The following is a 105476-nucleotide window of genomic DNA, read 5'->3' on the forward strand; positions in this document are numbered from 1 at the left end:
CAATGGTGGCAAGTGTTACTAGTACATTCCAGGCCATAACATTCTTTAAAGAGGCAGGCCTCAATCCTGGCACTGGTTGGTCCTCAATGGGACCATAACCCACCTTCTGCTGCTGTAAAAACTCTCAAAGGGTCAGACGATGCAAGACATGGATTCCTACGTACCAGGGAACTGGGCCAAGAAGATTCAACATGTGAGAATTTGAATACAGAAAAAGATCAACTTCTTGCCACCCAGTGCGCTACCTCAACTGTTCTTCAGACAAAAGCTTTCACTGAAAACAAACTCATACACACACACACACACACACACACACACACCTTTCGTTAGGAAATTAAGGAAACCATTCCTGTGAGTGTAAGACAGGTTTTTTATTAATTTTTCCTAAACTTGTCTGTTTATTTAATGTTTCTCTTAGTGTAAGAACGTGACCTGGAGCTTTAACAAACCAATGTGGATATTATAACCTGGATAAATGCTTGTCTGCAAACAAGTCATCAATTATCACACTCTCTGGCCTGACCTCCAAGTAAATCCAATTGGTCTTAAAGCCTGTCTAAACAGAGAGCAAGCAGACCACATCATCTTATTCTAATTTAAACTTTAAACTTCAATTTCACCCCCATCCCAACACCCATGCCCTCCCCCACACAAAAAATTTTCTTAGAAGAAACGGCCATCACGGACTGAATCAGTTGCATAAGAATTGGCTTAATCCTGCAGCCAGCACGCCAAGTAGCTACTGGCCTCATTGCAGGCCAGCTGGAACTCAAAGCATGACAGGTACAGAATGGACAGACACTCTTAAGAACAGGGCCAAGTCCTGGTGCCACAAGGCTTCCATGTGTGCTCAGACATCGACATAAATACGCTTCCACCTTCCTCCTCTAAGCAGTTTTCTCTATAGCACTTCAGAACTTGGTAACACTAAAATTGTTTAGTGCAGAGATGGACAGAAACTTATCCTAAATAGGCAAAGTATCATCTTATTTCTAACATAGGCCAAAATTAACAGAGAGGCACTCTGTTACATAGATAACAATTATTACAAAGATCCAAAAGGTAACCAACAAAGCTTATAACAGTTTCTAAGGCAGGTACCAGCTATGGCCCCTAATATAGGCTTCCCTTGGAGTTTCCAATATGCTTCCCTCCTAACAACACTGCCATAAAGGGCCGTCTCAGGGAATGCTTTGGTGCACCTGACATGGGCCACACAGTAAGAATGCAGTGTTACTCAAGTCAGACACCATGTTCTTTAACACTAATTTCAGACTCATCCAGTACAATCCAGTGTATCTTAGGCTTTTGTTTTTTTGTAGATTTTTTTTGTAAGATCTGTCAGCTGTTTGACACATAAATTGGCAGGTTCATGGCAGGTATTAACACTTAACACACAAGTGATTGTGAATGAGCTAAAAAACTTTTAACTCTTGTCCTAGGACTTAAAGCTATACCTCAAATTTACACAGAACATCTCTCACCTGAATAAGCAGGCCAGGATACAAATCTTTACATCATAATTAAAAATCAATTCCTCAGCTCAATTTATCATGCCTATATCCAACAATACATCTATCCAATTCTAACTCTCCAAAGAGAACATTATTTAGACTTGGTATTTGGGGTATTTGTGAATGTACTTTCCAGAACATACTTTCTCAGGAAGAGCCTCCAGGTCCAAAATCCTCAGTTATCAACTTGCTGCAGGTGAAGGGGTCTATTTTCCCAAGAGCAGCACATGGCATTTTTAAGAGGAGCTCCTTTATTGGGAGGCAGGGAGAAGCAGGGGTGGGAGTCTAAGTGGAGTGGAAGTGCAGCGTGAAGGAGCTCAAAGCACACCTCTCATGTTCTGCTGTTAATCCATGCCATGCCCTCAGAAAGAGGAGGACCCCAGCCCCATTCCCACACCAGGTGGGGAGCCTTCATCGCAATCTCCACAACTGATTTTTGCAGCACAATTTCAAGAGTTCCTGCCACATAGGTCACAATGAAAAGTCTGCTTAACAGCTAGTCAGAGCCTTTGCTATAGGCTCAGCTTTCCAAAACAAACTTATCCTTGTGTAAGCATGATTAAACATAAAAGGAGTGAAGCAGAAGCTCGGTAAGTAAGACTAACTGGGCTTCTAAATAGTACCATTATGAAAAAGATACAATGCACTTAATTTCTGTATCTAACTATTTAGAAGTCAAAATGCTCCATACATTACCTATATCCCCGCCCACGAAATCCCCTAAAAACTGACTAAGAAATCTCCAGTATTTGATTGCTCTAGTTGATATTTAGAACAAAGTTGACAACTTAAAGCTTTATAATAGTCTGTTTTAATATAAACAATTGTTGGAATCAATCAATGTCCATTTCAGGAAGCTTCTTGTCTGAATCCGAAGGCACAGCTGTATCTGTACCCTGCTCAGCAGCCTGAGGGCCTGGGCTGTCTCCTTGTCCGTCCACTGGTCCATTCTGCTCTGCGTTTTTTTGCTCCTCTTTTGGAGGTTCCACTTTGGGTTTGGGCTTTGAAATTATAGGGCCACAGACACTCATCAGCTCCTAGAATGGCAGAGGAGAGAAAATTGTGGGTTCTTAAAAATAACAATTTTACATGACATTTTCAACTAAACCCAAGTCCACCCACCTCCCAACTAGAAGCCAGAAACTAAGAGGCACTAATAAAGCTTCCTCCTAAGTGTCGCTTTAAGGACCATTAATAATAAATAACAAGGCTGACAAGAAAAGACTATTAAATATTCAAAGCCATAAATTACCTTAATTTTAGCTTCAATTTCTTTTGCCTTGACAACTGGATCCACAGTCAGACTCTGCTTATTCTGCAGATTCAGTTTGTTATTCATCCACTCCATGGCCTCATTCGTGCTTTTTTCTACCTTCAGCATGTCAGCAGCATCCAAATGGTCATACTGGTCCTCCTGCAACCAGGAAACAACCAGGCAAGTGTCAGAGGATGATAGTCTCCCCAACCCAAATATTACCTAGTTCTTTGCCGTCTTTCAAAAAGGTAGTCTTTCCAAAAATGAAGCTCATTCAGCCTCACCATCCAAATGGACATTCAATTCCTTAAAAAAATTCAATAAAGGGATCCCTGGGTGGCGCAGCGGTTTGGCGCCTGCCTTTGGCCCAGGGCGCGATCCTGGAGACCCGGGATCGAATCCCACATCAGGCTCCCGGCGCATGGAGCCTGCTTCTCCCTCTGCCTGTGTCTCTGCCTCTCTCTTTCTCTCTGTATGACTATCATAAATAAATAAAATTTAAAAAAATTTTTAAAAAAAAATTCAATAAAGAAAAAGTAACGACAATTTTTAAAACCCTCAGGAAATAGACTTAAGGGCCAAAAACTTACATAAGGGTAGCAATTAAAAGACTTCAATGGTATAAAAAGCACCAGACACACAATCTTATGTAGGTAATTTCACAAACACATTACAGGTCATGAGATGAGAGAGTAGAGGTTTAGGCATGCTACCTGGGAACCAAAACAATAATTAATACAATTTTTTAAAGATCTCTCAGAAGTAAATTTTTTTAAAGAATAAACAAGCCCAATTTTCTCACACTGACAAGCCATCAAGAACCTGGAGTCAAGTGGAGCAGTTAGGAACCCACAATTTGTGGAGTCAGACCTCAGGCCACACCTCACTTCCTCATAGTAACTCTAGGTGCTACTTAAAGACAATGAAGCTAAAAAGAGTTAGAAGTTACCTGTAACTACTGACAAGACTACCTACACTTCATTAAGTATTCTGGGGATTTAATTAAATAATACATTTATGCATTGTATATCATTGTATGCATGTATGCATTGTATATGCATTGTATATCACAATGCTCAAAAGTGTTCAGTAGTTTACTGTTCAGACAGTCTAAACAAACCAAACTATATGCCTAATGGTTCTCAGAAAGACCAAGATAGATGCGGTTAAGTCACTGATTAAGCACTTCACAGCAGGACAAGGAAACTGAACAATATAGCTCACTTCCTGATTCCACTTATTAAAAAGAGTAGCAAATCCCAGGGTTCTTAGTAAGATTCTATAAAATGATACACATTACACTAACATCCAAAACAAAACAGTATAATTTAAAAATGATTCTTAAAAAAGCAAAAATTGCTATGTAAATGCCTCAAAACTTAACTCTACCAAAATAACAGTAGGGAAAGAAAAAAAAATAGATACCTTGTTTTTGAAAGAGCTGATTACTTTCATATACTGTTGGATTTGTTTCCCTAGTTCTTCAAATAATTTTGGTCTTTCTTCAGATTCCTGGAATCGCATCTTAATAGGTTGACCTAGATTCTTAACAGAAGAAAGAATGCTTAAACTATCAGAGTAGTATCATTTCTACTATTACTGAGATATACCATGGATTAAAGTACATTTTGCCTCGATGTGCTAGATGTAAAAAGTTCATTATCACTCCCCATCCCACTGAAATATATTCTAAGGCTAGATATGAAAATATACCTCTATACTATTCCTTATGGAGCCACTTCAACTTGTCACTGGAGTCAAAACACAGTAGGGAGACAACCCAAAAGGAGGTGCCTCCTGATAGAGATACACAAACCTAAATACGAAGCATACTACAAAAAAAATTTTTTGAGAACTAATCTGATGAAGCCTCTCGTTCTAACCATCAATGTATCCGATGATAATAAACAGCATAGAAATGAGTTAGATAATAATAAATAGCTCAGAAATGAACATCAGCAAATCCAGACTGGGTGAAAATCTGACCGAAAACATCTGATCTAGTTTTTTAAATAAATCAATAAGGGAGCAGAAATGATAGAAGAACTTCACAGATTTAAGAGAGAAAGCAATAAAATGTACAGTCCTCATGAGGATTCTGAGTCAAATAAACTAAAAACTAATTTATAAAACAATTGGAACTTGAAAACTGAATACGTGGTGATATTAAACGTGATCTATTAAGGAGTTTTTTGAATGTGATAACAATACAGTTTAAGGTTACATTTTCTTTTAAACACATGGCTCATGGGTGGCTCATGGTTGAGCGTCTGCCTTTGGCTCAGGGTGTGATCCCTGGATCCTGGGAGCCTGCTTCTCCTTTGCCTATGTCTTTGCCTCTCTCTGTCTCTCATGAATAAATAAAATCTTTTTAAAAATACGTATTGAAAAAAAATAAAAAAAATAAAAAAAAATAAAAATAAAATAAAATAAAATAAAATACGTATTGAAGTATTTTCAGATTAAATATAACATAAAGGACTTTCTTCAAATAACTGGGAGTGAAAAGGAGCAGAAACGAAACAAAATTAGCCATTTGCTGACTGTTGTATTTTAATGTGTTTGACATCTCCCACAATTAAAAGTAAAGCAAGAGATTCCATGAAAGGAATCTCACTGGAAGCTCTTGTTATCTTTCCAGAATGACAGGAAAACCACATGCACTGTCCTTAAGCAATTCTATTCCAGAGTTTAATTTAAGCACAATGGCCCAATTTGACAGGAAAGTAAGTAATCTACAGAAATGTGAGTTCTTCTAGCACATTTGCATCCTTCGGCAAAGGCCTCAATCTTACACCATTTTTTTATATTTTTTTTAATAAAGTTTTATTCATATACCATTACTTCATTTAGTCCTTAACTTGGAGGAAAGGCAATGACCCTGGACGTGCACTTAAAAACTTACTGTACCAAGAAAGAACCAAGGATCTTTAGACCTTCAGCCTGACAATCTCCCAACTCAGCTACTGTGGCACACTCATTTTTTTGTACTTTCAACCCTAAGGTTTGATGATCAAGTTCTTTAAATACAAAACCAGATGCTTTCCTTTACTGAAAATCAAAGCTCTATGAACAACCCTTCCCCAGCTGTACTGCAGGTGCCTTTAGGGCAGGTTACATCTTTCTAGTCTTTCAATCTCCACACCAAGGATGCAGTCTCCTTCAGGGAAACATTTAAAAGTCTAAACTCAATTTTTTAGAAAAATAATTTTGTTAACTATAAGGTTCTAAAAATAAGAAAATGACCATAAGTGATAAAGGGTATAGTTCTTCAATCACTTTCAGCCTGTCTTCATTACTTGACATGAGACTTCCTCTCAATTTTAAGATAAATCCTTGGATATGGGGTGGGTTAGGGTTTCAGAACACCCCTGCTTTCAAGAACCATTTTTTTTATTATTATTTTTTTTATGGTGAAAAAATTTAGATTTAGATTTATAGCCGGCTAGACTCAGTTTAGATGATCCCAATTTTGTTGGCAACATCCAAAGCATCATAGTCAGGAGCCAGTCGAACATATGCTTTCTTCTCTCCATCAGGCCTGATCAAGGTGTTGACCTTGGCCACATCAATGTCACAGAGCTTCTTCACAGCCTGTTTGATCTGGTGCTTATTGGCCTTGACATCCACAATGAACTCAAGTGTGTTGTTGTCTTCTGTTTTCTTCATGGCTGACTCAGTAGTTAAAGGGAACTTGATGATGGCATAGTGATCAAGCTTGTTTCTCCTGGGGACGCTCTTTCAAGGATATTTGGGCTGCCTTCGGAGATGCAGGGTCTTGGGTCGTCGGAATGTAGGTGACGTGAGGATCTTCTTTTTTTTGTGACTGTGCACGCCTCTCAGCACTGCTTTCTTAGCTTTCAAAGCCTTTGCTTTGGCTTCGGCTCTGGGAGGGGCAGGGGCTTCCTTCTTCGCCTTCTGCACCATCTTCGTGAAAGGGATTCCCTTTTTTTTTTTTTTTTTTTGTTAAAGCACTCAGAAGAAGTGCTCTCCATCCTCCTGCTTTATTTAAGTAAGCTCTAGGCCCAACCTTGGGCTTCAATTCACTATCCCAACATCAAGAGTCCTATGCTCCACTGACTGAGCCAGCCAGGCACCCCCAAGAATCGCTTACTTTTAATTCCGCCAATTTATCGACATAAACTTGCTTTGGCTGGTCTTCTCCATCCTCATATAACCAATTTTCAGTATCTTCCAGTTTCAAGGTAAAACTGTTACGATCCTAAATATGAAGAAAATATTATGATTAAGTCAATCAAAAATCAACTGATTGACCAGTGAAGTCACAGGCAAAGACTGCAATATCTGAATTTGCTTTAAAGTACAGGGCAGGAGGCTGCAGGGGGTTGGGGGGCAAGGGTGGACGAGTGACACAGACAAAAATGGCAATGTTGTTTTGCTTGCTATCTACAGATGATTTTATCATGCTCTCTGCTGTAGGGGATAGGTTTAAAATTCTGGATACATCCAGATATTTGAAAATTTCAGAAATAAAAACTGCATTTAAAAATATGTAAGCTATTAAAAAAGTAAAATGTTAAAAAATGTAACCTATATAACTAAAATACTGTATTGTCTATTTGAAAGCTTATAATAGGGCAGCCTGGGTGGCTCAGCAGTTTAGCACCACCTTCAGCCCAGGACCTAATCCTGGAGACCCGGGGTAGAGTCCCATGTCGGGCTCCCTGCGTGGAGCCTGCTTCTCCCTCTGCCTGTGTCTCTACCTCTCTGTTTCTAATAAATAAATAAAATCTTAAAAAAAAAAATAAGAAAGAAAGCTTATAATAAGCAAGTAGCTCTTAAAAGTTCTCTTCACAAGAAAAAAGAACTTTTATAACTATGTATAGAGATAGATGTTTAACTAGACTTACATGATCATTTCATAACATATATAAATATCATTATGTTGTACTCCTGAAAATAATATGTCAATTATACCTCTATTTTTTTTAAAAAGTGAATTAAAATACAGTAAACAGGAGAGAAGAGTGATGGCTGACTTAAAGAAAAATCAGTAAATAAAAGCATGGGAATGTATCAAAAAGCGATGCATTTAAAAAAAAATTATGCATGAAGACAAGCCTTTGGGAAAGACTGGACTAACAGAAATATAAAAATTTTTCCCCAAAAAAGGACATCTTTAATACCTGTGTACCTACAACTGCCAGTAAATAAGCCTACCACATTTAAGGTTACTCCCAGAAGACACCTAGTAGGTAGGCACATACTTACATCTTCACTCACAAACTTCTCGTACTCCCCACTAAGCTTGTCTCTCATCTCGTACACATATTCTTCCACTGCATTCTTGGCATCATTCCTCTCCTTCTCCAGTTTATCCTGCATGATCATCTTACCCTGAGAACAGTACAAATTAGATATTCAGACAACTGACACAATGTCCTCTTAAATATTAAGTACTGTAATTATAAAAGTGAAGAATCCTTCTTCCCCAAGTCCTCTTAGTTCTGAGAATCATCCAAGAAAGGAGATGTGAAAGTATTAGTCTTCAGTAAATTATGAAGCTCAACTGTGAGTTCTGTGAATGTGCACAGAAAAAAAAAAAAAAAAAATAGTAATAGAAATATCAAGATTTAGACACTCAAAAGCAAAAATAAGGAAAAGAACTTAGGGGAACTTTAAGAAACAATTAGCTCAATGTCACAAAGTAGTATATTCTGCTGTAGGATTACTCTGCAATACCATGAAAAGAAAAATGATGCACACAGTATAAATGTTACAGTTCTATAAAATAAATCTAAGATCCAAGGGATACATGATAAAAAGAAAACCTCCAAGACAATAATTAATTCAGCAATTTGTGTACCAGGGGGCCAAGCCTTGCATCACTCACCATAACAAGAGCTCAATATTGACTAGCAATAGAAGGAATAAATAGAACAGCACTACCACTAATGCTTCCATTTCTCCTACTGATCAACGTCTATGACCCACCACTTCAAACATCCTGAGCTCCCAAGTGAACATACACACAAAACCCCAATATGAACAATACCACCCCTAAACCAAAGACATAATGTCAAAGATCTCTTCAAAGAGCTTCTAGCTATAGAGACATATTACCATTAAAGAATTCTGGCATCACACGGTATTTGCCCTTGCAGTACCCAAAAATCTAAAATTATTGCCTTCAACTCCAAACAACTGAAAATGCGTAGAAGCCTCTAGACCAAGAATTTCAATGCTAAGGCCACATTGATCAGTTAGCTTATTATCCTAAGAGACCTGAAATAACCACCTCATTTTCAATGTACAAGTTGAGCATCTCTCTGTCTATCTGCCACAACAGCTGATTCTCAATTGGCAGGTCCACAGTACTGGTCTTCACTTTTGCCTTCTTGGCTTGAGGTGGTTGGTCCATCTTTTTATCTTTTGATGCAGCTTGAGAGGTCTAAAATAACAAGAAATCATTATTAACACACACATATGCAGACGATCTTAAACTTCTAAATGGGTCAGGTTTCAAGAGCCCTTTTTGCTTTTTTTCATTTTTCTCTAATGATCTAAATAACCTGAAATGACTACTTATAATATCTAGAAAGCTAAAAAAACATAAATATTATATGAATAGTCAAATCCAGAGACTGTGAACTGGTGCAGCCACTCTGGAAAACTGTGTGGAGGTTCCTCAAAGAGTTAAAAATAGATCTGCCCTACAACCCAGCAATTGGCACTGCTGGGGATTTACCCCAAAGATACAGATGCAATGAAACGCCGGGACACCTGCACCCCCCATGTTTATAGCAACAATGTCTACAATAGCCAAACTGTGGAAGGAGCCTCGGTGTCCATCGAAAGATGAATGGATAAAAGAAGATGTAGTTTATGTATACAATGGAATATTACTCAGCCATTAGAAACAACAAATACCCACCATTTGCTTCGACGTGGATGGAACTGGAGGGTATTATGCTGAGTGAAATAAATCAATCAGAGAAGGACAAACATTATATGGTCTCATTCATTTGGGGAATATAAAAAATAGTGAAAGGGAATAAAGGGGAAAGGAGAAAAAATGAGTGGGAAATATCAGAAAGGGAGACAGAACATGAAAGACTCCTAACTCTGGGAAACAAACTAGGGGTGGTGGAAGGGGAGGTGGGTGGGGGGTGGGGGTGACTGGGTGACAAGCACTGACAGGGGCACTTGATGGGATGAGCACTGGGTGTAATTCTATATGTTGGCAAATTGAACACCAATAAAAAATAAATTTATAAAAAAAAAAAAAAACAAATCCAGATACAGAAAGAAATGTTGGGTGCCAGGGGTGGGGGAAAGGAAGATGCGGGAATGGGGAGTTGCTGTCTAATGGGTAGAGTATCCATTGGCAAGATAAAGTTCAGAAGACTGCCTATACCACAACGTGAATATACTTACTACTACTGCACTGTGTATACACACACATACACACACACACACACACACACACACACACAACCTCTCCTAATCCCACCATCTGCACATCACTATTAAATCTTTTCCAATTTTCATCCATTCATCTAAACATACATATGTGCATATGAAATTAGAAGGTCAAGGGTATGAAATTTTTATAGTTCAGAAACACATTACCATTATGATTTCCAGACTGTATCAACCTGCCATTGTCATGGAAGGTAAAGCAGACCATTCATTCACCATGCCCCGGCCACAGACCAGTATTTGTATACCATCATCTATTGTTTTCTCTGGGTCAATAACCTTTTCTTACACACTTATCAACAATACTTCTTCACATTATCTCATCATAATTAAACCAACATCTTAATATTTTAATTATTTTTTTCCCTCAACTAATGGGATTTCCTAGTTTCTTCCAATTTTATATTACTTATCTATCTGTACAAGTTGAATGTATCCGTCCTCCTTTGTGATTACTTTCATTGCTTTCATGCTTTCAAAGCCCTGCATGATCCCCAGACTGGAAAGATAATTCATTCCAGTTGTTTGTTTTCTACTTAACTTTCAAACTCATCTGGAACTCAATGTGCTGCTCTACGACATGAGGTACAATTTCAAAGTCATTTCTCCACCTCCTATCCAAGTTGTTAGCTTCTAAAATTTATTTAGCATTAAAAAAAAAAAATCAAGTAAGATTTATTTAGCATTTCTATTTCACTACATACTAGGAAAGGCACAGTTCTCAAGCCACCTCATTGAAGAAGCCTAAGTAAAAACCACCTCCCTAAAATCTCCCACAGCCCCACAACATATGGTAGGGGGAAGCAGCTCTCCTTCCTCCTCACCAGCTCTCCACATACACATCAAGTATGTTTTCTCTCACCCTGCTGCCCTCAACCACAACATGAAGGTTTTTACCCTGAAAAAGGCCTTTCCTTTTCCTCTCCCCATTATTTTTTTTATGATTATTTGCACAGCCAAAGCCAAGTAATTAAAATTTATTAACTGATATGAAAATGAGTTAACAGGGCAGCCCAGGTGGCTCAACGGCTTAGCACTGCCTTCGGCCCAGGGTGTGATCCTGGGGTCCCAGGATCAAGTCCGGCGTCAGACTCCCTACATGGAGTCTGCTTCTCCCTCTGTCTGTATCTCTGCCTCTGTGTGTGTGTGTGTGTCTCTCATGAATAAATAAATAAAATCTAAAAAAAAAAAAAAAAAAGGAAAATGAGTTAACAGACTAAAGCCACCTACAGGCTCTGCCAAACCTTTTTAAATGCCACAATCAGAAATACCTCACCAAGTGAGACTATATATTGCAATGTCATAATGTGAAAGAGAACAGGTTTTCAATACTGATGCCAAACTTAAACATGAAAACTTGGAAGTCAGAATTAAGAAACAGAATTGTTGGGGTGCCTGGTGGCTCAGCAGTTAAGTATCTGCCTTTGGCTCAGGTCATTATCCCAGAATCCCTGCTCAGTGGGGAGTCTACTTCTCCCTCTCCTTCTGCCCCTCCCCACTGCTCATGCGCTCCTCTCCCTCTTATAAATAAATAAAATCTTAAAAAAAAAAGAACAGGACTGTAAAGGATTCAAAAATGTTAGGTATTCATTTAAATAACTACTTGGGATAAACATACTATTTATACTATTTACAAAATACATTTAAATACTTTTATTTAAAACACTATCTTTAAACGAAAGTGTCAAAGAGGCAACAATATTTGAAAACATTTTGTCTCATTTATCAGTAAAGAATAAATTATGGATAGGATGACTATTAGTAACAGTCACTCAGAAACCAACATGAACCAATCAATAGCCTAGTAAAACTACAGTTTATGAGTGCATTCTTCCCACATACTAAAGGGACTAGAGTTCAAAGTTCTTGCCAAATATACTTTTCCAAACCCACTACAAAATCTTGCTGAAAAACTTCAGATATGGGAGCACCTGGGTGGCTCAGTCGGTTAAGCAGTTAGACATCTGCCTTCAGCTCAGATCATTATCCCAGGATCTTGGGACTGAGTCCTGCATCCGGCTCCTTGATCAATGGGGAGCCTGCTTCCCCCCTCCCTGTTTGTGCTCTGTTGCTCTCTCTCTCTCAAGTAAATAAATAAAATTTTTAAATAAAATGGAAAGTAAATTAAAAAAAAAAAAAAAACTTCAGATATATTAAGAATACCTAATACGGTTGACCCTTAAATAAAACAGGTTTGAACTGCACGGGACCATGTATATACAGAGTTTTGTTAAGTAACAGTACAATGCTGTAAATGTATTTTCTCTGCTTTATGATTTTATTAGTAACATTTTCTTTTCTCTAGCTTACCTTACAATAAGAACATAGCATTTAATACTGAAGAGGAGTTAATCAACTATCTTATTCTGATCAACAGAATAGGCCATAGTGAAGTTTTTAAGGAGTCAAAACTTATATATGCAGATTTCCTACTGCATAAGGGTCAGCACCCCTAACCTGCACATTATTCAAGGGTCAACAATATAACTACCCTCTAAGACACAGTATCTGTCTGTGAAGAGATTACAAATCCTACTCTAAAACACAACTTGTACCTCCATTTCTTCAGACTCTGCCTTATTTTCTGCTGGCGTCTGCTGTTGCTGCTCTTCAGCATGAGGTTCCTCCTGGTCCACTTGCATCTTCTGAAATACAGGTCACGTCAAATTTCGAAACCAGGTAATACTAACAAAAGACTAAGCAACCCCTCGTGGAACATTGGCAAAATTATATGGTATCAAACTCCTGATCAATTACCAGCCATTAGAATACCCAGACTTACATTCCAGCTATGACATATACGTTACCTACTAACAGGGAAGTTTTCCTCTCTGGATCTTAGTTAATAAATCTGTACAATGGAGTAAACACTTGCCCTACCCCACCTGTATGCAAACAAGAATGGCTGTAGATCTACTTTGTAAACCACAGGAATACTCATCTTATGGACTAAGACAATATTTAACACAATGTTTCTGAGAAGTGCAGGATTCCTTGTAGTAAACTTCTCTCAGAAGTCTCAGCATTTTCAAGCAGTTTTTAAAATTAGTCTTTTCATCCTCGTAAGTACAACCATTGTCCTTTAAGGGAGGTGAACACCTTGAGAATTCTGTTCAAAGAACAAAGATTGGGGATGCCTGTGTGCCTCAGTCATTTGACTTGGTTTCACCTTACATCGTGATCTCAGGGTCATGAGACTGAGCTCATGTCTGGCTCCCCGCTCAGTAGGGATTGTACGTGAAGATTCTCTCTTCTTCTGTGACTCCCTCTACTCACAAGCATAGGTGTGCGCTTTCTCTTAAATAAATCTTAAGACAAAAAAACGAAGCCTAACAATGACAAGGGAAAAAGTTTGTGGAGACCTGAATCATGGACTCTCAAAGTTTGCAGCACATTAGAATGACCTCAGAAGCTTCTAAAAGGGATACCTGGGCTGTAACCCAGACCAACTCAAGATCTCTGGAGACTGAAAACATTTATAGTTTCATAAAACTTGATTTTGATGCACCAAAAGGATGACACCCAGGGCTTGATTCCAATAAATAAATGAGTGTAAAATCAACTTATGAAAATTTAAAAAAATTTAAAAAAAAAAAGAAAATAATCAACCAAGACTCAAAGCATTCTTCAATAATGAGAATCAAAAACAACTCAACTTGAGAAGTACATGGGGTCTGAAAGTAGAAGCCAAACTACATTCCATCTCTATTAGAAAGACTGCATAAAGCCTCCTGCTATTTCACCAACATTGGGATAAAGGGACACAACGCAAACCCATTCTCATCAGCTCTGTCACAAGGTTCCTCCCTTGTCACCTAATCAAGTTGTTACAATTTGACAAGTCATCTCTACACCATCATAAATGGTTTAAAATGGTACAAAATATCCAGATTACCTCTTCCTCCTTTGCATTCTGATCTGTTTCCATCGGTTCCTCGTTTTCCTCAAACTTGAGCACTTCCACTAGAGACGCGCTGGACACACTGAAGATGCCATGGACATTTACTCGAACCTTGACTTTCACTTTTGAACTGGAGCCATCAGATTGAGGAGTAACTTTCTGAACTAAAAACTGAGCTAGGAACATATGAAGCAAAAGAGAACATATAACCTGAGAGGACTAATTTAAAAATGAATGTATGCCCACATTGCCAGGTTATGCCCATTTCTCAGTGACAGGTCAGTAACATGACACTTAAAGAGAAGTACTCTTACAATCCTAAGTCATCAGATTTCTCCTCCTTCTCTCATAAATACTCAAACTCTTAGTACCTTGTCCCAATTAAGGTCTCAAACATCTCCTAACTCTCCAAACATTTCCTTACCTCTGGTCCCTTATTCTAATTCATCTTTATATGCCACTGCCAGTTAAGTTCCTTTTTTTTTTTTTTGCCAGTTAAGTTCCTAAACCTAGGTCACTTCTCTACTGGAAAAAACAAAAAACAAAAAACCCAGTGATTCCACACTGCTTCTGTCATTTATCAAGAAATTGCCATACACTGAGTCAGTTACTGTATCAGAGTCTTACTTATGTTTTTTTTTTTTCTTACTTATGTTTTTAATTCACAAAACTGCAAAATTTGAATTATCATTCTTATTCCTGCTTTACAAATGAGGAAAACAAAGTGGGTTAACTTTCCCACAGTGTCCAAGTGCCATTCAAGATATTCCTAATACTTTACTCATGTATTCTAAATCCGTAATGATCATGCAATTCCAGTACCTCCCCTCATCTGGTAGAATTTCCAGATTTTAAGAGTTTCTGAGGGTCTATGAAGACTCTAGCCAACATGACATAACAACTGTCTAATGATTTTCTGTGTACATCTGATAAAACTCTGTGTTAGGGTCAAAATGGAGTTTAACTCCTTTGCAGTATCTGTGTACTATCACATTATGTACAAGGTATACCCACTATATGTATTAACCAAGAAATACTGCTCACACAACAGGAGATCCACTTAAATAATAAATACCCTACTAGTACTAAACTGGTCACAAGACTGAAAGAGACTTTTTGTGTGTGATTTAAAATGCCAAATTTCAGAATATTATACTTGCTCTGCTCTCCCAGTTCTCCCAAGTACATAATGTTTCTTTCTTTCTTTTTTTTTTTTTTTTTAAGTTCCCAACTCTACTTACCTATAGCAGGATCTGGATAAGGCAAGTCTTGTGGAGAGCTATAATAGGCCTCAAGAGTAAAAGGTTCCTTTCTATAAAATGTGAGTACTTTAGAGAAAGGAGCAGAATGATTTTTTGTAAAGACTTCACAGTCACTAGATGGAGGAAAAAGACAAAAATCACACAATTAATATATTCCTCAACACTTACCAATTGATTCTACATTTGTAATTATTGCATGGGTCTAGTTATTACTCTTCTCATGCTCTCTCATCTGGCATCATTTCCAGGATATAATAGGTTCCAAGGAAAAAAAACTTATATGTATCTCTAAAACTATATATGAAATCAGTTTTAAGAAAAGAAATATAAATATTCAGTGAGTACGTAAAAGGCACCAAATACTTCAGCAGGATCAATTATAGTAAACTAAGGACACAAATTTATTCAAGACTAAAGTAAGGCATCACTTTGCTTCATGCACTGTAATGAAATGTTACAAATCTGTAGAAGTTGAAATAAAAGACACTATTTTACTCAGACTTAACACTAAGTTAACTGTTAAGTATAAAAATAATAAATTTGGGACGCCTGAGTGGCTCAGCAGTTGAGCATCTGCCTTCAGCCCACGGTGTGATCCTGGAGACCCAGGATCGAGTCCCACGTCCGGCTCCCTGCAGGGAACCTGCTTCTCCCCTCTGCCTCTGTCTCTGTCTCTGCCTCTCTGTGTCTCTCTCATGAATAAATAAAACCTTTAAAATAATAATAATAATAATAATAATAATAATAATAATAAATGTTATTACCTTGACCCTTCTTCAGCAGGAGAATTCCATCTCAGAGATATTGAATACGGTACTACATCAGTTATAGAAAATTCTCTGACTTTGAAAGCAGGTGATAAGATTGCACACTACAATAATAATTTTTAAAAATTCCATTATGACAAGTACAGACATTATGAACTGTTACTATGAGACCTATAAATAATGACTTCAAAAAACCATCAATAGTTTTTAAGTATTTACATTAATAATTTAATGATGTATAAGTAAGCGGTTTTAAAAACTTCTATCATATGTCAAGTTAACTATTATCTAGCCATTACTTATCATTTTTCCATTAACCCGAAACCTTTATTTAACTGATGTACAATCCTACTTCATATATATATGATAATATGCCAAATTCTAATATTATTTCAGGCTTAACTATGTTTCTAGTAAATTAATTCAGCTCATCGCATGTTACAGAGTACAATTCCATTTATCAACACTACCTATAAATCCATTGTAAACTAAAATTTTAGAATCTTACACCTAGAGATCATCTTGAGCTAACCTCAGAGTATAAGCTAGTTACAGACAAAGCAATGCCTTCTTGGTAATGACCTATAAATGGATGGTTACCTGTGAAAGAAAGCTCACCTGCAATGCACAGCCTCTAGTGACAGCTTCATCAGCATTTAGTGTTGTACTAAGTTCTTTACCAAAAAATTTGCTGATCTTCTCTTTCACTGCAGGGATTCGTGTCGCGCCACCAACTATCTCCACTGCATAAATATCTTCTTTCCTTAACTCTATTTTAAAATGGTTAGAATAGACATTGAAATTAAAACAATCTCTAAATTAGTATTTTACAATAAAAGAACATAACATTAACACAACAAAATTAACCTAGATTTGTAACAAAACCCCCCACTCTCACCCCCTCACCACCACCACCCATACACACACATACACACACACAGGTGGCCTCAGAAAACAAGGAGGTATGTTTTGATGCACCAAGGAGCAGGGGCAGTTGTGGCACGATATTGGGACTTAGGAGGACAGTGCCATGAATACTAAATATCCTGCAGCATAAAAACCCTGTCATCTCTGAAACAGTCCCACACAAAAAATTGTTAAAACATCAATAGTTAAGCTAGCCACAAAGAAAATAAGAGGGCCTTGAAATACTGAGTTACCACTGACATGGCATGATTCAAATCCCAAGAAGCCACATCAGCACTCCATCCAGAGCATAGATATAGTACAGATTATGAACTAGGGTGCAGCCTCCTCCTAAGGTAAGTAAAGAAGGTGCACATCAAAGCTCTTCTCTCACTCATAAAATACTCTTAACACCACCTGGTTTCCGGGCGACATTTTATGCAACCAATACTGCTGATGTGTTGAGAAGGGCTATTTAAAGAAATGGGCCATACCAGTATGGAAGAACATGCCAGTTTGCCATAACCACTCTGATTTAAGAGCTGACCTTTGTCAAGATGACAGTACATCTTAACACTCTGAAATACTTAGCAACCAACATAACAGTGAACTCCCAAGTAAAAGTATGCTGATGGTTTTAGGAAAATTAGTGACACGTTCCTAAATCAAACTTCTACTTTTAGCTAGAAGGAAAATTAAAGCATCCTGTTAAAATAACTATGTGGTTATCACATCCTCCCTTGGCTGTATTTCTCAGTCAGCAAAATATTCACAGAAAAGCATGTACAACTACTACAGGCAGCAATGCAAAAGACAATTTTTACGACTATCAAATAAATGAGATATTTATATTCATCTTTGAATCCAAATTAGCTTTCTTGAGAAAAGTATTAGATTTCCCTGGACACCATTATCAAAAGGGGTGAGGCTGGGGGTGATCCAGAGGAAAGACAGACATAAAAAGAAACTTAATATAGCAATGATGTAGTAGTTTATACAAGGAAAATTTGTATACCTTAAAAAAAAAAAAAAAGCAATAAACAACGTGTTCCAAAGAGCCTTGATTATAACAAACAATTCAGTCACAGTAGTACTTACTGGCTTGTTCCAAAACACTACGAAGTGGTGGCTCCACTCTGGCTAAGAGATCATCGCACATCTCCAGAAATTTGCCCCTATGAAAAACACAGCAATAGATTTAAATCACATTCCACTTTTAAGTGGGGGAATAAATAGCTATTATCAAAAAGGCAGATAATAACAAGTACTGGCAAGGATGTAGAGAAACTGGATGCCTCGTACATTCCTGGTAAGAATATAAAATGGCGTGGCCACTTTGGAAAAGAACTTGGCAATTCCTCAAAATGTTAAACATAGTGTTACCATATGACCCAGTGACTGCACTCTAGGTATATAACCAAAAGTGAAAACGTATGTCTACACAAAAACTTCCACATAAATGTTCTTCATAGCAGCATTACTTACAACAGCCAAAAAAGTGGAAAAAAATCCTAACGTCCATCAAATAACATTCAGGAATAAAAAGGAATAAATACATTAAGAGAAACTGATACATGTTAAAACATGGATAAACTTTTTAAAAATTGTACAAGGTGAAAGCAGTCAACCAAAAAAAGAACATATATTATATGACTCCATTTATATGAAATATTCAGAAGTAAATCCCAAGAGACAAAAAGTAGATTAATGGCTACCTAGGGCTGGAGGAGGAACAACAGATGATGAAAAGATAGCTCATGACATAATTTCTTCTTTTCCTTTTTTTTTTCTTTAAATACATTCTATTTTTTGTATCAGTTTTAGGTTTATGGAAAAATAAACAGAAAGTACAGAGAATTCTCACAAACCCCTCACTTTCAGCCCTCCCCAGTTCCCCTACTAACATCTTACATTACTATAACATTTCTAACAATTGATGAGCCAATACGAGCATGTGACAGTATATATTAGAGTTCTATAGGTTTTGACAAATGTATGTTGATAAGTAACCAGCTTGATAGTTATCACATGGAAGAGTTTCAGTGCCCTAAAAATCCTGTGGTTTACCTATTCATCCCTCACTTCCCCTGAACCCCTGGCTAACCACTGATGTTTTCACGGTCTCCATAGATCTGTCTTTTCCAGAATCTTTTATCATTGAAATCAAACAGTATATCACCTTTCAAAGTGGCTTATTTTGCTTAGAAGTATGTATTTGGGGTTCCTCCAAGTCTTTTTATACCTTGATAACTCATTCAGGGTTTCTTTATGAGATGATGAAAATATGCTATAATTGGGTTGTGGTGATGGTTGCCCAATTTTGTGAATATACTAAAAACCACTGATGAGACACTTTAGAAATGTGATTTTTATGAATTATATCTCTGAGGTACAAAATGTACACACCAGAATGGTAAAAATTTAAGACCACTTATACCAATATTGGTGAGGATTCAACAACTGCAACTCCTACCTGTTGGTGAGAGTTTAAAATGAGTTTTCCCTACTAGCAAAAAAAAAAAAAAAAAAAAAAAAACTGGAAAAAGCCAGTGTCCATCAGGAGGGGAAAACATTAAATGTACAATGACACAACTACTCAGCAATACATAAGAAAGAATAAATAAAAGATTAAACTAAATGAATCAAATTTTATGCTGAGCAAAAGAAGCTTTACACAAGACTGACTACACACTGTATGGCTACTTTTCTAGATGTCCAGAACAGGCAATTTTCATCTCCGATCCCTTAAGATAAAAAGTTCCCATCAGCAGCTACCCCTGGGCATGAAGACCTGGGGAAACATTTCCGGACATGATGGTCTGTCTCCTGAGACAACTGGCCAGTTGTCAAAATTCAGCAAAGGACCACTTCAAGCTTCAGTATGTCATGATATAAAAATAAAACAAAAAAACATAAAACAGTGAGTTCTGATTAATATGCATGCTTTAGAATCTGGAGAGAAGTATACAGATGGATGTCTGCAATTTATTTTGAGGTGTATCAAAAAATAAAACTGGTGGGATGGATAAATAAACACAGGATGGAGAAATGAACAGGTATGTGATTAAACAGGTAGAATTAACGTTATAAATACAACCAATGGCATGATGAGGATGTTCACTATAAAATTATTTTGCTGCAGATTTGAAAATGTCCATCATATAAAAACAAATAGACTCCTGCAGAGAGGAGCCTAGAAACTGCCTATGGCAATAGCAGTCGTAAAGGCTTTTAAGTTGTTTAGAAAAATAATTCCCATAACTATAAAATTCACCTATCGTGTCTCTGCCTCTCTGTCTCCCATGAATAAATAAAATCTAAAAAATAATTTAAAAATAAAATTCACCTATTTAAAATATATAATTAAATGGCTTTTAATATATTCAGAGCTGTACAACCATCATCACAATTTTAAAACACTTCCATCACCATTAATCATTATTCCCTCACCTACCCCTCAGCCCTAGGCAACCACTCATGCTGGACATCCCATATAAATGGAATCATACAAAATGTATACTTTGTAACTGGTTTCTTTCATCTGGCATAAAATTTTCAAGGTTCATCCATGTTATAGCATGTATCTGTACAACATTGTTTTAACTTCCAAGTAATATTTCTTTGTATAAACATACCACATTTTGCTTATTCATTTTAGTAGTTAATGGACACTGGGGTTGTTTTCTTTCTTTCTTTTTTTTTTTTGCTATTATGAGTAGCACTGCTATGACCATTTGTTTAAGAATTTTTTGCATATACATGCTTTATTACTCTGGAGTGTATACCAAGGAAATGAATTGCTATATCATATGGTAAATCTAGGTTTAACAGATTTCAAGGGATTGCCACCTAGTTTTAAAAATGTGTGCACCATTTTAGACTGCCACCAGCAGTGTATGAGGATTTCTCCACATCCTCTTCAAGGCTATTGACAATAGGAATCCTGGTGGGTGTGAACTGTTGTCTCATTTTGGTTTTGATTTTGCATTTCCCCAAAGGCTAATGATGTTGAGCATCTTCTCCTGCCCTTTCTAGACTTTTCTTTTTTTTTTTTTTTAAGATCTTATTTATTTATTCATGAGAGACAGAAAGAGGCAGAGACACAGGCAGAGACAGAAGCAGGCTCCACACAGGGAGCCCGATGTGGGACTTGATCCCAGGACTCCAGGATAACGTCCTGGGCCCAAGGCAGATGCTCAACCACTGACCCACCCAGGCATCCCACTAGCCATTTCTTTATCTACTTTGGAGAAGTATCTATTGAGATCCTCTGCCCAATTTTTAATTAGGTTATAATTTTTTATCCAATTATAATAGTCTCTACATATTCTATATACAAATAGTATAGTTTTTTCATTTCTTCATATCCTGTCAGAAAAATACACAAAGCAACTAGGATAGCAAAACCAAAACCCCACTAACACCTACAACAAAAAGAAATAACAGTATCCCCCACAAATCCTAAAATACAAATGAGAAAAACTACCAACAATTATACAACTCCTCTACAAAGTATCAGTATCTGTGCAAAAGCCGAAGAAAACAGGATATATAATAGACCTAAAAAAATAATGGATCTGAAAAAATAAACCAAAACTCAACAGGCCAAAATGAAAACAGCAGATGAAATGAGGAGGCACTGGCACACTCCAAAACAAAGGAATATAAAAAAGGGTCCTCAATACGGTACAACATTAAGAACCAGGGTGAACAGGAACCAATAAATTTTACAGTAACCAAGTTAAAGTTTCCTTCAAGGAAAAAGAGCCACAATAAGGAAAAACTGCTGATAAAATCCAAACCAAAGGGCAGCCTAGGTGGCTCAGCGGTTTAGTGCCACCTTCAGCCCAGGGCCTGATCCTGGAGACCTGGGATCAAGTCCCATATCAGGCTCTCTGCATGGAGCCTGCTTCTCCCTCTGCCTGGGTCTCTGCCTCTCTCTGTGTCTCTCATGAATAAATAAATAAAATCTTAAAAAAAAAAAAAAAAAAAAAAGAACACATTGGACACAAAGAATAAAGAAAAAAAGATGGAAGCCACATCTTTGAAATATTTCATAAAAACAAAAGAGGGCACTGTGGAGCAATGAAATCAGAAAAACTCTAAAATGACACTGCCCTTCTGAAAGTTCACAGGAATACTTAGAGAGAGAGAGAGTGAGAGTGTGCCTGAGTGGTTCAGTCTACTGAACGTCTGGTTCTTGGTTTCAGCTCAGGTCACAATCTCAGGTTTGGTTGGCTGTTTGTTTGTTTTTTAACATTTTATTTATTTATTCACGGGGGTGGGGGGAAGAGACACAGGCAGAGGGAGAAGCGGGCTCCATATGGGGACCCCAACATGGGACTTGATCCCGAGTCTCCAGGATCATGCTGTGGGCTGAAAGTGGCACTAAACCGCTGAGCCACCCGGGCTGCCCACAATCTCAGGGGTTTTTTTTATTATTTTTTTTATTTATTTTTTATTTATTTATGATAGTCAGAGAGAGAGAGAGAGAGAGAGAGAGAGAGAGAGAGGCAGAGACACAGGCAGAGGGAGAAGCAGGCTCCATGCACCGGGAGCCCGATGTGGGATTCGATCCCGGGTCTCCAGGATCGCGCCCTGGGCCAAAGGCAGGCGCCAAACCGCTGCGCCACCCAGGGATCCCCAATCTCAGGGTTTTTAGACAGAGCAAGCCCCTTGTGTCTGCTCTGCTCAGCGGGGAGTCCGCTTGAAAATTCTTGCCCTGCCTCTGCCCCTCTCTGAACTGGAACTCTCATGCACGTACTCTCTTATAAATAAATCTTTAAAAAAAAAAAAAAAGTTCAGGGATCCCTGGGTGGCGCAGCGGTTTGGCGCCTGCCTTTGCCCAGGGCGCGACCCTGGAGACCCGTGATCGAATGCCACGTCGGGCTCCCGGTGCATGGAGCCTGCTTCTCCCTCTGCCTGTCTCTGCCTCTCTCTCTCTCTCTCTCTCTCTCTCTCTGTGACTATCATAAATAAATTTTTAAAAAGTTCAGGAACACTGACTTCACATAAAAATGAGACTAGGAAAAAAAAAAATGAGACTAGGCAGGGGCACCTAGCTGGCTCAGTCAGTAGACCATGTGACTCTTGATCTTGAGGTCATGAGTTCAAGCCCCACTTTGGGGGAAGAGTTTACTTTAAAAACAAACAAACAAACATCAGATTAAGTAAATCCACTGAGATAGACAGTAGACTGGTAATTGCTTAGGGTTAGTGTGGGAGGAACGGAGATGACTGCTAATGGATAAATATTTCTAAAACTAGCATGGTCCTTGTTGCACAACTTTGTGAATATACTGAAACCACTGAATTGTACACTTTAAAGTTTGATAAATATAATGGTATAAATATATGGTATATAATGGTACAACGAATAAATGATACAAAATGAAAGAGCAACAAACAGAATTAGAAAAACTAAGAATAAGAAATAAAAGAACAGAGGATCCTGCGCGGTTCAGTCCATTAAGCATCTGCATTCAGCTCAGGTCATGATCCCAGAGTCCTGGGATGGAGCCCAGTATCAGGCTCCCTGTATGCAGCACTTAGCCTACCTCTCCCCTCTGCCTCTGCCACATCCCCTGCTTGTGCTCCCTCGCTCTTTCTCTCAAATAAATAAAATCTCAAAAAAAAGAAAAAAGAAAAGAATGTCAAAAATGAAAAATAACATAGAAAGAACACAAAGACAAATACTCCAAATAGTGACATAACAGGATGAATGGAAAGAGAATGGCAAATATAGATTATAGGCAAGAAAGATCCAACATACTCATATAAGATTTCTCGAAGAATGAAATCAAAGCACAAGAAACGAAGAAGTACTGAACGATGTAATTCAAGAAAACTTCCTTGATATTTAAATAGCTGTGAAACTACATACCAAAACGCACACTGCATACCTAGGAAAAAATGATCAAAAACAACCTGCAACAAAGCCAAATTATCCTTGTAAATTAGACTTTCCAGAAAGAAAAACAAAAACTGGGGCATCTAGCAAAAAGAACAACAAATAACTGAAAAAATATATTGTCACAATTAGCAATGCTAAATGCTGAAAGAAGAGTATTACTCCATTTAAGATAATCCAGGAAAGGGTCACCTGGCTGACTCAGGGAAGTATGTGACTCTTGATCTCAGGGTTGTAATCCTGAGCCCCACGTTTTAAGTGTAGAGATTACTTAAAAAATAAAATCTTTAAAAAGAATAAAACAATCAAGGAAGGATATGAGGTAAGGTTATGTTCTAACTGGGTATAAATGTGGAAAACATCATCAACATGCAAGAACTTCACACAGTTCACATGTGCCATTTTTTAAAAACCTATTAGGAGATTATCCTTCCAACAACCAAAATGATGGAGAGACATTAACATAAATAAAGCAGTAGTAAATAACAAGCCTGAGCGAAGATGTGGTGAAACTGAAACCCTTATACATTGCTGGTGAGAATGTAAAATGGTCCAAATGCTAGGAAAATAGATTGGCTATTCCTCAAAAAGCTAAACATAGAATTAGCATATGACTCAGCAATTCCACTCCTACACTTACTCCAAAAAGAACCAAAAACAAAGTTGTCAAATACTTATTCATGAATTGTCATAGAAGCACTATTCAAGATATCTAAAAGGTAGAAACAAACCAGGAAAGGATTAAAAAAAATACGTGATCTGATCCATACAAATGGAATATTATTTCCCATAAAAAGCAAAAAAGTACTAATACACGTTACAATGTGAATGAACCTAGAAAACATTATGGTAAAAGTGAAAGAAGTCAGATACAAAAGAAGCAAACCCCATAGTTACAATTCCATTTATACACAACATTCAGAATACATAAATCCATAAAGAAAAAAGTAGTAGTTGCCAGGTATGATAGGCAAGGGAAGATGGAAAGTAACTGCTTAATAGTTATGAGGTTTTATTTTAGAGTGTTGAAAACATTTTGTCACTAGATAGAGGTGGTCACTGCACAACAATGTGAATGTATGAAAAACGCCAGAGTTGTCCACTTTAAAATGGTATGTGAGGGGATCCCTGGGTGGCTCAGCGGTTGAGCACCTGCCTTTGGCCCAGGGCACGATCCTGGAGACCCGGGATCGAGTCCCACGTCGGGCTCCCTGCATGGGGCCTGCTTCTCCCTCTGCCTGTGTCTTTGCCCCCCCCTCTCTGTCTATTATGAATAAATAAATAAATCTTTAAAAAAATGGTGTGTGAAATTTACCTCAAAAAAAGTTAATCAGAAGAAAGTCTACTATGTCAGAAATAAATAAATAATAAATAGTTTTGTTAAAGAAAAAAAAGACTGCTGGTGAGCATTACAGACTACAAACTAGAGGCGAGAATATGACAGCTTTGCACTCAATGTACAAAAAGTCCAAACGTTTAAAAAAGAACGGCACAAAGGCTAACTGGTTTCAGTTTTTAAAAGGTACAAACTACTTACAAGTGTCTACCTGGCTCTGATTATCACAAAACATTCCACTAACAATTTCTGAGAGAGACACCGGTATTCTCTTGGCCTCTAGTCCCCCTAACACAAAATGAAAACCCTCACTTTCAAGTGTGGAGAGGAAAAGGGACTACAAATATAGCTACCAGGCACAGTAATGTAATTCCAATTCCATCTCAATTTTTTGAGGGTCACTGAGGCCACACTTCCCCCAAGCAAGTCACCAATCGTACCTAAATTTCTACCAGTAAAGTTCACATCCTAAAGAACTTATCACTCCCATCATCCAAGCAACTCAAGAGACAACAGTAACATTCTGAGTGTTTCTAAGGATAGCCATGAAATGTCAATTACCCAGAATTCTTGCAGCAGTGTACAAAAAGAGCTGTTGCTCACACGTGACCCTGAACTATGCAAGAACACCAATTTCTCAATGACTAAAATCAAATTCAGTATTATTCAGCATTAAAGCAACTTGCCCTGATTTTTTGAAAACCAGTAACTCACATATAATGCACACACCTGTCAACTTAGTGGAATAATCAGAACAAAAAATTAGTCTACATTATTAGGATAATCAAACCCAAACTTTACGTAAAAAGCCAAATCCTGAATGGTCTCTAATTTTTACCTACAGAACAGAAATTATCTTATAGCAAGCATGGTAATTTCAACATTTAACTAAATAAATGCTAATAGAAGTAAACAAAAATCACAGTTCAGTTTAACATCAAAATATTGATCTGGTTACCTATTCATAGTCCCAGATACATCAACATCATTCATAAAACATTCGATGCTCAAAGGGAGGTCTGAAGCATTTGCACTCATCAATTTCTTGAGTTTCTCACACTCCTGAGACAGTCGTAATAATGCACGGATTTTGGACTTTATGTCTAGCTTGTATTTCTTCCCAAATTCTTCACAGAAGTGATTTACTAAAACCTCATCAAATTTTCTGCCTCCCAGTGTCGTGTCAAATGCAGTGGCCAGAACCTTAGGAAAAAAGATAATTCAAAAATAAACCAATTTAAAATTTTATCATGATATATATTTAACTGGTAAATTACAAGAGGGCACATTAAGGCTGAGACAAAGCAATGTGCAACCCGTCATTTAATCACTGTAAAATGAGACACTGTAATCCTCAATTTACAGATGATGTTACAAGCCCAGACAGATCAGAGATAATCTGCAGGTCACAAAGCTAATAAATGGCAGAACTTCAATTCAAAACCTAATCCTCTCAATTCCAAAATCCAAGCCCTTTCTACTACACCCATCTGACTGCAAACTAAAATTACATATCCAAAGACAAATGCATGAACAGGTCATTACACAATTCTGGTCTTATTACTGTCACAAAACTATGAATAATACCAAAGACCTACCTCAGTGCAGTTTACTAGCACCAAAGATGCTAAAGGATTAATTCACAACAACTTGTAGAAGTCTCATTAGCTTTGATTATCCATTACCCAAATCTTTTACAGATTAGGAGCAAACCAGATCTAATCCAATTCAATAATAGAAAGTAGGCTAAATAAACGATTACATCCTTATGAAAAAATAAAATCAATAAAAAACAATCTCTTCAAAGATGTTAAATGTCGTGGGGAAATCTTCTTAATATGTTCAGTGAAGAAAACGGACACAGAACTAATTTTGTTTTCTTCAAAAGACTAAAATGAAATACAGCATATCCTGTTCATGGTGACTGATTTTTCTACCCCAGCTTGGGGGTTGGGGAGGGGGGTTTCCATAATGAATATTTTTAGAATTAAATTTTAATTATAATCGCAAAACTGACAGGACATAATAAAGGACAATTTTGGTGAGGAAATAAAAGGCAACTAATCACTAACACATACCACTTTGACCCAAAACCAAAGCTAAATTATGGCCAATAGCTTCTGTTTAAAAAGGTCAAAGTATACAATGGACTTTAGAAATAAAGCGATTAGTGATTATAAAGTTCAAGTACTAAGAATTACACTTGGTCCACATTTACAACTATAAAAACCATGTAACTGTTATTTCCCAACCATCCCAAAGATTTTTTTTATTAAAAAAGAAACCCTAGAAACAATATAAATCAGAACATAAAATGAAACCAAGTCTAGTTTTCAAAATAATAGGACTGTAACAAATAGGGTCTCAAAATGCCCTCTGAACCTAATGAATACTTACTGTGAGACAGATCCTCCCCACCAATCCACAAATTTCAAGGAGAAAGGGAACTGAGGCCTTTGCCACAAAGAAGTCTGATATTCAACCCTAATAACTAAAGCAAACAACTCAAAAACACATTGATTCTTAAGCAAATTCTAGATTACATCAGCTAGAGAACTGATTTTATATCCCATTGTGGAACTAGTATATGCCAGCAAATTCAAATGCAACCATGTTCATTCTCTGGCCTTCCTTGCCTTTTGCACTCCTAAGACTTCTCTTTATAGAAAGCTCCATTCTTCAGAGCTCTGCGATTTCCAAGAATATAGAAAGAATATCACTCCCAGTCTGGTTTATTTCTGGCCGTCCAAGTTTTAGTCCGCACACTCTTTTCCCATAACACTCAAAACCTTAAGATTAAGCACAGAATACCTTTGTCATCCCTTCAATCCTCAGTGTAAAAAAATACACAAAGGGACTTACAAGTTAAAGCATCCTCATAAACCTACAGAGTAAGCATTATTTTCTACACATTACAGATTAGAAAAATAAGGATCAGAAATCTTTAGAGCTTTCTCAAGGTCTATACTTTTTGCTTCATGTCAACTCTTAATGAACTACAACTTCTCCTCTACCTCTACATAGTTTAGTTTACCAAGCTTCCATTAATGCAACAAAATTCTCTATTATTTCAACTGTCTCCATAAATTCCTAATTACCATACAGTTGCAATATAGTTCTCCAGAAATAATATACTTACTTTAAGTTTTCCTCTATTAAACGCACATACAGAAACTTGATAAGAAGAATGCCCCATGTCTACAAAAACTACATTTCTTGGTTTCTCTTCTAGGGCAGGAAGATCTTGCTTATAGATTCCATATGCAAGAGCAACTACATAAGAAAAAAATTAAATTCAATGTAACATTATCATTTAAATAGTACATTTAAAAGTCACTTTAAGTAAAAAAAATATAGTGAATAGGACTACATCATATGCTGTTTTGGAAAAATCAAATTCTCCATATGCTTTACATAATTTATTCATGAGGAACATTAACTACAAAGAATCAAAGGCTCACATTCGCTTAGACCTCCTTAACATTTCCAATTTTCAATTCCAATGACCTGGGCTATTTTCCCCCACCACTTCCCCCACTTTTCCAAAAATATTTTCCAGGATTTCTTCTAATTTATGCCATCTTCACATTCCCACCTATCTCTCCCTGAGATGTTTCTTTACACCCCATTACAGTGGTGGAAAAAAAGGCCAATCTTTAAAACAACACACTGCTCTCGACACACAGTAACTGTGTTACTTTCCAAACAAGCATGTGATTACATACCAAAGTAAGTGCTATGTGGATAAAGAAAAAGCACTGGTCAGATGAATTCTTTATGAGTGACACAATATCCAAAAGTACTATGGCACATATGTGTAAGTGCTGCAAGCAAAATAAAGAACAAGAAACCCCATAGTTTTAAGACTGCAAAACCTTCAAGATTTAGCAAGTCACAGATGCTAACAACCCGTTACCTGCAGTTGTTTCATTCATTAATCGCAGGCAATTAAGACCAGCAATTTGTGTCGCATCCATCACTGATCGTCTTTCTGCATCAGTATAGAAACAAGGAACCTACAAAAAAATTTGAAAGTTTACTATATTAGGGAGTCCTCATTTAAAACATACCTGCCAAAAAACAGCAAAATCCAGAAATGTCTTCAAATACCTACAGCAATTTATTCCGTATACAATCAAGGAAGTATTTCAAATAAATAAAGAAATGTTAGAATATTCAGTAAAGAGCATTGGAATGGATGAAAGAGAAAAATTATGAGGTTGCATCCCTACTGCACACCTCATACCAAAACAGATTTCAAATCAAAGGTTTAACAGTTTAAAAAAAAAAAAAATGAGCACCAGAAGGAAAGGCGGTCTTTACCATCAGAGTAGGAAAAAATTCTCTAAATGTAACACAAAATAGAGAAGAGGAAAAAAAGGGGAGAAAAGATTAATATATTTGAATAGCAACATTAACAGGACAGATGGCAGCTACACTTGTGTTAAACAAGCATAAAGTACAAACTTGTCAAATCACTAAGATGTACACCTGAAACTAATGTAACATTGTATGTCAACTATGAACAAAACAATTTTTAATCGATTAATATATTTGACTCGGACACCTGGGTGGCTCAGAGGTTGGGCGTCTGCCTTCAGCTCAGGTCGTGATCCTGAGGTCCCAGGATCGAGTCCCACATCAGACTCCCCACACAGGGAGCCTGCTTCTCCCTCTGCCTATGTCTCTGCCTCTCTCTCTCTCTCTGTCTCTCATGAATAAATAAATAAAATATAAAAATAATACTAATAATAAATTTCACTCATAAAAATTCTAATGACTAAATGGGGAAAAATATTTGCAACTCATATCATAAAACGATAGAGCTTCTCTCTTTTATATGAAGAACTACAGATCAAAATGTACACCATAAACTCAAAATGAGCAAAGAATAGGAATGTCTTCTGTAGAAAAGGAAATAAAGAAACCTTAAATTTAAAAATGTTCTTCAAAAAAAATAAAAAATTAAAAAATAAAAATGTTCAACTTCACCTAAAGAGTAAACATTAAAATCGCATACACTTTGATTCAACTATTACAGAACTAGCTAACACCTCAGTAAGTTGTGATGAGGCTGTTGTCCAACAAGTCCTCTTATACTCTGCAGGGAGAAATGTGATTACAAACTCTTTAAAGGACAATTAAACAGCTGCTGTTATAATTACAAATACACATATTCTTTGTCCCAGCAGTTGTACATCTAGGAATTTAGCCTATAAATCCTACAAACTAACACATAAGGGCAAAATCTTATCATCAAGTTCATTGACTACAAATTTTTTAAATTTATTTATAATTTAAAAAAAAACCTGGAGGGGCGCCTGGGTGGCTCAGTCAGTTAAGCATTAGACTCTTGACTTCAGCTCAGGTCATGATCTCAAGAATCAGGGACCCCTGGATGGCTCAGCGGTTTAGGGCCTGCCTTTGGCCCAGGGCGTGGTCCTGAAGTCTTGGGGTCGAGTCCCACGTCGGGCTCCCTGCATGGAGCCTGCTTCTCTGTCTGCCTGTGTCTTTGCCCTTCTCTCTCTCTCTCTCTCTCTCTCTCTCTCTCTCTCTCTCTCTCTCGCCTGCTTCTCTGTCTGCCTGTGTCTTTGCCCCACCCCCCTTGTCTCTCATGAATAAACAAAATCTTTAAAACAAAAAAAAGAAAAAAGGAATCAAACTCACCGAAACAACACAGTCCACAACAGGCTTCTTGAGAACACTTTCTGCTGTCTCCTTCAGTTTGGACAAAAGCATGGCTGTCACTTGCTCCGTAGTAAAATTTCGCTCTTCCTCCATATATTTGACCTGCAATAAAACATAAGGATCTGGGATTATTCCAGCTTTTCATGACCTAAAAGCCTGAAATAAGCAATGTCTAACACATCATCAACGGAACATTATCTTAAGAAGGAACTGAAGAACACTAGTTTGAGAAGCAAAAACAACTTGAAGGTCACTTTTAGCTTTTTAACATGCTTAGCAAACATGAATACTCCAGATAAGGACCATTATGTAAACAGTATGTTGTGACCACCAACAAAACCTGAGACCATTACCGTGCAGAAGCAAACTGATGTAGCTCACCATGCATGGCCCACACTGCACCTCCATTAAGGGGTCTGGTGGTGGACATTCTACCATCTGGAATACTATGTGTTTTAGTTCGTTTACCGTGTTGACTTTAAGATCATTTCTGAAATTAGGATCCAATCTAACCTGAGGTCATAGTTTATTTCCTGTTATAGGCCAAGACAGGACAAACTTGACCCAATAAATACTTGAATTAAAGGATAAATGAGGGATCCCTGGGTGGCGCAGCGGTTTGGCGCCTGCCTTTGGCCCAGGGCGCAATCCTGGAGACCCGGGATCAAATCCCACATCGGGCTCCCGGTGCATGGAGCCTGCTTCTCCCTCTGCCTATGTCTCTGCCTCTCTCTCTCTCTCTCTGTGTGACTATCATAAATAAATAAAAATTAAAAATAAATAAATAAATGATAAATTAATAATGATTCAAGATAAACTACCCTGCATAAAAGTATGCAACTTCAATAAGGGCTACAAACTTTAAATGCCGAAAAACTGACTAGGACAAGCCCCAGCCCACATGCCCATAGTCCCCAAATACAACCCACCCCTGAAAACGTTTACTCTCTTCTTTCCGCTGCTGCTCCAGGTGACCTGAACACTATTTTCTCCTCCACTCTTAGCTCCCCAGCCCAAACCTAATTTACTCTGATTCAGAATCTAGCAGTCTCTTACTTTACTGCATGATAAAGATGGGAAAGCACCCCTCCCCAGGAGTCTCTTCTTCCCTGCTATCTGCTGGTCTATTCATCCACTCCTGTACTTGAATGCACTTGTTCCCGAGTCTTCTCCCTAGTCTCTTCCTCTTTTGGCTCTTGCAATGCTTATGACTAAATCTGACAATACCTAATCCTGTTTCTTTCCTATTAGTATTCTCCATTTACTCACCTCTTTTTTCTCCCTGCTTCCCTCCCCTGTACTCCAGATTTATCTATTACCAGCCATTCAAACTCTTCTGAGATGACTGCCACAAATAATCTAAGTAAACCCAGTGATCATTCTTCAGTTATCAAAATTCTTCACTTCTAAATTCAACTGTGTTCTCAGCTACAAAAGGACAACTCACTACCTTTTTCTCCCAAGTCTCATCATTTCTTGGATTCTGAGCCTATTTCCACGATCCTAACTTCTCCAACTGCAATGTCTCAAACACCAAATCTCCCCTTGCTAAACTCACTTGCCTCTTTTGCATTATCAGTTCACTGTATGCTTCACAAACTCTTCTAGATGTCCCAGAGATATCAAAGACTAAACTCCCTTTTCTCAAAAGAATACCTCTTTCCATCTAAGAAGTCCTATTGTCAAAAGTATTGTCAAGAGTATGACCATACACCTGGTTAGTGACTTTATTTTTCTTTAAGACTTACTTTCTTTTTAAGATTTTATTTATTTATTCATGATAGACATAGAGAGAAAGAGAGGCAGAGAAACAGGCAGAGGGAGAAGCAGAGGCTCCACTCCAGGAGCCTGACGTGGGACTCGATCCTGGGACTCCAGGATCGTACCCTGGGCCAAAGGCAGGCGCTAAACCGCTGAGCCACACAGGGATCCCTGGTTAGTGACTTTAAAGTGTTCAGTTCTTTGTTTGGTATTCCAGAAGTGTTCACTAAAGTCACACCAGAAAGACTGCTCCATCAGTAAACAATACAAGCAGCAATGGCAACGTTAACTTCAAATCACCACTACCCATCTGTCCAACTCATATTAAGAGGGCAACCTTTCATTTCCAATTAAAATTCAGATTATGCGGGATGCCTGGATGGCCAGTGGTGAAGCGTCTGCCTTTGGCCCAGGGCATGATCGAGTCCCGCATCAGGCTCCCTGCATGGAGCCTCTTCTCTCTCTAAGTCTGTGCGTCTCTTTCTCTCTGTGTCTCTAATGAATAAATAAGTAAACTCTTAAAAAAATAAAAATTCAGATTATTCAAAAACACCAAAGGGTCTTTCCTACCAAAACCTTCTCCTAAACATTTATAAAACATTTTCATTCCAACTTGAACTCAGAATGGTACAAACACGTATTGACCTGATATAATAAAACACTGTATTTCAATTACAAGGCATTACTTTGAGATCTTACCTTTATACCTGTTAATCCAGTGGGCAGTTGCACAATATCATACGCAAGGTTAGATTTTTCTGCTTCCACAAATGGATCAGAGAATGCTCGGCCATGGAATCTTTTAAATCCCTGGACTGTGTTCTTTGCATTGGAAATTACCTAAAAGAAAGAACATCAGAATCAAAGAGTAAAAAGACTAAGAGCAATTAGGGGGGGAAAAAAAATCAACAATGTCAGAATAAACTAGCATCATTTTAACTGTAACTCCAAGTTTCCTTCTGAGTTTCATTTTCTTCAGCAGTACACCTTTCTGTATAATGCCTGCTCACATGTGAAGTGAGGAATAATGGATTTGTACAGACCACAGTATAAAGGACCAGAGCCTAGCTTGTCCTACTTCTCCATGAAGACAGGTCATTGAACATGTACAAAGGTAGTCTTCTGTTCTTAAACTTCTAATCAACATTTACATAAAATGAGCTTTAATTTTTAAAAATTACCATAATTTATGATTCAAACTTTCAGAGTCAATTCAGGGCATATCAATTCAGATTCTAGTGAAAGAAACTAAACATATTGGGGAAAAAAAGGACAGTAAGTACACAAAGATAAATGTAAACAGACAGTAACCGAGTATTATTTACAACAGCAGAAAACTGGAAACAGCCTAGATGGTCAATTAACAGGAGAATGGATAAATAAATGATACACCCATACAGTGGTAACATTTTTTTAGAAAGTTGGAAGACAAGTATCTATATGGTATGATCTCACTTTTGCAGCAGGGGAAGCATTTAAATCTGCAGAAAAAGTACAAAAGGTTATACATTAAGATACCAATGGTGACTCTGGATAAAGGCAGCAAGTGTAACTTCCAAATTTCTACAGAGCTCCTCTGCATCAGCTATGTTAGAAAGCATTCAGAAGTCTTTTATAAAACAATGAGACCTCCAACATTGGGCCCTACTTTCAGTAGGCTGCCAAGCAGAAACTCAGTATCACAGTGACTAATCCTAGAACTAAATTGCCAGTTTAGTACAAGAACTATTCTCAATAATTAAAGCAAGTTTAAAAACAAAAAAAACTCACTGGTATTTTAGAAGAAAAGACATTTCAAACTAGCTCTGGACATGTTATCTACTGCTTCCTAACAAACCTTTGATTTTTTTGAAAATGAAATTATAAAACACCCAATGTAATTAAAAAATTGGCTAAGCACCATTTTCTTAGGCTTTTTAAAAATGTATTCTAGGGATCCCTGGGTGGCGCAGTGGTTTGGCGCTTGCCTTTGGCCCAGGGCGCGATCCTGGAGACCCGGGATCGAATCCCACATCAGGCTCCCGGTGCATGGAGCCTGCTTCTCCCTCTGCCTATGTCTCTGCCTCCCTTTCTCTCTCTCTGTGACTATCATAAATAAATAAAAATTAAAAAAAAAAATTATTCTAGTATTATTTTTTAATAATTTCTATACCCAATGTGGGGCTCAAAACTCACAACCCCAAGATCCAAGAGTCACATGTTCTCCCAACTAAACCAGCCAGGTGCCCCTGGACTTTTAAATCATCAGCCCTGCCCAACCCAGAAAAAAAGACCGTTAATTAATTCTTTATGGTGATCCATTAAAAGGTCAAATATGCAATTCCTTAATTTTACAAGCTCAGACAACCAAAGCAGCAGAACTCTTGGAGTTCTGCTGCTCTGGTTACTTAGAAACCAACAAATAATGTTAGGTTCCTATTTTATAAAGTAAAAACATTAATGTCAAGTGTGCTTCTACAAGTACAGCTTTATTTCCTTGAGCTCCTTGATTAACAAGATCAAATCTACAAACACTGACTCTAAGTATGACTAAGATGAAAACCCAAAGAGACAGACTTTAAGGAACATGTAAAATATACAGGAATAAGCAAGCCTTGCTTAAACAAGTCTGGGCAAAATACATCCCTATAGTCTTCATTAAAGAAATTATGCCGTTCAAGTTATTTTTTTTTAAAGTAGGGTCCATGCCCGGCGTGGAGCCCAATATCAAGCTTGAACTCACAACCCTGAGATCAAAACCTGAGCAGAAATCAAGAGTCAGAAGCCTACCCAACTTAGCCACCAAGGGACCCCGTTCATGCTATTTTAAAAAGCTATTTGCTTCTCACTCAAGCACAGGAGACTAAGGAACAGGCCTTTTTCAGCTGTTCACCTAGGAATGGTCATACTAGGCACATAATGGGCACTGAAATAGTTACTGAATGGAAAGATGGACAAAGCAGAGAAATAAGTCATTTAGGAAAAAAAGAAACAAAACAAAACTCTACCTGGCTTTTAGCTGCTGCTCCAATTGAACGATTCTTAGGACCAAAAGAAATGCAAGCCCTAGGGGAAAAAAACATTTAAGCATCAAACCTTACTGCATACAACATTACATCCAAGAGGATTACATCACCATAGCAGGCAACTTTTCTGAGTCTTAACTAAAAAGCCACACATTATAAAAGCACACTGTAAATATTTTATTTTGATCTCTCCATTGAGTAAAACTGTCTCTAAGAATGGCTGGCCTCTTAGAATAATGGGAGTCCTGTCATTTAGATGTTGAAGCACAAGTCTGATGTGTTAACCATTAGTCCTAATAGGTTTATCTAAGTGACTAGATAACAGATTATCTAATATCTATAATAGAATAGAATACTACCTAGCCAACCTCCACTATTCCTTACTCTTCAAGTCTGTTGCTCAAAATCCCAATATGAAATATTGTACCCTCTTACCAATACATCAATTAAATGTTCTTGCTTTCTCAAATAGCTTATAATTTCCCCTAGAGAACAGTCTATAAGCCATGAGAAGAACTCTTATCCTACTATGTATTAGTAAAAAATAATTTTCCTAGAACTAGCTTCCAAGGACTCACAAATTTTTTAAAGTTTACTTTTTTTTTTTTTTTTTTTTTTTTTTAAGTAATCTCTACACCCAGCCTGGGGGCTCAAATTCACAATCCCAAGGCCAAGAAATTGCATGCTCCTCCAACTGAGCCAGTCAGGCACCACAAGGACTCACCATTTCCGACAATAAACTTCATTGTCGCTTGTGAACACCACATTCTTCTGTGAACACGTTCTTCCAAATCACCAATTCATACACTACCTGCATGTATTTGCAGTTTCATGCATGTGCAGCTTATTTTAGAAACCTAAGGCTCACAAGTGTAACTACTTCAAAATACCATGTTTAAGCTTAGAAAGTCAGTTATATTGGAATTGATGGGTTTTGCTAGCATGCTCCTATACTTCTCCATAGGTTTTTCATTCTCTCTTTTTTAAAGATCTTTTTAAAATTTTATTTATTTCCTCATGAGAGACACAGAAGGAGAGAGAGGCAGAGACTCGATCCCGGGTCTCCAGGATCACGCCCCAGGCTGAAGAAGGTGCTAAACCACGAAGCCACCAGGGCGGGCTGCCCTCTGTCTTTTAAGATTTTATTTATTCATGAGAGACACAGAGAAAGAGAGAAGCAGAGACATAGGCAGAGGGAAAAGCAGGCTCCACGCAGGAAGCCTGACGTGGGACTCGATCCCAGGATCACTGACTGAGCCAACGGCAGACGCTCAACCACTGAGCCACCCAGGCGTCCCAGTTTTTTCATTCCTATTAATCCCTCTGGAACCCTGCCCCACCCTCTACTCCCATTTATTTGACACCTCTCTTTCCAGTGGCTGCTTTCTTTCAAGCTAAAGATCAAATTCACTCCAAAGCACCCAAAAAATCCTAAAAGACAAAACTAAATCCTAAACAGTCTATTTTCTCCTCAATCTAGTAAAACCTTGTCCTCTTCCTCTTTTAGTAACAAGGACTGCACAAATTGCTGTGTATTACCCTCATTAAATCTTCAAAAAAGCACTCCATCTCAGTTTACTGAGTCCAAAAAGATAAGTAAATTTATACAGGGTCACAATCTGAAAGCAATGGAGTCAAGACTCTAGGCCATTTCTCCATACTTACACTCTAGCTATGGCCCTATCTGTCCCAGATCCCAAGCTCTTCCAATTTAGAGTATATAAGCTCTGGAGCCATAATGCCTTGGTCCACATCTGACTACATTAGATGATCTACTGAGGATTATTTCACTTAGACAAACTTACTAGCAGCCCTGTGCAATCTGCCAGAATGCTGGGCCTCTCTGTGCCTCAGTGGCCTTTTCAACCCAATAGGATAAGAAGCCTTTAGTCGATCTCCCAGAGCAGGTGCAAGTAGCTATGCACTGTATAAATACAGCATAGCCTGGGATCTTATTAGATTTGCTCTGAACCCTAAACACTGCAGGCCCAGAAGGTACTGGAGATAGCCTCCAAGAAACACAGGTGGTCAAGCTTAGCCTTTCTGCATACATATACACCCAATCACTAATTTTTTAAATGTTCTCGGTACCATAGGAATCCCTCTCCTATCACAGCTCTTGCTGCCCTTTAGGAAACTACCAAAGACCATTTATCCACTCCATTCACTCTCCACCCCAAAAAGGCCTTCTAGCCTAACCCTAACGATTTGGTAAACTCACATCTTTTCTAAAAAAGCCACCAGATCCCACCAACAACTCAACACCAAAGTAAATTACAGGGCAGTGTTATCTATCTTCCATTCTTTACTGCAGTCCTTTAAAACTGAAACCTTCATCTCCTCAAAACAATTAATGAAAACATTAATGTTTTCAAGTTTATTACATATCCTGTTGGACAATTAATTTTCTATTCTACCTGTTTAACCCTGAAGCCACCTTGCTTGTAATTATCTTTCAAACAAAACCAGTAATTGACAAACAAAGCCCAGATGCCTTATGGTGGAACTTAAGGCTCAAACCACCTCAACCCCAACCCCACTTTCCACCTGCATATCAGGCATAGTGAACCAATGCCAAGTTAGTCTTTCCATCTTCCTTGCTAGTACCACTTTTGCCACCTGAAATGCTCTCGTCCTTCTTTACCTCACTCATTCTCCAGAAATATTACCTACTTTGTGAGGCCTTCCCAATGGCCCTCAAGTAAAATTCAAATCATTTTTATCTCTTAAAACTTGTTAGAATTGCATACAGAATGCTGATACAGAACATCTCCATCTCAACAAATGTTCTATTGTACAGAGTTGGTCTAGGTAATATTCTCCCTTAAAGTCTGGTAACATTTTTACTTTTTTTTTTTTTAAGATTTTATTTATTTATTCATGAGAGCCACAGAGAGAGAGGCAAAGACACAGGCAGAGGGGGAAGCAGGCTCCCCGTGGGGAGTCTGATATGGGATTCAGATAAAATAATCTTTTTTTTTTTTTTAAGATTTTATTTATTTATTCAAGAGAGACAGAGAGACAGACAGGGAGAGACAGAGACAGAGAGGAGCAGAGACACAAGCAGGGGAGAAGCAGACTCCATGCAGGGAGCCTGATGCAGGACTCAATCCCAGGACTCCAGGATCATGCCCTGGGCCAAAGGCAGGCACCAAACCATTGAGCCACCCAGGAATCCCCTTACTTTTAAAATCTCCATCTGCCTTAACAGTAATAAGAGTTGCTTTGTAATTCTTGAAAAGCTAAATAAAAGTTTGTCTCGGGTCAAATTACAGCTGACCCTTCAACAAAACTGGTTTGAACTGTGGGGATCCACTTGTAACATGGATATTCTGTGATACTCTACTGCAAATGTATTTTCCTTATTATTTGAATAACTTTTTCTCTAGCTTACTTTATTATAAGAATACATAGTAGATACAATATACAAAATGTGTTAAACTGTTTCTGTTATAAGGCTGCCAGTCAACAGCACACTATTAGTAGTTAAGTTTTTGGTTTCCCAAGTCACCCCAACCCCAAAATTGTTCAAGAGTCAATCGTATTCATTCTTTTTTGGCTCATACTCACGCTACAAACAATTAACTTCTTAGAAAACAATCAAGCGTCACTACTGGAATGGCAATCTTCACATGATATAGCAGGCAAACAAGACCGCAAACAAGGCATAACTCCTGCCAAATATGGGGAAAGTCCACACTCTTCTTATCCTAAGAAACCAATATCCTATCACTACAAAGCAATTCTTACATTCCTAAAAAGTTCTGTTAACAGTAAGCTTATCACACTAAAAAAAAAAGAAATGCTTAGCTTTTCCACTTTGCCATCAACTTTACTGATTTACATAGAGCTCAGACACCAGAATCAGTATGGGTCTATCCAAATCTCTTCTCCGCCTTTTCTAGCTGTGTGAATTCCGTTGCTTAATCTCTAAAATTCTAAAATGGGGAAAACTAGGGCCTCGGCCTTAGCAGTTGAGGAGAGAGGGAGTAGGTCACAAAGGCATGAAGATAGGATCCTCCTCCTACCAAACACAAAATCACTCTGATGAGAAGTCCAAGGATCATTCTAAATGTAAAGAGGCGGGAACCCTGGGTGGCGCAGCGGTTTAGTGCCTGCCTTTGGCCCAGGGCACAATCCTGGAGACCCGGGATCGAATCCCACATCGGGCTCCCGGTGCATGGAGCCTGATTCTCCCTCTGCCTATGTCTCTGCCTCTCTCTCTCTCTCTGTGTGTGACTATCATAAATAAATAAAAATTTAAAAAATAAATAAATAAATAAATAAATAAATAAATAAATAAATAAATAAATAAATGTAAAGAGGCCACCAATATATAAAGGGGCCACCAAGGAGTGGAGCGAGAAGGATCTTGACAAGGATAAAACTTGGAACAAGGGCAGCACTTCCAGTGGTGGCAGCAGCACCAGGTCCTGGTCCAGCTCTACCCCCAACACCAGGACAAGGTCCCCCCTTCAGTGTCAAGCTGTTAGGGAAATACAGCACAACCTACAGCTCCAATTCCAGCAGCTTCTCTAGCTCAACAAGTACTTCTGGGCATTTGCATGACAACAGGCTGCATTCCCACTTCAAATCCAAAACACCCAAAAGAGATGAAAAGAAAAGGAAAAAGCAGAGTCCTGCTAAACCAGCTCAAATGTCTATCAGGAGGCTCACTAGAAATGTGAGCAAGGACCACGTGATGATGATGGTCTCCACCTCTGGGAAAAGTACTATGACTCAAATGCCTGTAGAGAGGATGTAACCACATCTTTCTAAAGGCTATGCATCTGTGGAGTCTGAAAATCCAGATGAAGCCAAGAAGGTGCTAAAGGACATGGACGGAGAACAAATTGATGGCCAGATCACTACCCACCGCTACCATCACTAGGACACCCCCCCCCCCCAGGTAATTCAGCCCTCCCGGAAAATGCTGCCATCGCCCTCCACATGGCAGGTCTTCTTCTCCCCACCCCCTCCAGGCGATGTCGCTCCAATGGCTGCTGCTGCCACAGTAGCCACTCCAGCTCCAACTTCTGCCAATAAATAGCCACTAGGCCCTGTAACTTCTATCTCATCCACTCCAATTTTGTCACTTTCCTAGCCAATGGAGAATTGGTAAGAAAGAAATTACTTAGTCAGGGTAGGCTTTGAAGACAGCAACGGAGACATCTCCTCCGAAAGCAAAGTTTCAGCTGCAGGAGTGTTATTGTGGTTCAGGGCTGCGCCTATAAAGATGCCCTCCAGTTTTCTAGCCCCCATATTTTGAGTTCCCGAGAGAGTCAATTTAGTAGCAAAGCCAGCAGGGACAAGCAGGGTAGAAGTGTAGCCCCAACCTGCAGGAATGACTTTCATTTCCACAAATGACCAGGGGCTAGTCTGGTGGCCTGATCATGCCCTTGCTTGTTGGTCTGCAGAGCGTCTCAGGAAAAGGCGGACTTTCATGCAGCTGCTGTTCCTGCCAGCCTGGCCCTGCTCCCCTGGCCCTGTCCTTTCCCAGCCTCTAGGGTCAAACACCCCGTGTAAGTTACCGAAAATGGTTCTATTTTTACATGTACTCATGCACACACACCCACATCCCAGGTCTCCCTTTCTCTCTGAAATTGATGAGCAAGTTGAGAGCAAGCTCTGCAGGGTCATCACAGACCCCTCTATTGCAACTCTTGTTCATAAGGATCTTGCAGGCTACCTTGGCAAAACGTACACTGCTTTTTTGGCTTTTAACAGTCAGTATAAATTTTTTGTCTTGAGTCTTATAAACTTTTAGCATTTTAAGTGCTGTTGTGTTGCTGTTGTTTTTTTAAGATGTTACTTATTTACGTAAGAGAAAAAGAGAAAGCACAAGTAAAGTGAGGGGTGAGGGAGAAGCAGACTCCCCACTGAGCAGGGAGCCTGATGAGGGGCTTGAACCCAGGACTCCAGATCATGACCTGAGCAGAAGGAAGACCTTTAACTGACTGAGCCACCCAGGCGCTCCAGCACTGTTGTTTATACTTTGTCATGTAGGCTGAAAGGATTGTGCTGAATAAACCTGGGAATAGAATGCAGATTGCAAAAAATATATAAAAATAAAATGGGGAAAATTATAACCCTACCTCATATACCTACTATGAAAATTAAATGTTGTTGATACACCATTTTTTGGGGTGGGATAGGGGCAGAGAGAGGGAGAGAGAAAATCTTAAGCAGGCTCCACACCCAGCACAGAGTGAAGGGTTCCATCTCCCAGCCTTGAGATGACCTGAGCCAAAATAAGAGTCAGACACCTAACCAACTAAGCCACCCAGGTGCTCCATGTTGGTCCACGTTTGAAGGATTTATATCAGAGATTGGCACATCATAAATAATAAAGTACTAGCGATTTTACCATTGTTCCACTGAATTCCTGGTTTAAATTCCACACAAAAATATACTAACTAGTTTGCTATGAAAGTTCTGCTTCACCTTTCCAAACTATTCATTAAAATCCAGTCAGCTAGCTTCAAAATCAACCCATGAAGAATAAAAAGTCCTACTTTCATCCAAAAAGAACTGAATAAGGGTAAATAGTTAAATAGCACAAAACAAAGGGTTTTTAAAAATAAAAGCTTACACAAAGAAACCTAATATTTAAATGTGAAGAAATCCCAAAAGATTAAGTCAAATATTAGAGCCCATTCTAGAACCTAGTCCAGGGCTTTCTAGTTAGTTAAAGTTCATTGCAGAAAATCAGAAAACAAAAAGTATGACAAAGAAAAGAAACATCTGTAATTCTACAACCCACCCGCCCCCGCCCCCACCACCCCCACCACGCATGGCCACCATTAGCATTTAAGTAAATACTCCTATACAATGCTAACAGATATAGTTAAGTCGTGATCTAAAAAATCTTCAGTGGCTGATTTATTCCACTAGGATTTTTACAAGCAACAAGTACGGAACAAAATATTTAAAAATTTATCTACCACTCCCCACTCACCAGGAACTTCCAATATCTGCACACAGCCTGCATCCAATCTTTAGCTATGGCAGTGTCTCTTTCATCCAAGCAAGGTCAAGCTCCCACACCTGTTCTTTTGCCAGTTATAGTTTTGCCAATCTATACTTGATTTTCCCAAATGCTCAATACTATTATGGTCCAATTTTATAAATGAAGATCTGATTCGGGATCCCTGGGTGGCGCAGCGGTTTAGCGCCTGCCTTTGGCCCAGGGCACTATCCTGGAGACCTGGGATCGAGTCCCACGTCGGGCTCCCGGTGCATGAAGCCTGCTTCTCCCTCTGCCTGTGTCTCTGCCTCTCTCTCTCTGAGTGACTATCATAAATAAATAAAAATTTAAAAAAAAAAAAAGATCTGATTCAAGTCATACTAATGTATCCCGAAACATAACTGGTAAATATAAGCATCCAAGATTCAAAATCAGGACTACCAGACTCCAAACCCCTTATGTGCCTATTTTTGTACTGCCAAGCAAACCAATTAGATTTAGTACTATTTCTATACCTTCAATTAGACCATCCCAATCTTTCCATCCATGTGTTTTAACCCCATGTGCTCAAGTCCCACCCCTGCCTTTTCTATCACTCCATGCGCCCCCCACGTAACCTCTCCTCTGCACTGATACTTTAAGTCTGTACTTAATAACCCATCCATAACTGTACTTATTTTCTTATTTACCATTGCTTTACATCATATTTACACCTAGAATGGTTACGTCTCTAGATATCAAGAATCTTAATCTAGACTTCCTCTCTATGCCACACCATTCCAATTCAATGCTGCTAAAAAACAGACACTTGCTACCTGACATTACTTTTACTCCACTTCCAAGTACAGGTTGGTAGTTTAGTTCAAGACTCCTCTATTCCGGGACGCCTGCGTGGCTCGGTGGTTAAGCTCCTGCCTTCAGCCCGGGGTGTGATCCTGGAGACCTGGGGTCGAGTCCCACATCCGGCTCCCTGCATGGGGTCTGCTTCTCCCTCTACCAATGTCTCAGCTTCTGTGACTCTCGTGAATAAATACTAAATAAATAAAACCAAAAAAAGACTCCTCCTCTGTTCTAATCATCAGGTCCTAGAAATAATCACCTTTTTAGGCCAGAGAATAACACTGTTCTCCCTTTCCTGGGTAAGAGATACTAGTGACCAAATATTTATGCACATTCTAATGGGATGTTATGAACAGCTGCAATCAACACAGATCCTTAAAAGGCAGTTTCATGTTTGTAAGAATGTGTAGAACTGCTCTTGAGATATTTAGAACAGCTGTTGTTCTAATTCTTTCTTAACTGATATAAAAAAATGAGCTTATCAGAGAACCCACAATAACATTTAGATTATCAAATAACAGATTTAAGCAAAATTGTCATGGAAAAGATTACGTGAGTTAGAGTATTGCTTACGGCCTTAGCCCTGAACAAGAAAGTACCCCAAAAACCTGACATCAAACAGACCAAACTCACACTTAGGATACACAGTTCCCTAAAGCACAGCAAATTCTCCAGTCAGGAAGATTCACACATTAAAAGCTATAAACTATGAACCCTTCAGGCAAACTTCAATAGTTTTCATTTTATTATTCCAATATATATATATCATTAAATGAAGAGGATTAGTAAAAAAAAAAAAAAAAAGTACGAAAAGTAGTAACAATACTAGAAAACACCTGAGCGATATTTACTGTGAACAGCTTTACACTAAACACTTTAGTTTCAGCTCATTATAATCTTTACAATGCCCAGTGAATCACTTATCTTCCTGTTATAAATTAATCCTTTAAATTTGTGTGAAGTATCCTGGTGACAATACATTGCTGACTCTTGAATAGTATGGTCTGAAATGTGTGGCTCCATGTATGGATAGATTTTTCAATACAATACAGTAGTATAAATGGATTTCCTCTTATGATTCTACTAACATTTTCTTTTCCCTAGCTTACTTTGAGAATACAATATAGAATATATATACAGAATACATGTTAACTATTTACATTTTCAGTAAGGCTTTTGGTCAACAGCAGGCTACTAGCGATTCAGTTTTTGGGAAGTCAATAGTTTTTATACATAGATTTTTGACTGCACAAAAGTCAGCATCCCTAACCCCCACATTGATATACAGGTTCAAATGTGTATTCTTTGCACTAGCAAATTCACATCTGTAACTCTACCCAACAAAAATAAAAGCATTAACAAGTAAATCCAATTATAAAAGACTATTGTCCAATTAACTGTTTATTACAAAACTTAGAAATAACCTGTTTGAAAAAAAATGTTACAGCCACAATGAAGAACATTACACATTTAAGAAGGTAGAGATTGATATTTACTGGCTCTGAAAGATGTCTAAAATATATGTGAAAGAAAATTTACAAAATATAACATGATCCTATTTGTTTAAACATACCCACCCCCCATGTAAATTTGTAGAAGTATGGGGAAAAGGTACGCAAGGATATACAGCCAACAGCAAATAATGAGAAGGACAAGAACTTCAGCATTTTAGTCTTTTTATTGTTACAACAAACAAATATGTTAAAATGTTTTCATTTAGGAAACCCAACTGAGAGCCTAAGATATAAAGTTCCTGTCCATTAGTCTACCAATTTTGTATACAAGATTCTGTTATAGCTCCTTAATGATTCTAAGGAACTACTTTCACAACCGGCAATCAGACATATACAGGAGAATGGTGTAAGCAATGTGAACTTTAGTTAACAAATCAACTTTCCTTTTCTTTAAATCCAAAAGACTCAAGATCCTACTGCTATACTTAGTTCTACACAACACGTAAAAAAAACATTTACTTCATAGGAATACATTTCTTGCACCAGTCATATATATGTTAATATTCCAGTTAACCAGAAAGTACATACTTTCAGCTTCTGCTCTCTCAAGGGCAGCTAATAGACAATTTCATCTCTTTAAATTCCTAATATATCACTTTATTAGGAACTAAGTCCATGAAAATCATAATATAAACAATTCACATAGAGAAATTATTTTAAGTAATTCATTTCTACCCTATAAGTTGTTCTTTTTGGAAAGTATGGGCCAATTGTTCAGTAATGTCTGGCACTCCAGTAACATTTTTATTCCGAAGCTTTAAGGTTGTACCTTTCTAGTGTAATAATCCTACTAAATATATAAATAGGTTCCTCATCTTACTCCAAAGCCTATGATCAAAAAACACTTACATGGATGCTAATTTAAACCTCCAAAGTTTATCTCAAAGCCACCCACATCTCCCTCCCATGCTACACTAGTGGAGAACAGCTCCCACATGGACTAAATACTGCCATAACCTAAGTAGCACCCTACTTCTTCCTCTTCCCAGATAAAAACCATTCTCCATGAAAATAACAAACCATATTTTTAAAATTTAAACTGCACTGGGCAGCCCGGGTGGCTCAGCGGTTTAGCGCTGCCTTCAGCCCAGGCATGATCCTGGAGACCCGGGATCGAGTCCCACGTCGGGCTCCATGCATGGAGCCTGCTTCTCCCTCTGCCTGTGTCTCTGCCTCTCCCTCTCTGTTTCTCATGAATAAACAAAATCTTTAAAAAAAAAAAAATTTTTTTTAACTGCATCAACTCTCACTGCACCTAAATAAAAATCCTCAACATGATTTACAAAGTCCTGCCTAACTCCTCTCCGTCTCACACCATTCTCGCAAGTGGCTCAAGATTAGTTATGATCTTCTCAGTCTGCCAAGTGTGCCAGGCAGTCTGAATGCCTCCCGTCTCCCTCACTTGCTGTTCCTTCTGCCTTAATCAACTCTTCCTTAGACCCACCCACCAGGTCCATGTAAATTTCTACTCACTCTCCAGGTCTCAACTTAAATGGCACTTCTTTAAGGGCACCTTTCATTCATCCAATTTAAATAAGCTCCCCCCAATCCCATCATCCTATTCTGTACTTTCCCATCTGGATCTTCACCAGTTAGTAATTACATCTTTGTTTAGCATCTGGCTTTTTTTTTTTCCACTACTCCTGTCCATGATGGCAGGATCTTGTTTATTCGTTCAGAGTACTTCTAATGCTTAACACAATGGCTGACATATTGGAGGCACTCAGCAGTTGCTAAAATAAAGCAAGCCTGTACTTGGTGGAAAAGCAAGGGTCTCTTCTGGACAAGAGTCAACCAGATCCTCAAAAATTGAATCGAAAAACTATTACACCCACTATGTGAAATGAGGTACTTCCAACACAGCCAACCCTCCAGAATCTGCATCTCACTTCCACTAAAGCAAACCCACATCATAGTCTCTGTGTACCTAAGACAAAAATCCATTTTCCTTTACTACAAAAATTAACCTTTCCATTCTCGTTTTCTACTTAGGGACTCCAAGAAAGAAATTTAAGCTAATCAAAAGCATACTTCAAAAATTACTTTCCTAGAAGTTCCTGAAAAATATAAAATATAGGTTAAATCATATAAAGAAAACCATTTAAAGTATTTAAATAGTATTTTCTTATCACAATTACATGATGTATCTGGTCACACATAATCTAGTCACTAAGACAAACTTAATTTCAATTTGTAAAAACGAATCTTTTTGTATGTGAAACAATTCTTTCAGTCCCAAACAATGGAATTTTTGGTAACTGTTAAAGCTGTTGTTTGCCTTTAAAAAGGGGGGGAAGGGGGCATAACATAGTCTAAAAAAAAAAAAAAAAAGACAGGAACACTGTTAGTTCCAATATTGGGGAATTCTCCTCCCTCTAGATCAAAATTATGTTCAAATCTAGGCAGGAAAGGACCAAAAATGTTAAGCACCTGACTCAGTGCACCAACCTTTTTAATTTCTTAGGGAAGACTATCTTTATAAACTTGGATCTGTAGAGGAAGACAATATCAAATAAAAAGTTAATGCTTAAATACTCAAAAATAAACCCGTGCTTAAAAAAAAAAAAAAAAAAAAAACAATAAACAACACCTTCCCTGCAATTAGAATTAGAACATAAAACTCATTGTTAAAAACTATAAAAATAGAGGGCACTGGTGTGTGACAGCTAATGAGTACAGGACTTCTTTTGGAGTCATGAAAATGTTTTTAAATTGATTGTAGGGATAGCTGCAGTATTGTGACTTCACTAAAAACTGGAAGTGTATGCTTTAAACAGGTATAAACTCTATGTGAATACTCTGTAAGGCTCTGAAAAATTATAAATTAATTGACAAAGGGACATGAAATCACATTTTAGGATCTGGGATGGGTTTTCAAAGAAGCACCTGGTCTAGGTCTAAAACAAGAGGCAGAAATTTGACAAATGGAATGGAAATGTTGTGGGTCTCTGGGCAGCAAAAATCAGTGGAGGTAGCAATCTAGTTTGGCTACCAAACTCCTGAAGGGTGATGAACGTCAGGGGGGAAGATAGACCTTGGAACAGAAAACTTGAAAGGCCATCTGACAAATAGTAAGAGAACCTAGAAAATAATAAACTTCCTAAAAGATTTTGCCCCAGGGGCACCTGGGTGGCTCAATGGTTGAGCTTCTGTCTTTGGCTCAGGTCGTGCAGTGATCCCGGTGATCCTGGGATCAAGCTCCGCACTGGGCTCCCCGCAGGGAGCCTGCTTCTCCCTTTGCCTGTGTCTGTCAAAAATAAATAAAATGTTTTAAAAAAAGAAAAAAATGGGACGCCTGGGTGGCTCAGCGGTTGAGCGTCTGCCTTCGGCCAAGGGCGTGATCCCCAAGTCCTGGGATCGAGTCCCACATCAGGGAGCCCACTTCTCTCTGCCTAGGTCTCTGCCTCTCTCTCTCATGAATAAATTTTAAAAAAGGAAAGAGGGGATCCCTGGGTGGCTCAGCGGTTTCGCGCCTGCCTTTGGCCCAGGGAGCCCCGGGATCGAGTCCCGCGTCGGGCTCCTGGCATGGAGCCTGCTTCTCCCTCTGCCTCTCTCTCTCTATCATAAATAAAATAAAAATAAAAATAGGAAAGAAAGAAAGAAAGATTTTGCCCCCCAAACTGGTACCTCTACAGCCAAAAAGCAGACTTTTTTTTACCCAAGGAAAGACTTGAGTGAGTCACGACTTCTTAGAGCTGAGTCTATACTGGTCCCTTAACATACTATAGGCTCTAAAAGTCAAAGTGAGACCCTGAGTCATTCATTAACAATTGCGGCCAACACCCTGGTTGGAATGTATTAACTATGAAAGTGAAACGCTGTCAGGTGTGGACCCGCAAATGACCCGACAGAGTTCAACATACTGAAACAATGTGAAAAGCCGACGTGAACGGAAAGGTATCAAAAAAACACATTGACTTCACAAAGTAATTTTTTTTTTTTTTTTTTTTTTTTTGGTAGCTGTGCGTTCCACCGCGAGCCCGAGCCTCCGGTGCCCCGGCTCCCTCTCTTCCGGGTGCTGCCCCGCCCCCACTCACGTGGGATTCTGGCCGCTCCATCTTCACGCCGCCGGCAGACACTAGAACCCGTTCAATTCAACTAACTTTTATTAGGCGCCTGCTGTGTGCAAAGCCCTGAACTCTGTAGTAGGCTGAAGAAACGGCAGTGCGCCCTGGGCCTGGCCTCCGCCCTCTGAAAGAACTCGGTCCGCTAGACATCCGTGCCCTCCGCTGCCTTCCCTCCAGCTCCCACCCGTGCCCTCCGCTGGCAGGAGCACCGCGCAGAGCCCTCGCTCAACCGGCAGGCCACTAGGAAGAGGCATCGCCGCCGGCGCACACCCTCGAGGCGAGCCGTGGCCACCAGCGACCTGGCACCCAGCGGGGTGTCCTTACCCACCAGGACTCCCCGGCCCGCGCTCCCCAAGCCCGCGCGGGTCGCAGACCAGAGCAGGCGCTACCTCCCCACCCCGAGCGCACGCGGCCGGACCGCCCCACACTCACGGCGTGCAGCGGTCGCTGTACTCATTAGCGATCGTCTCGATGCCGCCGGCGCGGGCCACAGCGACGTAGCAGCTCTGGAAGCCCAGGTCTATCCCCACGACCGACATGGCGCCGGCTACAGTTCGGGCTCAAGCCCAGGTCCGGCCGGCGAAACGGGACACGGACCCAGGTGGGGCTGGCGCGCGGAGTGCGGGCCGCGTGGGCCGGGGGCCGGGGGCTGGCGGGGGACGTGAGGGAGCCCTCGCGGGCACGTAGGTCCCCGGGAAGGGAGCCGCCGCGGAGAGCGCTGCTCAGGCCGGCTCCGGCTCAGCGGCCGCAGAAGAGGCGCCGGTAGCGGGGGCGGAGAAGATCTCGAAAGATCTCGTCGCGACGAGAGTAAAGCCGTAGCGCGAGAACTGCGAAGGAGAAGAGTGATCTCGCGAGACCCCGGCTCAGACGCTTTTCCTTCTGAAGTTCCGCCCCCAGTTACGACGAGCCTACGTCATGTCCAGGCAAGAAAACCTCGGAAGGGATGGAGCGGGTGAAAGAGGGGTGGGAAGCCAATTGAGCCTGCGCGCAAAGCCCGCCGCAGCGACTCCCAATGGCGGCAGAAAGCAGTGGGGCGCCTTTGCCTTCTAGAAGAAAGTAGGAGAGCCAGCTTGAGGCAAAATACCGAAGAGGCCGTTGGCCTACTTCCGCCGTTTTTCTGTATCAAAGAAACTTCCGGTGATGGGACCTCCTGCGCCCCACTTTGTGTTGCGCCCCCAAAATGGAAGCGCAGACTAAACTTCAGAACCCAGAGAGTCTGCGCCCTCAGGGCGGGTCGGCCGGTTGAGGACCAGGCTGCCCTTGGAAAGAGGCCCTGAGACGGGCCTTAGGTAGGTCTCTGTCCAAGTCCAAGACAGCGCCCTCCCCGGCGGAGAACGGGAATCGTCTCGGTCGCACTGGCGTGGTTTTTCTCACTCAGTCTTGCCTCACCGTTCTCTAAGCTGCTGGCGCCCTTAGAGGCCGATAGGACTTAAAACTTGAAATCCCCAACACAATCCAAGCACCTGTCCTGAGCTGAATGCAAGAGTCACAGATGGATGATACGCTACCTAGGTCCGCTCAGACCAGCCAGTAAGTGACAGGATTACTTGAGGCTAATGAATCTTAAACTTTAGGGCCCCTCACTTCCGGAGTGTTCCAGGAGCTGGCGAACTCCATCCTGCCATCGGAAAGCAACTCTAGATAATAAGAATTTATTCTCTCAAGATTTTATTTATTCATGAGAGATAGAGAGGCAGAGACATAGGCAGAGGGAGAAGCAGGCTCCCTGCGTGGAATCCGGTGCAAGACTTGCTCCCAGGACCCTGGATCATGATCTGAGCCAAAGGCAGACGCTCAACCACTGAGCCACCCAGATGTCCTTATTTCTGATAAATTGATTGAAGAGATCTCAGTGGGGGAATCTGTATCTCCAAGTCTCCAGTAATTGTGATTCTTTTGTCCTAAATACTTTGTGACATTTTTTTAAAGGATTTAAATGTATAATATAAGCTTCAACCTCCCAAAACCCGAATCCCACCGGCCTTGAGGACAGCTAAAAAAGTAAAATGAATCCCAATACAAGGCGGCAAGGAGGACTTTACAGAAAGGCAAAAGCCTGCTTTCAAGTTGTGGAAAAAAAAAACACAGCATGGTTTGCTGAAAACTACAAAAACTGATGTATTGCTGGAACGGAGACTGAGTTGAAGATCTCAACCTTAAGGCTAGAACAATCGGATCTTTTAATGAATGAGCCAAGAAGAAAGTACATTTTCTCAAATCTTCATTTCTCACACACACACCCTCAGTCTCCTGGAGCAGTGCCCAAAGGCCAGATTGTTTGCCTGTACCCTTGCAAAGTACCACACAGTTCTTATATTTTGGCTAAACTGAACATGCTTTGTCTTCAACACCAAGTACTGAGTGCTACCTAAAGTGGGAGGGAGGTGGGTAATAGGAGTAGAGGCAGCAAGAAAAGGCCTTTGAGCAGAGAGAACAGGGATAAACAGATACTCTACACCCATGTTTATGGCATTATTCTCAATAGCCAAAAGGTGAAAACAACCCAAATAATCACTGATGCATGAATGGCTTTTTAACGATGTATACATGCAATGATATACTATTCAGCCTTAAAAAGGAATAAAACTCTTTAACACATGTTACAACATGGCAGAACTTTAAAAACGTTATGCCAAGTGAAAGAAGTCTGACAGGAAAGGATAAATTTTGTATGATTCAATCTATAGGAGGAAACTTTAGAGGATGCTTTGGGGCAATCAACTTGAACTATGTAAACCTGAGTAAGGAGGAGCGCCTCCTGGCTGATACAGTCCCATTAGGCAACCCACCTCAAAACAGCCATAAGCGCTAACTGACCAATGGGTTATTTACACCCATTTGTTGTAAATCAGGTACCAAAAAAGGAAAATGCTGTGAGTTCCCATACTCTCTCACCTTTCCTCTTGTACAGCAGCCCCCTAGCACTGCCTCGGGGCAATCTCTGTTTTGCTGTCCTGCCCACCACTTCATTGGGGTGTCTTCAGTAAATTTCTACCTCCTTTGTTCTGCCTTTGGTGAAAGAATTCACCCGATCTGGTTGCCCCACATTTGGTGGCCCCCATCCAATATCGACATGCCACAGAAATCAGTAGGCAAATTCATGGAGACAGAAAATAGAACAGTGGTTAGCAAGGTCTTACGAGTAGAGGGGAATGAAGAGCTACTGTTTAATGGGCATAAAGTTTTGGTTTGGGATAATGTAAAAGTTCTGGAGATGTATAGTACTGGTGGTCACACAATAGTACAAATGTATATGTAATGCCACTGATTTGTATACTTTTAGATGGTCAAAATGATAATTATGTGTAATTTACCACAGTAAAAAAAAAAAAAAAAAAAAGGCTGACCTTGACCTTCTGTCTTATATTTGTGTCCTACCTAGGAGGATATCAATGGCACTAAGAACAGTATTGGCCTTTGTAATGAGAGTCCTGTGTCTGCCCACTCTGGGTTATAAGCACTGGGCAGACAGAGACCAGGCTGCCATAGGCTGAAGTGACTTTTCTACTTAAAATACCAGTAAGTCTGGGGGAACCTGAATGGCTCAGTCAGTTAAGCATCTGACTTCGGCTCAGGTCATGATCTTGGGGTCATGGGACAAAGCCCCATGTCAGGCTACCACTCGGTGGGGAGTTTGGTTATCTCTCTCCCTCTCCTTATGCCCCCCTCCTCACTCGTGCTCTCTTTCTCTCTCTCAAATAGATAATCTCTAAAAAGAAAATATCACTAGGTCTGGGTTATGAATTCTTGCCTTCCTTCTTGTGGGAGACCTCCCCAGCCTTTAACTAAACTGGCAAAAATGTACAACCGTATCTTTTTGTGTTCCACCATCATACCTACATACCTTATTTGCCCTGGCTCTGCTTTCAGTTTAAAATACCATTGGCCCTATCAATCTTTTTAATGATTTGTCCTTCTCAAAATAAAACATAACATCAGTCACAGAGTACTCATCCTGCTATAAATAGTTTCCTGGATCATCAAACTTATAGCTTAAGAAGCTATTCTGGGATGTTTAAGTAAATGAAGTCAGAAAAAAAGTTATTTAAGAATTCTGAGGAATCTAAAGTGACAAGTTTCCAAGAACCACAATAGTGAAGCAATGAAGCTGCCAGAACATTTCATATTGAAGGCATCATGGTTGCAGCAAAATTCCTTTTATTCAGCAGAGCATCTTGAGAATTGTAGAAGGAAGTTATTGCAGGCATTTCTCTGATACAATGACTAAATTTAGTTCTAAGCAATCAGGAAGGGGTCTGTTTTAAATATACAGTGTTAATAGACTGCCCACCATGAAACAAAAGGTTTTCAGTTGGGAATTCATAATCTTCCCTGCCAAGTGTCCAGTGGAATCTTGTCCTACACCCTGAAGCAGCTTCAGGTACAAGCTCTGGTATTGGTATTTTCGGCCCTCAGTCACACTGAGTGGACAAAGTGCCCTTAACCCAGCAAGCACTCCTTTCTTAAACTCTAACATTCTAGCAACTCAGTAATAGTGGTAATTATCTCATCTCTAGATCCTACATCATGGGCAATGGTGCTGAGTGATTTGGATATCATAATTCAATTAATTTTCAGAGCAAACCCATAGTAGGTGTTATTTTCCAGTTTTATAGATGAGAAAACAGATCTGATGAGGTTAAAGAACTGGTTCAAAGTCACACAACTTTCCTGACTTCAACATTGGTCTCCTACAACTATACCACTCTAAGTTCATGTTCTTTGCAAAGGGTCACTGAAGTGAATATGGAAATACAAGAGTAAGAGAAATAAAAGAGGAGGAGGAGGAAGAGAGATAGGAGTACCTGGGTGACTCAGTTGTTTAAGTGTCTGCCTTTGGCTCAGGTCTTGATCTCAGGATCCTGGGATTGAGCCCCTAGTCAGGCTCCCTGCTCAGTGAGGAGCCTGCTTCTCCCTCTCTCTCTCTGCAGCTCTCCCTGCTTATGCACACTCTCTCGTGCTCTGTCAAATCTTTTTTTTTTTTAAATGAAGAGAAATAATTCAACCAGAGTCATTCATTGTTGACATTTTGGAATATATTTCTCCCTCTCACTATTTTTGTTACATATGATGGTTGAATTGGGTTGTGCCTTTTTAACATTAGGTTAAATCAACCTTTCCCAAACTGCTCCATTAGACAGTGTTCCCTGAGATAATAATAGGTTAATATTGCCATTTTATTTTTTTTAAGATTTTTTTATTTATTCGTGAGAGACAGAGAGAGAGGCAGAGACAGGCAGAGAGAGAAGCAGGCTCTACGCAGGAAGTCTGATGCGGGACTTGATCCCAGGACTCCGGGATCATGCCCTGAGCTGAAGGCAGACACTCAACCGCTGAGCCACTTAGGCACCCCATAATATTGCCATTTTAGAGCAGCCGTGGTGGCTCAGCGGTTTAGCACCACCTTTACCCCAGGGCCTGATCCTGGGGATCCAGGATTGAGTCTCACATCAGGCTCCCTGCACGGAGCCTGCTTCTGTCTCTGCCTCTGTGTGTGTGTGTGTGTGTGTCTCTCTCATGAATAAATAAAATCTTTTTTAAAAATATTGCCATTTTAAAGACACCAAGAGGTCCTACAGAAAATCTGTTTAACTTTGTTTTATCATGAATACAAGTATAAATATAAGAAATACTATTTAAGGAATAGTACAGCACAATTTAGTCTCCTTTTTTTTTCTCAAGTATTTTTCTAATCCTAATGCTCCTTTGATATAAAAACTACCATTACAGTTCACTTGTAAGTCCAAATTGGCTGAAATTTTAGTGTCCTTCCTCACTCTATTATAAACTGCCTGCTTACATAGTAACACCATGATGTCATTCTGAAGTACTTCCCCAAATCCCCACTTTTTTTGCCCTTATTTGGTCTGATTACCGTTATTTTATGTCTGGCAGTGTCATTATCAATCCCAGTCCTTTCCCTCTATATAATCCTAAAATGCTGGATGAATTTTGCACAGATACCTCCAGCCCACACAAGCTGATATGATCATGAAAATTTAACCCCTTTATCTAGCTCCATTAATCAACAATCATTTTCCTGGCCTGACTCACAACCTCCTTACCTATTGCTCAAGACTCTCCTTAGCCAGCCACAGACTAAACTGAGTCTTCTCCCATTTCTAGTAGCTGACATTCCAGCTTCACCCCAAAGTCCTGCCTGTGAAACTGGTCTGCTGAGAGCAGAAACATGACTCTGATCTGCTCAGCCCAACTCTCCTGGGGCTTTTCCTATTCCTGAGCATTGGGGGACCCCCAGAAATATATCTTGCCATAGTAACAGCTGCCATCTCATTTCTACTAATTATGAAATTTTCTTTATAAGATCTTTCATTTTAACTTCAAAGTCTTCAGGGCTCATGGCATCCTATGCTGGTTTCCCTTCAGCTGAATACAATTCATTTCTCAAGACCAAATGTTCTTTGCTTGCTCTAAGACTCAAAGAAAATGATTTTTTAAAGGTTCCGTGGCCTCTGATAATAATTCATTCTTTAGGTTTCCTGATTAATGAGGAATCTGGAGCATGGAGTGTGCATACTTGTAATATGATTAAGAATCAGTGTTACTATGAACAGTGTTACTATGAACAAGCTCACATGGCATACTGCCCATACATTGCTTCATAACCAGAGGGGACCATTTATTTTCTTGTTGACCTGTAGTTAATGTGAGTTCAAAATCTAAATATATCACAGACGATTACAGTTTGCAGCTGAGTGCCAGCACTGTAAGCCCTAACTCAGAGGAGAGTGAATAACATGTTTTCCTGGCAATGGCACAGGAATCCATCCTATGGTCAAAGGCAGAGCAGCAGCAGCAACAAGCTAAAACAAGAGTGGAGATGATCTGAGCTCACTAGAAGTATCAGAGTTTCTTTTCCAGACAAGACAAAGACAAGCCGAGGAAAGGTGACCAGAAGAAGCTTCAAGATATTATGAAACAAAAAGCATGATTAAAACTTCGTGTTTTCTGGGAGTACCTTAGTGGTTTAGTTGGTTGAGTGTCTGCCTTCTGCTCAGGTCATGGTCTCAGGTTCCTGGGATTGAACCCCACACTGGACTCTCTGCTCAGTGAGGAGTATGCTTCTCCCTCTCCATCTGCCTCTTCTCCCTATTCATATGCATGTTTGTTTGTTTTTTCTCTCTCTAACAAAGATTTGCTTTCTAAATGTGAAATGCCCTTCCAAAGTCAGGGGAACACAGTGACAATTCAGTATCTCTATGTAAATCAAGAGGAAGTATAACCACATAATGGAGAGGAAGTTCATGAATGGATCCTCCACCTACCCCCTCCCTTGGCAGGTGGATCTATATATACTCTCTCTCTCTCTCTCTCTCTCTCTCTCACACACACACACACACACACACACACACACACTTCGGCATTTACTTTGATTGCTTAGGGGTCTTTCCCTAAAATTTTCAATGGAATTTTCTAAAGCATGCAACACATTTTCACTGTAATATCTGAGAGTTCCTGCTATGTGTAAAGCAAGGCTAGCCACTTGCTCCTCCTTTGTGAGGAACAGTTCTCTTCATTGAAGGTGTGGTGTGAGTAGCAGAACCATCCTGTCAGAGCTGCAAGAGAGAACACAGAATAATGAAGCAGTTATAATAATTGTGATACTTATACCAGAAAAGAGAAAGACAAACAGAAATAAAAGTCCAGAAACAAACCCAAGTATGAGAATTTAGCAATTGATAGATGGCATTTCAAACAAGTTGTAGAGAAAGTAATTTGCAGACATTAGCTAGCCATCTGGGAAAACATTTTAGATCACTACCTCAAACCACATACAAGAACATACTCCTGGTAAGTCAAATATTTAAAAGTTTCTAAGTTAAATTTCAAAAATAAAGCCAGAAAATAAAGGTGATCAAATACATATATGTAGTGAATTTTCATAAGCATAACACAAAAGACAAAAAGAGTAAAAAAAGTCAGAATGCAAAAAAGACCATAAACAAAGGCAGCCTGGGTGGCTCAGCGGTTTAGCGCTGCCTTCAGCCCAGGGCATGATCCTGGAGACCCAAGGATCAAGTCCCACGTCAGGCTCCCTGCATGGAGCCTGCTTCTCCCTCTGCCTATGTCTCTGCCTCTCTCTCGCTCTCTCTGTGTCTCTCGTGAATGAATGAATAAATAAAATCTTTAAAAAAAAAAGACCATAAACAAAATTAAAGGCAATAAATACAAAATTAAGAAAATTTACCCAAAATTGGAAATAAGGCAAAAAGATAACTGCTTGCTCTTTCAATACCATATTAAAACATTGTTTACCTGAGCCTACCTAAGGGACCTGATTCTCTAGGAAAATGTAACTTTGTTCCCTTTGCTATTTTCTGTTGATTAGGGCCCAGGCTGTAAAATTAGATGTGAACTTTACAGAAGATTGATAAAGTGCAAGTGGTGTTTGTATGGGACAGATGCAAATGATTTCTGTCTAGTAGAAAAGATATTTCCAAAGACTACGCTTTTATTGCCTGGTAGAATAATAACAAGTTTTGTATTTCATTTAGCCCTCTGAGTTCATCATTCTTTCCTTCACTTCAGCCTCTTGAGTTCTTCAATGACTCAGCTATAAGATCCTGCTGGTCCTCTCATTAATGAGTTACATAAATCACTGACACATGTATGTTTTTAAATTTTTAAAAATCATACTTTGTCCAGACAGTTAAACACAGAATTGCCATGTTATACAGCAGTTCTGCTCCTACTGTGAATAGGAGTATTATTCACAATAGCCAAGATGTGGAAACAAGCCAGGTGTCCATCAATAGGTGAATGGATAAATAAAATATAGGATACATGTGCAATGGAATATTATTCAGCTATAAAACAGATGAAATGCTGATACATGCTACAATATGAATAAACCTTGAAAACTTTATGCTGGGCAGCCCCAGTGGCTCAGCGGTTTAGTGCCACCTTCAGCCTGGGGTATGGTCCTGGAGACCTGGGATCGGGTCCCACGTCGGGCTCCCTGCATGGAGCCTGCTTCTCCCTCTGCCTGTGTCTCGGCCTCTCTCTCTGTGTGTGTCTCTCATGAATGAATAAATGAAATCTTTAAAAAAAAAAAAGAAAGAAAAAAAGAAGACTTTATGCTAAGTGAAATAAGCCAGACATAAAGGGACAAATATTGTATGATTCTATATATATGAGGTACCTAAAACAAGCAAATTCACAAAACATAAAATAGAGATTACCACGAGCTGTGGGAAGGAGCAAATCCAGAATTACTTTTTAAAAGGATGCACAGTTTCTGTTTGGGATGGTGAGAAAGCTCTGGAAATCATTAGTGGTGATAATTGCACTACAATGTGAATCCACTTAATGCCATGCCATTGTACACTCAAAAATGGTTAAAATGGTAAGCTTTATGTTATGTATATTTTAACATAATAAAAAATTTATTCTTTGACAACTTTGGAAAGAAATATTCTTGGGGGGGGACATTCTCAATATATATGACATCAAAGAAGCAATATGCTTGATCTACACATGGTTGTCATAAACCAATCAGAAAAAAGGGACCAAAGATTAAAAGACAAAATTCAGTCAAGAATAAATACAAATGACAAACCTCACTTGGTATTTTTAAAGAGTTAATTAAAACAAGAATGTAATTCCATTTTCCCAAACCATATTAGAAAAAAATTGCATTAGAAAGTACTGGCAAAGCATATGAGAAATTATGATCTGGTTCAGATTTCCCAAAGAGCATTTTGGGAAGTGTATATGCCCTGTAACAATAATTCTACCTCAATAAATATAACATTAAAAAATGATGGGCAAGCATGCTTCCCATGGGTATACAAGAGAGGGAGTATAGTAGACTGTTCAGGGTTCTTCTGTAGCCCTACAACCTGGGCTTGAATACCAGTTACACCATAATTGCCAGAGTGCCTTTAGGCAGGTGGCTTAATAGTCTCTAAGCCTCAGCTTCCTCTACTGAAAAATGGAGGAAATAATAGGACCTACCTCATAGGGTTGATGTGATGATTTAAAAAGACAGTTAAGATAAAATGTGTATTGCCTGACACATAGTGAGTCATCAAGAAATGTTAGAATGGTGCCTGCCTTGCTCATTCGGAAGAATATGGGACTCTTGATCTCAGGGTTGCTAAGTTGTAGGTTGTAAGCTCACTGTGTGAGCCCCACCGTGGGTGTAGAGATTACTTAAAAATAATTTTTTTTAGGGGACCCCTGGATGGCTCAGTGGTTTAGTGCCTGCCTTCGGCCCAGGGCGTGGTCCTGGAGTCCTGGGATTGAGTCCCACATCGGGCTCCTTGCATGGAGCCTGCTTCTCTTTCTGCCTATGTCTCTGCCTCATTCTCTCTCTGTCTCTCTCATGAATAAATAGATAAAATATTTTAATAAATAAATAAATAAGTAAATAAATAAATAAATAAATAATTTTTTAGAAGATTTTATTGGGCAGCCCCAGTGGCGCAGCGTTTTAGCGCCGCCTGCAGCCCAGGGTGTGATCCCGGAGACCCAGGATCGAGTCCCACATGGGGCTCCCTGCATGAAGCCTGCTTCTCCCTCTGCCTGTGTCTCTGCCTCTCTTTCTCTCTCTGTGTGCCTCTCATGAATAAATAAAATCTTTCTTAAAAATATTTTTATTTATTTATTCATGAGCAACACACACACACAGAGAGAGAGAAGCAGAGACACAGGCAGAGGGAGAAGCAGGTTCTATGCAGGGAGCCCCATGTGGGACTCGATTCCAGGACTCCGGGATCACGCCCTGGGCTGAAGGCAGTGCTAAACTGCTGAGCCACCTGGGCTGCCCAAAAATAAAATTTTTAAGAGAAAAAAAAAAAGAAATCTTAGAGATGATTGCTACTGTTGTCACTCTAATAGGATATTGCATAAGATCTTTTTCCCAATTGTCCCAGAATTGGTGATTAGGGCCCATAGATGAGAACAAAAAGTGCTCACTAATCTACACCTTTAAGAAAATTGCCAGTAACTGGAGCTGACCAACTTCCCCAAGAGAGGAGGCAGAAACAGCCTAGATTTTTCTAACCTCCTCTCCATTCCAACCACTCCAGCCCTCTAGTCTCTATAGAAGAACTAGGGAAGAGCGAAAGGGAGATGGGGAATTTGCTTTGTGGAGAGTGCAAATTACTTCAAGGTGGAAGTGGAAGGTGCTGTCTCAAGGAAAAGACAAGTGAGGAGGCTCTTATAGAGACTAGAGAGAGGTGCATACCAGGAAGGGAGACCTCCAGTCTATGCCCTAGTTGGCCATCTGCTAAGGTAGTGCACTAGCCAATTTCCTTCTCTGAACAAAGGAGCAACAGATATGAACAAAAGAAAAGAAGACTGGGGAGACCTTGCTATCAGAAGGAACCAGGAGAGGAAAGTAGTATGTCATGACAAGGGAATTTTTATTTCCCATGGATCCACTGCACATTGGAATTGGTGGCTGAACTTGGACTGTCTCACAAGACTCTACCCAAGAAGACTGCTGGCTCTGAGAGAGGACCCTTGTAACAAGAAGTAATAGTTGAGAAGGAATGGTCAAGCTGGAGCCAAGATCTCTCTCACTGGGAAACTGTGGAGTAGGACATGTCTCCGAAGACACCTATATTAGACCCCTACCACCCAGTGGGCATTAGCATTGACACGAACAGCTTGGACTAAAGAGGCAGGGACAACCCAAGAGAGCATTACAAACACCCTCAAGTAAGTATGAAACCCTTTGAGTTGAGACTTCTATGACTTTTAGCTAAAAGTATTTTGATATACTTCTTTCTCTGCAGAGCATATACTCACTGCCCTCAACTTGGAATGTACATGCTTCAAGTCCGGTTCTATACAGTGATGAAAACTTGAGACCTTCAGTTCTTTACTTTTTTTGAGATTTTATTTTTAAGTAATCTCCACACCCAACGTGGAGCTCGAACTCACAACCCCAAAATCAAGAGTCACATGCTCCACTGACTGAGCCAAGCAGGCACCCCATAGACCTTCAGTTCTAATACAAAATTCCCAGGTAAGAGATCCTAACTGGTCCAGCGTGGATCAGTCAAGCTAATTCAGTCAAGTATAACTGTGAATACAGGGTCCCCACTACCCAGTCTCAGAGGACAGACATCATGAAACTAGAAAGACACCCTCGTGGTATTTTTGTCTCATGGTGTTGATGTAGTGAAATAAAATGTGACCCAGAATACTAGAAAGCTGAGGAATCCAGATAGAATTGACTAGGCTTTGAAATAAACATCTCACTTTCTGGAGAGTTTTTACAAAGTGATATATAGGGACTATGGGTCCCTTTTAGAAGGGGCAGAGAGATCTTGATCTGAGATGAAGTAAGGGAGATCAGTAATAGCCAGAGAGAAAGAGAGTGGTCACTTCATCTTACAATGTGACCACCTTCCCCTTGAAGCCCATAAGTCTTCCATAAAGTCATGAGATGCCTGGTAGGATGGGATGTCTGGTGGGCACCTGCAAGGGGGAATGCAGTTTCATATACCCAGCTATGACGTGGATAGGAAAAGAGACAGAGAAGCCTAAGAGGAATCAAACCACCAAATATATGGAGTGATCTCTGAATTACTCCAGAGCCGGATATTGAAGCCAAGTTTACTAAATTCTCTGAGGGTGCTGAAGCCCTCAGAAACCATAAAGGAAAAGGAAACCACAAAGATTTCACCAATAGCAGCCTGATTAAGTCGCTTGTGACTAAGTCCAGCTAACCTATCAATTGGGATCCCAATCCTTCACAGGATGGGGTTTTTCTCCTCTATTTTCCTATTGGCAGTTGGGCTAGTGAAATAGAAAGGTGAAGCATTTCAAAGTGCTTTAGTGTCCTTTAGATACTAGGACGTCCAGTCTATATTTGCTTCTTTGAGCACCAGCTGGTCCCAGGAATCAAATTTCCCTGGGACCTTGTTACAGGGGGGCTTGTTTTCTCCCCACACTGATTCAGAATCATGAGGCCTTAAAGCTCTTAGGGAGTAGGAGCAGGGATATCTGTGATTTTAAATCAGTAAGCCCAATTTGGCCTCAAGCAGAATGGGACCAGGGAAAAAAGTATCTTTTTTTTTTTTTTAAGATTATTTATTTATTTATTCACAGAGACACAGAGAGAGGCAGAGACACAGGCAGAGGGAGAAGCAGGCTCCATGCAGAGAGCCTGACGTGGGACTCGATCCAGGGTCTCCAGGACCATGCCCTAGGCTGTAGGCAGCGCTAAACCGCTGCGCCACTGGGGCTGCCTGGAAAGTATCTTTAAAAAAAATGTCAAAGCCAAAATGAAGAGCTTGAAATATTACTAAAGGCTCTTAATATTTGAGGTTTCCGCTTTGTAGCCTTGACTGGAAAAGTCCATTTTTTCTAAGGATGGAAACACAGGATATCATGTGAGTCTCCTCAAATGGTTTCAAGTTCTAGAGAAAGGATTCATGGTAATTTACCAGTACTATTACTACAGAGCTGCTATTTAATTTTGAACAAAAGTTTGTATCTTCGGCTTTAAGAACAAATTCTCACAATTAGCTCTGTTGGAATTAAACTGTGACCATTTGCCCACTGTAGAGCCATTTTCTTTTGTCTTCCCACTACCCCTTCTCTTCATCATTCTGACAACAGGGGTGGGCTTAACCCAGGCGGAATCACTTACAGAACCTCTTCCACTGGGCCACAAAGATTGAACCAGAGATAGCTAGATGAGCATGGGACCAAGAACATGGCACTGTTTCAAAGATGTGTCTCTTGCAGCTGGTGGGAAACTTTCTTTCTCCCTTCTCTATTGTGACAATGTTGAACTTTACCTAAGCCCTCTGATCCTAGAAAACTGAGGTTAAGAAATACCCCCAACTCTTTCAGGTTCCAACTTTACTACAAAGAACCACTCTTCCTCATGTGACCTATTGAGGTCTCATAGATGACCCCCTGGTTTACCTATGATAAGGCAGACAGAGGGACTCCTGGGTGGCTCAGCGGTTGAGCATTTGCCTTCAGCTCAGGACGTGATCCTCGGGTCCGGGATCGAGTCCTCCATTAGGCTCCCTATAAGGAGCCTGCTTCTCCCTCTGCTTATGTCTCAGCCTCTCTCTCTGTGTCTCTCATGAATAAATAAAATCTTAAAAAAAAAAAAAAAAAAAGGCCAGACAGAAACTCTCCAAATTCCCAATCACACTGTCTCATAAATGATTATGTGAGTTATCTGTCCCTCTGAAACTGGCTAGACACAAACCTTTCCTGTTCAGCTCACTGAGTCCCCTTGATTACAAAAACAATTGCAACTGTAAAATCACTCTACCTAGAAGTTGTCCACTTCTCCCTAGAAAGGTATCCAGACAAAATTACCCTGCCAAGGCAACGATCTTCAGATCTGGAATGCTCTTCCTATTGTAATGCCCTAAGTAAAATAAGTTTGCTTATTGTTTGGTTTTTGTCTTTGACAGATTGTGAAATTGTAAAGATGTGTTCCCCCAAGGTTCTAGTGGGCATAGAGAGGGGTCTGAGGGAATGAAGCTATTACTCAGATGAAAGTAGAGACTAGTGGAGCACCTGGGTGGCTCAGTTGTTGAGTATCTGCCTTTGGCTCAGGTCGTGATCCTAAGATTCTGAGATCAAGTCCTGCATCAGGCTCCTTGCGTGGAGCCGACTTCTCTCTCTCCCTCTGCCTATGCCTTGGCCTCTCTCCCTCTCTCTCTCTCTCTCTGTGTCTCTCATGAATACATAAATAAATAAAATTTAAAAAAAAACAACCCTTCGTGACATCCATTTCTAAATGGCTTCATGAAACTTCACTGAAGAAATGGTAAAAAATAGAAGAGTTAGTAAAATTTTTATTCATAAAACAAAGTATAATTACCATTTTATTTCTGCTTCACATACCATATAAATGGAATTATGATTTAGTAACTTTCTGATTAACATCCTAATGAAAAATGAGTTAGAGGAATTTTATTTTGAGGTACTTTGGACAGTTTGGGATTTTTCACTAGTATCACTGGTAACTTAAAAAAATAAAGCCTTTTTCAGTTGTTTTATCAGTCACAGAGCAGAGCATTTAATTCTATAAAATATTACTTGCTTCACATTTCTTAAAATGTAAGATATACAAAGACATTAATGAATTTTTACAATTTACAATAAATTTTTTACAAATGTTCAATCCATATACCTAAGGACCTATAGGTAAATTGTATGTTTTCCTATTTTTTTGCATTCACCAAAAGTAAAATTTTTTCAAAGGAGAACACTTAAGAAATCATTTTGTCTAGACTGAATAGAGAAAGTAGGTCTACATGAAACTCAAATTTTCTTCTTTTGTTTTTTGTTTTTTGTTTGAAACTCAAATTTTCAAAAAGTAAATATATTCTTCAGGGAAAGTGACACCTTTTTAAGATGCCAATTAATGATAGCTGTAAGGAACTGTCGGAATTCTACACATAGGAAAGCATCCTCCCCTTAATGGCCAAGCAATGGGGCTGAGAGTGATGAGGACACTGTGAAATGCAAAAAACGAACACCTTCGTTCCATTCCAGATAGACTAATGTGATGGTAGAACTCTTACTCCTCATCCCTCTTGCTATGCAACATTGCTTTACAATTTGTAAAATCACTGAGAGAATGTTCTATATTTTGATTTAGGTGGTGGCTGTATCTTCTGTGGTTAAATGGATGTACTCAGTAAAATTCATTAAGCTATACAGTTAAAAATCTGTGCATTTTATTCTATGTAAATTATACTTCAATTTTTGGAAGTACTACATAAAAGCACAGAGTGTGACCATCAATAAATGCTGTTGCTAGAAGAAAAAAATTACCAAGAAACAAAGATCTAATTCTGCTCAGGAAAATTAAAAATTCCACAGACATACATTGTCTGTGGTATTTTAAAATGTGTTATAATTAGTTAAGGGTCAGTTGTGGATATAGGAATAACCTACATTTTCCAAAAGAGAACTTCAAACATCTCTACCTGTAGATAACGGAAGGTAATATACAATATTTTTTCTTAATCTCTACTTCCAAGTTTTTAGATAATGAAAATGGATTACTTGTGTTTAAAAACAGAGGTGTGGTTTCAAGTCTATTATGTTCAAATTGGAATAAAGTCATTTTAGCCTGAGAACCCATGCTGCTGGAAAGATGTAGTGGAGGGGGTGGGAAGCCAGAGCAAGCAGTTGGATGAATGAGGATACGTCTAGAAAAAATATAACAGCATCATTCTGGAATTTTATGTGAACTTTTAATAAAACATTCCCCATGTATCTGACTTGGAAATTAAAATGATTGGATTTAGACCACAGATGTTTATCATCCTTGCCAGAAAAAAGAGAAAGAGAACTACCTTCTTCTGGCTTTGCTATATGACATCTCTAAATGCTTTCCAAAACCCTGTGACATCTCTCCCTGCATCTAGCTGTGAACAATTTACAAGAAAGATCTTGTATTTCACTTGCATTTCACTCAGGTCTTATGTCCTGTTACAGGAAATAATGTCCATCTTTTGTTTTTTCTGCTCAGTATTCATCCTTTAAGGTGTTCCTCTACTCTTCCTCATTCTGGCAGGCTGCTGATGTGGGATCCCACCCATGACTGGACGAATGGACACATCTCAGTAAGACGCCAAGGAAACTTCTACAGGGAACTTTACTTTTGACCTGAGGCACACAGGTACTGCAAGGAGTTGGACCCAATCATCTGCTGGCAAGAGCCAAAGAAATAGCAGACAAGTTCCCCCACTAATGAGATCTAGACTCCCCTGGTTCGAGAACTTCTCAAGGCTGGGAATGCAATTCCTCCTCCTAAACTATGATCTAGCTAATACACTGCCAATAAATTCTTTGTGCGTTTTTTTTTTTTTTTTTTTTTTTGGCCAAAGTTTTGTTTTGTTTCTTGCAATTGAGTCCTCAATGATATAAGGGAAGTGGTTCTATATTATTTCAAAATAAACCCAACTGGAGATCCCTGGGTGGCTCAGCGGTTGAGCGCCTGCCTTCAGCCCAGGGCGTGATCCTGGAGTCCCGGGATCGAGTCCCACATCGGGCTCCCTGCATGGAGCCTGCTTCTCCCTCTGCCTGTGTCTCTGCCTCCCTCTCTATCTCTCTCTGTCTCTCATGAATAAATAAATAAAATCTTTAAAACAAAACAAAACAAAATAAACCCAACTGGCTAGAAGGGAGAGAGAGGTATGTAATAGAAAAAGCTCAGGGCTATGTACTTTGGATAAACCACTTAACAAAGAAGCCTGAAGCTTAAGCACAGTGGTGGTATTTTAGTCAATGAGGTTTATCAGAGGCACAATTATTTCTAATTGAAATACTTTCCCAATACCCTACCCTGTCTTGAGGACTTGAAACCAAGATGCCTGAATCTCTCAGTCCCTTCATTTGTAAAAGGGGGATAAACATTATGTCTGGTGGTAAAATCACTAATTCATTGGGGTCAAGACACAAAAACTCAACTTGAGCCATCTTTTTCTTTTTCTTTCTTAAGCTGGCTCCATGCCCAGCATGGGGCTTGAATTCACAACTCTGAGATCACAAGTCACATGCACTACTGACTGAGCCAGCCAGATGCCCCGTAACTTGAACCATCTTAATCACAAAAGAGATTGGCAACAGAGAAGCCATGATAACCAAAAAAGGAAAACAATCAAGTCTAGGTAGTTATTGTTCTCTCATCTATGGTCCTCTCAGCTTGTCAACTTCCTTTTCTCCTCCTGCAGATACATTTAATTACAAGAGAGGGAACCGGCAAATCCTGTACTCAACAATCACACACTGTTACGAGCACTCCATGAAGCTATGTCACAGCAGAGTGTTATATCAAGGCCCAAAGATTGAGGAGTCCAAGCAGGTCTGTCTGAAGATAAAAGAATGTGACACAACTTTTAAGTAGTTTGCTGTCAAGCCATCTCAGGAAGTGGAAGAAAAATTGAGGAAAGCAGCTCTCTCCCAATTCCAGGGAGCTTCAGGCACTGTTCTCACCTCCATGCTCAGAGGTGAATGGAAGAGCCATCCTTCGTTTGGAGAACCAAAGCCTCATGCCCACTGAGGTCCCAATTCCACCAGTCCCCTTGCATGGCTATTCTTCTTTAAGAAACAAATAGTCTCCCGGTTCTGAATCTCTCTCTTACATTTATTATGTAATTAGAATTAGTCAAATTCTCTTATCCTACCATAAAGAAAAGGGCTCCTTTGGTTGTATGCAAAGGCATATGAGGGCAGAACCACATTTGATTTTGCCCCAGGATCCAATTTTACAACACTGAGGTTTCTTGAATAGTTACAGTAACTAGTTGTAAAACACAATGAAAGGATACAAGAAAAAAAATTTTTTTTAAATAATAGCCACCAATCTTCAGGGAAAAGAATGATTTTGAATTCCAGGAAATGTGGGAGGATCAGTTCTCTCCCCTCTTCTGATCCTGGTGGGGCTAATTTGCATTTCACTCAGGTCTTACAGCCTCTTGTGAAAACACTTTGACCAACTTCTGGTGCAGACTAATTCATAATGTATAATAGGGCCCAGTGCAAAACTAAAATGCAAGGCTCCCTGGTCAAAAGCTATTATGATGCAGTAGCACTGCATGGAATCAAATGTGGGACTTCTCTAAGCACAGAGCCCTGAACTCTAGATAGCTTGCCCATGGAGCAGGCCCTGTTCAGTAGTCAGCTCTCCAACAGTAGGTGCTAACAGGCCCAAGGGCGGAGCAGGAAACAAGCATCTTGCCCAAAAGCATCCCTGGCCAGAGAGATGCAACTTTCTCTCCAACACAAGCCTTTCATATCCATCTTTCCCCCAGTTCTTTGAGACATCTTATATAACTGGAAAACACTTGGGAGGTTTTCCTGGAATAAAGAAAGTCTGCTTAAAGTCTAATAAAATGTTCATTCCTGCCAGATAGAAATTACTTGCAGCTTTCACAAAAATTTTTAATTCCTTCAGCTGCAACCCATTAGGGTTTACAAAACTAAGTATCCAGGGACACCTGGGTGGCTCAGCGGCTAAGCACCGGCCTTCAGCTCGGGGCGTGATCCTGGAGTCCCAGGATTGAGTACCACATCAGGCTCCCTACACGGAGCCTGCTTCCCCCTCTGCCTATGTATGTGTGTGTGTGCGTGTGTGTGTCTCATGAATAAATAAAGTCTTAAAAAAAAATACTAAGCATCTGAATTTTGGCCTAAATTCTCTGAGCAAAGCTGAAGGTCCCTCAAGCCCATGGGCCCTCAGTGAGAAAACACCTACATTGACTTCCTTTCGCCACTAAAAAGCAAGTTTTTATTGCATTTTGTGTATATGTATCTGACCTCTATGTTGAACACTCTATAGACTTTTTAGTTAATTCTTGTAGGCTTTCCAGGTATGCAACCAAATCATCACAAATAATGCCATTTGCTTTCTGCTTTTGATTTGTTGTAGCTTATTCTTATTTGGCTATAATGCAGTTTCTTTCAAAATTAACTGACAAATGAATCTTGTTTTGTGCGAAACTTGAAAATTTCAGAATACAGCTTATCTAGGGAAATAAATGCCTAGGAGCAATGAAAAAATTGAGGAAAAGTATTAATTAGGAGGGATTACTGTACCAGATATCAAAATATCCTATTGAACCATGGAAATTAATGACACATGGGCACCTGGGTCGCTCAGTTAGTCAAGTTTCTGACTTCAGTTCAGGTCATGATCTCAGGGTCCTGGGATCAAGCCTCCCATATGGTTCCCTGCTCAGCGAGGAGGCTGCTTCTCCCTCAGCCTGCTCCCCCTGCTTATGTGCACACATGTTCTCCCTCTCTCTCTCCCTCTTTTTCTGTCAAGTAAATAAAATCTTTTAAAAAATAAAATAAAATAATTTCACATCCTGACAAAAACAAGACTTTCAGAAGATCTTAAAATGTTCAAATTACTTTTGTACATATTTAGTATACAAGAGAGTAGCATTTCAAATCAATAATGAAGTGATTATTTAGTATATGGTGTTTCAAAAACTAAAAATGAGGATTAAGAATATAATCATAGGGCAGCCCCGGTGGCGCAGCGGTTTAGCACCGCCTGCAGCCTAGGGCGTGATCCTGGAGAGCCTGGATCGAGTCCCACATCAGGTTCTCTGAATGGTGCCTGCTTCTCCCTCTGCCTGTGTCTCTGCCTCTCTCTCTCTCTCTGTGTGTGTCTCTATGAATTAAAAAAAGAATATAACCATAATTGTAACTACAGAATTACAAAAAAATATTTTATTTTTTATTATTTTAAGCATTTTTAAAAAGACTTTATTTATATATTCATGAGGGACACAGAGAGAGAGAGGCAGAGACACAGGAAGTGGGAGAAGCAGGCTCCATGTAGGAAGTCCAATGTGGGACTCGATCCTGGGTCTTCAGGATTATGCCCTGGGCCAAAGGCGGCACTAAACTGCTGAGCCACCCAGGCTGCCCTTATTTTAAGTATTTTAAGTATTCTCTACACCCAGTGTCCGGCTTGAACTCACAATCCCAACAAGACACACAAGCTCTATTGACTGAGCCAGCCGGATGCTGCTCAAAATATATATTAATAATCGTAGGACATAAAAGACCATTCTAAACATGAATCAAATCCAGGAATCCATAATAAAAAGATTGTTAAAGATGCCTATTTAGAGAGGCACCTGGGTGGCTCAGTGGGTTAAGTGCCCAAATTTGGATTTTAACTCAAGTCATGGGATCAAGCCCTGTGGTGATCCACTCTGGACCTCAGCTCAGGACTCCATTTCAGGGTCATGAGTTCATGCCTTTTGTGGCCTACTTCAAAAAAAGAGTTACTAAAAAAAAACATCTGGGATCCCTGGGTGGCGCAGCGGTTTGGCGCCTGCCTTTGGCCCAGGGCGCGACCTGGAGACCCGGGATCGAATCCCACATCGGGCTCCCGGTGCATGCAGCCTGCTTCTCCCTCTGCCTGTGTCTCTGCCTCTCTCTCTCTCTCTCTGTGACTATCATAAATAAATAAAAAAATATATATATATTAAAAAAACATCTACTTAACAATGTAATGCCTCTGGACGGGTTAAATGATCACAAAGTTGAAAGACAACAATCAAAACAGGAAAAATATTTGTAAAATATAAAACAAAAGTGTCTCTATATAAAATATTTAAATATTCTACAAATTATTAAAAAGATAAAAATCCAATAGAAAAATAAGCAAAAAATTTGACAGACAATTCATGAAAAAATAAAGTCTCCAGTGATCATATGAAAAGTACTTACCCTCATCAATAATGTATCAGTTAGCTTGTTAATTTGACCATTCTCAGTTATAGTGAGGAAATACATTTGGGTAAAATCTATTTAAAGGACACTAGGTAATACCAAACAAAATTAAAAGTGCACATACCCTTTGACCCAGCAATTCTACCTCTAGAAAGTCATATTACAAGAACACAAATGAGTGCTTAAAAATCTATTCATCTCACCTTTGTGGTAAATGATCTAATCGTTCAAAATTGAGTACTGGTTGGAAAAATTGTGGAATGTCCATGTCATCCATATAACTTAACAGAAAAAGAGTGAATCAAATCTGCATGTGCTGACATGGGAAAAGATGTCCATAAGTACATAGAGAAACGACCAAAGCAAGCTGAAGAAGAGAACATATCTGTAAGATTCCATTTTATTAAGAACAAGATGGGCTCAAAGGTCAAGAATATCACCTTCTCTAACTCCCAGTGCTAAACCACTTTTTATCCTCTTACCCTGAATTTTTTTTTTCTTTAGAGTATTTACACTCATAGGACATTGCTTTTGTTCATTGTTTGTAGAAAGCGCCACGTGTGCAAGGACTTTATTTTTTCAATGCTCTATCCTCACTTTTTAAAACATTTTAGGTGCTCCATAAATAATACCTGAAAAAAAATGAGTGGACGCCCAGAAACATACATACATACATACATATATAGCTCAAAAGGTCACGTACTTTTCAAGGAATGTGGATTTAAGGGGAAAAAATTTCCATGATCTGGCACTAAAGGCTAAAATACCCTAAAGTAATTAATATTTGTAGGATCTTTTTCCAGTAGACAAAGCAGCTTTAGTTACACAGTCTCACTTGGTTCTTTTAACATCTCTATGAAATACATAAATATAGAAATAATTAACATTTATTTGAACTATGTGGTTTACTATGTAGTTTTTCCATTTATGGTCCCAATCTTGCCCAATTCATTCCTTTTTATTTTGTTTTCCAGGTTAGTTCTTTTTTTTTTTTTTTTTTCCAGGTTAGTTCTGAACAGCTACATATATAATATATATATATATATATATTTCCCTCATACGAAAATCTTTCTCCCTGCCTTTCCACGCAATGTACCTGTACTGATCCTTCAAAAGCCAGCTCATGGGAGACAACCGGCCTCTTTCTTCTTTTCTAAACTACAGACCTACACAGGGGACGAGACACACCACCTACCCATCCGTAGCTTACCCCAAAGGCTGCCCCAGAAGACCTCCAGGCCTGACTGGCTCCGCCCACGCAGGCGGACGCCGGGGTCGAAGTCCCCGCCCCTTCCGAGGAGTTTCCCAAAACCCCGCGCGGCAGTGCTCAGCCGCGCTAAGATGGCGACTCCCATGCATCGGCTCATAGCTCGGAGACAAGCGTAAGTGAGGCCCCGAGTAGGGCCGCGGGGCGGGCTGGGGGCGGGGAGAAGCGCGTCAGCCGGCGGGTGAGCAGGGGCCGGGATGCGGGGCAGGTATCGGATCTTCCGTGTGGACGGGCGGAGGGTGGTCGTGCCTCTCACTTGTTGCTGCTCCACAGGGGCTCGGCCCGGGTGATAAGTTTGGTGTCCAAGGGCTAGTGATTGCGTGGAAGATGACTGCGTAAGGTCCACGGGGCGGGACCCAGGTTGCGGGGTGGGTGAGTGTGTGTTGGGGGGGAGGGTCTGAAGAGAGCCCAGCGTTTGCTTTCCGCGCTGGAGACGCCCCGGAGTTGGGCACTAAGTGGCGTATGCCCTGTGGCCCCCCCAGCCGCCCACCCTGTGCGTGGCCAGAGGAAGCCTAAAGGGACCCCTTCCGCTCTCACCGACGTAAACCTTAGCTTGCTCTGCAGCTTCCAGCCCAGCTGGCTTTTCCTAACCCCCTTCCTATCGCCTTCCCTAGAAGCAGCCTGACTACAATGCCGGTTTTCCGCCCGAGTTATTTTCTCGCTTTCTGCCATTTATTCTCTTCAATAAATAACTGATTCATCATCTGTTTCTCGCTGTCAGATTTTGGGTGTAAAGAAAAAGAGGTGTTCAAGACAGGAATCTCTGCTTTCAGGAAAGTTATATTCCATTCGTAAAGAGTCGATAAACTGAACATTTTAAGTAAATACAGTTGGTGTTAAGAGCGTTGAAGGAAGTAAGAGGTGATGGAAAGAAAGGCCCAGGTTACATTGGTTGGACTGGAAAGGCATCCCTGAAGAGGTGGCGTTTAAACAGATTGAAAGTGTGAGAAAAGAGCCAGACGTGAGAACTTTTGGGGGAAAAGCATTAGACGGTACCATAATTCCTTTGAGACAGGAAAGAACTTTAGTTTTGGGTGTTTTTGTTTGTTTTTAAGATTTATTTATTTATTTATGATAGACACAGAGAGAGAGAGAGAGGCAGAGACACTGGCAGAGGGAGAAGCAGGCTCCATACTGGGAGCCCGACACGGGATTCGATCCTGGGTCTCCAGGATCAGGCCCTGGACCAAAGGGAGGCGCCAAACGCCGAGCCACCCCAGGAAGTGGCGGGGTGGGGGAGGGGGGGTAGTTTCTTAAACTGGCTATACAGCCAGTTTGGAGCTAAACATGAGGCTGGATCCCTGACCCTGAGATGATGACCTAAGTGGAAATCAAGAGTTCACTGCATAACTGACTGAGCCATCCAGGCTCCCCAAGAACTTTAGTTTTTAAGAACTGAAAGCTGGCGATTATAGCTGGTGACCAAGAGAGAGTGGCACAAGATGTGCCATGGACACATAATGCAGGTATTGTCCAAAATGCCCCTGTACTGTAAAGCGTTTTTTCTTCTACCCCCCTGCACACCTTAACAATCTGCCATTTTTTCATTCTCTTAGCATTTCATGCTGTTACCATTTGCAAGTCCATAACATATCACTCATATAGTCTGCTTGCATATATATGTGTGTGTTTCTTTTTACATTTCTGTTTTTTATTCTTTATTGTTGTTTTTCCTTTTCTTCTCTCCATCAGATTCTACCTTTCACACCTAATGAAGAATTCTTTGAGCATCAAGATGAAGACCTAGGGAGTCAGAGTAGTATGCCTGGTGGAGAAGGCTTTGAAGTCAGACAATTCTAAGGTTAAGAATAGAGTGAATTTAACAATAGGTGTGCTACATTGGGTTTCCAGGGTCTCTAACACTTAGATTTGTTCTTTTGAGTGTTAGTTCCACACTTGGATAGGTTCATTCTGTTGGTCTCAAGATAGCTCACTATCTTTGGTCCTTTATATCCTCTCAACTTCAACTTGATAGCATATCATTTGTCTAGATTGAGTCATGTCTATTGGATTGTGATGCTCTGATTTGCAGATCTCATTCTTTTACCAGCACAATTGGATGGATCTCTATAAACCAATGATAAGCTAGATAGGTAGTTAAAATAGATAATAAATACTAGGGTGGCAAAACCAAGCAATGTCCACTTAAATATGAAGTGAAAGACTTTTAGCATCTAAAGAGTATTGCTATTATTTCAGAAGTAATAGAAAGTTGAACAAATACTGTTTTTCTATGGAATGCCTGTATTTTGTACATGAGCTACACAGAAAAATAAAAGACAAATCTTACCTTTAGGGGCTTCTTGTCTTGTTGGCAAGAAAACAAATGGTGTATAATAAAAGTAGTCATGGTATACGGAGTAAATCCTCAGGGAGTTGGAGAAGGAGACTTTTAGCATTTAGGGGAATCTGGTAGAGTTTGGGGAATATTTTGGGGGGAGAAACAAGAGGAACCATTACTTATCATTTTGTGTTCATCAGAAAGTTTTAATGTTATTTATAAAAAGTACATATTACTTCCATAATAACAAGTTTTAAACTTTTTTTTTTTAAGTTGGTTATGAGAAGTTGAGAAAGTACTGTTGTTCTTTTTTTAAGACTCTGGACTAGTAGAGGGGAGGGAGGAAATAAAAGAGAAAAAAAAAAGAGAGAGAGAGAGCGCCTAAATTTGAACTTCTTATTCAGCAGATCTTTCAGGGAGTTAACTTTAAATCAATTGAAATGAAATTACTTTCAGTTTGTTAATTGTAATTACATCTGCTTATATGTAAGTAAATTGTAGAATCTTGGCACTATCTGGGGTCATTTCTTCTGCTAAACCTTCCACTGGATTCCAGTACTGTCTTCATCATCCAGGGGAATTATCTAACTTTAGCTTGAGGACCTTCAGGAAGGACATACTTACCTCCTAAAGTAGCCCGTTAGCTTTTTCAAATCTGTCAAAAAGTTTATGTGGAACTGAAGGGAAAATAATATTTATGAAGCTAAACCCTGCTCCTTTCTAATTTCCTAGGTTTGGACCTAAACTGTGGTTTCAGTTAATTAAAAACCCTAGGTGTTGGATGCATGGGTGGCTCAGTCAGGTAAGCATCTGCTTTCAGCTCAGGTCATAATCGCAGAGTCCTGGGATCGAGCCCCATGTCCGGCTCCCTGCTCAGTGGAGAGTCTGCTTCTCCCTCACCATCTTCCCCTCGTCCCCATTATGGGCTCGCTCTCTTGCTCTCTCTCTCTCTCTCTCTCTCAAATAAATAAAATCTTTAAAAAAAAAAAAAAAAACCTAAGTGTTAATCAAAGCGTGATCAATTGCCATCAAGTCAGGCTTCCTCTGTCTTGTATTGATTTTCAGGACTTAAGTGTTAGACTTACTTTTACCCTTGTTAAATTTCTTTTTTTTTTTTTAATTTTTTTTTTAAATTTTTTATTTATTTATGATAGTCACACAGAGAGAGAGAGAGAGAGGCAGAGACACAGGCGGAGGGAGAAGCAGGCTCCATGCACCGGGAGCCTGATGTGGGATTCGATCCCGGGTCTCCAGGATCGCGCCCTGGGCCAAAGGCAGGCGCCAAACCGCTGCGCCACCCAGGGATCCCTCCCTTGTTAAATTTCATCTTGTTAGATTTGACACTGAGTTTTACTCTGTCGAGACCTTTTTTTTTTTTTTTTTTTTAAGATTTTATTTATTTATTCATGAGAGACACAGAGCGAGAGAGGCCGAGACACAGGCAGAGGGAGAAGAAGGCCCCATGCAGGGAGCCTGACATGGGACTTGATCCGGGGTCTCCAGGATCACTCCCTGGGCTGAAGGCGGTGATCCACCTGATCCAGCTGAGCCACCCAGGCTGCCCTCAAGACCTTTTTGGATCTTCATTTGGTCATCTTTTGTATTAGCCCTCTCTCTTAGCTTTGTGTCAGCTACAGGTTGGATAAATAGGCACATCTGTGCCCTCCCAAGTCATTTCTAAAATGTTGAACAAGTCCAAACTGAAGACCAAGGCCTCAAGCCATCACTGGATACCTTTCTATACATTTACTTCAACCCATTAAACAGTAGTCTGTTGTCCATGATGATCAACTGATCTACCTAGTTCTGTTTTGTTCACAAGGATGTTGTAAGAGACTTTCCAAGATGCCTTATTGAAATTCAAATACCCAAAAGCCAATAAGGGTATTAGGTGTAATGATTTGATAGTTGGTGATCAGGGCTTTTCTTTCTGAATGGATTTAATAAATCTAGCCAGAATTTTGCCTGGAATGGATGTCAAGTTCAGTGTTCTACTTTGTGGAATCTACCTTTCTCCCCACTTTGAAAATCAAAACTGCATTTGCCTACTTCCAGTCTTTCACTTCTGTTTGCCAGGGTCTCTCAGATTACCAGCAGCAGTACAGTCGTCTCACCTGGAAAATCTCTGGTATGTTTAGGGAGCAATCACTTGGGCTGTGTGACTTAAACATATTCAGAATGGATAGAAGGGCTCTGTTACCCACCCCTCACTATCTTGGGGTTCAGTTCTACTCTTCTAATCATGCATATAATTGTGTTTGAGTGAAGACGGAAGCAAAATTAAAATAATCCTACTTTTACTCGTAGCCTACAACATCACATTGGTGGTGTGTTCACCTAGCACCCTGAATAATGAGCTATCCGTTTTTTGGTTCTTTAAAAATAGCTTTAGGGGCAGCCCCAGTGGCGCAGCGGTTTGGCGCCGCCTGCAGCACAGGGCGTGATCCTGGAGACCCTGGATCGAGTCCCACATCAGGCTCTCTGTATGATGCCTGCTTCTCCCTCTGCCTATGTCTCTGCCTCTGTCTCTATGAATAAATAAATAAAATCTTTAAAAAATAAAAAAAATGAAAATAGCTTTAAATATAGCTAAAACAGAAAATAATTTGTGTTCTTGATATTTTTCTCAAGCTTCAGATTATTTTGGTAGGGCATTTATTTATATTAGGTTTAGATGTTTCTGTTACAGGGCTTTGTTGTTGTTGTTTTTTAAGATTGTATTTATTTATTTATTTATTTATTTATTTATTTATTTATTTGAGACAGAGAGGGAGAGTTAGAGACACAGGCAGAGGGAGAAGCAGGCTCCATGCAGGGAGCCTGACGTGGGACTTGAGCCCAGGTCTCCAGGATCACACCCTCAGCTGAAGGCGGCGCTAAGCCGCTGAGCCCCCAGGGCTGCCCTGTTATAGGCCTTTGGCACTCTACTGTATTCTTTAGTTATATGTTCCTTTGAAAAATATCTTTTATGATTTGTTTTACAATTTCACATGCAATCCATGTTCATTATAAGAAAGTTGAAAATACAGATAATGAAAAAATATGCGATAATCATACCTCAAAGATAATCATTTTTACATTTTAATGTATAACCTTTCAGGTCATTTTTAACTTTTTTTTTAAAAAGATTTTATTTATTTATTCATGAGAGACACAGAGAGAGAGAGGCAGAAACACAGGCAGAGAAGAGGGCTCCATACAGGGAGCCCAATATGGGACTCGATCCTGGGACCCCAGGATCATGCCCTGGGCCGAAGGCAAACGCTCAACTGCTAAACCACCCAGGCATCCCCATTTTTAACATTTTAAATGGCCTCATAGTGTTCTTTATGGATAAACAATAACTTTTGGCCATTTCCTTTGCTCTTGCATAATTATTGTTTACTCTTTTTTTTCTTTTCTTTCTTTCTTGAGTATAGTTGACACACAGTGTTATGTTACAGTTATACACTATACTGATTCCATAAGTTTATACATTATGCTATGCTCCCTGCAAGTGTAGCTACCATCAGGTTTCCTCTTATAAACCACATTGTATCTCCTATAATAAATATACAACTCAATTTTTGAATACATCAGTTATTCTTGGTTAACTGATATAGACATTTTTAAATCCAGTTTACTGATGTTTAATTTACATTTAACGAAATTCATTTTTTTATTGAAAGAGAGAGATCATGTGTGAGCAAGTGAGGGAGGGGAGGGGCATGAGGGTGCAGAGGGAGAGAGAATCTTAAGCAAGCTCCATGCCCAGTGCAGAACCCAGTGTAGGGCTCAATCTCATGACCCTGAGTCCATGACCTGAGCTAAATCAAGAAACAAATGCTTAACCAACGAGCCACTCTCTTTTTAATTTTATTTTTAGATTTTTTTATTTTTAAGTAATCTTTCCACCCATTGTGGGGCTTGAATTTATAATCCCAAGATCAAGAGTTGCATATTCTACCAACAGCCAAGGGCTCCAAAATTTATCCTTTTTAATGTACAGTTCTATGAATTCTGACAGATACCAATAGATAATCATTACCAAAATTAAGATATAGAACAATTTTATCATGAAAAATTTCTTCATGAGCCTTTGTAAGTAAACCCTTTACCCCACCCTCAGCCTCTGGAAACCACTGATTTTTTTCTGTCCCTATAATTTTACCTTTTCTAGAATGTTGTGTGAATAGAATCAGTCTATAAACCTTTTGAGTCCAGTGTCTTTCACTTGGTTAATTAATTCATTTGAGATCCACTGAAGTTCTTGCATGTATTAATAGTGCATTCTTATTTTTTAAATTGTTTCTAATAGTATCCCATTGTATACATATACCAGTTTGTCCATTTGCCAGTTGAAGGATATTTTTATTGTTTCCAGTTTGGGGTTATTTTGAATAAAACTGCTATCATGTATATTTTTCTTGTTGTTTTTGAGAGAGTTTGTGCCAGAGTGTGGGGAGGGGAGGGACAGAGGGAGAGGGAGAAACAATCTTAAGCAGACTCCACGCCCACCTTGAGCCCTATGCAGAGCTTGACCTCCCAACCCTGGAATCATGACCTGAGCCAAAATCAAGAGTCAGGCACTTAACCAGCTGAGCCATCCAGGGCCCCCCATATAGTCTTTTGTGTAAACTTAAGTTTTTCTTTTTCTTAAGTAAATAATCTAAGAGTGGAGTGCTTGACCATATAGTAACTTTATTAGAAACCTTATTGGAAACTGGCAGACTTTTTCAGTTTGTCTTTTTGCACATCACAATCTGATTATTCCAGTACCAGTAGTTGAAAAGACATTTTTCTCTACCAAATTTTTCTTGCATCTTTTTTTTTTAAGATTTTATTTATTTATTCATGAGAGAGAGAGAGAGAGAGGCAGAGACAGGCAGATGGAGAAGCAGGCTCCCTGCAGGGAGCTGGATGTGGGACTCAATCCCAGGACCCCAGGATCACAACCTGAGCCGAAGGCAGATGCTCAATGCTGAGCCACCCAGGTGCCCCTTTTTTTGCACCCTTGTCACAAAACAGCTTCTGAAAAAAGGGTATCTTAACAGTCTTAAGTTTTCTGACCCCATGAGTATGTGTGTGTGTGTATTCATTTTTTATGAATACTTTTAACTCACTGATGTTTTATAATTCAGTGTAGAGGTGTTGAACAACTTTCATCAGGGTTATCTGTATTGTAGTGGTGTTTTTTAAAATTTCAGTTGTTTTATTTCAGTTGTTTGTTGCTGGTATGTAGAAATACAATTGACTTTTGTATATTGACCTTGTATCCTGTGACTTTACTAAGTAGTTCTGTTTTAGATTCCTAGGAATTTTCCAGGTGGATAATCATCATTTATACTATCTTTTTTGATGTACATTTTTAAGATTTTTCTTCTAGTTACTAAATGGCCCTTCAGAAAGTTGGTGCAACTTATATTCTTACCAGCAGTTAAGAATATATATCTTATCATATGCAGAGTGCCATTCTTTACCTCTGCCATCAATAGGTTATCAATGTAGCAGGCATGTCCTACTATTTTAGGTATTAAAGGTCATTTCACATAAAAAGCCTATACCGCTAGAACACTTCCTTAGGGCTTAGCTTAGAGGATAGAAATAGAAATATTGTAGGGACTCCTGGGTGGCTCAAGAAGTTAAGCACCTGGCTTCAGCTCAGGTCATGATCCCAGGGTCCTGGGATCAGGCCCCACATCAGACTCTCTGCTCAGTGGGAAGCCTGCCTTTACCTCTCCGTGGCGCTCCCCCTATTTATGCTCTCTCTCTCTCTCTGTCAAATAAATAAAATCTTAGGGGCGCCTGGGTGGCTCAGTGTTTGAGCATCTGCCTTTGACTCGGCGTGATCCTGGAATCTCGGGATTGAGTCCCATGTCAGGCTCCTTGCAAGGAGCCTGCTTCTCCTTCTGCCTATGTATCTGCCTCTCTCTGTCTGTGTCTCTAATGAATAAAAACATAAAATCTCTTAAAATAAATAAAATCTTAAAAAAAGAATTGTAATATTGTGAATCGGGTATCCATATGGTTAGAAAAAATGCTAATCTTATTTATTTTGAAATTATGGTTCTGCCTCATTCAGCACTCTGAAAGATTGGTATTTTTAGGGGTGATTAATTAATGGTTAAAATAGGGACACCTGAGTGGCTCAGCGGTTGAGCATCTGCCTTTGGCCCAGGGTGTGATCCTGGAGTCCCAAGATTGAGTCCCACATCAGGCTCCCTGCATGGAGCCTGCTTCTCCCTCTGTGTCTCTGCCTCTGTCTCTCCATGTCTTTCATGAATAAATAAATAAATAAATAAATAAATAAATAAATAAATAAATAAATAAATAAATAAATTCTTTAAAAAAGAATTAATATTTAAAATATGTCAATCATAGATAGGCTTTAGATATTTGTGAATATTCTATTTATAACAACAGAAAACTCCACAATACTGGTGGATAATATTTTTAATAGGTGGCATCTTAAGTTGTAAGTTTCTTAATATTGGGGCACCTGGGGGGCTCAGCCAGTTGAGCCTCTGACTCTTGTTTTCAGCTGAGGTTATAATCTCATGGGGTTGTGGAATCAAGCTCCACATTGGGCTTTGTGCTCAGTGGGGAGTCTGCTTGAAGATTCTCTCCCTCTACCCCTCTCTTCACTTGCTCCATGCATGCTCTCTTTTTTTCTCTTTCCTCAGATAATAAATAAATCTTTAAAAAAATAATAAAATTGATTTAAAAAATAAGTTTCTTAATACTGGGAAAACAGCCTATGATTGGAGAAGACTTTATTTCCTTGATTCTAAGAGGCTTCCCCACACTACCAATTGTATTTTCTTTGTTAGGAAATATTGTGAAAGGCTTTGAAATGGATTTCAAAACAAAGATTACTAGGTGTCTTGTCTAATCCACTCTTCCTGGCTATGTGACTCTATAAGGGCCTATGCATCATTGTCTTTGAGCAATTTTATAACTCTAAGTTGTAGGAAACTGGTAGAACAGATTTTTACCCATAAAAATGTAGTACAGTTGATTCTTGCAATGTAGCTATTAACTAGTTTTTAACTATCTGTAAATTCGGATATTTCAGCATTCCTGATTGCATATATGTGTGTATTGTTTGAATTCTCTTTTGAACCAGTTGCACCATCTTACTGATTCCTTTATTAATTAATGATTAAATAAAACCTTTAACATGTGTTTGTTTTATATATATTTGAGAGTCATGATTTTACACTTTTTACAAGTTATCTTTGTTTGTGAATTTACTATTTCTGCAGTGCATCTTATTTTTTTTAATGAATTTATTTTTTATTGGTGTTCAATTTGCCAACATACAGAATAACACCCAGTGCTCATCCCGTCAAGTGCCCCCCTCAGTGCCCGTCACCCAGTCACCCCCACCCCCCGCCCACCTCCCCTTCCACCACCCCTAGTTCATTTCCCAGAGTTAGGAGTCTTTCATGTTCTGTCTCCTTTTCTGATATTTCCCACTCATTTTTTCTCCTTTCCCCTTCATTCATTCCCTTTCACTATTTTTTTTTCCCTTTCACTATTTTTATATTCCCCAAATGAATGAGACCATATGTTGTTTGTCCTTCTCCGATTTACTTATTTCACTCAGCATAATACCCTCCAGTTCCATCCACATCGAAGCAAATGGTGGGTATTTCTCGTTTCTAATGGCTGAGTAATATTCCATTGTATACATAAGCCACATCTTCTTTATCCATTCATCTTTCAATGGACACTGAGGTTCCTTCCACAGTTTGGCTATTGTGGACATTTCTGCAGTGCATCTTATAATTCTGTATATGTTAAATGTGTTAGTGGTAGCTTTTTTTTTTTTTTTTTTTTTTTTTTTAGTGGTAGCTTTTGCCTCAAAAGCTAATATTAAGGCCATAGAGTGTTTTATTATTGTTGCTCTTAAAAATTCGCTATGACATTAGATACTCAGATAAGGCCTGAGGGGCACCTGAGTGGTTCCAGAGTCCTGGGGTCAAGCCCCACATCAGGCCCCCTGCTCAATGGAGAGCCTGCTTCTCCCTGTGCCCCTCACCCCACTTGTGCTTTCTCTCACTCTCTTTCCATCTCTCAAATAAATAAAGTCTTAAAAAAAAAAAACAAAGGGGATCCCTGGGTGGCGCAGCGGTTTGGCGCCTGCCTTTGGCCCAGGGCGCAATCCTGGAGACTGGGGATCGAATCCCACGTCGGGCTCCCAGTGCATGAAGCCTGCTTCTCCCTCTGCCTGTGTCTCTGCCTCTCTCTCTCTCTCTCTGTGTGACTATCATAAATAAATAAAAATTTTTTTAGAAAAAGGATTTTAAAAAAAAAAGATCTGAAATTACAGTCATGGGTTTGGCAGTTGCTTGGTAACATTTAAGAACTATTACTAAACAAAAACCTGAGTCTTTATTATCTTCTAATATTACATCTACTGACATAGTCTTTCTTCTTCACTTGTAACCTTATTTCTTCAGATTAGAAATAGTTTAAATTTTGGACACATGCTAAAACTAAATTATTGTCAAGATTACAGAACCTGGCCCACAATGCAGGAATTAATTAATAAGAAATATAATAAGAAATATATGTTCTCTTAAACACTTGACTATTTCAGCAATCATTCATTTTACAAATATCTACTGAACACCAATTATGTGTTCTCCAGGGATAAAAGAGGTGACTGCTATCAGTCAAAATTAAGAACCCAGCATCTGATCATGCAACCATGGTATGAGAAAATTTAAAGTTCCTTGTATTATTATTCCACACAATTGATTAGCCTAATATGTAGATTGACAATAATAACTGCCAATTAATTGTGTATTATGTATGCCAGATGCCTTACTGCTTGCTATATACACATCCCAGTCTGTAAACTCACTGAGTTGTTATGGAGATTGGATGTGATTATGCATAACTGATACTTAGTTAAATTCCTGGCACCCAGTAAGTATAAGCCATGATTATACTTTGATGATTTTGCATGATTCTCACAATAACCTAATAAAGTAGGTATTGCTACATTTCTTTTTTTTTTTTTATTTATTTATTCATGAGAGACATAGAGAAAGACAGAGAGGCATAGACACAGGCAGAGGGAAAAGCAGGCTCCATGCAGGGAGCCTGACGTGGGACTTGATCCCGGGTCTCCAGGATCACGCCCTGGGCTGAAGGCGGCGCTAAACCACTGAGCCACCTGGGCTGCCCTATTACTACTTTCTTAGAATAGAAGGAAACTAATGTTCCAAAATCACTTTGCCAAAGAGCCTACAGCTATGTGGTGAAAGAGCCAAGATTTTTAAAAATCTTTATTGTGAAATATAACACATATACAAAAAAGTTCAAACAACATAATTATGACACTTAACAAATTATTATAAAGGGAACATTCCATGTGACTACCACCCAGATCGAGTAATAAAATTGCCAATATGCCAGAAAGCCTTTAAGGCCTTTGCCAGTCATGACTTCCTACCTCCTTCCCAAAGGTAACCAGTGACCCAACATTTATGGTAGTTTTTCCCTTGCTTTTCTTTGTGCTTTTACCATCTTACTATGCACAGGAGTTTAATTTTTCCTGTCTTTGAACTTTATACAGAATCAGACAATTTGGATTCTTTTGAGTAATCTGGCTTTCTAGATCTAAGATCTATACAAGTTAAACTATAAAATTTGTTCATTTTTAATACTGTATTTCACTGTAGTCTATGCCATAAATTATTCACTCTGCTTCAATGTTACTTCCAATTTTGAGGCTATTACAGATTATGCTGTTACGAATTTTCTTACAGTTCTTCCTCTTCCCTTCTTGAACAAGTTATGCCTAAAGCCATTAAGTAGTGTGGAGCAGGGTAGGCTTTCATGCAGAGGGTTGACTTGGCATTGGAGTACTGGGACTGAAGTGGGGATAAGGAAGGAATCTACAATGTCAGCAGGATTGGAGGGCAAGATCCAAGGTAGGGTATGAGATCCCAAGCGAGGTGAGGAAGGTGTCCACACAGGAGCAATTTAGCATAAATTGTCACCCTAATGGAAAGAACATCTACATAAGGGAGGGGAGGTGTAATTTGGTGTGAAGTGGTCAGCCTAAGTGGAAAGAAAAATGTGACTCTAAATGTTATTAGGGCTCCATCAGTCTGATTTCAGGCTGGTACAGGGAAAGTAGATAAGCCTGAAATATTTTGCTGTACCAGAAAAGAAAAAAGTGCCTCCCAAATGAAGCCGTTTCAAAAGAATACAGAATCAGGGGATCCCTGGGTGGCGCAGCGGTTTGGCGCCTGCCTTTGGCCCAGGGCGCGATCCTGGAGACCCGGGATCGAATCCCACATCAGGCTCCCGGTGCATGGAGCCTGCTTCTCCCTCCGCCTGTGTCTCTGCCTCTCTCTCTCTCCCTGTGACTATCATAAATAAATACAAAATTTAAAAAAAAAATTAAAAAAAAAAAAAAAAAGAATACAGAATCCAACTTAAAAGGATTCCTTTCCACTGACCATATCTAGGACAATCTGAATATCAAAATAAATTGTGGTAATGGATTGTAAGTCATTGAATAAAATTTACTGAATAAAATAGAAAAATATGAGTTCAAACTGATAAATGAATAAATGAACTAAAAATTTAATGGGCAGGATATTTATGTACTTTATACCAACCCACAAAACAGTTATTAGTTGTTATATTAGTTTTCACTTACAGTTGTATGACAAATCCAGAACTTAGTGGCTTCTAACAAAATATATTTTCTCAGTTTCTCTGGGTTAGGAATCCAGGAATGACTTAGCTGAGGGTTCTAACTCATGTTCTCCCTTGTCCTGGTCAGGATGTTGCAAGGGACTGCAGTCATCCAAAGGCTTCACCAGGACTGCAAGACCTTTTTCCAGGATAGCTCATTCATGGAACTATTGGCAGGAGACCTCAGTTTCTCACTGTGTGGGCTGTTCAAGTGTCTGTATGACATGGCAGTTAGATAACTTAATCTTCAAAGTCACACTCCATTACTCTGCTTTATTCTGTTAGAAGCAAGACACTAAGTCTAAGCCCCATTCAAGATAAGGGGAATTAGGGCTCTACCTCTTGAAGTAAGGAGTATCAAAGAATTTGTGAACATAAATTTAAAACCACCACAATTGGGCAGCCCCGGTGGCACAGCGATTTAGAGCCGCCTGCAGCCTGGGGTGTGATCCTGGAGACCCGGGATTGAGTCCCACGTCAAGCTCCCTTCATGGAGCCTGCTTCTCCCTCTGCCTGTGACTCTGCCTTTCTCTCTCTCTCTCTCTCTGAATAAATAAATAAAATTTAAAAAAAAGAAATGTAGTAATACCTCTCCTTAGTCAGGAGATCAAAGTGCAATAATAAGACAAATTGTAGTCTTTTGTCACCTGGTAGGAATACAGTGAGGACAGCACACTTCTGTTATATTTCTGTCAAAGATGCATGGCCAGAATCTAATCATGTAGAGATATCAGATATGGTAGTTGACCTTCAAAATGACCCCCAATTATCCCTGCCTTCTGGTATTCACACTCTTGTGTAGTTTCCTCCCACATTATACTAGGGTTGGTCTGTGTGACCATTAGAATACTGCAAAAGTGATGGTATGTCATTTCTAAACTTAGGTTATAAAAGACTGACTTCATTCTTAAGTTGTCTTGGTCACTCCCTCTGGAGAAAGCCATGTTATGAACAGCCCTATGAAGAGGACAACAGGCAGGGAACTGAAGCTTCCTACTGAGAGCTCTATAAGTGAGCTTAAAAGCAACTTGAAGCATGTTCTACAAATAAGCTGGCCAAGGGACGACTGGGTGGCTCAGGGTGTGATCTCGGAGTCTTGAGATCAAGTCCCACATCGGGCTCCCTGCGAGGAGCCTGCTTCTCCCTCTGCCTGTGTCTCTGTCTCTCTCTGTGTGTCTCTCATGAATGAATAAATAAAATCTTAAAAAAAAAAAAAAAGAATTATGAGTTGATAAGTCATCAGGTTGGCAACTTACAAATGGTTCAGGAAAAATAGTTCTTTGAATGATACTTACAAATTTTCTGTAAGGTTATGATTCTTTCAAAAATTTTAAGAGCTACATAAAGGAAACCAATATTCTTACACATGTTATCTGGTATAGCTGTGCATTGATTCCGTGCTTTTGTTTTTGTTTTGAGAGTGCTTACACGATGGGGGCGGGGGGGTGGCTGAGAAGGGGCAGAGGAAGAGGGAGAGAGAGAATCTTAAGCAGGCTCCACACCCAGTATGGAGCTTGCCCCAAGGGTCCATCTCACAACCCTGAGATCCTGACCTAAGCCACCCAAGTGGTACTGCAGTGATTTCTATTATTATATAAATAAATACTTATAAGTAGAATTGCTGAATCATGGAGTGTGCATCTCTTCAACTATAGTAAATTTTTTTCATTTTTTAAAAATTTTATTTACTTATGATAGTCATACAGAGAGAGAGAGAGGCAGAGACATAGGCAGAGGGAGAAGCAGGCTCCGTGCACCGGGAGCCCAATGTGGGATTTGATCCCTGGTCTTGAGGATCGCGCCCTGGGCCAAAGGCAGGCGCCAATCCGCTGCGCCACCCAGGGATTCCAGTAAATTTTTTTTCAAAATGGTTGTACTAGTTTGCATTCATCCTCACAATGTGTGGGTGTATGTCCCTCTTGCTATGTATTCTTGCTAACATTTGCTATCATCAGTTTTTAATTTTAGTCTTTCTGGTACCTGTTGGGTAGTTTCTTCAGGGTGTTTTGTTTTTTAGGTATTTATTTATTTGAGAGAGAAAGCTCACATGCAAAAGTGGGACAGGCAGAGGGAGAGGGGAAAGAGTATCAAGCAGACTCCACACTGAGCTTGGAGCCTGACTTAGGGCTCAATCTCACAACCCTGAGATCACGATCTGAATGGAAACCAAGAGCTGGACTGTATTCCATATACAATTGGTTTATTCTTAGGATATAACTCTTCAGAGACCTAATTCTGGATAGTTTGTCTTCCTAGCTTTTTGTAAGTGAGGTTTACCCTGTTGAGTTGGGCAAACATTCCCAGCACAAAAATTCACTTAAATACAGAGGTGGCTACTTGTTCTTCACCCCATTGTTAGTTCTTTGATGCCTCAAGCAGATTATTAAAAATGTTTTGACATTCTTTTCTATTTCTGAGCTATCTAGTCTGCCATTACTAGGTTGGAATTAAGGAATGAAGATTTGAACTCAGTTCTGTCTAACTTTGAAGGTCCATGTACTTATTATACTGCCTTGTGACTAAATCTAACACAATAAACAATTTAAAGTATAAAAATATTTTTATTTTTGACCTAAAAATGTTCATATTTTTATACTTTTCAAGGTAGAAAATGTCAAGTCGAAATTTTAAGGCCTGTGTTCTTTTTTTTTTTTCTCTCTCTGTAGTGAAGCAAATAAACAACATGTAAGATGTCAGAAATGCTTGGAATTTGGACATTGGACTTATGAATGCACCGGAAAAAGAAAATACCTGCATAGGCCTTCAAGAACAGCAGAACTAAAGAAAGCTTTAAAAGAAAAAGAAAACAGATTATTATTATTGCAACAAAGGTAAGTTAGCCTGTGGTTTCCAAAGGAGTATTATTTATTGATAGAGTTTATTCATCAACTAAATGGCTCATGGTGGTTATCCAGATTTAGATTATACTGTTAGCTAATGTCTAATGAGTGCTTACTAATGTGCCAGGCTGTGTATTAAGCTCTTATAAGTGTTAACTTGTTTAAGCATCACCTCTGTACCATTAAAGTATGTGCCATTCTCCCCATTTTACATGTGGAGAACCTGGGGCCTAGAGAAGTTGAGTTACTTGTCAGTGTCACACAGCCAGTAAGTGGGAAAATTAAGTGTTGAACCAGCCAGTCCATGCTCTTTATCACTTTGCTTTGTTGACTCAGCTGCCAGTGAAATGGCAGCAAGAATACTTACAAGGTAGATGATATGAGGTGTTAGCCGTAAAGATAAAATGGCCAGTTATTTTACCAGCAAAATGGTTTATTTGGGAATAGCAGAGGAATTGCAATCCAAGACAAGCAAACTGTGGCAAGCTATAGGCAAGTCCAGAGAAAAGACAGGGGCTTGGTTTTGTTGAGGAAAAGAGGAAATTGGGAAAGGTGAGTGAGAATTCAAGCTTTCGTTGGATGACTGTGACAGTTTCTCATGGGCTGTTTTTATTTGCGAGGCAAGAAGAAAATTTTCCTTCCTCCTGCTGGAATAGTAAATTAAGCTTCTTCCTCCTGAGGAGCAAGGTACTGGTCTCTGTGTGGGGGTCTGCACTTGTGGATGGAAGGTAGTGTGTGAGTGCTCCCCCTTCAGGGCGTCCCAAGTCCATTTTAGATACCATTCCCTTTATCTTCACAGAGCTGATCTGGAAAGATATCCAAGATAAGTATCCAAGATACTTAAGGCTATAAACAAAGGTAGAGAACAATATATATATATATATTTGTAATATTTCTATTATGTTAAAAAAGAAAAAAAGGAATAATAGAATTTTTTTGGAAACAGAAATGATGTGTAATAGTGGCTCCTTTCTAGGAGAACTGGGTAGGAGGGAAACTGGAAATGTGTTATTTACTCTTTTGTGTCCTTTGAATAAAGCTCTTAAAATTGCTATGAATTAAGTAAGTAAACATGTTTTAGAAACTGAAATAGGAAGGTGTCAGGTGTACTTAGTGCTGTAGATTACAAGCAGCATCTTCATGAGTACTGTAGCTATAAATAGTGTCTGAAACAGGTAGACTTGTCAGGCAGTGATCTCCCAGTTAGTGGACATGATGGCTCTTCAGAGCTTGTGCAGAAATAGACAGGTAATCAATTTTTTGGGTCATCAACATTCATATATAATTTTTCCAAAAATAAATTTATGTTAGTACTTTCCTGCTCATCCTCCTTTTCTACTTCCCTTTTCTTCATGTATAATAATTTAGACATTTTTGAAATACTGGTGTTTGTACTAAGAAAGTAGATAGCTCTAATTATTGGGAATAAATTCTTTTGTAATTTTTTTCCCAGCAAAATTGAAGAAGGACTTAATTGAGCTACCATTTTAAAAGTATTTTTTTAGGGGTGACTGGGTGGCTCAGTCAATTAAGCATCCAGCTCTTGATTTTGGCTCGGGTCATGATCTCAAGATCATGAGATCAAGCCCTGCATTAGACTCTATAAGAAGTATAGGGCCTGCTTAAGATTCTCTCTCTCCCTTTCCCTCTCGCCCTCCCCCCCAATAATAAATAATAAATAAAAGTATTTTTTTAAGATATTATTTATTTACTTATTCATGAGAGACACAGAGAGAAAAGCAGAGACATAGGCAGATGGAGAAGCAGGCTCCATGCAGGGAGCCTGATGTGGGAGTCGATCCCGGGACTCCAGCATCATGCCCTGGTCCCGAAGGTAGGCGCTAAACCTCTGAGCCACCCAGGGATCCCCAATAAAAGTATTTTTTAATGATTCATCTTTGTGACTTGTGGACCACATCATCGGAGATATTCAAACAGTGACATCACTACAACAAAACTCTATTTCCATCTATCTGTTTAGGGTAAGAAGGTTTCTTAGGGTTAAATCTATAAATGTTAAATACAGGAATTGAATTAATGCTGAACATTGTCACAATATAGCAGTAAGATCCAGAGATACATGAGCTAGAAAAACAACCAATGCATTTCAAATAAATTTACTTTGATGTGTGATGTATTGTGTACATCACAATACGTGTGTATTGTGTAATGTGTAATGTATCCCTATATTATTTTAATCAATTATATAGTAATATTAGTAATGGCAACTCAATTCAGAATTTTATTTTTTAGAAAGGGAGTAAGAGAGGGGCAGAGGGAGAGAGAGAGGCAGGTTATAACAAGAATTACTGGGCTCCGTACATGCCACAAAAGACAGAGTGTTTCTCCAGTGAAAGACAGTTTGGGGGATAGCTGAAGGGTTTATCTGAGCTGTGTATAATCACTTTATTAACAGGAGCTTCCCCCTCTCCCCCTTCATGTTTATCAGCATCGGAGAAACTAATGTAGAAAGGAAGACCAAGAAAAAAAGGTATGTGTGGCTTTAGGAGTATTATATGGATAATAAATAATACTAGTGAGAGGAATGGGAAGAATGCTTTAAAAATAATTGTGATAAAGTTTGGATCTGAAGTCTCTTGTTTGTCATTCCTGATTAAGTATCATCCTTATTTCATGATCTGTTCCTCTCTTTACCCAACTGGACTTTTCTGCCTTCACTTTTTTTTCTCCAGCTTTCCAGAGGCTTTCTCCCTGGAAATAGTAAATAATTTCTCTTAAAAATCTCTTATATTAGAATAGGAAATATTATTAGACTGGTAAGAAATTGTTGACCAGCTATATCTGATTCAAAGTAAAGATGTTGAAACACTTACCATGCTACCTGAGGTTTAAGAAAGCCCAGTTGTTACACTGCAACTTTATTCTAACATTATTCTTCCTGGATCATAGTACAGTAGGAGTACTTATCTTGAATTCTGTCCAAGAGAGTTAAAGTGCCAAAGTAAAGGACATTGTGGTTGCCACGGGATTTCTACAGTTATGCAATCCCCAGAGCTTCAGGTCTAGTGATTCCATGCTAGCAGAGCTTCAGTGTATGCAATCACTTCCCCGTGAAATTGCTCTCCAACAATCTGTTAGGTGTCAGCTTCCCGTGCATGTAACTCCTCACTGTCTACTAGGTCTAAGAGTGTAACCAGTTCCAGCAGCAGTAGCAGCGACAGTTCAGCCAGTGATTCTTCATCGGAGAGTGAAGAAACGTCTACCTCATCCTCCTCAGAGGACAGCGACACCGATGAAAGCTCCTCCAGTTCCTCATCTTCATCCTCCTCCACAAGCTCTTCCTCGTCCTCTGATTCAGACTCAGATTCCAGCTCTTCCAGTAGCAGCAGCACCAGCACAGAGAGCAGCTCTGAGGATGAACCACCAAAGAAGAAGAAAAAGAAATAGAACGCCATCTCTCTTGTACTGCTGGACTCAAAAAATTAATGTGACTCTCGAAAGGGGTATTTAGACTACATTAAGGCCATATAGGGTAACCAGTCAAAATTACTGGAGTTCAAAAGTTTCTAAATGTTTTACATCAGAAGAGCATAAAGAGTATTAATAATGGATTATATATAAGACTTTTTTTATTTTAAGAGTAAATCTTGTTTTTCTTTTTTATCTTTAATATATATCTCTAAAACTTAATCAAAGCTGAATCCAGTAAATCTGTTTTGGAGATGAGACTTATCTTTTCTCCCTGTGAGATAATTGCCATCCTTTGTTATATGTTAGTGCTATGTACCAGACATATTTTCAGGATAATGCATCAGAATATCTGGCAGTGAATTTCTAATGCTTTTGGCTGTGTGTTATTATATAAGATTTAATACATTGTTACTATAAAATTAGGAGTGTTCCTCTTAATAACTGTGCCCTATTTTTATGTTTATGTTCAGAAAGTTATTCTGACTTCTTGTCCTAAATGAAAAGCTCAAGGAACCTGTTATTATATTTATACCTTTTGGATGGTACAAATGTCAAGTTATTGTGTTATATCATCCATTTTCTTCTGGCTCTTAGAGTTACTCTTTTTTTTTTTTTTTTTTTTTTTAAGTTCGTGCTGGGCTCAAACTCACAACCCTGTGATCAAGACTTGAGCTGAGATCAAGAGTCAAATGCTTAACTGAATGAGCCACCCAGGTATCCTGTAAAGTTACTCTTTTTCTGAGGAAAATCAATCAGAAGAACCTAAAAAGGAACCAAAATTCTGAAACTACTTAGGAGTCTAATCTTGGTGCCTTTTGATAAATTCTGTGTATTAGAAAAGAGTCATTTAAAAGCCTAACTTAAGGAAAAGTGATATAAGTATCTTTGTGTTGTTATGCTATAAAAGGTAGGAGAGGAAAAAATAGGTACAAAGGTAATTTTAACAGAGAATTAGGGCAATGTTGGTTGCCTTTTATTAAGTTTTTCTAAGCTTTCATAAGGATTGCCTTTTACCATTTTTGCAATTGTGGTATAAGCTTATATGGCAGCTGGTCATATATGACATTCTACTGCATAAATATGAATGACTTGGACTAATCTGGTGTGTTTACATAGCATATACACAGTTGAAGTGTAGCATGAAAGATTAAAAAGAAATATTGCACAATGTTTCTTAAAATACTCTGCTGTGGTGAAATTATTTTGTTTCGCATGACATCATTCTGTGATGTCTTTTAAGCTCTTTGGAAAGAGGTATCATTTGTAGAAAAATCTTGATTCGGGCTAAATATGGGTTTTTAAAACTATGAATGTTGTCTTTTTTATATTTTTATGAGAAAGTAGTAGAAAATTGCTTTTGAAAAAATGGGCTTCTATTTAAATGTTAAAATATGTGTAACAAATGTTGTAAGTTTAAGGAGCCTGTAATTTCTTGTATGTTTTATAGAACCCTCTGCTTTCAGTGATTGTAAATAAACTCTCAAAACATCATTTCAAAGTCTCCATACAGAAGACATCAACTGACATAGATTTAATAAATAATTAAACATATTTTACAATGTTGGTCATCTCTCTGTAAGGGCATTTTTAGCAGTTAAAGAACATAGAAAAGTGTACAGAGGTTGCAACACTTGCAATTGAATAAAACTCATCATTAGTGCTTATAAGCTTAAGCATCTATTATCTCTTTGCTGTTTTAATACGAGCTCTTATTCATTTTGAGGGTAAGGACATATAAGTAAATTCTAATTATTTTTACTATTTAACTATTACAACTTGTCTCTGGAGAAGGACAGGGGGTAGGAATTCTCTTCTTTTCTAGTCACACAGTTCAGTCATAACAGAATCAGTGGCAAAGTAGAGCTAATTCCAAAGAGTTTCCCCTTATCCTGCCAAAAAGTAAAGATGCAGAACTTGAGTGCCTGGAAAATGTATTAAATATATTATTTCTCAACCACAACCATATCAAGAAAAGTCATTAGATCATAGGTTTTCATTCCAAAACATGTCAGGAGTACTTTATCCTGGAATTAAACTACGGTTGTAAGGAGACACCTGGGTGGCTCAGTGGCTGAGCGTCTGCCCTCAGCTCAGGGTGTGATCCCAGGGTCCTAGGATCGAGTCCTGCATCAGACTCCCTGCAGGGTTCTCCCCCTGCCTATGTCTCTGCCTCTGTTAGTGTCTCTCATGAATAAATAAACAAAATATTTTAAAAAATAAAATAAAATATGGTTGTAGGCCACATGTTAGCCCTTATAATAGGGAAAAAGTGCAAACAAGGTATACTTCATAGTTTTACTTATTCTTTTAAATTTATTTCAAACTGATTGTAGATTTGCAGAAAAATTGCAAAAATGTTGCTGTTTCCATATATCCCTCACCCTGCTTCCCCTTATGTTAGCCTCATCCATAAGCATAGTTCCCATTAATATCCTTCTTCTGTTCCAGAATATCACCCAGAATATAACGGTTGCTTGTAACTCTGCTACTGTCTGTAACAGTTCCTTAGTCTTTCCTTGTCTTTCATGCTCTTATCACTTTGAAAGAGTATCAATCAGTTTTTTTTGTCTGATGTCCCTCAATTTGGGTTTATTTGATGTTTTCTTGTGATTGAACTGAGGTCATACTTTTTGGAAGAGTATGACCTCAATGAAGCTATGTTCCCATCCATCCTATCACCGGATGCCTAGTGTCTATGTCTTATATATTATTGGTGATGTTGACCTTGATTACTTGCTTAAGGTGGTTTGTCAGATTTCTCCATTGTAAAGTTCCCTTTTTACTGAATAGATACTTTGAGACTATGTGAATTGTTGCTTCAGACTCATCCACTAGTTTTAGTGGGTCTTGTCTATAATTATTACTGTGATGTTTTGCAAGTGGTGATTTTCTATTTCCCTACTAATTGGAATTCTATAAGGTAGAGCTATCTCTTTCCCCCCATTTTAAATTTATTTTATTTTCTAAGATGTTATTTGTTTATTTGAGAGAGAGATAGCACAGGTGCAAGAGAGAGTAAGGGGGAGGGTGCAGAGGAAGAGGGAGAAACAGACTCCCTCCTGAGCAGGGAGCCTGATAGGACCTCCATCCTAGGACCCTGGGATCAAGACCTGAGCCAAAGGCAGACACTTAACCAACTGAGACACCCAGGTGCCCTTCTTCTCCCCCATTTTTTAATCTTAATTTTTTGGAGATGGAATTAGCTTTATTTTTTTTAAAAGATTTACTTATTTGAGAAGAGACAGGCTGAGGGAGAGCGAGAATCTCCAGCAGACTCCAGGGGCAGAGCACAGAGCCCTAGAAGGGGCTCAGTCCCATCACCTGAGATCATGACTTGAGCTGAAATCAGGAGTTGGCATTTAACTGACTGAGCCACCCAGGTGCCCCTGCAATTGGCTTTATTAAGCAATTTGTGAATTGGTTAGCATCCCATCAAGCAAGTAGAGAGATGCTCTTCCCCTGTTTATCTAACTGATTATTTATACTATGGATTCAGAAGTTTATTTTGTCCTCTGAGTTAAAGTCCAATAATATCACTGTTTCTTTTGTTGCTCAAATTGTTCCACCTCTGGCTATGAGGAGAGCTCCTTCAGGATAACTTCTTTCTTCTTTCAACAAATCTTCATCGGGCATTTTGTTTGTTCTTAGCATGTCCTTACTTTCTGGAACCACAATATGTTCCAGGTTCCATGTTCCACATCTCCCTGGTGCATCTTTGGAACCAACCACATCTCCAAGGGGCCTGCCCTGGTTTTTAACTGGTGTTTACAATCCATGATGTGGGTGTTGTCTTACTATATTTTATGCATTTTAAGTACTAGTGTTCTAACATAGTGAGACAAGGCATGGAACCTTTCCATTAGCTGGAAGAAAGAAGGAGTTATCACCTTCAACCTTCTTATCTACCTACCTTTACTTTTATACGACTTCCTCAGAAGCAGTGCTTTCTCTAACAAACAGATGGGCGAGGCAATTTAATTAAAAATTGTTCGTGGGGTGCCTGGGTGGCTCAGTTGGTTAGGCGACCAGCTCTTGATTTCAGCTCAGGTTATGATCTCAGGGTCATGGGAATGAGCCGTCAGGCTACACATTCAGCATGGAGTCTTCTTGAGATCTCCTCTGCCCTTCCCCCATGCCATGCTCTAAATAAGAAAGTAAATAAGTAAATATGTTTTAAAATTTAAGAGGGAGAATGTGCAAGGTGGGGGATCACAGAGGGAGAGGGAAAGAGAATCTCAAGCAAACTTCCCACTGAGCATAGAGCCAGGTGCAAGGCTTGATCTGAAGACCCTGAGATGACAACCTGAGCTTAAATCAAAATATTTTTTTAAAAAACTTATTATGACCTCCTTTCCCCTACTATATATAAATTCAGAATGGGCCAAGTAGCCATTTTCTGAAACCAGATTGAGTTGTTGACAAAAACAAATATTGTGTCTACCTATGACCATACTGCCATAACTTGGATTAGGGTGGCTTAATTGAAAGAAGTTGGCCCAGAGATGCCTGAGTGGCTCAGCGGTTGAGTGTCTGCCTTCAGCCCAGGGCATGATGCTGGAGTCTTGGGATCAAGTCCCACATCAGGCTCCCTGAATGGAGCCTGCTTCTTCCTCTGCCTGTATCTCTGCCTCTCTCTGTGTGTCTTTCATGAATGAATAAATAAATAAGTCTTAAAAAAAAAAAAAAAAGTTGGCCCAGAGTACTATTTCCAATTGTTTTTTTTTTTTTTTTTTAAGATTTTATTTATTTATTCATGATAGTCACAGAGAGAGAGAGAGAGGCAGAGACAGGCAGAGGGAGAAACAGGCTCCATGCACCGGGAGCCCGACGTGGGATTCGATCCCGGGTCTCCAGGATCGCGCCCCGGGCCAAAGGCAGGCGCCAAACCGCTGCGCCACCCAGGGATCCCTCCAATTATATTTTTGGATGCTGCCCTGCAGGTTTTCACACCCTGGGCAAATTGTGCCATAAAAAGATTTAGATGTGGTACACATGCATGAGTGTATGTAATAAAGAGGGAGCGGTGCATCTTTAAAGAGGAAAAGAGAAAGCAAAGCCAATATGATACCTGGGCTGCAGACATTCTTAGATGAATTTTAGGAGGGGATACGGGGGAGGTTGAAGACCTAAAAATTGCCAGTGTTCTTGAAAAGTACCCTGAGGGGTACCTGTGCTTGCTCTTAGTCTGTAATATCAACCATAACCATGAGTAGAACACCTGTTTAGAAGGTACTGTACAGGGATCCCTGGGTGGCGCAGCGGTTTGGCGCCTGCCTTTGGCCCAGGGCGCGATCCTGGAGATCCGGGATCGAATCCCACATCAGGCTCCCGGTGCATGGAGCCTGCTTCTCCCTCTGCCTGTGTCTCTGCCTCTCTCTCTCTCACTGTGTTCCTATCATAAATAAAAAAAAATAAAATAAAATAAAAATTAAAAAAAAAAAAAAGAAGGTACTGTACAATAATGTATAGATAACACTTCAACACTGGTTTCCTTGGAGCTCACTATCTCGCTAGGGATACCAGGCACACACGGAAATGTGAACAATGAAGGGGACTTTGAGTGAAACGTGACAAATTGAACCCATGTGTTTGTTACCACTCCTCCTGAAATCCAACCAAAATGGCAGAAAAAAACATAAACCCATAAGGCAAAGAGAAAAGAACAAGAGGTGAAACATGCGAAATGACAACTATTTCAGAAACTCTAAAGTTGATGGAACAGTGGGTGCTGATACAAGGCCAAACATGTGCTAGCAGTGAGGGAAAAGCAATAGGAAGAAGCCAGTTTGTGCCACAGAACTCTAGAAATGTCCCAAACTTGGCACCATATGCTTGTTCAGCAAGGTTCAGGGAAGGCTTAAAGACAAAAAGACTGGAGGAAAGTTTATGTAAGAATCTGCACCTTTGGGGCGGGGCCTGAGTGGCTTAGCCAGTTAAGCATCTCCATTAGGCTCAGGTCATAATTCCAGGGTCCTGGGATCAAACCCAGCAGGGAGCCTGATTCTCTGTTTCTCCCTCTGCTGCTTGCCATATTTGTTCTCTCTCTCTTCCCTTTTATCAAGTAAATAAATAAAATCTTTAAGAAAAAAAAAAACAATCTGTACCTCTGTACACAACTCTTCTGTTTATGCTGTATTAGTGATTTGTTTCATATATAACCCCTTTACTGCAAGATTTTAGGAAAAAAATGGCAATGAGCACCTGTGTTTAACCTGCCCTGATTAAGAAGCATTATGTTAATTTGAAATTAAATAAAGACAAGGCACCTGGTGGCTCAGTTGGTTAAGCCTCTGCCTTTGCTCAGGTCATGATCCCGGGGTCCTGGGATCAAGCCCCTTGTTGGGCTCCCTGCTCGGTGTGGAGCCTGCTTCTCCCTCTCCCTCTGGCCCTCCTCCCTGCTCATGTTCTCTCTCTCTCTCTTATACATAAAATATTTTTAAAAATAAATAAATAGAATAAAAAGATGGTTTCTGTACTAGGCAAATCCATTATAAAATCCAGGATCACAAAGCATGTAAGCCAACGCCATTAGATATTTGCGTAATCCCTAACTAGTTAGCTATCCTAAAGGGAATCATGAGTATTTGGACAAAGGAGAAAACACTCATTCATGCAAAATTTAACAGCTATCACTAAATACCCTGTCTCTGTCCTCCAAGAATTCACAGGCTATTAATAAACAAGTATAGATATTGCTTAAGTAATACAAAGAAGTTGATAGAGAGCTTAGAGTCTGAAACAATTGCTAGGAAAGTTTGGATTAGCCTTTCACAGGAGGTATATTTGAGTGAGAAAAAACTGGTGGGCATGGCTAGAATCCTTTTTTTAATTTTTATTTATGTATTATAGTCACAGAGAGAGAGAGAGGCAGAGACACAGGCAGAGGGAGAAGCAGGCTCCATGCACCGGGAGCCCGATGTGGGATTCGATCCCGGGTCTCCAGGATCGCGCCCTGGGCCAAAGACAGGCGCCAAACCGCTGCGCCACCCAGGGATCCCGGGCATGGCTAGAATCCTGTTTGTGTGGGACACCAGCAGGTTCAGGCTACAAAGGGGAGAAAGGGATTGCTATATTCCCAAGGCTATTACATGTCAGGGTATTATAAAAATTATATTTTATCTGGGAAACAACAGGAGAGCCTCACATTAAAAAAACATTTAAAATCTTTTTAAGAATGTCAAGCCTGGAAGCAGAGAAACCAAGTGAATGACATGATCTATAAGAAAAAGCCAAGCTGGGACGCCTGGGTGGTTCAGCAGTTGAGCATCTACCTTTGGCTCAGGGCTTGATCCTAGAGTCCCAGGATCAAGTCCGACATTGGGCTCCTTGCTTGGAGCCTGCTTCTCCCTCTGCCTATGTCTCTGCCTCTCTCTCTTTCTGTGCTCTGTGCCTCTCATGAATAAATAAATAAAAAAATTTTAAAAAGCCAAGCCCCGAGACTTCACTAAACCAAATTTGACTCAAATTCTATCATCTCAGTTTGTTTGAAATAATATTACTAGATCCTTTAGAAAATATCAAAAAAGGAGAAAAGAAGGAAGCAGTAGGACCAGGAAGAGAAAAATTAGTACAGAAGTAATGAAGAAATTGATAAAATCCATGATGTCAATGGTGTGGGTAAATATGTATGTATGTGTCATTAATACTCAATTATATGAAATGCATAGCTTTAATTAATTTAGCACCTTACAATCAACATTTTTTAAAGTTGTAAATTTTATTTAAATTCAATTAATGGGGGATCCCTGGGTGGCGCAGCGGTTTGGCGCCTGCCTTTGGCCCAGGGTGCGATCCTGGAGACCCGGGATCGAATCCCACGTCGGGCTCCCGGTGCATGGAGCCTGCTTCTCCCTCTGCCTGTGTCTCTGCCTCTCTCTCTCTCTCTCTCTCTCTCTCTCTCTCTCTGACTATCAAAAATAAATTTAAAAAATTAAAAAAAATAAATTCAATTAATGTATAAAGTATTATTAATTTCAGAGGTAGAGGTCAATGATTCATCAGTCTTATATAATACCCAGTGCTTATTACATCACATGCCCTCCTTAATGTTAATCAAGTTACCCCGCCTCCTCATCCTCTCTCCCCTCCAGCAACTCTCAGTTCGTTTCTACGATTCTCTTATGATTTGTCTCCCTCTCTGATTTCGTCTTGTTTTACTTTTTTCCTCTTTTCCCCTATGACCCTGTCCTGTTTCTCAAATTCCACACGAGTGAAATCATATGATTGTCTTTCTGATTGACTTATTTCATTTAGCATAATTTCCTCTAGTTCCATCCACATCGTTGTAAATGGTAGGTATTCATCCTTTCCGATGGCTGAGTAGTATTCCACTGTATTTATATATTACATCTTCTTTATCCATTCATCTGTCGATAGACACCTGGGCTCCTCCCATAGTTTAGTGTTTGTGGACATTGCTGCTATACACATTGGGGTGCAGGTGCCCCTTCAGATTACTACATCTGTATCTTTGGGGTAAATAGCCAATAGTGCCACTGCTGGGACACACGGTAGCTCTATTTTCAACTTTTTGGGGAACCTCCATACTGTTTTCCAGAGGGGCTGCACCAGCTTGCATTCCCATCAACAGCACAAGAGGGTTCCCCTTTCTCTGCATTCTCACCAACATCTGTCATTTCCTGACTTATTTTAGACATTTTGACTGGTGTGAGGTGGTATCTCATTGTGGTTTTGATTTGTATTTCCCTGATACCAAGTGATGTAGAGCATTTTTTCATGTGTCTGTTGGCCATTTGTATGTCTTCTTTGGAGAAATGTGTATTCATGTCTCCTGCCCATTTCTTGACTGGATTATTTGTTCTTTGGGTGTTGATTTTTTTTTTTTTATCTGATATGTCATTTGCAAATATCTTCTCCCATTCTATTGGTTGTCTTTTGGTTTTGTCAATGGTTGCCTTTGCTGAGCAAAAGCTTTTTATCTTGATGAAGTCTCTCCATCCCTACACTGTGAAGAGTTTTAATCAAGAAAGGATGTTGTACTTTGTCAAATGCTTTTTCTGTATCTTCTGAGAGGGTCCTATAGTTCTTTCCTTTCTTTTATTAATGTAGTGTATCACATTGATTGATTTATAAATGTTGAACCACCCTTGCAGCCCAGGAATAAATTTCACTTGGTCATGGTGAATAATCCTATTAATAAACTGTTGGATCCTATTGGCTCGTATTTTGGTGAGAATTTTTGCATCCATGTTCATCAGGGATGTTGGTAAGTAATTCTCCTTTTTGGTGAGGTCTTTGTCTGGTTTTGGGATCAAGGTAATGCTGACCTCATAGAGTTTGGAAGTTTTCCTTCCATTTCTATTTTTCAAAACAACTTTAGAGTAATAAATATTAATTCTTCAAACGTTTGGTAGAATTCCCTTGGGAAGCCATCCAGCCCTGGACTCTTGTTTGTTGGGAGGGGTTTTTTTTGTTGTTTTTTTTGTTTTTGTTTTTGTTTTGTTGCTGTTATTGGGAGGTTTTTGATTACTGTTTCAATTACCTTACTGGTTAGGAGTCTGTTCAAATTTTCTACTTCCTCCTGTTTCAGTTTTGGTAGTTTACACATCTCTAGGAATGCATCCATTTCTTCCAGACTGCCTAATTTGTTGGCATATAATTGCTTATAACATATTCTGATAATTTTTTGTATTTCTTTGGTGATCTCTCCTCTGTCATTCATGATTTTATTAATTCAGGTCCTTTCTCTTTTCTTCTTGATAAGTCTAGCCAGGGGCTTATCAATCTTATTAATTCTTTCATAGAACGAACTTTTGGGCACCTGGGTGGCTCAGTTGGTTAAGTGTCTGCCTTCAGCTCAGGTCATGATCCCAGGGTCCTGGGATGGAGCCCCACACCAGGCTACCTGCTCAGTGGAGAGCCTGCTTCTCCTTCCCCCTTTGCTTGGGCTCTCTCTCTATCTCAAATAAATAAATAAAATAAATCTTTAAAAAAAAAAAAAAAAACCAGATCTTAGTTTTGTTGATCTGTTCTGTTCTCTTGGTTTCCATTTCATTGATTTATGCTCTAATCTTTATTATTTCTCTTCTCCTCCTCGATTTAAGCTTTATTTGCTTTTCTTTCTCTAGCTCCTTTAGGTGTAAGGTTAGGTTGTGTATTTGTGGCCATTCTTGTTCTTAAGAAAGGCTTGTATTGCTATATACTTTCCTCTTAGGACAGCCTTTTATGCATCCCAAACGTTTTGAACAGTTATGCTTTCATTTTCATTTGTTTCCATGAATTGTTTAAGTTTTTCAATTTCTTGATCCATTCATTCCTCAGTAGGATGCTCTTTAGCGTCCATGTATTTGAGTTCTTACCAAATTTCCTCTTGTGATTGAGTTATAGTTTTGAAGTATTGTGGTCCGAAAATATGCAGTAATGATACCAATCTTTTGGTGCCAATCGAGACCTGATTTGTGAAAGTATGTGATCTATTCTGGAGAATGTTCCCTGTGCACTCAAGAAGACTGTGTGTTGGGGATCCCTGGGTGGCTCAGCGGTTTACCGCCTGCCTTTGGCCCAGGGCATGATCCTGGAGTCCTGGGATTGAGTCCCACGTTGGGCTCCTGGCGTGGAGCCTGCTTCTCCCTCCTCCTGTGTGTCTGCCTCTCTTTCTCTCTCTCTCTCTCTATGTCTATCTTAAATAAATAAACAAATAAATAAATAAATAAATCTTTTAAAAAATAAAAATAAAACAAAAGAAGACTGTATGTTCTGTTGCTTAAAAATAAAACAAAAGAAGACTGTATGTTCTGTTGCTTTAGGATGGGATGTTCTGAATATATCTGTGAAGTCCATCTGGTTCAGTGTGTCATTCAAAGCCCTTGTTCTTTTGTTGATCTTTTGCTTAGACAATCTGTCCAATGCAGTGAGTGGGGTGTTAAAGTCCCCTACTACTATTGTATTATTATTGATATATTTCATTAATTTTGTTATTAATTGGCTTATACAACTGGCTGCTCTACGGTAGGGATTAGATATTTACAATTGTTAGATCTTGTTGGACAGACCATTTCTGATATAGCATCCTTTCCCATCTCTTCTTACCATCTTTGGTTTAAAATCTAATTTGTCTGGTTTAAGGACTGCCATCCTAGCTTTCTTTTTATGTCCATGAGCATGATAAATGGTTTTCCACTCCCTCACTTTAAAATATGGAAGTGTCTTTGTGTCCAGCATGAGTCTCAGCATATCAATGGGTCTTGCTTTTTATACAGTGTGATACACTGTGTCTTTAGATTGGGGCATTTAGTGCATTTACATTCAGAGTAACTATTGAAAGATGAATTTAGTGCCATTACATTACCTGAGAAGTCCCTGTTTCTGTATATTGTCTCTGTTCCTTTTTGGTCTATGTTACTTTTAGGCTCTCTCTTTGCCTAAAGAATCCTTTTCTTTTTTCCTAATTTTAATTTATTTATGATAGTCACAGAGAGAGAGAGAGAGAGAGGCAGAGACACAGGCAGAGGGAGAAGCAGGCTCCATGCACTGGGAGCCCGACGTGGGATTTGATCCCGGGTCTCCAGGATCGCGCCCTGGGCCAAAGGCAGGCGCCAAACCGCTGTGCCACCCAGGGATCCCCCAAAGAATCCCTTTTAATATTTCTTGTAGGGCTGATTTGGTCATCATATTCTTTTAGCTTCTGTTTGTCCTGGAAGCATTTTATCTCTCCTATTTTGAATGACATCCTTTTTTGGCTGCATCTTTTTCTTATTTAGCATCCTGAATATATCATGCCAGTCAGGTTACAGACCTCTTGTCCCAAACTGTTTTCAGGATTTTCTTTGAGATTTCCAAGTTTCACTGTTTAATGTTGGGATGTTGATTTACTTTTATTGATTTTGAGGGGGTTCTCTGTGCCTCCTGGACTTGAATGCCTGTTTCCTTCCCCAGATTAGGGAAGTTCTCTGCTATAATTTGCTCTAATATACTTTCTGCCCCTCTCTCTCTTTCCTCTTCTTCTGGGACCCCAATTCTTCTAATACTGTTTTACTTTCTGGTATCACTTATCTCTCAAATTCTCCCCTCGTGATCCAGTAGTTTATCTCTCTTTTTCTAAGCTTCTTTATTCTCCATCATTTTGTCTTCCACATGCTCCATTTCTCTAGCACTGGAGTTCTGCAGTTCTAAGTGTTCAGTAAACTTGGTCTTGGCTGGATACTCTCACGGATCTTCTGAGGGCGTGTCTGCCCGGGGGCGGGGCGGGGATCCCACCACCCTTGCCAGGGGCCGGCCTAAGTAACCTGCTCGGGAAGGCTCCAGGTGGCTTTTGTTCACTGAAGGCTTCCCAGGCGGCTTTAGAGAACTTAGTGATCAGTTGATTTTTAGAGGATGAAAGTGTAAAGAGTGGCCACCCAATCTCCCTGGAGCCAGGAGCTTGGCGCCCTACTCCTCAAGGCACCCTCAGGGAAAAGCAGTCCCTCACTCCTGTCTCCCTAAATCTGTCCCGTCCCTACTGCGTGCTCACCCAGCCCTTGACCCAGCTTTTCTGTCTCAGGGCGCAGCCCCATTTGGAGTCCCCAAACCCTGCAGGTTCCTGTGGCGTGCTGTCACGCCGCGCATCCCACGGGAGGAAGGGGGGCTCGCAGCTTCTACCGCTTGCTTGGCTCCTGCTCCAAGAGTGGTGGAGGACTCTGCCGAAGTTCACAGGGTACGGCCACCCCAAGCTGAGGCTCGCTGATCCCAGGCGGGTTCCCGCTCTGATGCTGGCGCTCCACCGCACTCAGGCACCGCGCCTTCCTGTGATCCTGAGGGTCCTGAGACCACACAGTCCCACCGACGGTTCTGCCCAGCGCAGATTCTTCACCATCTGAGCACCTTTCAGGCAGAGAGTCCCTCACCTGAACCAGCTTCTAAAAGTTCTGATTTTGTTTGTTTGTTTGTTTGTTTGTTTTTTAAAGCTTTTTATTTTTTTTATGATAGTCACACACACAGAGAGAGAGAGAGAGGCAGAGACACAGGCAGAGGGAGAAGCAGGCTCCATGCACCGGGAGCCCGACATGGGATTCGATCCTGGGTCTCCAGGATCGTGCCCTGGGCCAAAGGCAGGCGCTAAACCGCTGCGCCACCCAGGGATCCCGTTTTTTTTTTTGTTTTTTTTTTTTTGTTTTTTAATTTTTATTTATTTATGATAGTCACAGAGAGAGAGAGAGAGAGGCAGAGATACAGGCAGAGGGAGAAGCAGGCTCCATGCACCGGGAGCCTGACGTGGGATTCGATCCCGGGTCTCCAGGATCGCGCCCTGGGCCAAAGGCAGGCGCCAAACCGCTGCGCCACCCAGGGATCCCAAAAGTTCTGATTTTGAACTCCACCGCTCCAGCACTTTTTAGTAGCCCATGGCTGGAAGCTCCCCCACCCCCGTGGTTCATCTTCCCTTACTTATATCACCTCAGATTCACTTCTCTGCGCTTCCTATCTTACAGAGAGGGATCACTTTTCTATTTGTGGAGTTGCAGCTATTTTTTTCTTAGATCTCCGGTTGAGTTCACAGAAGTTCAGAATGATTTAATAACTAGCTGAATTCCTGGGACCCTATGAAACTAAGGTCTCTTACTCCTTGTCATCTTGGACTCCCATCCATAATCAACATTTGAATGCTCAAGGAAAATGGTCTCTTCATAGGTTGTTAACTTTATTGTTTTTTTTTTTAACTTTATTGTTTTAATACCTTTAACATTAAGTTAAAATAGTGAGAGATATTATTGCAGTTGTCCAGAAGATAAATAAAGATCACTCCTGGGGACATAGGTCATCAGAGCCTTGACACAGTGACTTGTCCCCACCATTAAAGCCAAAGAGAATTCACCCTTTTATGGTAGAACCTATATTATGTGATTTTGTGTTCTTCCTTATAATTCATGCAAATTGCCAAGATATTTATACACACCTGACACATTAACAATGAGGGTGGAAAGGAGGTGACAAATATTAGAGAACTTAGTGATCAGCTGATTACAGTGGATAGGTGTACTTAGGAAAGTTTTCAGATCTGTTGTTGGATGAATACTGAAACAAAAATATCCATTTTAGTACAATTATAATAATAATAGCAACTATTCCCTTGACAGACACCTCATGGGTATCTGATAATGTTGTCTGTAGAGTTCCATGTGACTAAATTGCTAACAGTTTTCATATTTGAATAGTAAGATTATAGATGACTTTTTTCTTTCCAATTTCTCTTTAAAACTTTAACATGGGGATCCCTGGGTGGTGCAGCGGTTTGGCGCCTGCCTTTGGCCCAGGGTGCAATCCTGGAGACCCGGGATCGAATCCCACGTCGGGCTCCCGGTGCATGGAGCCTGCTTCAACCTCTGCCTGTGTCTCTGCCTCTCTCTCTCTCTCTCTCTCTCTCTCTCTGTGACTATCAAAAATAAATAAAAATTAAAAAAAAAAACTTTAACATGGATGGAGCTAGGGCATATGCTGCTAAGTGAAATAAGTCAGTCATAGAAAGACAAATGCTATATGACTTCACTCATGTGGAATTTAAGAAACAAAACAAATGAGCAAGGGGGGAAGAGAGAGAGAGAGAGAAAGAGAGAGACAAGCCAAGAAACATACTCTTAACTATACAGAACAGATTGGTGATTACCAGAAGG

General features: G+C 39.6%; 2 protein-coding genes, 1 long non-coding RNA gene, 1 other non-coding gene and 1 pseudogene across 12 annotated transcripts; 3 read left to right on the plus strand and 2 right to left on the minus strand.

Annotated features, from left to right (window-relative positions):
* Positions 1 to 350: 350 nt before the first annotated feature.
* On the minus strand, positions 351 to 50675 carry HSPA4 (heat shock protein family A (Hsp70) member 4). The gene is made up of 19 exons (XM_025994912.2): positions 49569 to 50675; positions 35731 to 35788; positions 33443 to 33583; positions 30962 to 31084; positions 29211 to 29310; positions 28434 to 28567; positions 26253 to 26497; positions 18147 to 18223; positions 16761 to 16912; positions 16140 to 16246; positions 15355 to 15488; positions 14108 to 14289; positions 12768 to 12857; positions 9029 to 9181; positions 8002 to 8127; positions 6884 to 6991; positions 4195 to 4314; positions 2767 to 2928; positions 351 to 2551 (listed from the first exon to the last, which is right to left on the minus strand). Exons 1-19 carry the CDS (start codon positions 49673 to 49675, stop codon positions 2348 to 2350), a joined length of 2523 nt encoding a protein of 840 aa, XP_025850697.2. The 5' UTR covers positions 49676 to 50675; the 3' UTR covers positions 351 to 2347.
* On the plus strand, positions 39753 to 40639 carry LOC112916922 (uncharacterized; annotated as a pseudogene).
* A 2602-nt stretch (positions 50676 to 53277) lies between the features above and the next one.
* Positions 53278 to 71667, minus strand: LOC140594819 (uncharacterized). The gene is made up of 3 exons (XR_011996158.1): positions 71563 to 71667; positions 58011 to 58197; positions 53278 to 56713 (listed from the first exon to the last, which is right to left on the minus strand). It is a non-coding gene; the product is annotated as an uncharacterized lncRNA (long non-coding RNA).
* On the plus strand, positions 66357 to 66504 carry LOC140594938 (U4 spliceosomal RNA). Its single transcript, XR_011996209.1, has one exon. It is a non-coding gene; the product is annotated as a U4 spliceosomal RNA (small nuclear RNA).
* ZCCHC10 (zinc finger CCHC-type containing 10) lies at positions 71634 to 92424 on the plus strand. Of its 9 annotated transcripts, none has more exons than XM_025994914.2 (5): positions 71675 to 71734; positions 74633 to 74702; positions 87268 to 87432; positions 89891 to 89932; positions 90582 to 92424. In XM_025994914.2, the coding sequence occupies exons 2-5, from the start codon at positions 74686 to 74688 to the stop codon at positions 90847 to 90849; spliced, it is 492 nt and encodes a 163-aa protein (XP_025850699.1). In that variant the 5' UTR covers positions 71675 to 71734; positions 74633 to 74685; the 3' UTR covers positions 90850 to 92424. The 9 variants fall into 9 exon arrangements, with proteins under 9 accessions (XP_072587871.1, XP_025850698.1, XP_025850699.1 ...); XM_072731768.1 differs by having other exon boundaries at positions 89858 to 89932; positions 90582 to 91309; XM_072731769.1 differs by lacking the exon at positions 71675 to 71734 and adding an exon at positions 73312 to 73420 and having other exon boundaries at positions 89858 to 89932; positions 90582 to 91309.
* The last annotated feature ends 13052 nt before the right edge of the window (positions 92425 to 105476 follow it).

This window comes from Vulpes vulpes, chromosome 12 (genome assembly GCF_048418805.1).
Source record: "Vulpes vulpes isolate BD-2025 chromosome 12, VulVul3, whole genome shotgun sequence".
Lineage (NCBI taxonomy): Eukaryota > Metazoa > Chordata > Mammalia > Carnivora > Canidae > Vulpes > Vulpes vulpes.

Bases quoted from the DNA above. Each gene is read 5' to 3' on its own strand.
- ZCCHC10 (XM_072731764.1), top strand. From the start codon at position 75,871: ATGGATGTCAAGTTCAGTGTTCTACTTTGTGGAATCTACCTTTCTCCC. The intron at 76,029-87,267 runs GTATGTTTAGGG...CTCTCTCTGTAG, and splicing joins TCTCACCTGGAAAATCTCTG to TGAAGCAAATAAACAACATG. The intron at 89,933-90,581 runs GTATGTGTGGCT...ACTGTCTACTAG, and splicing joins AGGAAGACCAAGAAAAAAAG to GTCTAAGAGTGTAACCAGTT.
- HSPA4 (XM_025994912.2), bottom strand. From the start codon at position 49,675: ATGTCGGTCGTGGGGATAGACCTGGGCTTCCAGAGCTGCTACGTCGCT. The intron at 28,568-29,210 runs GTAACGGGTTGT...TTTCTTATGTAG, and splicing joins AATGAATGAAACAACTGCAG to TTGCTCTTGCATATGGAATC. The intron at 16,913-18,146 runs GTAAGTACTACT...ATTTTAAAATAG, and splicing joins TAGTGTTTTGGAACAAGCCA to AGTTAAGGAAAGAAGATATT.